The sequence below is a fragment of the Podarcis bocagei genome (genome assembly GCF_964188305.1).
Source record: "Podarcis bocagei genome assembly, chromosome: 5".
Taxonomy (NCBI): Eukaryota; Metazoa; Chordata; class Lepidosauria; order Squamata; family Lacertidae; genus Podarcis; species Podarcis bocagei.
Window position 1 is genome coordinate 84,149,745 of NC_138129.1, and position 136,102 is coordinate 84,285,846.

The 136,102-nt window shown below is 43.9% G+C and overlaps 2 protein-coding genes across 4 annotated transcripts; both read right to left on the reverse strand.

Annotated features, from left to right (window-relative positions):
* Window positions 1-5,174: 5,174 nt before the first annotated feature.
* Window positions 5,175-96,184, reverse strand: PTPRC (protein tyrosine phosphatase receptor type C). Its single transcript, XM_081194563.1, has 31 exons — window positions 96,045-96,184; window positions 95,840-95,958; window positions 53,960-53,992; window positions 49,559-49,687; window positions 47,227-47,328; window positions 43,959-43,976; window positions 40,807-41,037; window positions 39,781-39,906; window positions 38,392-38,538; window positions 37,447-37,584; window positions 36,112-36,261; window positions 33,984-34,183; window positions 33,574-33,637; window positions 33,291-33,399; window positions 32,000-32,040; window positions 31,059-31,168; window positions 30,209-30,299; window positions 30,000-30,076; window positions 29,842-29,878; window positions 27,841-27,938; window positions 25,769-25,894; window positions 18,616-18,773; window positions 16,600-16,735; window positions 14,386-14,535; window positions 13,563-13,653; window positions 13,299-13,435; window positions 12,317-12,451; window positions 11,958-12,080; window positions 8,806-8,987; window positions 6,506-6,641; window positions 5,175-5,552 (listed from the first exon to the last, which is right to left on the reverse strand). Exons 2-31 carry the CDS (start codon window positions 95,901-95,903, stop codon window positions 5,280-5,282), a joined length of 3,612 nt encoding a protein of 1,203 aa, XP_081050689.1. The 5' UTR covers window positions 95,904-95,958; window positions 96,045-96,184; the 3' UTR covers window positions 5,175-5,279.
* Window positions 96,185-107,162: 10,978 nt separating this feature from the next.
* On the reverse strand, window positions 107,163-124,789 carry LOC308587075 (receptor-type tyrosine-protein phosphatase C-like). 3 transcript variants are annotated; one of them, XM_081194473.1, is made up of 14 exons: window positions 124,536-124,789; window positions 123,790-123,885; window positions 123,400-123,441; window positions 120,998-121,030; window positions 119,566-119,649; window positions 117,158-117,388; window positions 115,870-115,995; window positions 114,988-115,134; window positions 111,251-111,459; window positions 109,470-109,533; window positions 109,169-109,286; window positions 108,894-108,928; window positions 107,820-107,958; window positions 107,163-107,693 (listed from the first exon to the last, which is right to left on the reverse strand). In XM_081194473.1, the coding sequence occupies exons 1-14, from the start codon at window positions 124,597-124,599 to the stop codon at window positions 107,681-107,683; spliced, it is 1,401 nt and encodes a 466-aa protein (XP_081050599.1). In that variant the 5' UTR covers window positions 124,600-124,789; the 3' UTR covers window positions 107,163-107,680. The 3 variants fall into 3 exon arrangements, with proteins under 3 accessions (XP_081050599.1, XP_081050598.1, XP_081050600.1); XM_081194472.1 differs by having other exon boundaries at window positions 108,867-108,928; window positions 124,536-124,788; XM_081194474.1 differs by lacking the exon at window positions 120,998-121,030 and having other exon boundaries at window positions 108,867-108,928; window positions 124,536-124,788.
* Between the last annotated feature and the right edge of the window lie 11,313 nt (window positions 124,790-136,102).

A 136,102-nucleotide genomic window follows, 5' to 3' on the forward strand; every position in this document is an offset into this window, starting at 1 on the left:
CCTTAGAATCTGATCACCAAGGCAGACGCTCCCCCCTGCCGAAAGTTAGAGCCAGCCCTGTGTGCATTCAAAGAATTCCAGAGGCTGAAATTGCCTTACTGTGCAGTTCAATAGAAGATTAAAGGACTGAAGGATCACCACTCTCTGTCCTGCTGCCTAAAGTCACCCTTTACAGGAGTGATGGACTGCTCACTAAACTCATTTAAATACTATGTGATTAAATTGTAGGGAGGGACAGTCTACTGTAGGTGACCTGCTGCAGCCCCAAATGTGTCCATGTTAAGAAACATGCAATGGGGTCCTAGAAGACATTGTAGGAAAGAGGTGTTGGGGGCAACAACAATGGAATGGCTAGGGATTAAGTCAGGGGCTGAGGGGCTCCATAAATTGAGACCCAAAAGAGCAAGGCAGGGGTGAGGAACCCGTGGCCCTCCAGATGTTGCAAGCCTTTTTGGCTAGGGCTACCAGGAGTTGGGGGACGTGGGTGGCACTGTGGGTTAAACCACAGAGCCTAGGACTTGCCGATCGGAAATGTCGGCGGAGCTCACCCTGTGATGGGGTGAGCTCCCGTTGCTCGGTCCCTGCTCCTGCCAACCTAGCAGTTCGAAAGCACGTCAAAGTGCAAGTAGATAAATAGGTACCACTCTGGCAGGAAGGTAAATGGCGATTCCGTGCACTGCTCTGATTCACCAGAAGTGGCTTAGTCATGCTGGCCACATGACCCGGAAGCTGTACGCCGGCTCCCTCGGCCAATAAAGCAAGATGAGCGCCGCAACCCCAGAGTTGGTCACGACTGGACCTAATGGTCAGGGGTCCCTTTACCTTTACCAGGAGTTGGAGCCCAGAAACATCTCAAGGGTCACAGGTTCCCCATTCCTGTTATTGTGAGGTCTTCAAAGCACACCACAGGGTAGCACAGAGGGTAAACAAAACCCACTGCATTGGCCAAGCCTTATTGCTGCCGCTTGCCAGATGAGCGCAGGGCACAGAGGATTCACGGGCCTGTGCTGCACTGCTAGTCCATTCAGTGGGGAGCCCGACTGGCCAATGGAGCACTTGGCAGGTGCAAACCCCATTCTGGTTGGGTGACCATTCAGCGAGGAGGCTGGGGAAGCGGCAGCAAGGCCAGGCCAGGCCAGGCTTGGCACAGGGCTCTTTCTAAGGGGCTTTCTCACCTGTTTTAGAGCCTCATACTGGAGCTCAGTTGGTTAGAGCATGGTGCTGGTAATGCCAAGGTTGCAGGTTTGATCCACGTATGGGACAGCTGCGTATTCATGCATTGCAGGGGGTTGGGTTAGATGGCCCTTAGGAACCCTTCCAACTCTATGATTCTAGGTATAGATGTTCTGCACATTCCCTTACAAAGGCAAGCATTGTGCAAGTCTTTGTGAAGCCCATGCAAATATCTGAACGGGGAGTGAGTTAACTTCCTCGTCTCCTCTCGTGGCCATCAGAACAGTGCCATCTTCAGCAGAGATGTAGCTAAAAGCTTTCCTCGTCTTATCCTCCATCTTACATTTATGAAGTCAGAGGAAGCAGTGACCACAAACTGAATTTCAAGGCCCTGGCAGCACGCTCCGTTTAATGTACAGTAGTACCTCGGGTTAAGTACTTAATTCGTTCCGGAGGTCCGTTCTTAACCTGAAGCACCACTTTAGCTAATGGGGCCTCCTGCTGCCGCCGCACCACCAGAGTACGATTTCTGTTCTCATCCTGAAGCAAAGTTCTTAACCCGAGGTACTATTTCTGGGTTAGCGGAGTCTGTAACCTGAAGCGTATGTAATCTGAAGCGTATGTAACCCGAGGTACCACTATACATATAGATGCACCTGTATTGTTTTGTCATGAAGGAAGTATGATACATATTGAGGAGGCACTGGAGTTGGGGGGGTTAACCCCCACTATTAAACAAAAAACAAGTTGCAGACCTCTGAAAAAAAGATTGGGAGTCTCATTATGGAAATACTTTGATTCTTGGGAAACTGGGCACACACAACAGCCGTGATCCTGCACAGTGGGCTAGCAGAATGTCTACTCAGAAATATGTCTTATTGAATTCAATGGGATTTACTCCCAGGTAAGTGGGGCTAGGGTGCAACTTCAATCTCATTGTCATTTGCACCAATGGCCGTGAATTAAGAACCACAGGTTTCATCCTTCTTTCCGTATTATTTTACTTACTTAGAAAAAAAGTTATACAGACTGTTTAATCTCTAAGTGGCATGCACAATAAAATTTTCTATAAAACACAGCTGTAATCTACAGCACTGTTAAGACATGAGAATAATAGAAACAGATAAAATCAATAAAACTTTTAAGACAAACATAGGCTAAATTCTATGCTAGGGTAGGTTTGCAGAAATAAAAGTTTTCAGTGGACATTTACTGCTGCTGCCTAAGTATTTGTCTCAAAGCACTTTTTGTTTTAAAGATGAAATTCTATTTGAAATGTTTTAGCACAGCCTAGTGGACAAACAATGTAGTTATATGGAAACCTAGTAAGACCCCTTTGGGCACCTGAAACAGATGGACAGCTGTCCCTCTTAGTACAGTATATTTTTTTATTATCTCCCCGCCTGCTGTGAAACAATTCCCCACCTTTCCTTCATCTACTGCTTGATCCTAATTCTGCTCCTGCCAAATTACCATTAAAATATTTGATACCTTGCTATTCTCACAGGTTTTAGACTATCTACATACCCAGGGACAATTCTCTGTCACATATATCTACCTGAGATGGACCCAGAGAAAATTACCATAAAGTAATTATTAGACAAGCTGTGATGTTTGGTGTCCTACCTCTTCTTAGCCCATAGGCCTCTTCTTAGCACTGGATGGAGGTCAGGGGAACCCGAGTTGACACGAATTTTCCCCTAAGCTTTATTTTATTTATTCTTTTTTTATTCAACTTATACAACACCCTATACCCGGAGGCCTACATTCATGAGCTCCCGTTGCTCGGTCCCTGCTCCTGCCAACCTAGCAGTTCGAAAGCACGCCAAAAAGTTCAAGTAGATTAATAGGTACCACTCCGGCGGGAAGGTAAACGGTGTTTCCGTGTGCTGCTCTGGTGTTGGTGTTACGTTGTGCCAGAAGTGGCTTAGTCATGCTGGCCACATGTTCCAGAAAAACTGTCTGCAGAGTGGACAAATGCTGGTTCTCTCAGCCTGTAAAGTGAGATGAGTGCCGCAACCCCAGATTCGTTCGTGACTGGACTTAACTGTCAGGGGTCCCTTTACCTTTACCTTTATACCTGGAGGCCTACATTCATATTTTACTTTCTGCTCATGGCAAATATCAAGAATGTTAAGGGAAGCATAATAATAATAATAATCATCATCATATAATCATAATCATAATAGCAATCTGACTTGCAAAAGTGTTCTGGAGTAATGCACACCATCTGTAGAAGGAAAAATGTAGCCTTGTGTCTGCAGTGATTTAGGTTTAGATACAAGGGATGCAGGTGGCGCTTTGGTCTAAACCACTGAGCCTCTTGGGCTTGCTGATCAGTGGTTCGAATCCCTGCAACCAAGTGAGCTTCCGTTGCTCTGTCCCAGATCCTGCCAACCAAGAAGTTTGAAAGCATGCAAGTGCAAGTAGACAAATAGGTACCACTGTGGCAGGAAGGTAAACAGCATTTCCATGAGTTCTGGCTTTCATCACGGTGTTCTGTTGCACCAGAAGCAGTTGAGTCATGCTGGCCACATGACCCGGAAAGCTGTCCATGGACAAATACCAACTCCCTTGGCCTGAAAGCAAGATGAGCGCCGCTCATCCTATTCGCTTTCCTCAGTGCCACAGCACCAATACGAATTGTACAGCCCAAACTAAAATTTTTTGTAAGTTGCTTTGAGTGACTAATAAATGCTAATAACCTTGTAACACCTATGTAGTCTGGCCCTGAAAACCATATATTTTGTGTTGCAGAAGACAGCAATTTAGGATGACCTGTAATGTGTGTGTGTGTGTGTGTGTGTGTGTGTATTTTTCAACCTACCTTGTTTATTAAAATGATGCCAAACCTTTTCTATGCCTCAGAATAATTTCTGAGGGGTTATTTTTATCTGACATATTATTTTTATTTCAAAGTAGAAATAGAAATAAAACATATAAAACTTATTTTCATATAAAATTTGCATAATTTCAGGAAGAGTAGCATATACAAGAATAAAAAGAAATCCTATTTTAAGAAAAGCTTCATTCAAGCCAAAGAAAACTCTGTGTGTGTGTTTGTGTGTGTGTTTGTATATTTCAGGTGTGGTAACATGTGGAAACCAAGTAAACTGACTGATGTCCGTCTAGCAAATTGCAAAACATTCAGTGTTCATAACTTACAAGCAACCTTTTTGCACATCCTAAGGGGAACAGTCAGTTGGATAGCTATGAACACAGTGGCATCTTGAGGCAGGTTGGAGAAATGCAAGTCTTGTAAAAATAGGATCTTGCAGCAGTACGGTTACTTCAGTATTAGAAAATGCTCAATGTCTACAATGGGCATTGTGCTGTGTATGCACCAATGCTACCATCTGCTCACCGGAGGGCTTATTCCCCAAACAGCATATAATTTACACCTTCATCTGCCTCAGCTGTTACATGTCTCTCCCTTCCAATAGTTTAACTTCACCCCCAAAGGTGAATTCATCTCCATTGTCTCCCAAGACAGACAGACACCAACAAAGAACAAGTACCTAGGGATGCCCAGTGTAATTTTCTAAACCTAACCCCACCCCCACACTTTGATCTTCATTTTCTTCTGCCATATCCCAACCTTGTCTCTTTAAGAGTCTCTTTAATCCAGAAGTGTTGCACTTTGCTTTGGCTATCTGCCTGTACATTTAAATCTGTAGTTGCATATGATTGGTGATACGTATCTAAACTGTGCCAGCGATTTTTCTCTTTTGTCAAAACAGACACAAACAAGTTAAGATTTCCTTTCCTCTTTCAGTGCTATGTAAAATACCAACTTGTAAAAAAGAAAATAAAGAGCTTGATACTATACAATTAAAAAACAACAACCACCACACACCCCAAAGAGTGCAAATATCATCAAAGGATTAAAGATGGCGACTCTACACACAAACACACTTGCACAATTCACAATATGCTGAAGCTATCTACAAGTTTCAAGTGACCTATTGCGTACCTTTGCGGGGAAACAATCTTTTCAACAAGAGTTTGGGATTGTGTGGTGAGAGAGAACATTCCCCCAACATTCGCTGCTGAATGAACCATCTGTACAGAAGATGTACAGAAGCCTTGAAGGGAAGAATAAGCTTTTAGGCTATTTCAGTTAAAATTGGGTTTGTGGGTCCATTGGAAGAACTTTCTGCTTCTCTTGATCCATCCTTTGCTTTAGATTCTTCGTGCTTTTCCGCATTATTCCCACTTGTCTGGACTGGAAGGCAGAGATCAACGGTAACAGAGTTAGCCGCTTTGTCTTCCTTTACATCATTTGGAATATTCACTTTGTGTTCTTGGTTTTTTTGCAGTTGTCCATTCTGGGCAGGATACACGCTGGCAATAGCATCATACAAAAACTGATAATCCTCCTAAAAAGGAAGGAATTCAAAGAAGGGAAAGAGAAAGCAGAATGACCATCGGCACAATGGTGTCCTATACTGTTCTTCCTATCTCAAGTGGTTTCCCTGAGCAGGGGCACGAAGGCTGGGAGACAGGCAAAGTGTGGTTGCCTGGGCTTCTTAGCATCAAATTCTGCTGGTGTAAGACAGTGGGTTTTATCAAATGAAACTACAGGGCACCCAAGTTCCTAGGAAGCTTATCATGGGTTCCTTAAACAATGGCAGATACGCCTCTTTGAAGGACAGCTAGGCTTTCACTACCAACCTTCCCTGCATTAATCATGGGTTCCTTAAACAATGGCAGATACGCCTCTTTGAAAGACAGCTAGGCTTTCACTACCAACCTTCCCTGCATTAATCTAGCATTGTTTGATCTATAGCAGGCAAGCTCAAAAAGCTCAACAACTTTGGTCAATCCAATGGGTATATCACTGCCAGTTTTTTATAGTGGCAGTAGATCGCAGTCTCTTAGGAGTTGGACATGCCTGATCTATAGCATTTAAAAAATGGGGTTTCAACATTAAAACACAGTACTTAATTACTTAAACCGACAGAGCCAGTCTGCATTTTCACTGCACTCGCATTTAATTATTCTATTTTTATTGTTTTAAGCCAATGTTTGCTAGCCACCTTAAATCGTTTACTTTAAAAAGTAGGATATGAATATTTTAATTAATTGATTAAAGAAAGACACTCTGAGCCTGGCTACGGCTGGGGAGGGCAGGATATAAATAAAATATTATTATTATTATAAGAAAGAAAGAAAGAAAGAAAGAAAGAAAGAAAGAAAGGAAGGAAGGAAGGAAGGAAGGAAGGAAGGAAGGAAGGAAGGAAGGAAGAAAAGCTCGATCCATCTGCTGAACTGCAGTGATATCTGTAGTATTATTCCCAAATAACAACTCAACTTAGTTTGATCCACTTACAAAGGAGGAAATCATTGCTGGCCGGGCTCGACGGAGAGATTTCACGGTTTGGAAAACATCTATTACGCCTTCAGTCTCTGCACTTTCCAAGAGATTCAGCAAAGCACAGAATACTCCTGTTTGCTGGGCACCATCACTACAAAATGATATTCCGGGAAATCAACAGTGTTAGTCTACAGAAGCAATATGACAGAAAGTTCAGCAATGCTTTGAAATAGTATGATATAAGTGGGACCTGCAGCCAAATATTGCGGACACCATGACCGCCACAACCACCAATTTTCTGCATTTCCATCTCAACAATCAGCATTTAGGTGGCCACAGAGCTTGCTCAGGCGTCTTTAGGTTGTTTTGGGATATCTCCCCAACAAATAGTTATATTTCTGCAAACATTGATCCTCTTGTACTTAGGCCATGCTCTTTGGCTACATATGCAATGGTACTCAATGGCAGAATATTGGAGATACAAGGAATTGTGATATTTCATACAGAGCAGGAATAGACTATGCACAGTCTCAAGACTCGCTCTAGCATCTTGCCACGTGTAGTTAATACAAGCCAAAGTACAATGTCAGTAATGTAACTAGGCTAAGTTAGGAAAGACTATTACCTGGATGAGATTACATTTTATTTTATTAATTCTTTTCAGGCCAAAGCCTGAAATATGAACATCAAAGGATATAGCCAGTTATTGAAAGAATGTTAAATTATATATTTTATTTTGCAGCATGGAATACCTAAACACATTTTCAAGATGAGAAATGAAAACCAGTTGTCTAGTATGGCCAACACAGAGTGTTACTGTCGCATCTTCTTACTGGCTGCATCTGTAGCCTAACACAGCACAACAGATTCTGGCATTTTCCAATGACATTTGGGATGTCAAAAAGCCCCTCACTGAGGTTTCTGTTGCAGATAGGTAGCCGTGTTGGTCTGCCATAGTCAAAATAAAAAAATTCCTTCCAGTAGCACCTTAAAGACCAACTAAGTTAGTTCTTGGTATGAGCTTTCGTGTGCATGCACACTTCTTCAGATACACTGAAACAGAGTTTGCCAGATCCTTCTATATAGTGAGAAGGTGGGGAGGGGTATTACTCAGAAGGGTGGTGGGAATGGGAGATTGGCAGTTAGCTGAGATGAGCCTGTTGACGACTCTTAACGACTGTAATAGGTCTTACAGGAAAAGGCAAGGGATGAGAAGGTGAGAAATGGCTTAGTCATGTATAATGAGATAAGAATCCAATGTCTTTGTTCAGACCAGGTCTCTCCATGGTTTTAAGTTTGGTAATGATTTGCAATTCAGCAGCTTCTCTTTCCAGTCTATTTCTGAAATTCCTTTGTAGTAAAACAGCTACTTTGAGATCTTGTATAGAATGTCCTGGGAGATTGAAGTGTTCTCCTACTGGTTTCTCTGTTTTGTGATTCTTGATGTCAGATTTATGTCCGTTTATTCTTTGGCGTAAGGTTTGGCCTGTTTGTCCAATATAGAGAGCTGAAGGACACTGTTGGCATTTGATGGCATACACAATGTTAGACGATGAGCAGTTACATAGTCCCGAGATGGTATGTGTGATGTTGCTGGGGCCAGTAATGGCGTTGTCTGGGTGTATGTGGCAGCAAAGTTGGCATCTGTTTCAGTGTATCTGAAGAAGTGTGCATGCACACGAAAGCTCATACCAAGAACTAACTTAGTTGGTCTTTAAGGTGCTACTGGAAGGATTTTTTTTATTTTGAGGTTTCTGTGTGAGCTAAGCTCAAAGTGGCCTTCTTTTTCTAGTAAGGAGGGTGAGGGGGGAAAGAAAAATCTCGCGAATTTTCTCAGCAAAATACATTCTGAGAAATTTCTGCTTATCTTAGCTTATGTAACCAGTGAGATCAGCCTTAAAAGATCTGCACTCAGTCCTTTTAAAGAAAAAAAAATGAGGTTCTGGTACTCATATCATGATAACAGTGCCGTGGGCGCCAGTACAAAATGGCTGCCTTGAGAAAAAACAAAAAGAGGTGATGGTACCCCATTTAGTGAATACCATCACAATAAACCCACTGCCCATGCTTATTCTTACCTTACGAGGGATGCAGGGGGCAGGGCACATAGAATTAAAATCTTCCAGGTGTGACCACAAGGTATGAAAATGTACAGTGTGACCCAGCCCAAACCAAAGAGACGAGAGTTCTGGACTTATTACAGACCAATCAAACCGAATTCCATACCATATATAGAATGTTGAGAGAAATTGGAGAGGAAAAAATGGAAATCAAGCCTCAAAGCATGTTGCGATATCTCCAAAGTTTACACCTACCAGCAGTGAACAACAAGGGGGACATTGCTGCTCCGCATATTTGCTTCAGCTATTACATCTGGTGGTGGGAGCTTCTGTTTAAGGTCCTGGATCATGGTGACTAAGCTTTTCGGGTTCTCTGGTAGAACAAAGGTTTTCCATTTATGGTACTGGTACTGAAACACTTTCCGGGTTTCTTTCCTCTGCAAGAAACAGATAAAAGGGGAGGTTTTTCAAAAGATGACAAAACAAACCCGGAGGGAGTGGAAGTCATTTGGCTGAGAACCATTTAGAGAATGAAATTAATTGCACTCCTGTGCAGAAAGATACCTGGGGATTTGTTCCAGAGATATTGAGCTAATCCACCATTCTCCCAATAATAATAATAATAATAATAATAATAATAATAATAATAATAATAATAATTTTTATTTATACCCCACCCTCCCCAGCCAAGGCCGGGCTTAGGGCGGCTAACAAGCAATAATAAAAACAAGTTGAATGAATACAACTTAAAAACAAGATTAAAATACAACATTAAAATATTGAAACAATAAAATATTAAAATGCAGCCTCATCACAGGAGGAGAAAGGAAAAAGAAAAAAGAAAGAGGGGGAGGGAATCAAATTGGCTCCAAGCCAAAGTCCAGGCAGAACAACTCTGTCTTACAGGCCCTGCATAAAGAAATCAGATCCTGCAGGGCCCTGGTCTCATGAGACAGAGCATTCCACCAGGCCGGAGCCAGTGTTGAAAAGGCCCTGGCTCTGGTTGAAGCTAATCTAAGTACGAGGGTCCTAGGCTGTGAAGGGCTTTAAAGGTCAAAACCAGCACCTTAAATCTGACCCTGTACTCCACCGGGAGCCAGTGCGGCTTGAAAAGCACTGGGTGAATATGCTCCCATGGCAGAGACCCCGTGAGGAGCCTCACTGCTGCATTCTGCACCCGCTGGAGTTTCTGGGACAGCTTCAACGGCAGCCCCGCGTAGAGCGAATTACAGTAGTCAAGCCTGGAGGTGACCGTCGCATGGATCACTGTGGCCAGGTCGGGGCGGGAAAAGTAAGGGACCTTAAGAAGACTGATAAGCAAGAGGCCTCAAAAGATTTCATAGATCACCCAAAACCTATGGTTATAGTTAGATTCCGGGGAACTGCCATCTAAAGGGGTGATTTTTAATTCCATAGTTGCATGGCCAGGTTTATTACATTTTTTAAAAATTCCCTGCTGTTCCTTATCTTAAGGTAGAGCTATGCACAGATGCCTCCGAATCCTATTCGTGGGTAGAGAAATTGTGGGGAACATTTCAAAGAATTTCTCTATAGAGATGAAGCATTCTCCAAGCACTTGTTGGGTATGGGGTTCACCATTAGCAGTGGTCGTTGCAAAGCTTTTTTCTCACACATTCCCTTTTTATTTTATTTTTTGCTGCTAATGCCAGCAGCAGCAGAAAGCCTAATTCCCATTTTGCTTCCTACACAATGTCCCAGACATAGTGTTATTCTGGGGCATAAAGAAAAACAGTGGGAAATATCTGGAGAAAGCTCTACCAAATGTCTCTCTTTTCTAAAAGAAAACAAGAAAACATCTTTGGGAATTCTACCTGGGGGGGCAAATGGCTTCTGAAAAGTAATCAGCTATGCTTTAAAGTTGTTATTGCTGTCTGTATATGGGTAACATGGAAGTAGAGAGACTCTTTCTCCAGAAATCTAAAGTCAGTGAGAAGGCGGAGTCACTTCTGATAGTCTAGACTAGAGTACTGTCATTCTGTTTCTTCTATTGCTTTATACTGTTTCACATAATTAAGTTGAAGAATAGGTCCCACGTTGTAGACAGCTGTTAAAAGATTGTCTGAAAATTTTGACTACCGCTTTCAAAACTCTCTTTCTAACTTGATCTGCCTCCATTCCATGTGGAACCAATGGAGCATCAGGACATAAAATAATCCCAGCTGAATAGGTTCAGGCCAAAGACCATCAAGTCTAGCTTCCTGTTCCCAGAGTGGCCAACCAGTTACATAGAGGAAGCTGCACAGGCAGGACCTCAACAACCACATCATTTGCGTGTCGAGGTCCCCAAGCCACCCCCCAAATAACCCACAACTCACACAGAATTTTGTTTAAGGTTTTTGGCATAATTTTGGCCACAACTTTATTAAAATACATAAATGTGAGTGGTTGCTTAGGTATTGGTTAAGACTATCTGTCCCCCTGCCTTGGGACAGAACTGACTTCTGGATTCCAGCGAAAGCCAGTAAGGGAAAACAATGTTGGGGAGAAATGGAGATGAGCCACAGGCCCTCACCTCTCCCCCATGCTCCCCGGGGCTTGCCAGCCCTAGCCCCATTCCAGGGATTCGGACGAAAACATGGCAAGCCCCTGGATTCCTTTAATGGAATTATCTTTCCGCAGCAACCTTGGAGGGGCAGGCCCAGCCAATCCTTACCCCTCCTCCAACCAATTGGATAACCAATGCCTAACCGCAACCTTAAAAGTTGTGACGATTTGCTACGCAGTAGGCAAAAACCAAATGGCCCAGCCAATCAGCCAGATGGACAAAATTCCTACTAAGCCCCTGCCCCAAAAGCAGACGACCCCATGACAGGCATAGCAAGGTCAGCGCAAAACTCCCGAAATTAGGGCGGGTGATCCGGTGCATGCAGCAAAAGAGAAAGCTCAAAGCCGTGTGCACAGAATATAACAGCTTTGATCCCTCCGACCAAATTGGCAACATAGAAATTACCCCAGCAACCCAACCATCCAATCATTTCCCCAGGCCATCTTTCTAACCCTGCCTAGCAACAGAGGGGTAGCCTGGGAGACCCCACCGCAACACTTGCTCTCCATGAGGAAGAACACGCTTTGTGTGTCCCAGATGGCTTTTGCATTTGGGCATTGGCACTGTGGTGTGGCATCTCACCATAGAGAGCAGCTTCCACATCACAAGACAAATGCCTGGCAGGTGTAAGGAATGAGAATATGGCTCAGGTATGCCCCTATTTTGTTATTGCAAAGTCAGAAATATGGTTCAGAATGGCATAATTATATTACAAATGCAACAGCCTGGCGCACAGGAGAAAGTGGAGGTGAATGGCAGCCCTTTTCATTTTCTCTCTTAATTTTTTGAAAGTGAAACCAAAAGGGGGAATTGGAAAGAAATCCAGTCCTTGTGTATTTACCTTCACGTGTGTTACATCAAAGGTACGGACAGTATAACTGGAACAATGGTTGGCATCCTTCAGTTCAACCGCAATACCATCATAGGTCCTCTTTTCGTCGCCCCAGTACTGTGCAGAGAATTCCTAGAAAACGAAGAAAAGCAAAAAAAATCACTGGTTCCCAGCACTGTAGCGTTGAGCTGGAAGATGTAGGGGATGCACTTGGAAAGAAGAGATGAGAGTGTCAAATCAGTATTCCACTGCTGTTTGTCCCAAAAAGACAAGCAAAGGCCTTTGGTGAGAGTAGTAGAAAAAAAAATGAGTTTTGGTATTTCTTAGGAGGAGACACCATGCCATATTGCAGACTCATAAAGACTAACCTGTGTGTCATCTTTCAGCTCCGTCAGCATAGCGATAACTTTCACTTTTCTTTGATACACCATGTTCCAGAAGTCACCAATGGTTTCTGGGAGAGGCCCTTGGGTTGCTATCATTGCATTTTGAAGCCAGTAGCCCTTTAAAAAAAGAGAGGAAGAGAGAAAGACCTGAATTTTTTGCAGATAAATGGGTGGTGGGATGCATGACGCCACACAGAGATTGATTTCATACCAAGTTAAGGGGGAAATCCAATCTTTTAATTTTCCTCTGTGTAATATAAACCAAATTCAGGGCAACAGCTGAATAGTCATCTGTAGTTCAGTTGGGAGAGATCAGTAGAAAACATTTAAAAACTTGCATATTGTTCTGCACCTTCATTTGCATGTCAGGCATTTAGTCGCCATTAGTTTTGTTTATTTTTTAATGGCACGTTGTGGTTTAGTTTTGAAAAAGTAAGTGATAATAACTTATCATTTTGTGCAGCTGGAATGGAACCTTGGCTATAAAGCTGGCATTTAAAATGCAAACCAAAACCCAGACCTCATCTCTTGGTTGCTACTTAAAAACTGGTTCTGTGTTTAAAATGACTTTAAAGGTAAAGGGTAAAGGGACCCCTGACCATTAGGTCCAGTCGCGGATGACTCTGGGGTTGAGGCGCTCATCTCGCTTTATTGGCCGAGGGATCCGGTGTACAGCTTCTGGGTCATGTGGCCAGCATGACTAAGCCGCTTCTGGCGAACCAGAGCAGCGCACGGAAACGCCATTTACCTTCCCACCTATTTATCTACTTCCACTTTGACGTGCTTTTGAACTGCTAGGTTGGCAGGAGCAGGGACCGAGCAACGGGAGCTCACCCCGTTGCGGGGATTCGAACCACTGACCTTTAACCCACAGCGCCACCAAAATGCGCTATTCCAATGGACAATAGTTACATCAATGTGACTTAAAATCTATGAGATGGATATGTTATCCAAACATACATACAGTTATATAGGAAGCGTTGATATATTTGTTGGGCTCCTCGCATTCGCTCTCCTCGTCTGAATCCTCATCGTTGGAATCGTGCTCACTCTCTCGGCTGCCCTCCTCTTCACACTTGAACAGAACTCTGTTATAGTCATCTGCAGGGCAAGAAAGACAGAACAAAGGATGCCATTTAGATAGTTTCCAAGGAGTTAATGTCAACCCTCTGTCACAGAAACCAAGTGTGTGAAATCTACAGTTATTTCTGCCTCCTCAAATACTCACATGGAAGGACTGTGGAACTCCGATTTTTACTTTTATTTTCATCTCTGTTAGCTGCTCTCTGTGTCTGCCAGTTCCTGTATGAAGGCAGTCGCTAAAGAAATTAAATATAGAAGAGATTATTAAGTAGAAATGCTAAATAATCACTCAGCGTTCTTCTCTCTTTACGCTACATAGTTTTGCTCCGCAATCATCTTCCCAACTTCAGTCTAGGAGGAACAAAATGAAATGGGCCCACAATAAGCTGTTGAGAGGCAGAGGGTTGTATTCAACTACCGTATTTTTTGCTCTATAGGACGCACCGGACCATAGGACGCATCGGATCAAAGGAGGGGGAGAACGGGGGAAAAAATTATTCTCCCCCTCTCTGCTCAGCGCCCCTTCAGCGAAGCGGCAGGAGAAACGGAGCCCCTTCCATTTCTCCTCCCACTTCACTGAAGGGGCGCTGCGCAGAGAGAGAAAACTGTGCAGCGCCTCTCCAGCGAAGCGAAGCCTGGAGAGCAAGAGTGATCAGTGTGCACCGACCCCGGTGGAAACTCCTGCTGTGCTCCGAAGGCTTGTGGATAGCTGCCTGAAGCCCCTGGAGCATTCGCAGTGGGTGTTTGCACTGCGCTTCGGGGGTTTCAGGCTTCAGACGGTCATCCGCAAGCCTTCGGAGCATGGTGGGAACGCCTGCTGCGCTCTGAAGGCTTGCGGATAGCTGCCTGAAGCCCCCGGAGCACAGCGGAAGTTCTCTGCGCACACACATTTTCTCTTCACTTTTGGAGGGGGAAAAGTACGTCCTATAGAGCAAAAAATACGGTAACTTTTACTGAGAGCAATTTACCTGGAATTCAGCTTCCAGTGGAGCTGGGTCACTGGCAGGATCTCGCTTCTTCAGGTAATTGAGGCAGTTGTGTAGTTCTGGGATGTTGACCTCTGTTTCACCAAACTGGATGTATTCAACCAAAGCTTGATGGATCAAGATGTACTGTGACTAATGTTCCCCAGGATTCCAGATTATGCCAGTTGCAGGATGGAAAAATTGCAGTTAAAAGAAATGTAGATACAATTCCATGACTACAGCAGTATACAGAGCAAATAGAGACTGAATCCTGACAAGACAGAGGCTCTTTGAGTTGATGCCTCTGTAGGCTAGGAAGACTTGCTCTAGAAAAGGGTGCACTTTCCGCAAGGGCCAAGTGTATACTTTGGGGTAGTCTTCCTCTATTCTTAAATTCAGTTCACATTTCTGTACCAGCTTACTGTGAATTTCTCATTATTATTATTATTGCTATTATTATTATTATTTAGATTTCTATACCACCCTTCATCCAAAGATCACAGGGCGGTTTACAATTTAAACAACACACAAAAATATGTACCAAAATGGCAAACCAAAACAATATGCACACACCCTTTTAATCTAGGAAAGGGCAGGGCTGCTGTTATCTTTACTAATATAGGCACACTATATACATAATTTGGTGTTGGGGGAATTGGGAGAAGTGCAAATTTCAAAGAAGAGCATATTGTCTCAGGAAGAGAAAATGTCCTCCCCATCCCTCCTTTGGAGACATCCTTCCACATTTGTTTCTGTAGCACTTGGGGAATTGCCATCTTTTGTGGTCATGCCATACAGATGAACGGACCACTCAAGTGAGCTCTTTAAAGTTCCTACCAGTGAGCAAATACCGTATTTCTCTCTCCATAAGATGCACCTGACCATAAGCTGCACCTAGTTTTTAGAGGAAGAAAGGGGGAAAGCCCCGTTTTTTGGGGAGATCAGCTCACAGTTGTGCAGCTTATTTTGCAAAGCGGGAAAGCCCCCTTTTTTTTGAGGATCAGCTCAAAGTTGTTGAGCTTACTTTGCAAAGGGAAAAAATCCTGTTTTTATGGGGTTCGATGCACAGTTCTGTAACTTCTTTAGGAAAGGAAAGGGAAACCGTTTCCAGACAGATAATCTAATCAGCCAGTCACATGTCGCTGGGGAAACAAACAGCCTCTGTCTGCAGAACATTCAACAATGGAGGCCAGGGCAAGGGGGCGGGGCCAGAAAGGGAGCCAGTGATCACCACACATTCGCTCCATAAGACGCACAGACATTTCCCCTTACTTTTCAGGAGGAAAAAAGTGCGTCTTATGGAGCAAAAATTACGGTATATTGCTTGAGTCGTCCACCAACCAATGGAAAGCAGGGTGCTGCTTACTAGACTCTAATCACAAGAAATCCAGAAAGCAGAGAGACGCACTACCGCTGGAATAACTGAGAAGGGGTGGGACTGCAATGGACCACCTGCTCCAATCAAGAGGCAAGATTGTCATATGCACAAATATGAAAGGATTTATTATTACCTCCTATGGAAGAATGGTTATTGAAGTTAATGGATTTGGCTGAGATGGCAAAGTTGCCGCGCTTAATAATATAAAAATCATAGTTGAAATTTATTAATGATTGGAAGCCCCTTATGGAATTTTTTGCACCAAAAGGACAATGAACTTGTGATATCTAGGTTTGAAGACCGAAAAGAGCTTGGCTTATGGGAAATAGAAGATTGATGTTATTCTGGAGCAAGAGTTTTGCATACATTTTTAAGGCTGATAGAAGGAGAAACGGAAGTCTTTTTCTTTTCTTTATTTACTTTCGTTTAGTTTTTATGTTAAAAATGCTTGACATTTGATGTTCATTTCTGTATATTGTTTTTCCATTGTTTTTTAAGCTTTAAGATAAATAACTTTTTAAAAAAGAGTCCCACAATATATGGGGAAGGAGATGCCAGCACCTGTCCCAGCGTGAATCCATACCTCTACAAGTAAACCCCACCCCCTTTTTATTTTTTTTACCCTACCAAAATATTTTCTGAGTGAATCAATCTTCCTACCAGATGGATCAACAACAGGCTCTAATAATCACATACAAGAAACAGTGGATCCTTTGTCTTGGTATCACCTGTAGGCTATTCCAAGGTTATCATAATGAATCATATTTTATATATATATATATATATATATATATATATATATATATATATGGTCAACCATCAAAGCTCTGACAGCCTACCTCCACCTGCACCATAAGACACCTCTGCCGCCGCAACTTGACAATGTAGCCATAGACATCCATTCTTCCTTCAGCCTCTAGGCCCTCCAGCATTGCATCAATTGCAATATAGGTTCCAGTGCGCCCAACACCAGCACTGACAAGGAGGAGAGAAAGCAATACATTGCGGATAACTGCGGCTGCAATCCTGTACACACTTACGTGGGAGTTAGGGCCACTGAACATAAATGGGGCTTTCTTCCCAGCATACTTGTCTTGGATTTTGCTGTAAGATATGCGACTTAAGGGAAATGACCGCTCCCCGCTTAAAACGGGGGGCGCACTTTGCGTGGACACGCGCAGCCCCTAGATCTGGAGCAGCTCCAACAGCATAGGCTTGGCTTTGCCTTCCCTCAGGTGGGATACCTGGAGGTCTCCGCCTACCTCAGTCAGTTGTCCAATCCCGCCTGGGGGAAGTGTTGCCAAGGAGACCAGGCCAGGTAGGGGAGGGATTACCTGCCCACACAATAGAGGGAGGATCTTACCTGGGAATCATCACTTGGCTCCAGAGCTTCTCCCACCCTACCCACCCTCAGTTAATGTCTTATTTGCAGGTTAACTTTTCTTCACAGGTTTTGCAGGTTAACTTTTCTTCACAGGTATGCGGGCGCTGCTACGTTAAGGTCGCTGTTAAAGGGCCGGAAAGGAATTTCCCTGCATTGGCAGGTTTCGCCTTTCCCGTAGCAAAACGTCACAACTTTGGCAGTATCAGGCCTTGGGCAGAATCCTTTAGTCCATCTTCCCCTTTGCAACGGCGATACCAGGGTTCCCCATTAAAGGGGTTTCTGAAGGGAGGCTTTGACCATATGCCGAAAGGTCGTCATTGCTCTCCCCGGCGGTGGCGGCGTAACGGGGGCGGCTATCTCTGCTTGAACATATGTTCTCCAGAGCCGACCCATCCCCCCACACACACACTGGATAACCCTGATGCTCCCTAGGTCCCCGGCTGGGGACTGGGGAGGGAGAACGCCCAATGCCTGAGCCAAGGTCTACCCACATTTGAAAGTTAATAAAGTTGTGGCCAATTTAATCCCATAGCACGTTGTCATGAGTCGTTATTTCACATGACGGGGGGACCGCGCGGGATCTGGGGACTCCGCCTGTCCACGCAATACGTTCGCTTTTTAAAGCTATTTGAGGAAAATAAGCAAACACTGACCAAGATCAGATGTGCATTTCTGTAGGTACGGTTAACAGCAGTAAGAATTGTGAGGGGCAGGGCAAAATCTGTGTCTCTGTGTGTATGTGTTTGTTTAGATAGCAATACTTGCAGAAGTGTACACACGTGATAATGTTCTCTGATTCAGTTTTCTTTGTAACTTCAGATAGGGAAGAGAACTACATGGAAATGAGGCTGTAAAATTGCAGAAGTGACTTGCATAGTTTCAGAGTAAGAATCACATTTTCGAATACTCTCCTATGTATATGAAAAAAGTTCCCTACATACAGTTAACTAGCATACCAGGGAGAATGTGTTAAAGCGCCCTTCTCTCTGTTGTGTATGTATCTGCTTTACTCACAGGGAGTTTGAGGAGCATTCAGAAATAGTATCCCAAAGTGTCCCAGGCCAGACACTGAGGTCCAGCTCCGAGGGCCTTCTGGTGGTTCCCTCACTGCGAGAAGTGAGGTGACAGGGAAGAGGGCCTTCTCAGTAGTGGCACTCTCCCCGTGGAACGCCCTCCCATCAGATGTCAAGGAAATAAACAACTATCTGACTTTTAGAAGACATCTGAAGGCAGCCCTGTTTAGGGAAGTTTTTAATGTTTGATGTTTTATGGTGTTTTTAATATTCTGTTGGGAGCCTCCCAGAGTGACTGGAGAAACCCAGCCAGATGGGTGGGGTATAAATAAGGTTGTTGTTGTTGTTTCGTTGTTGTCATCTGAATACAGGTAGCACAGTCTAGAATTCTATCACTTCATTCTACTGCACCTATAGACCCAGCCTCAGTTAAGCAGAGAGGATGAGCTAATTCTTACCTGCAATGGACCACAACTGGGCCACTAAAAAAGTTGCTGAAAGCGTTAACTCTGCGTCGGAGCTTGAGAAGGAGATGGGGATTATCAGGGACTCCATGGTCTGGCCAGCTGGTGAACTGGATGTGGGTCACATCTCTTCCTGTGGTCTTTTCCCTTCTCTGGGTGAAAAGGAGTGCATGTAAACATTCGCCACTGTCGTTTCAATTGCAAATATAAAGAGCAAGGAAAGAGTGGGACCGCCCACCTTCCAAGTAGTGAACAAAGCTCTCCGGCTTCCTTGGGCTTAGCCAGAAATTGAGGGAGAACATGGATGGACTTCTACACTGGTCTGTCTGAGCAACTCATGTTATGATTAAGCCTCACGAGAGGATTCCTCCAGTGGCATATTTATACAGCACCACGAGCCATGTTCCTCCAAACCAAATATCTGCTTAGTAGAAGAGCAGGCGAAGTGTAGTGCTTAAGAGAGCGGGAAGTGAGACACATTCCACCCGTCATGGTTTGCTGTACTTGCCTTACCTCTTGTCACTGGCATCACTGTGGGTTATCGGAATAATAATAATAATAATTTTTATTTATACCCCGCCCTCCCCAGCCAAGGGCGGCTAGCAAGCAATAATAAAAACAAGTTGAATGAATACAACTTAAAAACAAGATTAAAATACAACAATTAAAATATCGAAACATTAAAATATTAAAATGCAGCTGTCAGGGAACTGCCATCGGAGCAACAGGTGGTGGAGGGGCTCAGGGAGGAAGAAAGAGACTCAACAGCTGAAGCAGGAACCAGCAGGGGGAGGAGTGGATCTCTGAGGGAATGCGAGCAGGAGGGAGGGCTCAGAGATGCTTCCAGCGAGAACAGTGGGGAGGTATCTGAGTCTCCCATAGGGAGACCCACGCCTCGCCGGAAACTGTCACGCCGTGAGTCCAGGAGACGCGTTTCCGTTAAGGAGCTTCTTTGCTGGAAGCGCTTCCGCAGACAGCCACTGTCAGACTCTACGAGTGACTAGAGCAGACATGTTTGAGGAGCTCTGTCACACACAGAGGTTTGTGGAGCCGCACAAACTCTGAGGGAGCACGATTTTACGCACAAGCAGCTAATCATCCCATTACAGCAGTCTGACAGTCTCTGTACGCTGCCTGTGCAGGAGAAAGCATCATGAGCGACCCAGCCGGAACCGGAGGAGCGGGGGTTGGGGCTGGTCCAAGCTTGGAAGAAAGATACCGAGCGTTGGAAGTCCAACTTGCGCTGCAGACGGCGAGGCTTGAGGAGAGAAGGGCTCAGGATGCAGACAAGAAGGGGAGAGCCACTCAGTTCCCCAGAAAGGTACCAGGATTGGTGCAGAAGTTTGGGGGGGACCCCAAGGATTACCATGCCTTTAGGACAGAGATGCAATATGCCATTAATGTGCAGTTTGATGAGTTCCCTGATGAGGAATCGCGAGTTGCTTTCGTAATTGGGCATCTTGAGAAGGGGGCGCGGGACTGGGTTCGACCCCTAATGGCAACGCACAATGACGTCCTAAAGGACACGATGAAGTTCTTTCGTGCAATGGATATCATGTTTTCCAGCGATATTGAGGAAGGGGTGGTGCGCAGACAGCTAATGGCTTGCAAGCAGGGAAGCCGATCTGTCCGTGAGTACTGGACTGAGGTTACCATGCTGGTTCACAGATTGGGTTGGGATTTATCAGCGGCACCCATTCAGATGCTATTTGAAGAAGGTCTTTCTTCGGCTGTGAAAGACGAGCTGTCCCGGAGCCCCAGGGCGGTGTCTATGGATCAGCTGACCAAATCTGCGCTGACCATAGGAGCGCGTCAGGAGGCAAGAGCCTTGGAGAGGCGGGAAGGGAGAGGGGAACGTTGGAAGGAGTTCCGCATTCCAGACATTCCTGAGCCAGCTTTCCCGCCGGCAGAGCCGATGGAAATCGGAACAGCGCGCGCGCGCGCATTTTCAAAACCCAGTGAGGGGGCTAAGAAGGAGGGAAAGGGCGCCCGGAAATGCTATCTCTGCCAACAGCCAGGCCACTTTGCCAGAGTCTGCCCCCAGAGGAAGGAATGGCAAGGGATGGTGGGAGCTGTTGAGGGAGGAGAGCAGGGAGAAACAGAGCAGGTAAAAGCCAACGCCTGGTTGCCACAGTCGGGGCACTGCAGCCAGGCCAAAGAGCAGTGAAAGTGCCCGTGCCAGAAGCTCCTCAACCTGCTCTAGTGATTGAAGTGTCGCTAGAGCTGCAAAATGGAAACCCCCTAAAAATAAAGGCGCTGTTGGACTCAGGCAGCTCCTGCAATTTTATGAGCAAGGAGTTTGCTGCTGAACACCAGATACAGACAATCCCTTTAAGCAACCCCCTGCAGGTGACCACGATCGATGGCAGGGAGTTGTTGGGAGGAGGAGTCAGCTTGCAGACCGTCCCAATGATAATGAGGGTGGCAAGGCACACAGAACTGATAGCGTTTAATGTGGCCACCTTGGGAGGCGCTCCCATTATTTTGGGAATGAGCTGGCTAGCGCTACATGATCCGCTGGTGGGCTGGCATCAAAGAGTGGTTTCCTTTGGTTCAGCACATTGCTTAGAACACTGCAAAGGGGAAAAGGGTTCAGCAGGGGCCCAAGCCACCCTAGCAGGGACTGAAGTAAGGGAGAAGGTGAAGGTACCACCACAGTATGCAGATCTCAGTGACGTGTTCAGCGAGAAGGAAGCTGACCAACTACCCCCGCATAGGCCCTTTGATTGCCAGATCAATTTACTTCCTGGAGCACAGCTTCCTGTAGGCAAGTTGTATGCCATGTCAGACAGAGAAATGCAGGAGTTGCGAGAGTTCATTGACAAGAACCTGAAGAGAGGCTTCATCAGAGAGTCCAAAGCAGCGGGGGGTAGCCCAGTGTTTTTTGGGGATAAAAAGCACACGGACAAGCCGAGACTTGTATGTGATTTCAGGCGGTTAAATGCAGTGACAGAACCAGTGGCTTTCCCTATGCCCAGGATTGATGATATTTTGACCAGGGTGCGGAAGGGAAAGATTTTTACAAAGCTGGATCTAAGGGGGGCGTACAACCTGATACGTATAAGGAAAGGGGATGAATGGAAAACCACCATGTTTACCCCTTTGGGGGCATTTGAATATCTCGTTATGCCTTTTGGATTACAAGCAGGCTCAGCGTGCTTTCAATCTTTTATGAACCACGTACTGGGTCCTTTGCTCTACAAGAATTGCGTGGCCTTCCTAGATGATGTGTTGGTGTATTCGGAGAATGAGGAGCAACATGTGAGAGACGTCAGAGAAGTGTTGAGCAGGCTGCAAGCCAACAGGCTGTGGGTGAAACTGGAGAAGTGTCAGTTTCATACCAAGGAGGTGGAATTCCTGGGGTACCGCCTGTCAGACAAGGGATTGGCCATGGATCCCGGCAAGGTTCAGGCAGTGCTGGAATGGAAAACACCCAAAACCAAGAAGGATGTGCAGAGGTTCCTAGGGTTTGGAAACTTTTATCGTAAGTTCATCCGAAACTTCGCCCACCTGACGGCGCCCATTACGGACTGTCTCAGCAGTAAAAAGAAGTTTGTATGGACGGCGGAGGCGGAGCGAGCGTTTGAGGAACTGAAAAGGGCCTTCGCCTCTGAAGAACAACTTCTGCATGTGGATTTACAAAAGAAGCTGAGGGTCGAAACAGACGCATCTGACAGAGCCATAGGGGCGGTGCTTCTTCTGCAGCCGGGGAAGGAGGAGTCAGAGTGGCGACCGTGTGCCTTCTTTTCGCGAAAGCTGAACAAATCCGAGAGGAACTACACGGTGTACGACCGGGAACTTCTTGCTATTCATGAGGCTTTCCGGAAATGGAGGCACCTGCTAATTGGTGCACAACATAAGGTGCAAGTGTGCACGGACCATAAGAATCTAGAGTATTGGAGAACTGCGCGAGTGCTCAACCAACGGCAGTTGAGATGGGCCCAGGAGTTCTCCAAATTTAACTTTGAGATTTGTTACGTGCCAGGCCCAGAGAACGTTAGGGCGGACGCTCTCTCACGCAAACCTGAATATTTGGAGGGGGAGGGAGCACCCGAAGAGACCCATGTCATTCCAGAGGACCGCTGGGTGTGTGGGGCGGCATTGGTGGGGCAAAGGGAATTGGTAGAGGGAACGGTGCATGATGAATACGCCCAGGACAAACTCAGGGGTCTCAGGAGGGAGGGAGACAAACCCGGGGGTTTTGAGGAGAGAAACGGGGCATTGTACTACAAGGGAGCGTTATATATACCTGAAGGGGAATTGAGGGAGAAGGTACTCAAGCAACTGCACGATAGCCCCACAGCAGGGCATTTTGGGCAACACAAAACCATGTGGCTGGTTACCAGGGAATTTTGGTGGCCCAAGGTCAGGGAAGATGTGCGGGAGTATGTGAGAGGGTGTGACCAATGCCAACGAGCCAAGGGGGAGAGGCGGGCACCGGCAGGTTTATTAGAACCACTACCCACACCTGAAAGACCATGGGAAGCAGTGGCAATAGATTTCATGACTGATCTGCCAAGGTCTAGAGGGAAAACAGCCATCATGGTTGTGGTAGACCTGTTAACTAAAATGGCCCACTTTATAGCCTGCTCACATGCGGTCACAGCAGAAGAAACAGCTAAATTGTTTGTAGAAAATGTGTTTAGGTTGCATGGCGCCCCCTTGAGGGTGGTTTCAGACCGAGGGAAACAATTTACTTCCAGGTTCTGGAGGAAGCTCATGAGCTTACTGCATGTAGAGGTTAATTTCTCAACGGCCCGTCATCCAGAAACCAACGGGCAGGCGGAAAGAGCTAATGGTGTTCTCCAGCAATATTTGAGGTGTTATGTGAATGACAGAGAGAATGATTGGGTGGAGAAGCTGGCGTTGGCAGAATTTGCCTACAACAATGCAGAGAACGTGTCCACGGGGATGAGCCCCTTTTTGGCTAATCACGGGTGCCATCCCAGAGCCTTCCCAGGGGGGGAAGGGGAGAACTGGAGCGTTCCAGCTGCAGAACAGTTCGTTGAAGAAATGGAAGCGATCCATCGCCAGCTCCAACTCAACTTAAACAGGGCTAAGGAGGAATATAAGAGGCAGGCAGACAAAAACAGAAGGGAAGGTGAAAGCATTAGGGTGGGGGACCAGGTGTGGCTGTCAACCCAAGGGTTGCCATTCAAAGGGGGTTGTAAGAAGTTAAGACCCAAAAGGCTGGGCCCATTTGAAGTCACGCAGCAGGTCAACCCAGTGGCTTTCAGACTCCGGTTACCGAACCACATGAAGCTGCACCCAGTTTTCCACAGGTCGTTGCTGTCACCGTATAAAGGGGACAGAGAAGGGAGGGTCACTAGGGGGCCAGCAATGGAGGAGAAGGAACACAGCTACCATGTAGCGGAGATCCTCGATTCCAGGTGGAAGGGAGATCAAGTAGAGTATTTGGTAATGTGGGAAGGGGAACCGGAGTCGGAAAACACCTGGGTTAGGGCAGAGGATGTCAATGACGAAGTTTTAATAGAAACTTTTCATCAGAGGTTCCCACGTAAACCTCAGCCTGTAGCGAGGTTCCGGAGGAAATACTTTGCCACCACCGACAAAGAAGAGGAGTTGGAGGGGTTCACAGATTCCGAAGAGGAGGAGGATTCAGCGAGCCAGGACGGCGATCGATGGAGGGAATTGTTCGAGACGTCTGAAGATGAAGAAGATTCTTTTCGGGGTTTTAACCCTTCACCTCCCAGAGGAGAGGAAATGGGAGGGGTGAGGGGGGCCCTGGAGGGGAGGTGGATGTCAGGGAACTGCCATCGGAGCAACAGGTGGTGGAGGGGCTCAGGGAGGAAGAAAGAGACTCAACAGCTGAAGCAGGAACCAGCAGGGGGAGGAGTGGATCTCTGAGGGAATGCGAGCAGGAGGGAGGGCTCAGAGACGCTTCCAGCGAGAACAGTGGGGAGGTATCTGAGTCTCCCATAGGGAGACCCACGCCTCGCCGGAAACTGTCACGCCGTGAGTCCAGGAGACGCGTTTCCGTTAAGGAGCTTCTTTGCTGGAAGCGCTTCCGCAGACAGCCACTGTCAGACTCTACGAGTGACTAGAGCAGACATGTTTGAGGAGCTCTGTCACACACAGAGGTTTGTGGAGCCGCACAAACTCTGAGGGAGCACGATTTTATGCACAAGCAGCTAATCATCCCATTACAGCAGCCTCATCACAGGAGGAGACAGGAAAAAGGAAAAAGAAAGAGGGGGAGGGGGAGGGAATCAAATTGGCTCCAAGCCAAAGACTAGGTGGAACAACTCTGTCTTACGGGGTCTGCGGAAAGAAATCAGATCCTGCAGGGCCCTGGTCTCATGAGACAGAGTGTTCCACCAGGCCGGAGCCAGTGTTGAAAAGGCCCTGGCTCTGGTTGAAGCTAATCTAACTTCCTTAGGGCCCGGGACCACTAGGGTGTTGCTATCTATGGACCTTGAGGCTCTCCGGGGGGGCATACCGGGAGAGGCGGTCCCGTAGGTACAAGGGTCCTAGGCCATGAAGGGCTTTAAAGGTCAAAAGCAGCACCTTAAATCTGACCCTGTACTCCACCGGGAGCCAGTGCAGCTTGAAAAGCACTGGGTGAATATGCTCCCATGGCAGAGACCCCGTGAGAAGCCTCACTGCTGCATTCTGCACCCGCTGGAGTTTCTGGGACAGCTTCAAGGGCAGCCCCGCGTAGAGCGAATTACAGTAGTCAAGCCTGGAGGTGACTGTCGCATGGATCACTGTGGCCAGGTTGGGGAGGGACAACTCTGTCTTACAGGCCCTGCAGAAAGAAATCAGATCCTGCAGGGCCCTGGTCTCATGAGGCAGAGCGTTCCGCCAGAGTTGAAAAGGCCCTGGCTCTGGTTGAAGCTAATCTAACTTCCTTAGGGCCCGGGACCACTAGGGTCCCACTAGGAAGGGGAGGGCAAGGTGGTGGTGAGGTTGGCATGGTACAAATGCCAGTCTGTTCCTCCAGGTGGCATGTTCGCACCATGCCAACCTTCCTGCTGCCTCACCGCTTCCCCTCTCCTGTCGCTGCGCACTACCTGCTTGGTGGTCCTTGGAAAACCACTATTTGCTTTACTTATTTACCTCTTTTACACAAGTATTATTGCAACGGCAAGATTATGCAAAGCTCTGCAAGTGTTGCTGTGCTTACGTTTGTGATGTGCAGCTTCTGAATGTTGTAGTCGGGGCACACTTTGCATTCGTTTATCTTCACAACGATGTCTCCGTAAGATGCGGTCTCCTCTTCCATGGATGGCCAATATTTGGCACATTTGACCTGTAGAAACGCAAGGACCATCAACTGCAACCAGTCCTAACATAGGTTTCCCATTTATTTGTTTACTTTAAAAAATTGTATACACTGATTTTCTCCTCCACATTGGAGTTGCTCGAAATGGCTTACAAATAAAAAAGCAGGCATAAAAGTAACCAAGATCCAGCCGTTAAAACTCAAATTATCAAACTAAAAATGGCATAAAATAAACCAGTTGGTACTGCAGTTCAACCCTTTCTTCTGTAAGACTGAGTAGGAATGGCTCCAATATGTGGTATAGTAGGTAAGAGTGCCAAATTAGGGCCTAGGAGACCAGGATTCAAATCCCCACCATGAAGCTCACTGGGTTACCTCAGGAATCAACTCTCGGCCCAGGCCAACCTCACAGGGTTGTTAGGAGAAAAAAATGAGGAAGGGGAGAACCATGAATGTTACTGAGCTCCTTGGATATAAGGTGAGATACAAATGTAAACAATTTTACAGTCAGATGTAATCTTGGCTGCGAGTCCTGGAAGACCTGCTCCTTTCGCTGAAGGAATTTTTCCGCCTCACCTTGGAGGGCAGGGCCCTGACTGACTCCAGCTACAAAAGCTGAGGTTTGCTGGGCAGACTTTAGGGCTGGCGTATTGTTGCTGTTGGTTTTTTGTATTTTTATTTTAGATCTTTTGGGAATTGTTCAGTTTGGTGTTGTTGTTTTAAGGTTTTATTTATTGTTTACGACAACTTTTGGTACGCCGTAGTTAGGTATGGCTTTCATGTTGTCAGCCACCTTAAGCATCATTTGAAAAGACAGCATACAAACAAAATTATGTAGAAGAGTAGAAGAGTTTGGATTTCATATCCCGCTTTATCACTACCCGAAGGAGTCTCAAAGCAGCTAACATTCTCCTTTCCCTTCCTCCCCCACAACAAACACTCTGTGAGGTGAGTGGGGCTGAGAGACTTCAGAGAAGTGTGACTAGCCCAAGGTGACCCAGCAGCTGCATGTGGAGGAGCGGAGACGCGAACCCGGTTCCCCAGATTACGAGACTACCGCTCTTAACCACTACACCACACTGGCTCTTTTTTCCTCCCCCACAACAAACACTCTGTGAGGTGAGTGGGGCTGAGAGACTTCAAAGAAGTGTGACTGGCCCAAGGTGACCCAGCAGCTGCATGTGGAGGAGTGGAGACGCGAACCCGGTTCCCCAGATTACGAGTCTACGCTCTTATCCACTACACCACACCACATCACACGTACAGGCGGTGTCCATTTTAGGCATTTCCAATTGAAGCCATGGGTCATTTTTGACCCAGAAGAGGAAGGGATGGGGTGGAACAGGGGTGCTGCTGAGGTATAATGGGGTGGGGTGGACTTATGCATGCTCCGTCAACATGAGCTTTGACCTGGAATGCAACCCCCGCAGAAACGGTTTTGTTTTTTGTTTTGTTTTGTTTTAAAAGAGAGAGACAGAGGAGAGCTCTGTTGGGTCAGCCCAAATGTTCTTCTGCTCCATCTTCTCATTTCCCACAATGGCCTGCCTGATGCTTCTCAGAAGTCCCTGTGCATAGCATGAGGAGAAACAGTTTTCCCCCACCCCCCATTCCAGCAAATGGTAAGCACGCGCTTCTTGGAAAACTTGGCCAAGACAAACCATAAGAAATGGTAGTAGCCATACACTGGCAACAGAGCCTGGACAAGTCAATGCATGCTGCTGATCAAGTCAGTAGCCATTTCCTGCATCCAGATTACCAGTGTCTCCCCAGAAGAATTTGGGTTGGCTCATAAATTCATTAGCAGAAGTTATGACCCACCACAGAGCCACAACAGAGCCTTTGTACATCCTCTTGGGTATTTTGTGGCCAAAGAGGTTTCCCATAATTAACTGGATTGGTGTAAGAATAAAGTAAGCAGAGTCGTGCATATTTTTACAGTAGCCACAACAGGAGAGTGCACCTCTTTCCCTCACCCTGTTTCCTTCCTCGCAGCGAGTCACCATGACAACGATGGTTGCCTTCTGCTCCCAGATCATTCTCCAGAAATCATCCGTTGTCTCCTCCTTGGGACCTGGGCAGAAATATTTACTTTAAGCAGTTGGCGTGATTGCCATGGGCATGACCCAGCCAAAGACAGAAGCACTTTTAAAGAGAGTTAAACGCACGCCCCACAGAAATCAAGGAAACTTAAAAGCAATTAACTTAGGCTAGGTCAGGCCAAATCCATGCACAATAGGGTGACGGAGGTCTGGGAACAGGGCAAGTGAGTGGCCCAGCTGATCAGGTGAATGAATGGGTGGGTAGTCTGGGAGAGAGGGGAGGACACAGCTGGGGACACAGGCCTTCAAGTACTCTCCACTGTCGCCACCACCATGGAGGGGGAAGTCTTTCTTCCCTACTCTGATGCTATCGGCAGAAGGAAGTGTGCGTTTCACAATCCACACTTCTTTCCAGTGGCGTAGCGTGGGTTGTCAGCACCCGGGGCAAGGCAAGTAATTTGCGCCCCCTAACCCGTGGATTTGCGCCCCCTAACCAGTGGATTTGCACCCCCTAACCCTAACCCCCAGATGTTGCGCCCGGTGCGGCCGGCCCCCCCTGCACCCCCCACGCTACGCCACTGCTTCTTTCTGTCAGGGCAGGACAGAGAAGAGACTGTCTCCTCTTCATTCCTCCCTCCTCTGTGACTGGCAGCAGCTGCGTCCTCTTGGGATTGGGGTGAGCTGTGAGGAGATGGGGAAGCATTGGGCAAGCAAGCTGTGAGGTGATGGAGATTTGCAGCGGACGATGGCGGGTAGGTGAGGTTGAGGTGGCAGATAGATGAGAGACTGGAGCTTAAAGGAGCTGTGAAAATATAGGGGCTTGAAGGGGCTGTGTGGATATGGGAGGAATAAAGGAGATGTTAGAATATAGGGAGGTTGATGGAGTTATGAGGCTATGGGAAGCATGGGTGAGGGGTAAAGGGAGGGGATAGGGTTGGAAAGGGTGGGAGGTGGGGCTGGTTAGCAATGCAAGCTGGGGCAGCAGCCCCTCATATGTATGAGCACGGAGAAAGAGAGAGAGACTACTTTCCTGAATGATTTAAGGTGGAAAGGGAAGGAAAAAGAAAATGTGTGCTTTGGGGAGGGGGTTATTGGGTTGTTGTTCTTATGTTGAATATGTATTTTGTGGTATTTTGATTTTATTCTGTGAACCGCCCTGGGACCTCCGGGTATAGGGCGGTAAAGGTAAAAGGTAAAGGGAGCCCTGACCATTAGGTCCAGTTGTGGCCGACTCTGGGGTTGCGGCACTCATCTCACTTTACTAGCCAAGGGAGCCGGCGTACAGCTTCCAGGTCATGTGGCCAGCATGACTGTTAAGTTGTGGGTTGACATAGCAGACGACAGAGCAATTTCTCCAAAGCAGCTCTTTATTTTGTAAGCTGGAACAGAACTGAACTGAGGAGCTCAGTCAGCCTGCTTATATAGAGTTCCAGAACAATGTAACTGTTGCCATTTTCTAAAACTATCCAATCACTGAACGTCACTTTTCGATCCTTCATTTGCATACAAAACTATCCAATCACTGAACGTCACTTTTCAATCCTTCATTTGCATAGCTATCTACAGTATCCCCCTGCTGGCCCAGGGTGAGAACTTCAGTACATAACAATGACTAAGCCGCCTCTGGCAAACCAGAGCAGCACACGGAAATGCCGTTTACCTTCCCGCCGGAGTGGCACCTATTTATCTACTTGGACTTTCGAACTGCTAGGTTGGCAGGAGCAGGGACCAAACAACAGGAGCTCACTCCATCGTGGGGATTTGAAACACAGACCTTCTGATCAGTAAGCCCTAGGACCTTCTGATCAGCAAGCCCTAGGCTCTGTGGTATATTCAATAAAGAAGAAGAAGAAGAAGAAGAAGAAGAAGAAGAAGAAGAAGAAGAAGAAGAAGAAGAAGAAGAAGAAGAAGAAGAAGTAATACCAAAATACCAACCTTGGGCAGCAATGTATTTTCTTGGTTCTGTGAAGCCCTACAAGATAAAGTAATTTGTTATTATGCCCAGACAAACTAATATCTGCACATTCTTAGGAATAATTATGAATAACGTTTTCAATCTGACATTAGGAATTTTGCTAACAGTGGTCACTCACGTCAATATGGCTTGCATTTATGTAGTCAGATCCAGGGTCCCCGAGTATTGAAGAAAGCTCCACACGGTTGTAGTCATCTTTTCATATAAATAGTCATAAACAAAGGTTAAGACGTTATCAAAGGTTATCTTCAGTTTGATATAAATTCGGGGGAAGGGGGGAAGGATAAAGGATTCTCATGAAGAACCCAATTTGCAATATGTACTTACAAGGGAGGATGTCAATGTAACGGTTTTTGTTCTGGTTGTAAGACTTGCGTGCATCTTTTATTGTGAATTTACTGAAAACTCTGGGAATGCTCTGCAAAAGGACAACAACCTCAGCAAAAAGAATTATGTGAAACCATTGCCACCACAGTTAGGGATAAATGACATATTTAGCTCTTCAAAACTATTCACATTGAAATATTCTCAGAGTCGCAAAGTGATTTCATGCTCTTTATTCGGCTCATAGTGGTGAGGAGGAATGAATGAAAGTCCCCTCAAAGTATCTGCTTTATATACATTATTTACACGATGGGCTGCACATGATCGGCTAATTCTGGAATTCTACTGTAAGCCAATCAGGCTGTGGATTCACTTGTATCTGGAGCATGATTGGGTGGTTCCTGCCAACCAATCATACTGCTGCATTGTTCTAGGACCAATCAGACTGCTGCATTCTGAATCCTATTGTTCTAGGACCAATCAGACTGCTGCAATTTGGATCCTATTGTTCTAGGACCAATCAGACTGCTGCAGTTTGGATACTATTCAACTCAGTACATAACACACATCATAATTCATTTCAACTGCACTCCTTAATCCAGTTTATCCACATTCAGGGATGCAAGCCAATTCCCATTTACTAAGGACTAACTGCCAAAGGACTCATCTCTTATAATGCAATTCTAGCCTTCTGGGCTACACAGCTGTGCTCTGCACCTCCCCCCTCCCCCCCAACCTTGAGCCCTTCAGGGAATTTGGGAACTTCTTACCCCATAACAAAAGCAAGCCAGCCACCAGCATTACTCACATTTCTGATTTACACTTGGCTAATGTCTTTTAATGGGGCACCAACCTGAAATTCATCCAGGAAAAGTCTTCCTTCATCTGCTATCTTCCTCTTATATGTTTCCCACAGCAACTCTGCAGGAATTGGGTCTATGTTCAACAGATGTTTCTCATCATCTTTAAAACACGGAGAAAAACATATATGTCATGGCATTTGTTTCTTTTAATACATATCACACAAAGGCAATCCATATTTGAACACATGCTTAGGTTCCTATAGTTTTCTTATAGGTTTGCAATCAAGTTATACAGCTTGAGTGCAATGAAATGACATTCGGCAAAGCACTACCAAATAATTCACATTATTTAAGAGTATTACATTCTCTTAAAGCAGGCATAGAAATATGTTGGATTACAACTCCCATAATTCCTGACTATTGGCCATGCTGGCTGAGGCAGATGGGGACTGGAATCCAATATCTGAAGACCATGGATTCCCCATCCTTAAAACATGTACATTTAACAGCATTACAGAGTTAGGTCTGGAAGATTTGTCAGGTCACAAGAATTCCCTGATGTAACTGTTGGAAGTTTGGATGCAACTCAGTTTAGAGAACAGGGTTTTGCATTTTCACATATTGAGCTTCTCAGGCAAACAATAGGCTTGTTTACCTTCCTCCCAAGGTGAAGGGAAGTGACATAGGCTAAGCCAGGCAAGACAGCTTACTCTATGGCATTAACCCCTTCATCCATTAAGTAGGCTGAATCATGTTGGTTATATGAGACTGGTTATCCCACATACTCTGTGTACTGAAGGGTTAACCGAAAGGTAATAAATCCTGTTACCCCAATAGTTATAATGCCTACAAAGGTCCATGAGGAAAGTTTCTACATTACGGCTCCAAGAAGCATGCTTCGGGGTTCAGTACTGCTACAAAGGCTTTATGGTGAGCTAGACAAAAATATCAATTAAATGCTTGCACTTGCCCAAAGCTGGAGAATACCAACCTCTGCCTATCATAAGAGGCTGCATACCTGTATCTGGATCCCTGTAAGAAACATAAACAGTTATGAAGCCTAAGAGCAATGCTCCATGTTAACAAAGCTTTCTGCAACCAAATTCTAAGGTACATCCAGCAAAGTTTACGAGTGAGATCCGCAGGCTCGTGTCTGGTTTCGTCCTATGTCACTCCAGTATTAGTAAAAGTCATAAAAGTGATGCTGGTCAAGGAATAACAATATAACTCTTTCCTATGTGACTATAACCCAACTCCCATGGAGGGTACTTTAGCATGAGAAGGAATCAGGAGTGGCCAGCAGGAAGGGGCAAAGGGTTCGCCTGGCCTCTGAGCAGCAGTGCCACTGCAGTTTATAGAGACGGAGAGGAGTGAGGTGGCAGGGAAGTCGTCCCTGCAGACGCACTGGTGGTGCCCAACTGGTTTCAGCAGTGCATTTGCACAGCCTTGACCCTCCCACCCCTCTTCTTTCTGGTAAGCTGCAGTGATGGCGCGGATTAGGGGGGCCATGTGTGTCTTTTTAAATATACATTTATTTATCTGGTTTTTCAGATTAAAGTTTTACAATCCCATATCCAACATACAACATAAAGACAAGATTCCAAAGAATCTCCTGGGCTCCCTCCTCTCCCCTACTGTTAGTCATTTCCTCCTGCATCTTTTATAATAATCCAAAACTTTTACATCTCCATTATGTCCCAAAGTCACCATTAAACTACAAGTGTTATTCCAATCCTACTAACAATTTTAGCTGTTTACAGCGGTTTTTAAGATAAATTATAAATTTCCCCCATTCCTTATTAAAATGTTGGTCTTCCTGATTTCTGATTCTTCCGGTCATTTTTGCCATTTCAGCATAATCCATCAATTTAATCTGCCATTCTTCTCTGGTAGGGACTTTATTTTCTTTCCATGGGAGGCTCTGTGTAGCTTGATGTAGCTTCCTGTCCAACCACCCCGTGAGAAATCTTCACTTTTCTCTACCTTACTTTACACTTCCTGACATGTGATTCCTTATAGATATCACCGGAGAAATATGCAACCAACAGACCATGGCCAAAGGAAGCCACTGCAAAGCAGGCGTTAGATGGTTGGAGTAGGATTCTCGTAGGGTTGTTGCAAGATGGGAAAGAGATAAACTATGTACACTTCCTTGAACTCCTTGGAGCAATGTAGTAGGTAAATAAAGGAGAAAGAAATCTCACGCCATTCTACATTATATCAATAAGTCTTCTCATTTTATTTCATATACTTAAGAGAAGAAAGGAAGAGGGGTTACTTACGATGATCGTTTTTTGTTAAGAGTGTAGATTTTATACAAAACAAGGAGCAAAGCCACAGAGGTCACAATAATGAGGAATGCCAAAAATATAATCAGGGCTTGAGAATTATCTGCAAAATTCGAAAGAACAAAAGGAGAGAGAAGCTATGTTGAAAAGGTTTAAGAAATTCTAGCAAAAGTTTGTTCCGTTACTCGCTTTCTAAACCTTATGTCAAGTCCTGCTCTTGTGGTTTACATGTAAATTAATCAGTAAATTGATAGGAGTGGTTGAAACTTTAGCTTACATCTGGTTGTTACTGGATTAGAGGCCAAGGCTTCCGAGGTATAATTCCCGTTGCTAAAACCAACCTAATAAACAGAAAGAACAGCGGATACTATTTCGATTTGTCAAAAATGTATCACCAAAGACAAACAATATCCCAAATGGTTTCCCATCTAAAGTGAAGATGCAATAATCAAAAGAGCTACTTTTACACAAATGGCTATTGCCCATTGGGACTGGTAGGGCAGAAGACAGGGAGCCTAGCACTAGGTGGCGCCAAAGCCAGTGGCAGGAAGAGCCGACTAATTCTAGTTTTGTCTGCAGCTTCCACCCTGCTGTGTTCCACAAGGGGAAACACCATTACGCAGTGAGGTAATGAATTGAATGCATCTACCTATATCTCAATGTACACATCAGAATTAAGCAGTTTACCTTAAACGTGTATGTTGTCAGATAAGCTAGGTCTTTAACTTCAAAAGAACAATCTTTATTCGTTTTATTCTCATCCTCCAGGTACAAGATATATTCTTCTTTGGGGCCGTTTATTTGTTCTGGCTTTGAGCATTTGATCTTAACAGCATTGTTTGCTTCGTTTGATAAGTCCGCTTTGAGATTTTTCACACCTGTTGGTTCTGTTTGAAAGACAAATAGTTAAGGCATAATAATAATAATAATAATAATAATAATAATAATAATAATACCATTCATTTACAGTGGTACCTCGGGTTAAGTACTTAATTCGTTCTGGAGGTCTGTTCTTAACCTGAAACTGTTCTTAACCTGAAGCACCACTTTAACTAATGGGGCCTCCTGCTGCTGCCGTGCCGCCGGAGCACAATTTCTGTTCTCATCCTGAAGCAAAGTTCTTAACCTGAAGCACTATTTCTGGGTTAGTGGAGTCTGTAACCTGAAGCGTATGTAACCCGAAGTACCACTGTATATACTGCTTTTGATGTCCAAAGCAATGAACTATACACTAAAAGAACAAATTATACAGTGGGATTCAACAAAATGCCATCAGCAGGCAAAGCACCAAAGGCCTCCCAGAACTCTCTCCCTGGAGAAGCCAGACTGGCTCCCTCCTTGTCCTTCCACTGGCAGGTGAACTATTTATTGGTCCAATAGGCTTTTGGAGACAAACTGCTTTTAATGAATCAAAGATTTCAACCCAGAAGTGTGACACACTAAAAACAGTCAACTTAACACTCTTTCTGTATCTGTAGTTGATCAATCTTTTCGTGTGGCTGCACCGACATTTTGGAGCACCCTGCCTAGTGACAGGCGTACTTTTCTCAATGCTTGATAAAAACATTTTTGTTCAGACAAGCCTACCCAAATATGTAGAATGCTTACATGTGTTTCGATCTGTTTTTCACTTATTCCTGATTTTAATTATTTGAATGTTTTAAATAGCAGTTTCTAACTGTTTCTATTGTTTAGTTTTTTTTATAAACTGCTTTTAAGGGTTTTCTTCTTCTTTCAATCAAATGATATATGAATTGTATGAAATAAATGTCTTAGAGTTAGGTAAAGGGACCCCTGACCATTAGGTCCAGTCGCGGACGACTCTGGGGTTGCAACGCTCATCTCGCTTTATTGGTCGAGGGAGCCGGCGTACAGCTTCCGGGTCATGTGGCCAGCATGACTAAGTCACTTCTGGCGAACCAGAGCAGCGCACGGAAACGCCGTTTACCTTCCCACCGGAGCGGTACCTATTTATCTACTTGCACTTTGACGTGCTTTCAGACTGCTAGGTTGGCAGGAGCAGGGACCGAGCAACTGGAGCTCACCCCGTCGCAGGGATTCAAACCGCCGACCTTCTGATCGGCAAGTCCTAGGCTCTGTGGTTTAACCCACAGCGCCACCCGCATCCCGTCTTAGAGTTAGAGGAAGCTTTTATTAGTAAGCAAAGGACTAGCCTGACCATTTTTCCAACCAGAATATTCGCACTCTTAGAGGCATTTCATTATCGCCTCATGACAACAAACTGCTCTAGTCCACCCAGGAAAAATAAAGAAAATGTCTTCTTCCTGTCAAGTCATACATATTTTCAACATTCCTCCAAAAGTCACCCCAAACACCCCACTTTACATGGCACAAGTTTTCCTTCCAACATAGCTGATGACAGAACATTTAGACAAATTAGTATAAATGCTTTCCTATAGTCTGGGACAAAATATGACCTCAAGTGCTTAGCGCAGCCTCCTTTGGTTCCATCACAACCACCAAACATAACGGAGAACAAACATGTAGGTAGATGTTATAGACCTCTGATCATCAATAACTTTGAGCCATTCTGATAAGTCAGATGATGCTTGGTTATAACCCAAGAGGGTGGGGAAATAACAATTTATTTCACAGGAAATTATTCCAATCATTCCTATAAATTTCATGCATTAAATGTTGAAAATGAATGATTTCCACATAGATAAATTTAGATGCAGCTGCTCATATGAAGTCTGCAATGCATACAGTAGCAGATTGTATGTAGCAAGTTTTTAAATAGGGGGGACAGACTTTTAGTCATAGCGTTAGCACAATATTTGAGAACACAACTTACTTGCTGCTTTAGTGGGAATTGTCTTGCCACTTCGTTGCCCTTCCAGTACTGCATCATTCTGTGTTTTGGTGTATGCCCAGACATAGACACTATAATTTTTGTAGGGCTTTAAGTCCTTCCATATATGACTGGTATTCTTTGAAACATTAGCTGTATTTTTAATTAAAAAAACATTTTAAAAGATTAGAAATTACATGGAATGGAACAAGATAAAACCATCAATACAGATAATAGTCAGCTTTCAACAATACATAACATTACAGTTCAGGCATTTGCTTGAACACGTGGAAAGTTAAACTGGAAGTGGGGTGAGGGGTGTGCACAAAAGTCCACCCCAACATTCCCAGACTGCTTTTCTTTGTGCAAATGAAAAGAATATTGAATAGGCCTTCTTTGGAATAGACCTCAAGGCGCATGGAGGAACATATGAGAAGAGACACTGCTTCAGCGCCAAGAAGGCAGAGATGGGCGCAAGCACCCCTTGATTTCCATTTCTCTCAAAAATGAGCTGATCTACCGTATTTTTCGCTCTATAAGACGCACCAGACCACAAGACGCACCTAGTTTTTGGAGGAGGAAAACAAGAAAAAAAATATTCTGAATCTCAGAAGCCAGAGCAGCAAGAGGGAGCTCTGTGCAGTGAAAGCAGCAATCCCTTTTGCTGTTCTGGCTTCTGGGATAGCTGAGCAAGCCTGCATTCGCTCCATAAGACGCACAACACATTTCCCCTTTTTAGAAGGGAAAAAGTGAGTCTTATAGAGCAAAAAATACGGTATTTAACTCCCAATCAGAAAATGGCTCTGATCACTGGGGAACCCCTCTAAATCAATGGAGAAATTTTCCCGCAGCCTGTGTGTTAGGGGAATACTTAGAAAAAAGAGGGCCAGGGCTGTTGGCTTGTAATCAACTCTTCAAAGCACACCCCCAGTAAAATCATAGTTTAAAAATGATCTAAAAATACTCACCCCAAAATAAATGTCATCCTCAGAACATTAAAAATGATTCCCAGGGTGCTGCTACCTTCGCTAAGGGCTTCAATGCAGGGAAGGAACTCGCAAGCAAGCAGCACCCTGCAATATCTAACCCCACTACTCTCCCCTCCATCCCATCTGTTTAACTAGGATTTAAGATTAACCCCCCGCCTCCTTGAAACAGGACTGGGTGTGGGACAGAGTGGTGGGGGTCACCCCCCAGAGAATCACAGAATGGGTCTGCCTGATCCAGGGGCCACAAAGCAGATCAGAAGATCTCTGCGCGCGCGCACACGCACACACACCTAATATCTACAAATGGACTTAATATGCTTTCTGGCAAAATGATGCAAAATGTACATACCTTTTTTACTGCAGTGGTCCCCGAGGCAGACCATGTACCCATCAATAGGGCCGTTTTCTTCGGATTGTGGCTTCTTCCACGTGATTTCTATTGTAGAATTACTTGAATTCCATGAAATATCTTCAGGCTTGCCAGGTGCTGATGCAGGAATTTAGCGGGGGGGACTCTTTTAAAAATTATTCAGGAACCCAGTGATAGTTCATAGAATCACAGAATCATGGAGTTGGAAGAGACCCAAGGGTCATCTAGTCCAACCCCCTGCCAAGCAGGATTCTCAACCAAAGCATCTATGACCCCTGGCATCCAACCTGTGCTTAAAAACCTCCAGTGAAGGACAGTCCACTACCTTCCGAGAAAGTCAAAGTTTTACTGTTGAACAGTTCTTAATGGTGGAAGGTTCTTCCTGATTTTTAACAGTTCAACAGTTCAAAAACTACTAAGCAATTAAAGATATAAAAATGTTTAAAAAGCAGTAGGTAGGGCCGGGGATGGATAGATGAATGAATGAATGGATGGATGGATGGATGGATGGATGGATGGAATGGGATGGACTTATGATTGATCTGTCCATCCCTACTGTCATTTCCCCTGTCCTCTGAGTGAAAGTGTAGTGACAGGAGTAAGGAGAAAGAGCAGGAGACTCTGCTTGTGGCTCCCTTTGGACTACCATGCAGTTTTGTCTCAGGAAGGCCAGAAAATAAACAGTGGGGAGAAGAAGGTGGACCTAGCTGGAGAAGGGGCCCACCATGGACATCTTACCCAAGGGCCTCCAAACTTGGATCAGGCACTCCTGCCCAGATTATAATCTGTCACGGTAATACATTAAATCCCATTTGTATGCTTTTATTTATATGTGAACATAGATACCCTTCTTCGTTATGAAAGTTTAGTTTCTGGGATGAAGGCAAGTTCATAAGTGACTAAGCATCATGTTGTCATACTCACTTCCATAATCTGTTGTTAGCTGTTTGTTGTCAGTTTTCACATTTTTGCCATTATACCGTATTTCTGATGAACAATTGTAGTTCTTGTTGGGTGCTAAACCTGTCACTGTACAACCATTGTGCTCCTCAGTGGGCTGAAAATTCTTACCTATAAGAAATTGCAAAACATCATTGCTCCGTACTTCAGGCATCCAGAAGCCTCTATGCCAGTGTTTCCCAACCGGTGTTCCGCGGCACACTACTGTGCCGTGAGACATCGGCTGGTGTGCCGTGGGAGGGAGGCGGGCAAGTCGGGCGGCGAGAGGCGGCGGCGGCGAGGATCCGCGTCGAGCCGGGGGCGGCTCCGCGGTGGTGGTGCCGAGCGGCGGGGCAGCGCGCGCAAAAGGGAGGAGCGCGAGACAGCGGAGGAGGAGGAGGCCGGCATGTCCGGGCAGCAGCAGCAACAGCAGCAGCAGCAACTCCCGCTGCCGCCCCCTCCTCCGCCCGCTATCGCCGCCACCACCACAACAGCCGCCGCCGCCTCAGCTGCCGCCGTCCCTCAGTCCCTCGCTCTGCTGCCTCCTCCCACCCCGGCAAGGGGGAGGGAAAAAACTTTCACTTTTGTGCGTCCCTCCCGGCGTGACGCTGCGCGCTGACGTCACGGGGCGGGGCTTTAATGGTGGTGTGCCGCGAGATTTTTTTCCGGTAAACAGGTGTGCCGTTGCCCAAAAACGTTTGGGAAACACTGCTCTATGCCATGGATGGGGAATTTCCTTACCATTGGTCATGCTGCTTGAGGGAGCTGAGTCCAAGAATATATGGAGGGTCATGTAGTTTGATTGACAAAGAATCAAGAACATGCTACCCCACTGTCTTGCTGATAAGAACTGGAGCTATGGTGAGCCACTTTGACAAGATCCCTCTTCCTTCCCCTGACCTCACCTCCAAGTGAGCTGCTATTTGACTGTAGCTATATGTTTTAGGTCTCCCCTAGCCTACACTTCTTTAGCACCATCCATATCTAATGCTTCACACAAAATATTGCACCCTTGTTATCTACAGTAATTAAATCTGGAGTAACTATCAACAACTTGTGATTTTTTAGAGACTTGCAGCCACTCGTGTAGAGTAAGATCCTTCTGGATTTCATATTCCCTATTGCAGGAGGTATTTCTTCTTGCTATTTCATTAAGGAGAGAGAGAGAGAGAGAGAGAGAGAGAGAGAGAGAGAGAGAGAGAGAGAGAGAGAGAGAGACTCAAACCTTTACCAGACTTGCTTGCCTTTCCACCTCTCTACACTTATTTCTAAATACGTCCATACATAGGACACAAAAATAAAGGTCCCCAATAAAGTGCATTTAATTCTCCAGCCAATAAAGACAGAAATGCAAAAACTTCCAAAATATCCTACCATGAGGATGACAGCGACAGGAATATGTTAAAAGGCAATGATGCTTATCATATCTGCGATTGTTCCAAGATAAAGTCACACTGGTGTTACTTTTTTTAGGTTCTTCTAGTTTCCACTTATCGGTTTCTTCCAAATAAAGAAAAAGGAGAAAAATATCACAATGACATTCTGTTCAGTATTTCTTTTTCAGTTTTAAAAGCATGCTGGATAATATATTGCTTAATGGGTTGTATCATTTTACCCCCAAATGAGTACCTAACACAGTTTTCAGTGTTCATCTATTCATTTTGAATTAGTGTACCTTTATGTGTTACATGACTATGAGATATGATGGAAGGAGAAATAAAAACATTGCTTAGCTTTAAAAGCCTGTTATTGTGAGAAATCTAGTGAATTATCAATCTTCTAGACTTGAACCAAGAGCACTGGGCACAATTCAGCCACAGCTGAGCATTTTAAAATCCCAATAGATTTCAAAGGTTTAAAATTTCCCTCTTTGATATATGGGATTTAGTGGTGCTTATGGATTATGTCCAGCACTTAATTCTAATCATTACAGCATCATTCTAGAATCACTACAAGTCCTTCACATCTCACCAGCTTCATGCATTCACTTAGTTGGCATTGCTCATGACTCAAGGGGCACAACTGCTTGCTGTTTTCAATATAAAACCAATACAAATCTGAACGCAATAACTTGAAAGAATATCTCTTCAATTTTGGTGGAGCATGCCAACGGCACTTCCGATTATTAGTTGCACATTCTTTTATTCCGAATAACATAGAGAAGCCATCAGTTACTATGCGATTAACAGTGGTTGGAAACCATCAAAAACTGAAAACCAGTATATTAGTTGGCACCAAAAAAATTAAAACTGACTTCCTGCACCCTCTCTAGCCCTCTGACATACCCCCAGGTTACGTTCTCCCAATAGCTTAGCACTGGGGGGAAGGACAGCTCATCAGAGTGGCTGAAAAACAAGAAGGCAGATTTTGCTTAAATAAATGAGAAGTATCAGATCTTACCAGGGGGGACATGAACTGATAATCTTAAATCATCACATCCATTAAAAGATGCTACTATCTTGTAATTGTCACATTCTTGAAGTCCAGCAAGTGTGCTTCGGTCCTTGTCCCAAGTACAGTGGGCATTTTCACAGCTAACATTTTGCAGCTCTGCCCTTTTCATAACTGCAAGTTCTGCAGTGACGCCTTCTGAATTGTATTTATAATGAGCCACTGAAATGTTTATACGACCTAAGAGATGAGAGATATGTTAAAACGCTTGTTGCACTGAAACATGTTAAAAACAATCAAACCACAAATAATGTTTAATGTGCATTAACCATTTAAAGAGAGGCACAGTGTGTGCACTACAGGTGAGAGAAACTGTTCTTCTGCTGATTACTTAGATTTGCAGCTGCTTGTTTTCCTTCAATTCATACTGGTAATATTTCAGTTCATTAACCAGATCTGCCCAACCTGTGTGACTCACCAAGCCAAGCGCAGCTCATCAGCAATATATATAATGGCCATCGGAGGCTCATCGACAAAGCAATTCCCCCATAAAAAACACCTTTGTGTCAGGCTGGGGTGGTGGTGGAATGTGATTGGGCAGAGCTGTCCCCCTGCACAGCCTAGGTGGCCTGCTGCCAGCCATGCCAGCATCACTCTATTGGTTTGGCACTCCACACACACATCTACAGACAGGCAAAAGTGCCCCTGGCAGGATCCCCAACACCAGCAGCCAGCAGAAGGCCCTGGAATCCATTGACCCAATTGGTGCAGCAGCTCCAGTGATCCTGTCCCCTTCCTAGGCATGGAAGGACTTGTCAATATTGGTTGTCTCCATTTCCAGTTTTTGTAAGTTCAGTTCTCTGCATTTCTTCAGCAGTTTGTGGTTTTAAAAGAAAAACCCTTGATCAATTTAGTGCAATTTTATCCTAATAAACACATATTTTGACTAATCTACACATATTACACCCACACCCACACCAAGTATCGGTGTTGTTGTAAGCAGCAGTCAGTTGGAGTGCTACACAGCAAAATTTGGATTTTTGAAGGACACCTGTGTTTCAGTTCTCACGTTGCTTTGGAAAGAGCGGATGTGAGTGAGTCAGCCTTAAATGCAAACTCAATTGGCAATATGTAATGAGTATAATAATCATATTCATTAGAAATTTATGGTATTAATGGAGGAATGAGTGTAGGCCTGTTTTTAGGCTGAAGAACACCACTCTAAAATGGAGTCTCACTAAGACTTTTGGAACTAATAAGGTTGGCAAGCGAAGTGAGGAAGAGGTGCTGAGCTCATGAGACCTGACGTACAAACAGGTTGATAATGAAGGACGGGTGTTGAGCAACATTGACTAACAAGGGTGTGATGAACTCTGGAACGTGATGAACAACTTTGATGATGAACAGATGGCAGTGAATCACCAGAGCTGTATTGTCTGATATCTTCTCCTTCCTTGGCAATCACTCGTAGCTGAGTAAGATTGTCTTCCATAAACACAGTTTTAACAATGAGTCCGTAAGTGACTATGGAGGCCAGTTCTGGACCCACACGCCCTTTCACAGTGGGGACATTGGTTCCCAGGCGGGAGTTGATCATGGTGTGGATTTGCCAAGCGTGCCTTCTTCTTAGCACGTTTCTCCCTTGCGTTCTGAGTTCGAGTGTCTTCAAAGTCCATGACACCTTTGGTAAAGGCTGCTCTCAAACTGGAGCACTTGCAGGCCACTGTTTCCCAGTTGTCGGTGTTTATACTACATTTTTTTTAGATTTGCCTTGAGACTGTCTTTAAACCTCTTTTGTTGGTCACCAGCATCACACTTTCCACTTTTAAGTTCAGAATAGAGTAGTTGCTTTGGAAGACGATAATCAGGCATCTGCACAACATAACCTTCCAGTGAAGTTGGTGTTGAAGAATCATTGCTTCAACACTGGTGATCTTTGCTTCATCCAGTACACTGACATTAGTTTGCCTGTCTTCCCAAGTGATGTGTAAGATTTTTCAGAGACACCATTGATGGAATCTTTCGAGAAGTTGGAGATCAGCTACTGTTCAGCTACTGCTGTAAAGTTGGTGAGTATGATTGAGAATGTGTGTGTGTATGACTTATAACTGAAATGTAACTGATATGAAGATTATAGAACACAGTGATATAAGATCAGAAATGAACTCAATCCACCATGCGGGGAGTCACTTTAACTAAAATGTATAATTGGAAGTTGATTGGCATTTTGATAATTGTATAATTTGGGAATTAATTATTATAATAATTTGGCTACTATTGGGGGTATATTGGAATACTAATAACTACTTTACAAGAGATTGTGTGTGTGTGTGTGTGTGTGTGTGTGTGTGTGTGTGTGTGTATTAGGGACTGCAATTGTAATGTATAGAATAAATATGTTTTGTTGAGTTGCAACTCTCTGGGTCTACTTGTGTTCCCTTCTCCTAAAGAACCAGCTAAAAACGAACCTCTGATTTGTAAGATTTCTCCCCCAGTCTCTGCCCTTTCCTGTCCTGCCATCCCAGCCACTAAACAAAGCAAGGCTGTTGATTCAGCAGCTACCTGTATGGTGGGGAATGCCCTGCAGCTCTGCCAAGTTTGGCTTGCGCCAGGGAAAGGAGAGCCTGACTGATTCAGTCGCACTGGGCGCAGAGCCTCAGGGGCACCGTACGTAACTATGCTGCAGAATGGAAGGTGAGAGGCGGGGGGACGGGACCAAATTTTGGAATTGCACAGGGCGTCGTTGAAATTTGAAGTTCTCAGATCTGCCACTGCTTGTGCTTCATAGCCCTTTGATCTTTTGACTGCTGTTTGTGTAAGAGGGGGCTGCAAAATACAGGAGAACCTCGAGTTCCTGGGAGGCCACAGTTGTTGACCTTCGTGAAGTTCAGGGAATGAAAAGGAATGGTCGATTTTTAGCTACATATTTAGCTTACATATTATATGGATATTCAAAGATATTTCTTGTATGCATGAGTCATGTATGTGAATGGTCCCATTATTTGCTAGTGACTCCCAAATCTTGCAATTTACAGGCACATTTTTAATGCCTTGTTTTCTGTATTTCATTATCGTTCTTGAGAATTATCTGTGTCCTCGAGAATAACAAAAGGGACGTCTAACAAGTTGGGTTCCATCTTCAAGAAAACATTAAAACTTACTGCAGTCCACGGGAGTAGCTGTAAGAAAGAAGATAAAATCTTAGAAGGCTCTTCATTATAAACGTATCAAAGAGAAAATAATTATTCACATACAGCATGTATATGTGAGTGTGTTTATATACTGCTTAGTGCCAATATAAGCTTCTAAGTGTCTTACAAAACATAAAAACCAATTACTTTAAGACATTAAAATATAAGCTTCCATCATTAAAATATCTATATAACATCATACCTTTTATACTATGGTTTTGATCTTTTTCCTGGTATTTAAGCATAAACACAGTTAACTATACATTGCATTGAATAATTGAAATACTGCATAATTACTGGGGACCAATGAAATAGCATTCAAATGGAGGTAAATGCAGTATACAGTACTTGAGGTGTGGCCTACAGACCTTGCTGCTCTGATATGATATGCACCCCAGGCCCAGCGAACACATGCAGGCACCAGCAAACCTCAACCACAGCTAATACAGCGTCCAGAAGACAGTATTCCTCCACTTGTGGCTCTGCTGCAATTGGTCTCTTGGCAGCTGAACGGCCTCCAAGGCCTTGTTACACTGGGCTGCTACTGGTTGCAGCGGTCCTAGTCAGTTGCAGGATTCTCGAAGCTACAAACATGAGTCTGACTAAATTGCGGGAGGCAGTGGAGGACAGGAGTGCCTGGCGTGCTCTGGTCCATGGGGTCACGAAGAGTCGGACACGACTAAACGACTAAACAACAGTAAAGGTGGCCCCATAACTGAGACATGGTAACTTGAGCCCTACAAATGCTTCGGGTTTGCTGTGAATTTCTGTCACCTGTCTGTTCTTATCTTGGGGTAGATATCATGTCAGTGCAGTGGCATCTTCAGAGCAAACTCTTACAGCCACAAAACTACATTTTTTTATTGGTTTCCCCAAAAAAACATTTCCTGTGTAAACGTTATTGAAATGAAATTAGACCTTATGCAAGAGCACCTGTTGCTGATGCTTAAGTCTCAAAATGTGGTTATTTGGACTTTATATTGCACCTGCACCTTACAGAGATTCTGTATGGCTAAGTCCCATCTCTGAGTTCCCCTACCATCTGAGCCTTTTTGGGGGTGGTACCCTCTCCAGAAGACCTAATCTTGGGCCCACACTGTTGACTTCTTTGTGCTACATTAAAGCCAAGGAAATTAAAACATCATATCATTGGGCAAATAGTTTATATTAGTAATAGTGCAATCTAATGCACGCTTTCCCTAGTGGGACCTCTCAGCAAACATGTCTGCATCCTTACTGTATATTGCCATACTTGCTCAAAACGACGTGACAACTTAGGTCACTGCAAAATGACTAAAAATGTTTTGCAAAACTAGCAATTTCCCACTGAAACCGCCTACTTATAATCTTAGCCTTAAAAGTTTATTTTATTTTCCGAATTTCCTATTTTCTATTTTCTACTAATCTGTCCTCAGAAGACAGGTTCTGACAAAGTGTAAATTATTTTCCCTAATAAGCTATTTAAATGCTTGCAACCGTTGATACAGTCTGAGGTTAATTCAACGGCTTGTCAGATAGCCCAACATTTATTTGATTGCCTCACTATTCTCTGATCTTGGGGCAGGCCTGCTGCATGTGGGGTTTGTCTACATTTATTGTTGGAGAAAAACAGTAATTCCATTTTTGCTTTGTGATGTTTGTTTGACTTATCGCTTGAACTTTCTTGTGAAGTTATGAGGTTCGTTGCTTTCATTCCATTGGCAGTTATTCTTCCTTACATTTTCCTACATTTTCATTGACTTGGGGATGGATGAATTGGTCTATTTGCCACTTTCAAAAGTGTGTACACATAGGACTGTTCTGTCCTGCTTCCATAAGAAAATGTGCCTTTAAATACCTATATCAGGTGTGAGGAACCCTTTGTCCCTGCATATTCTGGTGACCTACCATTCTTATCATCCCAGGGTGTTTGCCATGCTTGCTGGGGTGAACTGGGAGCTGTAGTTCAGCAGTGTAGCCCAGCAGCACTTTCTAGGGGATCCAACACTTTAAAACGTTTAATGATAGTCTTACTCCACCTTTCTTGCATGATGGAATTCAAGGTGGAAAATCTAGGAGTCTTAAATGGTCTCCCATCAGAGCAGTGACCAAATCCAGGGTTTCGTGAGCAGAATTCTGTTCATTCAATGGGACCTCTGCTTCCTCTCCTCTCTCCCAACCTCCAAAAACTGCTCCAGGGGGTCCTCCCAAGTCCTTTGAGGGTGTGTGGGGAACTGCAGGGAAGAGGAAAGGAAGAGGACGTTCCATTGTTCACAGAAAAGTTTGTGTGGTGTAGTGGTTAAGAGCGGTGGACTCGTAATCTGGTGAACCGGGTTTGCATCTCTGCTCCTCCACATGCAGCTGCTGGGTGATCTTGGGCTAGTCACACTTCTCTGAAGTCTCTCAGCCTCACCTCACAGAGTGTTTGTTGTGGGGGAGGAAGGGAAAGGAGAATGTTAGCCGTTTTGAGACTCCTTCGGGTAGTGATAAAGCGGGATATCAAATCCAAACTCTTCTTCTTCTGTGAGTGGAGCTGCTGCATTGTAACCCCAGGGCTACAATTTAGTTATATTTTAGCAGCGCTTCCAAGTTGGTTTACCATTTATAATTTTTTGCCATCTATTTTCTGCTTTTATTTTTATTTAGTTTTTGCTCCTGCTTTGCTTTCATTTATTTTCTGTTCACTCAGCTCTACGCTTTTTATGATCACCAAAACTTTCCTTAATAAGTAGCAGGAACCTTTTAGATCAATTCCGTTTTAAATTATAATTTATTATAATTTTGATGTTATTGTGAAATCTTGAATATTCATATTATCCTCAATTCCAATCACTGTTACAATACATTTCAGTACGACTGGTGACCAAGTGCTATGGTCTTCTGCTGTTAATGAAATTTTATGACAAATACACAGTAACAGAGATTGCAAAGTGCTGTCTGTTGTGAAAGCCACCTAAATTAAATGGATAATTTGCTTAAAGTAGCAAGTTCTTATGTTTGTTGCAGTGCATTCCAGAATTGGGGTAAGATATGGCAATTTAGATAAAGCAGTATCCCACTTCTCATATGCCAGATGTCAGTCTTGGCTCTTAAACCAGATTCTTGGATTGGAATTCATAAATAATTTCTGCACGAATCCAATTCATTTCAATTGTGTTTGCACAGAAAAAATTTCATTCTCAAAGGAATTTGGATGCCATTCAAAGCCATGCATGCATGTGGTGCTAGCAATGCTCTTAAATGTGTGCAGGTTTGTCACCTATTGGACCAGGGGTGGTCTCTGAGAGAGCTGAAGGGATGTTTGCTGGAGTGCCAGAGGACGCTGAAATGTTGGTATGCGTGGTGGAATTATCCCCATCATCTGCCAGGAAATAAACAGAACGTTAGTGTTACATTCAGCAATTATTGATGCCATGTCCCCATGAATGGAAACAACCTTGAAGAACTGCAAGCTGAGAAAATGTGTTCCTTCTCCTGTAAAAAGGAAAACTAGTCTTCTTAATGGGAATATAAAGTACAGTCCTACACACAGAGACCTGCAGATAAGCACCATTGAAGAGAGTGGGTCTTACTTCTGAGGGTGTTTGCATAAGATGCTGCTGCAACTGTTCTTCCCTGTTCATACCAACTCAGAAGTAAGATCCATTTAGTTCAGTAGGACTTAATCCCAGATAAGGATGTACAAGATTGCAGTCTTAATTTCTTACTCGAAATGAAGAACAGAAGTGATAATTCAAATGTCTACAAAACATTTCACTTTGATATATGAATAAAGGTTCCTTCCTTCCTCCTTTTTACAAGTCTACTACGGCGGGTGGGCATGCATTGGATTATGGCTCCGTTTTTGGAGAGATCATTGGTTAGTTTAAAAACTATAGGTATTCTTTTGGGTGCAGATTGTGTCTGGATAAATATAACAATATGGAATCCATTTATCAAGAGTAATTCTACATTTATTGGAAGAATTGTATTACTGATATACTCAATTGTATCACGATTTCAATTTTTCTTTTGTTTGTTTTCTTCTTCTTTATTTTCTTTCACATCATTCCCTCACTATACATATAAAAATAAAACTATATGTGTTCTTATCAACTCAATTAAAATCGAGAATGAAAAATGTTTTCTATTCTAAATGATTTTAAGATACTGGAAGACAAATTAACTCTGTCCTGGTTTTATACAAATTTGTAACATCAGTGCAAATGTGGTATTAATTAGAAATGGCTCAAATGGCCAGCATCTCTTGGGTTAACACGTGTGTGTGTGTGTGTGTGTGTGTGTGTGCGCGCGCGCGTGTGTGCACGCGCAATGTGACTCTTACCTTTTGGCCTCAGTACAGCAAATATTTATTACCCAACTACACAGTATTAAATGCTGACTTCAACAACACTGGGCCTTAAAAACAACAGCAACTTCATAATATATTTGTTCATAGCTGTGAAACCTTTCTTTGGTTCAAAGCAGCCTAGACTCTCGAGTCATAAAGCTCCAGGGAAATTCTACACAATTCTACATAAGAACCACTGGGATTTATTTAGTTAACTGTTTCATTTAAAGGAGTTCCTACCATTATAGACATATAAAACAGGATGTGTAAAACAGGAGGTTTGCAAAGGAGATGCTCCCTGTTTGTTATGTCCTTGCTTACTAAAAACTGGAATTAAGGTTAACCTTTCAAAAGTGTAATATTTAAAATAAACTATCTGCACATGGAATCACTTCCAGGAAGAATTTTACACTGGCAAAAGTAATTCCTGAATTTGCTATTCATGTAGGGTTCCCAATGTTCTTTCTCATCCTGCTTCTGAGCCTTTGAAACCACTGTAATATGGTAAAATAGGTGGGGCTTTTCTTAGTGTGTAGATAAAGTGATGTGGAAACCCTCCGCCACCGCCAGAAAAAGATACATACAAGTAACTTGTCCCCCAATGATCCTTTTCACGGGATCCTAGCTTTTAGTACATTGATTTGTTTGGTAAGTACATGCCTGGTTTAATGTATCAAGGAGCAGGAATAACTGGTGAAAATTCTTCTATAAGACAAATTGGGTGTGTTCACGTGTCACGGCAAGCCATAAACCACGTGAACAAACATAGCTGTCATTTCACTCCTTTCTTCAAGCTTGGATCACTCTAACCAACTGAGCTAAGCGTTGACTTAGCATGATGTTGGAACCAGCACTCATAGCGTGTTTCCAAGCAAATCATGACATTGTTTAGGAGATCATGTGAAGTCAATGTTCATGGTTAGATGTCCAAAATGCATTAAGTTGGCCATTGACTTGATATTTTTAAACTAGACACACAGGAATGCATCCTCCAATGACTACCCAGCTTTATAATGCAATTAAAAGCTTAAAGATATCCAGATTTCAAAAGAACCTCAACAATCACCTGGTTGACATCCCTGCCAATACAGGGAATTCAATGTTAAAGCATCCCTCAGAGGTGGTTGTCCAGCCTCAGCTTAGCAACCTCAAGCAAAACATATATGCATTCTGATAATGCTTAACTATCCCACAAACTGAATATTCATGCCCAGTACTTAAGACATTGCTCAGGAGCACTGCAAAGAACAACATGGCAAACCTGGTGGTGCATGCGTGACGGTGGAGGGAGAGAGTGAAGGAGGGGCAGCAGTGCTGCTGAGTGCCTGAGTGCTGGAAGAGTTTGCGTCCGTGCGAGGGAGGGAGGATGAGCTGCTTGTTGGAACAATCTCTGTAGTAACAAAAGTGCAATAATTTTTATTACCATTGTTACGATACAACAGCAAAACATTAACTGGCTAACGGGTACCCTTCAGAGAAGGAAGCAGTATTCCTGATCTCTTGCAAAGCTAATTCAGCAGCAGTACTGTGAAACATGCTGCGGTTGCTACCTGGAGCATCAACTGTGTGGGCTCACCAGGTGGTTCTATGGGACGCGGGTGGCGCTGTGGTCTAAACCACTGAGCCTCTTGGGCTTGCTGATCAGAAGGTCAGCAGTTCGAATCCACATGATGGGGTGAGCTCCCATTGCTCTGTCCTAGCTGCTGCCAACCTAGCAGTTTGAAAGCATACCAGTGCAAGTAGATAAATAGGTACTGTGGCGGCAGGAAGGTAAACGGTGTTTCCATGCATTCTGGCTTCCGTCACAGTGTTCCATTGCACCAGAAGTGGTTTAGTCATACTGGCCACATGGCCCAGAAAGCTGTCTGTGGGCAAACGCTGGCTCCCTTGGCCTGAAAGCAAGATGAGCGCAGCAACCCCATAGTCACCTTTGACTGGACTTAACCGTCCAGAGGTCCTTTAGCTTTCACCTTTAACTTAAAGCCTGATTCTAACCATGCTTTGGAGGGGAGGGGGACAGCCTATCATTAGTACAATTGGCCCAGTTCACATGCATGCCCCTTCATTCATGTAGCTAGCCAAGCAGAAAAAGGTCATAATGGGATCAGCTCCCCAGTGTGAGCAACTCTGCAAAGATGAGTGAAGTGAGCCACAAAGCCAGCTTCAGTCTTGCTAACACAGAGATGCTTCCTGTCCTCAGCAGCTGTCCATGCGTACCTCTCAGCCCCCTGCCCCAATGCCTGTTCTCCTAATTTCTGCTCTAATTTTATGGTTGTAGAGTCGGCCATTCACCATCCATTGCATTGCAACTCAACATACTTATTCAAGTAAAGTTTCCAGCCACGTAGCAGTTATGTGATGAGGCTCCCCACCACCACCACCACCACCAACACTCTCCCGAGAGAGGACAGTATTCCTGGGGCAGTACAATCTCTTATCAGAAAACTCCAAAGCAAACCTGTGACGTTGGCAGAGACAGCAGTCGCAGGGGTGGCAGTTGCTTTGCTAACAGGTATTCCGGAAGCATTGGAGGCCTGGTAAGTGGGGGTCACTGCCTCCTTGGTCGCAGAGCCAGGCTTTGCTTCAGAGGTGCTTGCAGGTGAGGGTGGAGTGGTGCGTGGAAGTGTGGGAGAAGAGCCAAGAAGAGTTCCTATGGTGAGCACGTGACGGGGGAGGGCAATTAACAAATCAGCCATGTTACACAGCAGAGTCTTAAACAGAATGGCACCAGCAGTCTGTTCAAACAGGATGAATTACAAGGACTATTATGCTTCCAGGGGTCTGTCATTCCATCCTTACGAATACGGATTAGGCTATGGTGTTGGAAGTGCCATAACTGGAACATCTGATGCCTCAGCTACATGGATGGCTAGGGTGATTTGGAGCTCAGCCATACTTTGCAAGAAGGGGGTGCCTAACCCTATGCCCTTGTCCAACAACCCAAATCCAGATCGCTTTCCAAAGTCACTATTAGCCCCAGGGAGAAAATCTCACAGACGTTTCACTTTCTATGGATAACAACAGCTTGGGGTGTAGGGGAAAGGGTAGACTTCAACCCTCCAAATCTGGGCCTTTGTCTTCCAAGCAAGGAACTCCCATGTCTCATGTAGTTCAACTCCAAGTTTACAAAATCCCTCGCTTCAGATATCATGGGACACGGACGAGGTACGCCATGTTGGAGGCTAGAGAATACCCACCCTTGCAAGCCCTCAGTAGGGATGTGTAACTGCGACTGGCACTCAGTACGGAGACCTGTTTTAAGGATGGGGAAGCTGTGGCCCTCCAGATGTTATTGGACTACAACTCCCATCTTCCTTGAGCCCTGGCCATGCTGGCTGTGGCTGATGGAAGCTGCGGTCCAGCAACATCTGGAGAGCCACGGGTTCCGCATCCCTGCTCTATTCAGATACTCAGTGATGAATGAAGGAGGGGGAGAGAAGGGCCACACCCTCTGGCCCCTCCTCCTCTGACATGTCCCCATCACCTGGTCTTCTTCCCTCAAGGTATTGTGACGGTGGAGATCTGCAACTGGACGCCTAAAGAAGTACAACAGGCTCCTCCCTGCAGACCTTTTTTCTAAGTGGAGGCAGCCCATGGCAAGAGGTATATGGCAGAGGGGGCGGTTAGCTAGTGCATCCCAGCAAAACTCCTTGTGATGGCCTGGGATTCGGACTCGGATGCTGAACCTGAGGGATCCCAGCCTGCACAGGATTCCCCACCTCCAGAACCAGCTGAGCTGGGGCTGGGGCCTGAGCCTGAAGGGTCCTCACCTGGGCTGGATCCTCAGGTGCAGGCACCAGCTGAGTCTGCTCTGGCTCCTGAGGTGATGGAGGACCCATTGCCTGCAGGTGCTCCACTCTCAGCCCGTCAGGGGAAGCTGAGGTTGCCTCTGGGTCCAGTAACCCTCCAGCCTCTCCTGAGCTGCAGAGGCTCAGGGCAGAGAGGCGGAGGGAACTAAGTTCCCGCAGGAGGAGTGTTTGCCTCCAGGCCAGGAGAGGGGAGTCACCAGAGGATCGGGGCTGCCCTATGCCTCGGGGCAGATAAAAGCCGGCCAGCCCCAGTCCCAAGTTGGGGGAGCAACATTGTTGGTTGCTAGTTCCCGCCTGAACCCTGTCCTGCTTTCCTGCCTGAGCTCCTGACCCACCCTGGCTCCCTGCTTGCAAGCCTGTTCCTGACTTCACCCGACTCCCTGCCCTGCACCCAGCTTCAGCTACTACGGACTGCCTCCATGTTGCACTTTTGACCATGGACCGGACTTGGACCTTGCCTCTCAGGTAACCCACGGGACCAGCACACCCCTCATGGAAGGCCAGGGCTTGTTTTTCAACCAGAACTCAGTGGCCGCCATTGCCATTCTAAGCGAACAAGGGAGATATTCATGGTGAGTGCTGGCACCTCTTTTTCTAGAAAAAATAGCACTGAGCATGACTTCTTACCTTTGCCAGGTGCAGCTCACAATTTCAAGGATATTTATCTGCTGAACACACCCTCTGGATAAAAATCGAACATGGCTGGCCATGATGGCAATAGCCTTCGAAAAATGTCACTAGCCTTCTTGATCATATGTACATACCTATACCTTTTGGTTTCTTTTGGACCACATGGGTGGTCCAAAAGAAACCAAAAAAGACCCACATCTCCCATCTTACCAAACTTAAGCTGAGTTGCCGCCAGCCGGCAACTCCGATTTTCTAAAGGCTGTCAGGTAAGTAAGTGGCAGTTTAAAAGCCTGACAAATACCTTGCGGCTGAAAATATGCTAGACACTGTTTGGAAGATGGAAGAAGTGGCAGGAGCCCATCCAAAAGTCCTCGTGTTCTTTGCTAATTAATCCAGAACAATTTCCATTGCTAGGTTCTGGATTTGCTACTAAAATTAACCCAGATTAAGAACACTTCCCTGATAAAATGCATTGTAGGGCAACCTGTGTATTTGTGCAATTAATTCCATTAGTATTTTTAATGCTGCATTCTTTCAAAAAGTTTTCTGGAAGTTGAACTAGATGTTTGAACTGAAATAAGTCTGAAACATGAATGAGGGAAAATCTGTTCTTTAATTACTATGCGTTACATCCAGATCATGCTTATAACAGAACAGAAATCTATGGGACCTAGGTTAGAGATCAGTGTAAATCTCATTAATTTCAAGAGGTCTCCCCTAACCATGACTATGCCTACAGCCAACTCTATATTGGCTCTATATTCACGACAACTAAAAAGTGACAAAAAACAATTAAGTCACAATTATTCCAAGTAAAGTCTTAAATATAGTTCCCAGGACTGAGGAGCAGGTCAAAGGTTAAATGGGAGAGAGAATACGCAACAAAATTGTAAAAAGAGTGGGGCAAGGAATAGTTATAGGCTTGCACAGCAAAATTGGCAGTGAGTAGTTGTATTCCTGACGAAACTCAATTTATTTTTAATCAGTTGGCAATCTGATTTTCCACAGCAAATTCTTGATATATTCATTCTCTGTAAGATGTAACTGAACCCAGTCCACCTGTGATGTATATTCTGGATGGTTTGTCTTGCAAATAAGGGAGCTGACCCAATCCCTCACGGCTTACTTATTGCCCTCCCCACTGCCCACCCCACTCATAGAACTGGATCATGACCCATCTATAGCAAATATTTAACATAAATGTGATAAACAACTTTTCTTACCTTGGGGAGTAGGAGCAGTAGGATTCTTTGCCACTGTTTCAAGAAAGAAAGGAAGAAAAAAAGAAGAGTTTGAGATGCAATTTCTTGATTTTTCTCCCACAAGGGACTTTTGTATCCTTTGGTGTATTTAAATTTTACAGATATAGATGAAATAGAGATAGATGATAGAGATATAAATTATCAGCAAAAGTAAATCATAATATACTGGTTGTAATTATATATTTCTTATATATAATAAAATTGGACAGAATAAGCATGGGAAACAGGTTTTTTTAACCAACCAGGAGCTTTTAGTGGTGAAAACTCAAGAGTTACAAAAGACAGGGCATTTATTTTGAGCTGCCTTTTCTTGGACTTGTAGGTCTTCAAGTGAGTGTCTGTGATCCTTTTGTGACCACTTCCCTTATGCTGTGCAGTATAATAGGTTTAATAATAATAATAATAATAATAATAATAATAATAATAATAAATGATTAGATTCTTGCAACATAATACCACATCCTATGCACATAAAGCAAAATATCCCACTCTTGTCCGAAAGAGGAAGTTTAGGCAATACATGGGGGGGGGGGACCATCCAAATAACATGATTTCCTGTCCCAGACAAACATTTGTACAGAAGGCAACATAGGGGTTAAGCTAACCAAAGAGTTTCATGATAGAAAGGCTTCCTCTGTTGTTTTGTTGTTGTTTTTAGCAATATACATAATAAAGCTGTACCAAGAAGTAGCAATTATACTCTGTATAGCAGTACTGGAATGCACAGAAAGTTTAGAAAAAAATCTGTAGATGGCACCATAACACTACCAAACTGTATGCAGTAAATATCCGTTCCATAGTCAAATGAAGAGAAGTCCTTTTTTGAACAGAGGATGTTAAAAACCATAGGGCACCTGATTGTATATCTATGATCTATTCCTTTCTATTCATATTATTATTAATTCAGCTTGGGAGTCACTTTTTTATTTAGTTATTTTACAAAAAGTAAGTCAGAGCAACTTACAAAAAGCAGCATGTAAATTAAAAGCAGCATAAGACCTAAAAGAGAGTAAAAGCTAAAACTCATCCATATTTATATATAAAAAAGAAGGATTAACCCACTCTACCCACAAAGGAAGCCATGGATAATTGAAGGCCAAAGGCCTACCAGAAAAGGAACATTTTTGCATGGCACCTGGAGACAGGTAATGATGGAGCCAGGGGTGTCTTCTTGGGAAGAGTGTTCTACAAGCAGGGAGCCATTACCGAGAAGGCCTGTTCTCTGAGAACATGGAGAAGGGCCTTGGGTGATGAGTGCAGGGTTGGGGTTGGTTCATGTGGGGAGAGGTAGTCCTTGAGGTCTTGGGGTCTTGAGTCACAGAAGCCTTTATAGGTGAAAACCAGCACCTTGAACTGGGCCAGGAAACCACTTAGAAGCCACTGCAGCTTTGTCAGAATTGGTGATGTGCGTTCAGATCCTTTTGCATTGGTCAACAATCTGGTTGTGGACTTGTGCACCTGCTACCATTTCTGAACCACCTTCAGAAACAGCATTGCAGTAACCTAACCTAGAGGGTACCAGAGCATTGACAAGCAAACCTAGGCTGTTCCTGTCCACAGAAGGTTACATTATCATTTCTTCAAAAGTACTAATGGTAAAGGAATGGCAGCACTTCCACAACCCAGAGTCACCAATGTTATATTATTATCATGCAGTTTTTTTTATCTGCGTTCATCAGTGGTGCTCATCTGTATTTTTAAAGCCACATTCCTAGTCTTACTTGGTTTCTCCCATGCAGGGCAATGCGGACTGTCGTGACTGGAAAAACAAGGAGGATGAGTGAAGATGATATGTACACTAATCAGATGTCATAGGAACCTAGGTTCCCCCCAGCTCAGTATTGTCAGAGAGGCACAATGAAGCATATACTCAGGCAAGTGTGTGTATATATGAACACAGCCTAAAACCTTCTAGTAAACGTTGCAATTTTTTTAAAAAGAGAATATTCTTGCTTTCTGTTATGTGTTCAAACACTTTGAGGTCAGTTTGCTGGTTGCTGCTTCAGCACAGACCGCTGCAGATTAAATTATTGCAGCAGAAACACCACCAGCAATGTGCTATTGGGGAGAGGATGAGAAATTAACTCCTCATATGGCAAGCAGACAAGTGTGTCTCGTCTGCAGGAGGAAAACTGGACTGATTCATTGAATCTGCAGGCAGCTTGTTGTAGGGGCACCAGTTGCGGAGAACTTTGTTGATCATCTTGGTGTGGGGCACCTTCTTTGCAGCAGCTCACATCTTGGCTACCTTCTTAAATCAGCACCAGTTCTTCATGAGCACTAGGAGTGATTAGTGCCCGTCGGGTATATGCCTGGGAGATGGGGAGATGGCGCAGGCAAAGCCAGTGACAAGTAGAGCCACCCTCTGACTGGTTGTAAATAAGATGGCAAGGGGTTGACTTTGGCCATCCTGAAGTTGGTGGGGTATTGTCCCCATTTAGCGGAGGACCTTAAGGTCCACAAATGACGACATTTTGGAGGTCCCAGGTCGCAAAGTGGTTAGATTGGTCTCAACTAGGGCCAGGGCCTTCTCAGTACTGGCCCCGACTTGGTGGAACATTCTGTCACAAGAGACTAGGGCCCTGCGGGACTTGACATCTTTCCGCAGGGCCTGGTTTGGCTCAGTCTGACCCTTATGTTTCCCTCCCCTTATGGTCTTGATTTATCGGCTACTTTTAAAATGAGGCTGCATTTTAAATTGCATTTTAACCTGTATTTTAAATTGGTTTTTTCTCTTTTTTACTGTGATTTTATTGGTGTTAGCCACCCTGAGCCCGGCTCTGACCGGGGAGGGCAGGGTATAAATAAAATTTATCATTATTATTTATTATTATAAGACAGCTTCCACACACAACTGCTTCTGACATTTTAAAAAGAAAAGGTGGATGGAGACGATGCAGTATTGATTGGACTTGGGTTGGGGAGATCTGGGTTCAAATATTCAGTCATCCTTCTGAAGCTCACTGGGTTACCCTGGACCCTATCTCTCCAGCCTACCCTACCTCACAGGGTCATGGAGTGAGGGGGGGAGAGAATCAAACAGAGAGGGGCGTATGCTAGTGTCAAGGACTGGGCAGAGGAGGAATGGTGGAGACCGCCTCCCCACCCTGAACCTTCCAGGGAGGAGGAAGACAATATAGACTTACAACAGTGGTTTGCGGGAGGTCACAGCTCAGAGGCAGAGGAGGGGGAAAGTTGGGAAATAATGGGAGAGGAGGGGGGAGGAAGTGGGGTGACAGCTGATGGACATGATGTCATTGGAAAGCCTCCCAGACCCCCATCCTTCCCAGAACCTGGCGAGCCTTGAAAGTAGGAGAGCAAAGAGCTCAAAGACAAGGCACATAGCAGCACCCATAGAAGTGATGAATGAGGAAGTGGGAGAGACAGGGGTGGAGATTCACTCAGGACAATGCCCTTATCCAAGAGGCTGGGTTCTATAGCCTCTCTCTGTAAATACTGAATAAAAAAGGACGGTAAGAAACCTTCCCTTGTTTTTATACTTTCCTGGGCAACCAGCCGGGAGCCGCTGTCAGCATCTGGACAGCAAGCTTGTGCTCTTTGGAGGAAAAGCAGGATATAAGTAATAAATAATATAAAATAATGAATAATGGGATCCTATATATATATATATATATATATATATATATATATATATATATACACCCTTCTTGTTCTAAATCTCAGTCTGCAGAAGTTGTAAGGAAACAGAACCAGCTGTAGTGTTTTGGATATGTTTGTGGAGTGGGAAGAAACCCAGCGGAAGACACCACACAAGGTGTTTCAATGCTAAACGTCCAGGATATGAGCAGGGAATGCTGAGAAGAAGCCAAGCCAAACCAGAGGACTGAATGGAGCTCAACGCCTGGCAACTACGGACAGAGGAGGAATCCTTTTAGAAACGTGTTTATACTCAGAATTTGGCTGCTGGATATGTGCTAGGCATTGCATGGCGTTCCAACCCAATCAAGCTATGCTTACATCAGACCTTCTCCTACATCAAGAGCCCTCTTGCCTCTGAGACGCATGATCTTTAAAACAAAAGCCTGTTTTATTACATGTGTATACAAAAAGGTTTATCATATGCATGATGCACATAAAAGAGTCAAACCCGGTGCAGTATGTTTCCTCAGCAAAAATGCCTTACATGCATACTTTGGGTTACTTTTGAAAACCTGGACATATATCCCATAATATTATATTTATAATAATGCATGCAATATATAAAAGAACGTTTGTGCTTATAGCAGAACTGGGGGAGAGGGAAGGAAGCTCACCTCACTGAGATTAAGGAAAGAGATGGAAATCAGGAATGTTGATCAACATCAATATTTTCAGATTAGAATAAGAAAATGACCACATTAAATTCTTTCGATGAGTAAGCAGTGATTTGGCACAAAGCATTGTACGTTTGTAAATCATGAGATTTTTTTACGCTTTGCTCTCATTCATGCACAAAAGATTATTGCTAGAGTAGATAACATTCAATATACCTACTGTAGCTGCTGCCCAGTGCTCGTTCACAAAACATTCATGCTTCAAACACACATCCCCACTCCTGAAATCTGGAAGCGAAGCACATCCACAACCATGGACACAACCCCTCAGTCAGATCACCTCTTTATTTTATTAGAACATTCTGAAGCCCTCCACTCTGAAGTTCAAAAGGGGCTTTGGACAGAAAAGCAACATTTTTCTAAAAAAAAAAACACACAACACAATAAAAGCAAATAATTGTTTTAAGAAACAAAGCTAACAAGATACACTGCAATCAACAGCAGTGTCTGCTCAGCAGTTGTGGGCCTTTTTTGGATAGACTGCAAGTCAAGAGCAGTTGTAAACTTCATCAGGAAAGTCGTTCCACGCTGTGGAATCCACAGCCTTGGAGCCATTGCAGGGAAGGTCTTAATCCTTGCTGCACACAGATGTCCTTATGGAGGAGGGACTACCGGGCAGAACATAAACAGAGACAGGATTTTATGGAGTCTCCACCCCAGAAAAGCTCTCCTGGCCCTAGGGATGGACAAGGTCCATTTTAGTTTCTCTCAGCTTCTCACTTTTTTCAACCTTAGTTTCAGTTTCCACATTTCCACATCAGATTTCGATTTTTTAAAAAGAGAGAGAGAAGTCCTCATGAAAATTCATCGGCTTTTCAGAGTTAAATTATCTCAATATAACTTTTGGGGGGGCGCGGGTGGCGCTGTGGGTTAAACCACAAAGCCTAGGACTTGCTGATCAGAAGGCCAGTGGTTCGAATCCCCACGACGGGGTGAGCTCCCGTTGCTCGGTCCCTGCTCCTGCCAACCTAGCAGTTTGAAAGCACATCAAAGTGCAAGTAGATAAATGGGTACCACTCCGGTGGGAAGGTAAACAGCGTTTCCGTGCGCTGCTCTGGTTTCACTAGAAGCGGCTTAGTCATGCTGGCCACATGACCCGGAAGCTGTCTGCGGATAAACGGCGGCTCCCTTGGCCAATAAAGCGAGATGAGCGCCGCAACCCCAGAGTCGGTCACGACTGGACCTAATGGTCAGGGGTCCCTTTACCTAACTTATTTTTGCATGCAATTTTGCCTAATGTACACATTTTCGCAAAGCAGTTTTCTCAAATGTAATACAGGCAGCAACCATAGCACATGTACATCGCTATGGAAGTGGCAGGGAAAGGAGGTGGAACAGGGGTGGGGCGAAATGGGGGCGCGGCCGCCTTCTGTACATGACTGACAGTCCGTATTTGGCTTCGAGGTTCACAAGTTGCTCCGATCTTCCTTAAGCATTTAAACTTCCACACTAGGGCATCTGGCTGCCATCCCTTTTCTTAGGAACTGAAATTATATGTCCACTCTGTTGCAACCCCGTGTCCATTGTGAGAGTTTCCCATTATCTGACCCCCATTATATCAGGCCATTAGCATAGCATTGCTGCAAAGGCCTCCTTCATTTGTGGTTTCGCTTTGCCGACTTCTGTTTTTCTTCTTCGGGAGGCTGCATAAAAAAAGGAAGAGGGTGTGCAGCGCTCTGTGGTTTAGTACGCGAGTTCTTCTCTGTGGCGAAACTCGGTTTCCATAGCACCAGCATGCTAAAGGCATCGACCCACTCTGTGCTAAAACCACAACTTCTCCAGGGTAGATGCGAGCTTCCTGATTCAAACCCTGTGCTGCAAACTCAGAGCATTTATGTTACCTACATTTGCTTGTACCTCAGATGACAGTAAGTTGCCCTGTCAGGCCCAGATGAATAAGAGTGGATCCATATACTGGTTTTTATTTAAACCAGGCCTATGTTGTTGTTGTTGTTGTTGTTGTTGTTGTTGTTGTGTGTGTGCGTGTGTGTGTGTTGTGTCATGCCTAGCCTGTAAAAGAAACTTCTCTTCCCCTCTCTGGTTGTTTCCTCCAGAGCTCAATGGGAACTGGCCTTTAGTCTTGCCTGGGGTAGGAAGCCATAGAACAGACCTTCAGAATAAATTAAGTTCCTAACCCGAGGTACCACTGTACATACAATTATTGGCGTTTTCCTGACTCCTGATGCTTCCTGTCTCACCAGAGTGGTGCATGCTCTAGTTATCTCCCACTTGGACTACTGCAATGCGCTCTACGTGGGGCTACCTTTGAAGGTGATCCAGAAACTACAACCAATCCAGAATGCAGCAGCTAGACTGGTCACTGGGAGTGGCCGCCGAGACCATATAAACACCGGTCCTGAAAGACCTGCATTGGCTCCCAGTACATTTCTGAGCACAATTCAAAGTGTTGGTGCTGACCTTTAAAGCCCTAAATGGCCTTGGCCCAGTATTCCTGAAGGAGCGTCTCCACCCCCATCGTCCAGCCCAGACACTGAGGTCCAGCTCTGAGGGCCTTCTGGTGGTTCCTTCACTGCAGGAAGTGAGGTTACAGGGAAGCAGGCAAAGGGCCTTCTCGGTAGTGGCACCCACCCTGTGGAATGCCTTTCCATCAAATGTCAAGGAAATAAGCAACTATCTGACTTTTAGAAGACATCTGAAGGCAGCCCTGTTTAGGGATGTTTTTAACGTGTGATGTTTCATCCTGTTTTAATATTCTGTTGGAATATAACTTCAGAAGATGGAATATTTGTTGAACTAACATTCTGTTTAACAATATTCAGCTATAGTTGAAATTCTAACAATATTAGCTGTAGCTTAGTGGGGGAGCATCTCCTTGCATGCAGATGGTCCCAGAGCTAATCCCCAGCATCTTCAGGTAGGGCTGGGAATGAAACCTTGGTAATCCCTGTCATCCTAGGCAGAAAAGTTTCCCCAACCCCTGGGCTAGACTGTTGGCCTAGGACTGGGAAGAACAGCATTTAAATCCCCTATCAGCCACACTGGGTGCTCTAAGGCCAGTCACCAATCTTCACTTGACATGGGCTGCACACACACACACTATTCATTTAGGGCACATGGCTTCCCCCAAAGACTTTTTGACACTGTGGTTTGTTAAGGTGCTGGGCATTATGTACATTGCCTCCAAACACTTTGAAGGAAGAATGTAATTAAGCGCTGTTGGTTAAACCACAGAGCCTAGGAATTGCTGGTCAGCGGTTCGAATCCCCGTGACGGGGCGAGTTCCTGTTGCTCTGTCCCAGCTCCTGCCAACCTAGCAGTTCGAAAGCCAGTCCAAGTGCAAGTAGATAAATAGGTACCACTCCAGCGGGAAGGTAAACGGCGTTTCCGTGCGCTGCTCTGGCTCACCAGAAGCGACTTAGTCATGCTGGCCACATGACCCGGAAGCTGTATGCCGGCTCCCTCGGCCAATAAAGCGAGATGAGCACCGCAACCCCAGAGTCGGCCACAACTGGACCTAATGGTCAGGGGTCCCTTTACCTTTTTATATTTTAGTACTTAAAAGAAGGGTAGTAATATTACAGGATGGTCTCTCTCTCTCTCTCTCTCTCTCTCTCTCTCTCTCTCTCACACACACACACACACACACACACACACATTATAAAACATTTTCTTTGCTGTGTGAATGAACTTTAACCACACCTTAATTAAATTTTAGTAGAGCCACTTGGAATCAGATAAAATGCTTTGTGGGCCATATCTGGTCTCTGTGTTGCTAATGGAGTGCCCCTGATTCAACAGGCAGTACAGCTTCTTTAATTTATCATTGTCTGTGCAGTAAAAAAGTAAAAAAAAGTGGAGAGGAGGAGTCAGATGGGGGACACATGGCAGTCTTCATTCTGAACAGACAATTCAGACTTATCTTTGCTGTTCTGCAACAATGCAAATCCTCTCCCTGTTGTAATCCTTTGAAGGCTCTGAAATGTCCAAAGCAGCCAAGGAATGATCTCACCCGTAATAAAGATACCATTACAGCAAGGCTCGTACAAGAACTTTGTTTTCCAACAAGCTGTCACTCGGGATCCCACCATTTCTTGTTACGAGCTTAATGGAACCTTCAGCAGCCTTTGCTGTCTCTGCATCTGATTCCCAGCCATCGTGTCACCAGGAAACAAGGCTCTCTAAACCACATTGCCAGTCTTCTCTGTTTATCATGACCCAGATTTCTGAAGAAAGTACCTAACCTTTGCTGGCTGATAGATATCTAGCACCTGCTCATTCATACAAGGGCACAGTGATGGGGCTGAGGGAAAGATATCATTTTACCCTCTTGCAAACATCCTAGGTTTCTCAGCCAGAGCAAACCAAGTGCAGCAAATTTCTGGATTTTGTCTTAAAATACATAAATGGCAGACCCTCCAAGTGCCCCTATTTTCCAGGGACATCCTTGATTTAGAGAAGCCATCCCAGTTTCTGTATTCATCCTGGAATGTCCTGCTTTTCCTTAGGATGTCCCTATTTTCATCAGAGAAATGTTGGAAGGTATGGAATTATCCCATCCCCTGAATGCAATCCTATATTGGGAAGGTTTTTTTAATGTTTAAACTTTTATTATGTTTTTATGTATGTTTGGAAGCTGCCCAGAGTGGCTGGGGCAACCCAATGAGATGTGTGGGGAATAAATAGTAAAATTATCATTATGGAATGGGATGTCCCTATTTTCATTGGAGAATTGTTCATGAAATGGGCATGAACCAGTCAAAGCAAATCATTTCTACTTCTCATGGATTTCAGTGAGACAAGTAAGCATGTGTATAATAGCATACCTTCCAATATTTCTCTGATGAAAATAGGGACATCCTATTCAACAACAACAACAACTTTATTTTTTATACCCTGCCCATGTAGCTTCGTTGCCCTGGCCACTCTGGGCAGCTTCCAACATATAGAAAAACATTATAAAACAGAAGTCTTCTAACAGTTGTATAAAGCATGTTCTCCCTCATAGAGAGCACGTGTTGCGGTGGGGGCTGACATGACACCTCACTGTTGCTGGGCAAAAGAGTTTGGCCATCTTTAAGCAGGGGCGGGCTGTTACTGGGGGGATTTATATGTTGGCATTTATTGATTGACAGCCCTGTTTGTTAAATACATTGCACACAGTGACGAGCTTCCTCTTTGGCTGCATGCTTCGGATCACCCGCCCTCCCTTCCTAATGTTAGGCTGATTGCTTGTCCTTGCTATGCCTGTCATGGGGTCGTCTGCTTTGTCCATTTGGCTGATTGGCTGATGTCATTTGGCTTTTGCCTACTGCGTAGCAAATCGTCACAACTTGTAAGGTTGCAGTTAGGCATTGGTTTGGGAATTGGTTGGTGGAGGGGTATGGATTTGGCTGTGCCCGACCCTCCAAAATGCTGCTGCTGCTGCTTCAAGGGTTTTCCGTTGAAGGAACCCAGGGGCTCACCATGCAATCTGGGGAGAGGTGAGGCATGGTTCCCAGTCCCGTCTCCCCAGGTGACTTACCCTTTCTAACTTCGCGGGGGGTGCGAATGTCAGAGCTGTCCCCATGCGGGGTCAGTTAGTCGCTATCAATGCCTAAGCAATCACTCACATTGCTGTATTTTTAATAAAGTTGTGGCCAAAATTATGCCAAAAACCTTAAACAAAAATCAAGTGTCATTGTGTTCTTATTTGGGGTGTCTTGGGGACCTTGACGCGCAATTACTTATCTTCTTGGCTCAGGGTTCGCATTAACACCATACCCTCTAACATTTCCTACCTACCAATACTTTTCCTAAGGAAAAGTCAGATACTCCGGGATCAAATCAGAAACCAGGGCAGCTTCCAGGGACTGTCCCTGGAAAATAGGGATTCTTGGAGGGTCCGTAATAGTGTGTGTAAATATTTCTCATTGCAATTAATGGGATATTGTTCCATAAAGAGATATAGATATCTACAGTCACAAAAATTATTTTGAAAAAAAAAACTTTTTCTAAAACTCACTGTAGCTACTAGTTCAATCATATATATATATATAAGCTTAACTGATAAAAAGCAATTAACAAGAAGAAAAAGCACACTTGGGCTGCACTCCCTTAAGAATCTTAGCCAATGAGTTGCATTTTATTTATTTCCAGTGCTTTTTTTCTGGGGGGTGCAGGGGTACTAAACATTTTGTGAATCTAAGTTTGGCCTCATTGAAGAGCAGTATTTCAATACGAGTAGGAAAATGAGAGTACCCCCTAAACATTTTTTTAGGGGGGGGGGAAACACTGTTTATTTCCATACTTTGGCCTGAAAGACTGCAGCAGGCGAGGGAAAATAAGAGGTTGATTTTTTTAAAGCCCACTTAGGTACAGAATCTGTAAGAGTGGCCGAGTCTTTGAAAGTCAGCTGTGGACTTTAAAAAGCCTATACTTTAGGCCCCAGATAAAGCCTTCGGGCAATAGCTGGGAGAACATGTGATTACATGCTCCAGTTACCCTCCTGTCTCAGAGACAGCATTGAGGTACATGAGCTAGGGAATTCTACAGACCTGTAAACATCTTTCCTGACCTTGACAACAAGCTATTTCAGAGGTGTACAGTGGCATTTCAGTTATTACCGGTGAGACAGGGAGAGAGAGAGAAAGAGAGCAAACTATTACAAGGAAGAGGACATCAGTGCTATTTGTTTTATCAACAAAACAAACCTCGGTTTGTAGCTACAAAGCTAAATGTTTGGCAGTAGCGCTGCCGGTAAGGATGCCAAGAAAATAAACCCTGATAAAATGCTGCCATAAAACAGCAGAGGAACATCTGTGGAGGACTAAAGTTCTTTCCTGACTATCCTAAGCAGGTAAATCTATCTATCTATCTATCTATCTATCTATCTATCTATCTATCTATAAAAATTAATTAAATGGTATTCACTTCTTTACAAATTAATGGACTTGCGATGCTTATCTTCATTAAAGCCGAGGAGGTTTGACTGCAGGCCACTCTGATTCAAGGGAACAGCTTCAAGCAAATTTTCTCGTGTTAGTTCCCAGTAAGAATGTGTGGGAACATTTGGTGAAGAAGCGAGCGCTTTGCTCTTAAAGGGCAGGCCTGCAGAGCCGGGGAGCTGCTATATGCAATGCCTCCTCCAGGAAATGATAAAACTCTTGCTTTTCCTGTTTGCTCAGTGCTGGAAAAAACCAGGGGGTGGGGAGGTTGTTAAACACCCAGCAGGCCATACAGGTGCACTGTGGCTGCATTCTGATGTGGAGTTTATTGGGTTACTTTTGCTGATGGTAATGCTAGCACTTCTGTCCTGATTCCTAATATCCCTTCTACAGTGGTACCTTGGGGTAAGTACAGTGGTACCTCAGGTTACATATGCTTCAGGTTACATACGCTTCAGGTTACAGACTCCGCTAACCCAGAAATAGTGCTTCAGGTTAAGAACTTCAGGGTGAGAACAAAAATCGTGCTCCAGTGGCGCGGCAGCAGCAGGAGGCCCCATTAGCTAAAGTGGTGCTTCAGGTTAAGAACAGTTTCAGGTTAAGTACGGACCTCCGGGACGAATTAAGTACTTAGCCTGAGGTACCACTGTACTTAATTCGTTCTGGAGGTCTGTTCTTAACCTGAAACTGTTCTTAACCTGAAGCACCACTTTAGCTAATGAGGCCTCCTGCTGCTGCCGCGCTGCTGGAGCATGATTTCTATTCTCATCCTGAAGCAAAGTTCTTAACCCGAGGTACTATTTCTGGGTTAGCAGAGTCTCTAACCTGAAGCATATGTAACCTGTGGTACCACTGTACACTGCAACATCCAGTTGAGTGCAGTGAAATTTCCCATAGGGGAACAGTTAGGGCCAGAGGTCCCAGTTTGCAAGGGCAATTGGGGGAGGGGGACGTTGCGTGTGTGACATCCTTATGTCGCACACCTGAGCATGTCAGAGCATTGCACCTCCCTCCCTAAGCTGGGCAGAAGCTTCCAGGGTTTTGGGAAGGAGGCACCAAGGGAATATTATGGGGACTATCCTAATTCCCCTAGTTCACTGACTGCACACCACTGCCAGTAATCTGTTGTGTTACGGAACAATGGCTTTTTGATCAATAAAGAAACGTGTGCCAGTATATCACCCCAAATTTGATCATATGAAAACACTGCAATTTTCTGAATTAATGGGGTTGCAAACACGTTCCTCTCCCCCCCCCCCCCGGAAACATCACAGAAATGAGTGCTAAACTTCCACTAAATTTTCAGAAGCGGCTGTCATGTTGCGTGAAAGATTGCACAAAATGCAGAAATTATCAGGTAAGGAAAAGGTATTTTCCAGATGCCTTTGGCTTAGTTGACTTTATGTATTGATTTAGTTCATTTACATATTTGCAATCTACACTTTCATAAGAAAATATATCATGGTGGTCTGTAACATAGAAGGATGAAATCGGCAAAAATGTATCCAGGAAACATTACTTTAAGAAATCAATAAAACGTCAATAGATATGGATTCATTAAAAAGAGAAAAGTTATATTGCAAGGCCTTTTCTGAATGATAGTTTTCCAAAAAATTAGTTTTCCAAAGTTGTCTGGAGAAAGGGACAATAGAGGTTCCTGCTGAACCTCTGTTGGTAGGGAGTTCCACCGGCCTTCTCACCAATGTAGAACACTCCACTCCCTCGTCTGTCTATTTTGGTCCTGGTATTCGGCTGGGTGTTCTGGGTGCTGATGGGGAATGCCATCAAAAGTCCGTGCAAAACAATTAAAAAGCAGACAAGCAAATGGCTTCAAGTTAAATAACTGTAATCAAACAAATATTTCAATTCAGTGCCAGGCACAGAGCAATTTGAAGTATCTTTCCTGAAGGATACTTGCCTATATATTTCCTTTTCCAATGTTCTTGTCTAAATCCCATTCATTTCAATGGGTTGGCTATGCCGTCTTTCTTTGAAATCAGTGGACCTTACAAGTGCTTAACTTTGGTTGGCTTGCCCCCCTTCTTCTTCTTCTTCTTCTTCTTCTTCTTCTTCTTCTTCTTCTTCTTCTTCTTCTTCTTCTTCTTCTTCATCGCTCAAAATTGAGAGAAGGAACAACCGAAAAATTGCCAAAGGGGCCTAGTCCCTGCTCCTACTGAGATGAGTCACCTTGAGAGTTAGCCTCTTCCTCTGCCGATTAAGCTTACTAAAGAGGACAATCGAGCATTATTCAAACTTTTTAAGTTTTCAGGAAGATATTTTAAAATTTCACTTGTATGCTCTGCAAAGCTCTGGCCTTGCTTTGCACAAGTAGGAGGCGGAGGAGAAGAAAGAGAAGAAAGAATTCCATTGGCACGTCACCAGTTCACAAACCACTTTGCAGCTTTTGCAAATAGTTCACACCGGAGCACAGTACAAGGAAGTCCTGCTCCGCTGCCCAGATGTAAATAAACAGGGTAAGGGTTATGCATTTCGGTAAAAAGCAATGGGGGGGGGGAGATATCACCTGCAGGTGGGTTCTATAATCATTTAGACAACAGAAGTTACACACACATTCTTACAGCTTACTTAGATTACTGTAGATATGAAATGAAAATAATATTTGGGTGAAAATATAAAGTGGGAATCTTTAAAAAAAATATGAAATGAGGAGCTCAAATGAAAGAATATTTCATTTTCACTGAACACCGCACCGAAGAAACAAATGTAGCTTCATATGTGTGTATGTGGTTCTTCGCATGTGAACTGGTTTTGTTTCCTGACACATGACTTCTAGCTCAAATGGCGAAGGGCTGCCGGATGTGGCTATGTTAATTTTATCTGCTGCTTGCAGACCCTACGCAGTTGTAAAGAGCATGTGTCAGCTTGCAGTCCTTAGCAAGCCGCCGTCTCATTCCCACGTTGTGCTGCTTGTAAGCTCACAAATGAATAAATGTCTTTTGCACCGAGACGGGTGAATTGTTGCAGTGCGCCAGCACTTTAAGGTTTCGTGAGAAGGGTGTCCAGGAATGAAACAGCATGAAGCTTACGGGCTATTCATGCCGTGTGATGGTTGGTATAAACACAGAGGAAGTCTGGATCAGTTTCACCTTCTCAACCCCTGTCCATGCAACAAAATACATAGTTCTTGCTAGAAGTGCAACACCAGAGATATGTAACTTAACAGTTAATTTTGAATGTGTTAAAGTCAACTAGCTAAGAGCAGAATGGCTGCTGCTTAGCAACCACGCTGAGTGGCGTGATGCTTACTGAAGTGGCACATGCCCTAATTGGCTGTGTAGTTCTGGGGGTTTCTTCCCCTCTGTATGTTCGGCTGAATGACTTCCTGCTACGTACAAGGCCTGAAGTGAGAAAGACAAAACCTCTGTGTTCCTTTCACCTCAAATTATATACCGTTTTTGTTCAATTTACCCAATAATGTATAATCAGGTTCTTTTCTCTCTGGACTCCATCAAGTGACCCTGCTAATAATTCTGACTATGTATGGTTCCTCCCTAACACGATTACCATTTTTATGGCAACCTGATACAGAAAGTAAAAAAGCAAAGAGGGGGGGGGGAGCAAAAGAAAATGTGGCAATAATGGGTGATTTTTGGGGTTCCTGGGAGCTCAAGGCATGACAAAGCAACAACTCAGGCATGCCATCAAGCTGCAAGAAAGCCCAATACAGTGGTACCTCTGGTGACAAACGCTTCAGGTTACGAGCTCCACTAACCCGGAAGTAGCTGCTCCTGGTTGCGAACTTTGCCCCAGGATGCGAATGGAAATCGTGCGCTGGAGGCGCATGCGCAGTGGGAGGCCCCATTAGCGAAAGTATGCCTCAGGATAAGAATGGTTTCAGCTTAAGAACGGACCTCCAGAACGAATTAAGTTCACAACCAGAGCTACCACTGTATTAAAATATAAAGGGGAAGCTTTTGAAAATTGGGGAAAGAAGACAGTTTAGTTAAAGCTAAATGTTACAATTTAGGAGGGTTTATACTATGGTTGGGACATGGGTGGCGCTGTGGGTTAAACCACAGAGCCTAGGACTTGCCAATCAGAAGGTCGGCGGTTCGAATCCCCGCGACGGGGCGAGCTCCTGTTGCTCGGTCCCTCTTCCTGCCAAGCTAGCAGTTCAAAAGCACATCAAAGTGCAAGTAGATAAATAGGTACCACTCCGACGGGAAGGTAAACGACATTTCCGTGCGCTGCTTTGGTTTGCCAGAAGTGGCTTAGTCATGCTGGCCACATGACCCGGAAGCTGTACGTTGGCTCCCTCGGCCAAGCGAGATGAGTGCCGCAACCCCATCTTCCAGCATTTCAAAACAAACAAACCATTCCCTGTACACAGAAAGCTCTGTCACAGGTTTCATAAATTGTATGAAATAAATAAAATAAATTCAACTAGGTGGTCTTAGGGAGACAGCTTTCTCTCAGTCTGAGCCCAGATCTTCAATATGACCCCCTTAGAGGAGTTGATGTAGCATTACAAATAAAACACTTCATGTTGTGAAGTCATTATATAAAATACTGTATTCATTTAAGTTCTCACATGGCTTAGTTAACAAACAAATTGGCTCCCGAACACTGAAAACCTGGAAGTAAATGTTCTGGTTTTTGAACGTTTTTCGGAAGCCAAACGTCCAACACAGCTTCCACTTGAGTGCAGGAATGGATTACGTTTGAGAACCAAGGTACCACTATATTTTATCATTATCGTGGGATGGTCACACAGTTCTGACCTTTGACAGTTCTCTAATCTGTCGCAGGAAGGATGTACTAAGAAAGGAGGAACTTCCAGGTCAGAGATCATTCTATAGTCCCTCCCTAATATAGTTGTACCTCTCGTTATGTACTTAATTTGTTCCAGAGGCCTGTTCTTAACCTGAAACCGTTCTTAACCTAAGGCACCACTTTAGCTAATGGGGCCTCCTGCTGCCGCCGCGCCACCGGTGCACAATTTCTGTTCTCCTGAGGTAAAGTTATTTACCCGAGGTACTACTTCCGAGTTAGCGGAGTCTATAACCCAAAGTGTTTGTAACCCGAGGTACCACTGTATCATGGCGGGTGGGTGTCCCTCTTTCTAAACATTGCAGTTATTGCTTATCTGCTGAAATACTCCATCTGTGGAGACTTGCATTATGGAATTCTTTCAAATGTGCCTTTTCACCAAAATAGCTATTGTTTGACAAAGGTTGAAACTTCCAAATGTTTGCTGCATTAAAGTACATTATTGATGATTTGGGCATTGTATAGCATGTAGAAGTAGCAGCACTATGGCACATTTTGCTGAAAAGTTAAGCACAGTTGCCAAGCAGAGGTCTCAGAAGGTTTCTAGATGTGCCACCTACATCCTTCCTGTATGGAAATCATAGATGCAGGATTGTTCTACCCACACTTTCTTGAAAGCAATCATACCTTTATTTGTCTGACATTATCACAGTATCTATCAAGCGACAAAAACAACAACCCATTATCATTCAGGTAGAAAAAAATGCCTGATTTGATAAACCAGAGGAAGACTTTCTGATCGCAAAGTACTTGAATAGTCATGCGAGCAAACTTTTGTTGTTTGTTGTTTTGTTAGTTTGTTGTTATTATTCACAGTTCTATACTACCTAAATTGTTCTGGAATTGAGGATGGGATCCCTCTTGTCTTTTGCTTCAGGAAGCAAAATGCCATGGACCAGTTCTGAGTAAAATATCAAATTGGTAACGATACAAAAGGAAAGAGGAATGGGGAGGGGAAAGGAATGCAAACCCTGTAGCAACAGCTCCTTCACTTCTCCCACTTATATCCCAATATTTGAATTTTAAAACAGGTAAATGTGTTGTTGAAACAAGCTGAGAGTTGTTGTTGTTGTTGGTTTAGACACACATTCAAGGCAAATCTAGGAAAATGTGGCCTCACAAAAGTATCTACATGAAGATGCAGCTGTCACTGCTATTTGGCAGTCCTGAGGCCATTTCAGACTCAAACACCAGGTCTGGGAAATATTGGAGGGAGAAGAAAACATGAGGCCCTTCACAGAAGTGAATCATGGGACCCATTCATACATCAGCCACCTGATTTTTATGTATTTATTTCCTTCTTTTATGCACTGTCATTGTCTTCTCTTGGATCCTGTGCATGTTACCATTTCTGCCTTTCCAATATTCAGTGCCACATTCCCTTCCCAGAATTCATATGGCTTCTTGGGTTTCAACTACTGAAGCCAGATAATTTTGGTTGATGTATGGTCTAGAAATAGAATGTATGAATAAATGGTCCCCATACAATAAACTAGCATGTAGTGGAAACGAACCTTCCAGCCTTCATACTAGGTTTTGTTTTGTGGGGAATAATGGCTACATGGAACAGCAGTTCCCTTCTCCTACCCACTCATTGTCATCTGAAAAGATTACATCCAAGAAAAACTGTAGATCAAGATTCTGCACCACGTGTAGTTCAGCTCTGAATTGCCAGAACTAAGAATTTTTCTAGGCCTAAATCTGCATGTTTCACCAAATAATGTATTTTTAGTTTTGCTATTTTATATTTAATACGAAACAGCCTGATTTTGAATCACTTGACAATGGTTCAGTCTCAGATATATGCTAACAAACCATACAGATTCTTTAAGGTTTTTCCCCTCGCCTGATCTGTGTGACAGAAATACAGCCCAATAAATCACAGTTGCTTGCTGCTTGCTTTTACTGTTACTTATGATTATCTTATGTTTTTCTTAACAGATACAGCTATGAGGAACCACACAGAAAACATTTTAAAGCCTTTTTTAGAGTTACACCACATTCCTAGGCATGTCTACTTGTAAGTAATTTCCACTGTGTTAAATGGGGGTTCTTTCCAGGCAAGTCTGCCTAGGACAGAGCCCATACATTTAAAGCATCTCTAATGCACATTTAAGGCACACAACTTCCCCAAAGAATCGTGGGACTTGTAGTTTCCCCTCACACATAATTCCTAGCACCTTTCAGAAACTACAGTTCCCATGATTCTTTGGGGGAAGCAACATTGTTTTAAAAGCAAGGTGCAATACTTTTCTCCTTTGTAAGAAAGCCAATTACATTGTATAGCTGTTGTCATATGTCAAAGACGGTGGATGGGGCAGAAATTTGATTTCACTTCAAACGTAAAGGCAAATCTACTTAATTCATACTTTCTGAAACACTCTGTGAAGCAACCTTAGAAATTTGCACTTTTATAAATTTCACAGTGCAGATCTCTAGTCAAGTAATGTGCACATGGAAGCATATGCTAAGTTGAACTGTGCATTAAAAATCATGTATGAGTGAAAGTTAATATACACAATTGCATTATATTAGGGAAAATAGAAATATTCGGGGAAATATGCAATGTTGCGTACAAAATGTATATATTCGGAAATTTCAGTGGATGAATTTTCATGAGGATTTATTTTTTTTTAAATCACAAAGGGATGTGGAAATGTGATCTGAACTAAAGATGGGGGGGCAGAAACTTAAAAGAAGCAAAAATTGGCAGATTTGTCCTTCCTTGCTGAAGATGTACCTTTTACACCTGAGAGAGAAAGAGAGATTTTAGGAGCAACCCTATTCTTCTGGTTGCAAATTGTTTTCACTGTTTAAAATAATGTGTTTTTATGTACTGTTGTTACCTGGGACCCTATACTTAAGGGTGGGTAAGAAATCTAAACAACATTTTTTGAGAGTAAAAATAATTAAATTAAATTTGGTGCAAGTACTTGGGATGTGGGTGGCGCTGTGGGTTAAACCACAGAGCCTAGGATATGCTGATCAGAAGGTCAGCGGTTCAAATCCCCGCGACGGAGTGAGCTCCCGTTGCTCGGTCCCTGCTCCTGCCAACCTAGCAGTTTGAAAGCACGTCAAAGTGCAAGTAGATAAATAGGTACCACTCCAGCGGGAAGGTAAACGGCATTTCCGTGCGCTGCTCTGGTTCGCCAGAAGCAGCTTAGTCATGCTGGCCACATGACCTGGAAGCTGTACGCCGGCTCCCTCGGCCAATAAAGCGAGATGAGCACCACAACCCCAGAGTCGGCCACAATTGGACCTAATGGTCAGGGGTCCCTTTCCCTTTACTTGATCAAAGCTTCATGGGCGGCAGCAGAAAATGACTGCCACAGACAAAAAAAAAGGAGCTGGCAGTACTCTATACTGTCACAAAAAAGCACTAACATCACAGAGGCTGAGGCACTGCAGTAAAAGCAAGTGGGCCAAAGTTGGCAGTGCCCTGCAAATCAGGAACCTGAGGTGGAGCCATGTTGCAGAAAGCTGAGGAGGAAGTAGGGCCCAAACGAAACTGAGCATAGGACTCAGAGACAGCAGAAGCTTGGTGCTATTTTCAGAAAGAGAAGTTTACAAAACTGAAGACTGGAGCCCAGGTAGGGAACAGGGCATAGGTATGTTATACATACATTCTATACAGAAATATTTTCCCAGTTGTTGCTTCTACTGTCAATACAACGCTACTGACAATACCGTGAGCCTATTCTAAGGGGTCGGTGAGGGGGAAAACAATATGAGTTGGCCCACTAATCCTTTGGTTGAAACCTTCCAGAAGCTCCTTTAGGACAAGGATTCTCAAACTCTTTTGGTATGAACCCACAAGCCCAAATTTACTTTGTGCGATGACCCATCAGATTTTAGTCACGTGAATTTTGGGCTTTAGGTCTTCTCTCCTGCCAATCACTGGAGAACGTTCTCTGGTTTTTAAAAGCTAAGGCTCAAGCCTTTCTGAGATTTGGTTACAAGTGGCAATGCAGCTTTATACAGTGGTACCTCAGGTTAAGTACTTAATTCGTTCTGGAGGTCTGTTCTTAACCTGAAACGGTTCTTAACCTGAAGCACCACTTTAGCTAATGGGGCCTCCTGCTGCTGCCGCGCTGTTGGAGCACGATTTCTATTCTTATCCTGAAGCAAAGTTCTTAACCTGAAGCACTATTTCTGGGTTAGCAGAGTCTGTAACGTGAAGCGTATGTAACCCGAGGTACCACTGTAATATGCCAACAAAACAAATAGTTGTAAGAGGCATTAATCCTACCGGTTTAAGATTATAGGCAATAATTATTTGGGGTTTACTTGTGACCTACAGGTTGGGAAACACTTTTTTTGGAGGAGGGTGTTTTTTTCCTAGTGGTGGGGATTGGGTCTGTCAGGTTACCTGGAATATTTTTCCACTTACCCCAGGTGACCAGGCAAGTGACTAATTGCATACCTGCCATATAGTTAACTCACTGAAATATGAAATATGGGCTTTTTTCATTGGGTTGTTATTAGTGCAGTATTATGTACCCTGTGGGGACGCGGGTGGCGTTGTGGGTTAAACCACAGAGCCTAGGACTTGCCTATCAGAAGGTCGGTGGTTCGAATCCCTGCGACGGGGTGAGCTCCGCTCCCGTTGCTCGGTCCCTGCTCTTGCCAACCTAGCAGTTCAAAAGCACGTCAAAGTGCAAGTAGATAAATAGGTTCCACTCCAGCAGGAAGGTAAACGGCATTTCCGTGCGCTGCTCTGGTTCATGACTAAGTCAGTCATGCTGGCCACATGACCCGGAAGCTGTACGCCGGCTCCCTCGGCCAATAAAGCGAGATGAGCGCTGCAACCCCAGAGTCGTTCACAACTGGACCTAATGGTCAGGGTTCCTTTTACCTTTACCTATGTACCCTGTATCCCTGAGGTTATTGTTGGTAGGATGGGGGCAGGAGATCCATTTGGGGTATGGTATATCGTGGTCTCCTTGAATAGATAAATAGTGCAGGGCAGAGATTTTGGAGCACAATGTGATGATAGTGGCTACTTTCTGGGGCTGCAAAAATTTCCAAAACTAGATTTAGTACCGAAATGTCATGCCCTTAGTACTGGATAAATATATGACTACAAGGGAAGTGTGATATTCATAGGGCTGTCACCATGTTATATTAAAATAGGGGACATAGTTGAGCTGTGACAGTTCATCATTTTCTATGGAATGGTGGGTTCTTTTAAATTATGGACATCTCTTAATACAGGGGGTCAGGCTGACAAAAAGGGAGACATTAGCACACGAAGCAGAAATGTGAGCGCTAAAATGGTTTCATAATACCCAGTGCAATTCATTTCTTCTTTAAAAATTCAAAGTAGCACCCTCAGCCACGAATGAGTCATTCTTTTGCATTTTAAAAATCTTAAAATGAGGACCCTTGGATGCAAAATTCGCACTAGTCAAAGTGCCCTAATATGTGGGCCACTCTACTGTCAAATTAGTTACTAGGCAAAAATATCTATGGAAGGTCTACCATTGTTTGGCTCTTGGTGGTATCGTTCTAGTGCAGACTTTGGCAAAGTGGCAGTAGTTTTATTTCAGGAGAAGATGGGAGAGACTGGGCTTTCCCCATCTTCTCTTTGGAACGTTCAGAAACAGGAAGAAACGGAAAAGAACAGGAAGTAGCATGACATTAAAGCAGGAACAGGAAGCTCGCTAGTTTGTAAGTGGGACTCATTCGGGTTGCGTTCAGTCAGACTCACTCTTAAAGGTAAAGGTAAAGGTACCCCTGACCATTAGGTCCAGTCGTGACCGACTCTGGGGTTGTGGCATTCATCTCGCTCTATGGGCCGAGGGAGCCGGCGTTTGTCCGCAGACAGATTCCGGCTTATGTGGCCAGCATGACTAAGCCTCTTCTGGCGAACCAGAGCAGCACACAGAAACACCGTTTACCTTCCCGCCGGAGCGGTACCTATTTATCTACTTGCACTGGCATGCTTTCGAACTGCTAGGTTGGCAGGAGCAGGGACCCAGCAACAGGAGCTCACCCCGGCGCGGGGATTCGAACCGCCAACCTTCTGATCAGCAAGTCCTAGGCTCTGTGGTTTAACCCACAGCGCCACCCAATGCTCTTATCCAGTGTTTCCCAACCACTGTTCCGCGGCACACTAGTGTTCCGCGAGATGTTGCCTGGTGTGCCGCGAGATGTTGCCTGGAGGGAGGCGGGCGAGTCGGGCAGCGAGAGGCGGGGCGGCGGCGGCGAGGAGAGGCCGCCCAGCGCGGGGCTCTTGCCGTCTGCCTGCCTGGCTGCCTGCGAGCTCGGCGGGCAGCGCCTCCGTCCGCAGCGCCCGCCTCGCGGCTCTCATTCCCTGCCCCTGCCAAAGCTCACCCAGCCAAGCCGCGCTCTCCTTCCTGCCTCGCTTTGCTGCCTCCTCCCCCCCCACCCCCAAAGCTTGGAGGTTCCCCGGCAAGGGGGAGGGAAAAAAATTGAAACTTACACTTTCGTGCGTCCCTCCCGGCGTGACGCTGCGCGCTGACGTCACGGGGCTGTAATGGTGGTGTGCCTCGAGATTTTTTTCATCAAACAAGTGTGCCTTTGCCCAAAAAAGGTTGGGAAACACTGCTCTTATCCCATGCAAAAACCAAAAGAAACCCCTGCTTTACTCTGGGCCAACTGATTTATGCAAGACATAACTCTATGAGGGAATTCCACAACTTAGGGGCTGCTACAGAGGATGCCATCTCCTGGGCCGCCACCACCCCAAATTCCTGAGGAAGGTGGAACTACCAAGAGGGTCCCCTCTACCATTCATGAAACCTAGGGAAGAAGGTGGTCTTTCTGATATTTTGGGCTTAATTGATTTAGGCTTTAAACCCTAGTGTGAACTAGGGAGAAGGGTTCTAGGAAGCTTTCGGGGGGGCTATGCTAATTAGGGTCAGGGAAAGGAAGTGAGGGATCATGGGCAACGGAGCAGTGTCACATAGGCCAGATTACAGAAATACAGATGTTCTTCTCCTGCCATACGTATGGAAAGTTGAAAAGCTAAAACCGATAGTGATGATAAGAAAGATGGAGTCAATCCAAGCCATGTAGCTAAGTAGTGTAGATAAAGTAGTTTTCTAAGGTCAGCACTGCTTTGGGGTGTTATGTAAAGCCCTACACACCCTTGCACATTGTGCTTTCTTGATGTGGCTGAGGTGAACGGTCTGGGAAGATCAGGCAGGCAAGGGATGCAAAATGTTAAGCATGCCTCCAGTAAAAATAGATAGATAACACCCTTGTATCCCATCAATGACTAGACACAACTGATAGAGGCAGGCTGCTGTATGCATACTATGTCACTGAAAGCACATTTCCCCTCAAGGAATCCTGGGAACTCCAGGTTACGCTTCTCTGGGAAGCTAAAATCCTCAGCACCATTACCAAATGACATTTCCCATGATTCTTTGGGAGTGGGTGGGGATGTGCTTTGAAAGCATGGGGTGAATGTGGCCAATATGACAATTGTCAAAGAAACATATGTTATCTTGAAGAATCATTTCTGAAAGTGCTCTGCTCATGGAAACAGAAGTGAGAGTACATCTGTGGGAGTTCTAGGCAGCATACACGCCATCCATTTAAATCACATTCTCCCCTCCAAAACAAGAATAATGGGAGTGGTAGTTTGTTACGGGTGCTGGGAATTGTAGTACTGTGAGGGGCAAACTACTTGAACCACGATTCTGTGATTTAAATGTGCTTTGAATGTATGGTGAATGTATTGTTCACACAAGTCCCTTCTCCATCTGATCGTTGTACATGGTAGTGATCAGGCGGGATCAAATATTATAACACTGATTTTTTAAAATCTTTGCTTATAAAAGGCAACACTGCAATATCTTATCATAGAATTATAAAGCTTTATTTTCTGTATTGCTTAATTTTTGCTGGTACTATATACATAAATTTATTCACTTATCTATTTATTTTTGGATTGATTAGATCTATACCTGGGCAGATAATGAAGATTCTCCCTTGCATGGACCTAGATGACCCCAGGGTCCCTTTTAACTGTACAATTCTGTGATTCTATTATATACTATACAATAATAGAGCATATACTGAATCACTACCAGAGCAATCTTGAAGTCAACAATTAATCATGAAAAGAAGACAAATGGAGCTTCAGCATTTTTATTCCTTTTCTTTATTGTTTAAGAATAAAGACCTCCTGACTCTTGTAGCATTGTCTGTATCGATGTAAATGAATTTCCTGATTCTAATGCAAAGTTCCAGTGGATTTGATATGTCCTCTGCTGCACTCAAAAGGGGTGTCTGGACCATTTTTCATTACTCAGTAAAACTGCCAACTTCCGTACCTTGAAAACAACACAATGTACATACCTCGTATAAATTCACGAAACAAGAACCTTCCCTCATTAGACTGTGTGACTGGTTGACCTGAATGTCCAAAACACTATTTTTCCTACAAAGCCATTTCGTCTTTCCTGTTGTCCATTTCAATATAAAATCATTAGATCCCCACTGCCTTGCACATATATGCTAAATCCCATTTCCTTATTTAAAATGTTGACACATTGTGGAGTCTATTGTGCCATGACTCTCTGTCGGGAAAGCAACACTTCTCCTTCTGCGGTGCTCATCTCAAATAGCCTGAGAAGTTTACAGGAAGTGCATTAAAGGACTCTGAAGTTGGGAAGCCCACAAAGAATGACCTCATCCGAGCTCAGCAGATACTCAGCAAGTCTGAAACCACAAAGGCCTAACCTTATGGATTCTGAGCTGGACTCAAATATGTCTTGGTGCACTTACAGTCAGTTAAGACTTAACCAGCTGGAAACAACCAAGTGTGATCTACGCAATCAGTAGGCAGAGAAAAGCAAAGGAAGAAACTAAAAGACCTAAAGCTTAGAGGAAGCTATGAAGCTGTGAGTCTCCTGTGATACTATAATTAACTGCCTGGTAGCAACTTGCCCTTGGAGGAACTGAGATTACCAAACCAATCATGTGATAAGTATAGAGGGAATGCAGTTTCTCAGCAGTTGCAATAATGGGTGGCTCCACCACACTTGATGGCTTGACGGCCGTACAAAATTGCCTCCAATGATCACACAAAGTGCAGGGTTTTCTGGCTGAGACATTATTTGATTATGCCCTCCTTGAGTCCAGGCATGCAAGTTGTTAGAGACGCAGCAGCCACACACCATAACACCAGGTGTATTCAGGCCTGCTGAACTAGCGATGGAGGAGAAATTTCATTCAGGTGAATCTGCCATACCCACGCTTTTTGAAACAGTTTGTGAGCCAAAGCACAGCCATGCCTTGAAATTTGTGCTTCTCCGAATTTGGCAGTGTGCTTCTCCAGCCAAGCGGTTGTGCATAAAAATGCATATATTTGTGAAAATAGCTGCATACAAAAGTGTTTTTATGAGGAGAAATTAGCTGGTGAATTTTCACGGGGATTTTTTTTTTAACCCACTAATTGTTACAGAATGTGAAGAACTGAAATTATGACTGGGAAAATGCGAAATTTGGGGAACCAAAATTGCTGGATTAGTACACCCCATGGGAACATCAGGGACTGAGCATCCTGGACAAAACACATGAGGATTGTTGGGGAAGGTTTGCAGGCATATCCCTAGCTTCCATCCACTAGATGCAGGTACCTAAAGACAACTTTACACACAGTTTGGCCTAGTTCTCCATATCCCCACATATGGCTGGGCGGAAAGGAAAATCTAAAGAGACAGTCACTGGTCTCTTCTGGCATACTCCATCCAAAATGACCACCTATTCCTTGCTTTCTACGGCCCCTTTGGACATTATCCATGCCATGCTAATCCTATGTTGAAACCAAAGGGAACAATTTTCAAATTTTGGTTTTTCGAGTGGGCTCTTGCTTCTTACAAAAGATCAGACCAAACTTGGAAGAGCCCTGAACAGAGAACATGACACCATATCCTTCTGCGCTTCAATTTATTGATGACCCAACCAATCTCCTTCCCCCTAATTACTTCAAAACACACTTCACTACTGATGTCCATCAAAATACAACCACCCAGAAACAGCAGCATTAATATCTGTGTTCTTCTTACAAACCCATCTTGGTAGGAGCAAACTGTTCCCAGCATAAATTTCCCTAATAACATTTTGCTTTGTGATCCATCTAGTTCATTTAATGAACTTTAGTTGCTATAGGTAATACAGAACGTGGCTTTGATCTGCTGCCCTTTTCTCCTCACCTACCAGTTCTTCGGATGTCAGTCTGGGTTTTTTTCTTTCCCCTCCACCATTTGTCAAATAAAGCATATTTCAAAGGCGATTTTAAAAATTGCTCTGCAGAATCTATCTTTTTGTGAGAGGTTTTTTTGGTGTGGGTTTTTGTGTTTTTTTTTGAAAAAGAGAAGAATTCATGCCCCCTACATACAATAAAAGATATGGCTGACGCTAATAACTTTCTCTGTAGAGTTGTGAATGAGGAGCAAAAGGATTATAAGTCTTTGAATCTACAAAATAGAAGCCAAGCAAGCATTCCAACCGAGGACATGTTGACACAGAGGGAATAATGGCAACCACAGAACACTGAAAGAGGGAATTATCAAAAGGAAAGCTAGAAAATAGCTCCTTTTTCAGTATAACATTATGTACATTGTGGACTGGTCTGAAACACTCACAGCTAGTTTTTTTTTATTTAAAAAAAAATCCTGATACCCGGGGCTGCAATTGGCTTTTATTTCAAAGACTGGAGAAAATGTCTGAAAATAGATAAATGGTCTAGCAGTTCTTGAAAGACCAGCAAGCATGACCTGTTTGCAAGGGTTCTGTTTTATTGATATATGCAGTTGGAACTCAGCAGACGGCACCTCTCGCTAGAAATTTATTATCCAGCTGTGCTTTCCCGTTTGTATCTTATGACAGCCTTTTCTCTTGGACTCAGAAAACCCCTTTAAAGTTAATAAACAGGATGATTTTTTAAAATGATATGGAAATCTGCAAGATACACAGGAAATCTGTCTGCATCTCCCCAACACCACCCTGCCCTCCTCCACATTTGCAAACAGTGGGTTTTTTTCTGGGGGGACGCAGGGGTACGCATACTCCTAAACATTTTGTTGATCTTTGTACTTTTGCTCATTTACTGTATTTATTTTTCCCGATTTGAACTATATAATGGTGATTTTCTTGAGTCAAAATGAGAGTACCCTAAACATTTTTTTAAAGAAAAAAAAGCACTAGTTGCAAATATAAAATTCGTAGTCAGAACAGATGGCTTTTCCCATTTAATATCTGTATCTATATAGATATATACACATATGCACACACTTTCTAGCTATTCCATATTTTGCTGTTCCTGAGTTTTACACCACTGCACAAAAACGTGTGACTTTGGCATTGAAATTTGTATATTAAAAAAGAAGAAAAAGTTCCAGCTGTAGGCTATTCCCCTTATTTAAGAGAAGCAAAATGGCTGAAAGTCAAATAATTATGCTGCACACCAGAGGCAAATGCAGTAAATGCAGCTGTTACCATCATAAACCCTAGCAATGGTGGAGAAAAGAAGGGCATTTGGTTTACTCCTTGTGATGTCATCAGGTGGTTAAGTCTGTAATCCTGTGCCCATGTACATGGGAGTAAACCCCACTGAACTGAATGGGACTCACTGTTTGAGTAGGCATGTGGAGGATTCTGCGGTAATAAAAAATGGGTATTGGAAGTGCAAAACTTAAGCAGTGTCTACTACTTGTATATATTCTGTTCAAGTGTGTGTGTGTGTGTGTGTGTGTGTGTGTGTGTGTATGCGCGCGCATGTTAACCATAAGATGGAAGGGCATTGGTTCCAATTTCATCTCAGCCATTGGGTTCAAAGCAAGCTGTTAGGTTTCAAAGTCCTATGTTACATCCTCAGCCACTGCTATACAATGTAGGACTAGAGAATAGTGGTATAAGGATTGGTGTAAGCATCGCCGTAAGATAATAATTTCAGACAAATTGTATTTGGTGTCAAGCAGGACTTCCTAAGTCCCCACTCCAGGACCTGCTTTCAGTGCCAGGGAACTAGAACAATACAGCAAATCTCATAGGAAAGAGCTTTTTGATCCTAAATCACTGTTTCCAGAAAGATTTGACCTTCCGACCCAACACTTATTTTTCTAAACGTGGATGTTGGAACTTAAACTCACAGCATGGCAACAGACATTCCAGCTTGTGCACCACAACCAAGTTAAAGGAAGGAGCCAGACCACCAAGGAAACCTTTTAACATCACTAGACTAGAGCAGGTATCAAGCAGGGCCCCACAAATTCTAGAGGAACTGAAAGCCAGCCATTGACTCTAGGGGTTAGTCAGGCTCAGCCAACAGCAGCCAATGAAGTGGCAGCCCAATTGCTTTCCAAGACACTGGGTTGCTGGAGCTTACCAAGAGGGCATGGGGAGGGGCAAGGAAGGTGATGGACTCTCCTTCATTGGAGGTTTTTAGGCAGAGGCGGGATGGCCACCTGTCATGGATGCTTTTGTTGAGATTCCTGCATTGGACTAAATGAGCCTCAGGGTCTCTTCCAGCTCTACAATTCTGTTATTCTATGAGGAGCTTTGCCCAGTGCAGTGCATGTCAGCTGAGCCAATCCAATGCTCCCGCTTTTCAGCTTTCTCTCTTCATGCTCCACAGAGGCAAAGTGTTGGGTATCTCAGTAATGCACCTATGGATCAGGAGGTGAGATACCAAGAGCAGAGGTGGCAGCAGTGTGTTAGTTACAACTGCTCCCCTCTAGTACCTGATGCTGAATTGCATTACAATATACAACCTGACAGGGACGCAGGTGGCGCTGTGGATTAAACGACAGAGCCTAGGAATTGTCGATCAGAAGGTTGGCTGTTCAAATCCCCGCGACGGTGTGAGCTCCCGTTGCTCGGTCCCAGCTCCTGCCAACCTAGCAGTTCAAAAGCACATCAAAGTGCAAGTAGATAAATAGGTACCGCTCCGGTGGGAAGGTAAACGGCGTTTCTGTGCACTGCTTTGGTTTGCCTCAAGTGGCTTAGTCATGCTGGCCACATTACCCAGAAGCTGTACACTGGCTCCCTCGGCCAATAAAGCGAGATGAGCGCCGCAACCCCAGAGTCGGCCACGACTGGACCTAATGGTCAGGGGTCCCTTTACCTTTACCTTTACCTTTACCTTTACCTTTACTCCCCTCTAGTGCCTGATGCTGAATTGCATTACAATACATACCCCGGCACCATTTTGAAAGATCACTTTCTTCCTTCTGCTTTTGAAAAATACATTATTTTGATGGAATCTGCTAGAAATATTTGTCAGAACTACATTCCCGGTCACTATTAGTGGCTATATTTGTGGCCCTCTGATCATGAGGTCCTGTTTTGCTGTATTTGTGGCCCTCAGATTATGCCTGATGTCTGTTTTACTCAGCATCCTGAACAATGACGTTTCTCTCCCACTATTTCCTATGGGACAAATGGCCTCATCTTCTCCCTGACATAACTCTGGTTCTCTGGTTCTCTTTTCCCCTTATTCTCTCTTGTTCTCTCTCTCTCTCACACACACACACACTTTACAGAAACTAGGTATGATATATAAATATTATTGCACCAGGCTCTATAGCTGCTTCAATAGTTCTCAAGTATGCAAGCCATGAAACACAGCAAAGGGGAAGGAAATTATGCTCGACTTCCGTTTCTTCACACCCACTTCTCTTGCATCCCCCATACCAAGGTGGCTCGAAGGACTCTTCATTCTTTTACTGTAAACGTTCAAAAGTTCAGATCCTGCTTTCCGGCTTTCCGTTGGCATCTGAGTGGCCTTTGTGAGAACTGGCTTTCAGACGAGATGGGTTCTTGGACCGACCCAGCAGGCTCATACCATATTCTTATTTGAGGCCATGCTCTACTCACCCCCCTTGCCAGCCCTCTCCACCTTCCCCCTATTTACCCTCAAGTGTTTCCCCTTCCCACCCTGTGTGACAACTAAGCTCGCTTTTCACCTACCCAACCCCATTTCCGAAGCCTCTTCTCTCGTCTATTCTACAGCCATGTTTTCGCTTTCTTTCCCCCCTTTTTTTAATAATAATTTTTATTAAGTTTTCCATTTTAACAATCCAATCAAATCACATTAAATATTCCAAATTATACAAATATATATCATAAAGTCCAAATATTTTGCCAAATTATAAAATTTTTGTTGGGGATTCCCCATGCTTCAGGTTCAGTGGGGTCCAATCATCTCATATTTCTACTGCTTTGAGTGTCCACTAGTCCCTTCTTTAAATCTTCTTTGTTATTATCCTGCCATGTTTTCGCTTTCAAGCCCATGCCTTCGACTCACCTTCCACGCAAACCACCCTCGTGGAAACCTACATGTTCCTCCTCTCACAGATTGCAACTGCTAAGCAACTGTTTCACCTTCTGTCCAGTTGTCAAGCCACCATCCCCTCCTGTTCTTCAGATCCTTTCGTGCCCCTGGTTTCCCTCTTCAACCCCCATCCCAGTGCCTCCTGCTCCCTCTTCCACAACCCCCTTTGCACTCACATTTTCACCTTCGCTCCTTCCCTCCCCCTCTGCCTGCTTTCAGCTGTCCCTTGTGCACAGACCACCTGGTTTCCATGCCTTTTCAGTTCTCCTATTCTTCAGCCCCCTTTGCACACACACACACACACACACACACACACACACACCCCATGCTGATGTATGCAACATCATTTAAGATGAATTGACTCTTGAGAGAAAGCATGGCAGTTGGCTTGTTCAGTTAGAGAAGGTGGAGTTCAGTTAATGGACATGGTGCACGTATGCGTGCTTGGTTGTTAAGAAAACATCTCTTCTAAATTACTACACTGAATCTAGAACTTCAGGTTGAAGACAAAACATGGTAACAGGAATTAAATACATTCTGAGAAGGCACTATGGACTATCTGAGGGCTCTTATCTCTCACGCATGTGGCTGCTGAAGAATGAAAGGGAAAAGTATAAAACAGTCATTTCAGTGTGCCCCTTTTCTTACTGTACTCAAACAAGAACAGAAGTGTGAATAAAGTGGGAAGAGAGTAATACTGAGAAATGTGGCTTTAAACACCTTAAAGGTTTGAGATAAGCAGGGGTGGAGAGACAGTGAGGAATTGTTTTTTAAAAAAACAAAAACACAAACCAGTTTTAACAAGGAGAAAAGCAGATATGGGTACAATGGGACTGGCAAATGATCAGTGTGTATCTGGTGTATGTGTGTGGGTGTGAGTGTGTGTACGTGAGGTATACGGAGGTATTTCACCTCCTCAATTAACTCCCTTTCCTCCATCTACACAGTGCACAGAGCTCTATGGCTGCTTCAGTAGTTCTCAAGTATGCAGGCTTTTCCCAATTGCCCTCTCACTGTATTTGGCAATTCTTCTTATGTCCAGCGGCGTAGCGTGGGTTGTCAGCACCCGGGGCAAGGCAAGTAATTTGCGCCCCCTAACCCGGTGCAAGGCAAGTAATTTGCACCCCCTAACCCCTAACCTGCCGCCGCTGCCAGCTTCTTCTTGCTGCTGCCTGGTCTGGTCTGGTGTGGTTCTCTCCCGCGCTCAATGCTGCGCTGGGCGGCCGCTGCACTGTCCCTCCCCCAGATAGTCCCTCCCTTGCTCTTTCTCCGCTCCGCACCGCAACGCACGCCTGGTACCCTCCCCCTCCACAGTGGGCGGCGACCCGGCAGCTCAGATCGGATTCGCACAGCCAGCACTGCAGTGAGAGAGAGTGAGTGAGCCAGGTAGGGGCACAGAGCTGCGAGTGCGAGCGCCCCCCCCCCAGATGTTGCACCCGGTGCGGCCGGCCCCCCCTGCACCCCCACGCTACGCCACTGCTTATGTCAGCCCCTGCTCATTCTCTGCTCCAGCCTCTGACATTGTTTCAAATCACCATTTTTAAAACAGTAATTCATTTATAGTAGTAATTATTATAAATGTTTTCACCCGCCCTGTTTAACCCACCCAAGAAAGCAAAATAGAAGGAAAGAACACAGGGCAGAATAAGTTCAGAGAGTGAGCAACTAATCTTGATTGCATTTGATTCACTTTAATTCCTAAAAAGAATTGCGGATTGACAATAAATCTCTGGCACAACCTGAAATATATTTGATAAGGCCCAGGGAGATGTAGAATTTCTTTTACTTTCATTCAAGGATTCTGGAGATATTATCCACATTTACGCATGGATTTGGGGTGTTCTGGTACCCTGAAGTCCAGCCCAGAATGACCTCCAGCAGCTTATACTGTATTTTTCTTCAATCTTCTTGGTGAATTAGTGAGTGGTGCTTGGCTCCACGAAAAAAGGAAACTTTTTTCTCTCCCCATAAGGGAATGTGGCACATTATTTACATAGCGAAAGAAACTGGTCTGACCATGGATGGTGTAAATTCCTCCCCTTCTGGGGACTTTAATCTTAACAGCTATAAAATCCCAGAGGTGGATGGGATTGGTTGATGCATTAAAAAAGAAAGGGAGAGGGGTTCACGAGTCTTAGCAGAACATACAAAAAGCCCTGCTGGATTAAGCCAAGGACAGATCTGGTCTAGCATCCGGTTCCCACAATGCCAAGAAGACACTTCCGAGAAGCCAGTAAGCAGGACCTCTTTCCCTACTTCTGATTCTTGGCAGCAGAGTCTTAGACAGAGGCCTGCTGCTTTGGACAGCGGAAGAAGAATGTAGTTATCATGACCAGTGGCCATTGAAAGCCTTATTGTCCATGAATTTGTCCAATCCTTGTTTACAGCTAAAGTTGGTGGTCAGTGCTACATCTTGGACTCCACAGTGTGAAGGACAGGCACAGCCTCGCTGGTGCACCTCAGCCATAACAACACTCTATCTGTGCAGCACCCACAAGATTCTGCAACTGTGTAGCATTTTCCTTCTTCTTTTAAGGGGTTAACGGGTCTCAGCAGAATAAGCCTCTTTGTGTAATATGCTGACAATACTGCTCCCAAATGACATTATCTCTGATCATTATGTCTGCAAATCACTTGTACAGTGGTACCTCGGGTTAAGTACTTAATTCGTTCCGGAGGTCCGTTCTTAACCTGAAACTGTTCTTAACCTGAAGCACCACTTTAGCTAATGGGGCCTCCTGCTGCTGCTGCACCGCCGGAGCACGATTTCTGTTCTCATCCTGAAGCAAAGTTCTTAACTTGAAGCACTATTTCTGGGTTAGTGGAGTCTGTAACCTGAAGCGTATGTAACGTGAGGTACCACTGTACATGACCAACCCTTCAGTTATGCAAAAGCCACATTCCCACAACCAAAGCCAATGCGACAAGACATCTACTGAACAAAACAAATTGGTGATCTGCTCAACGAAAGGTTATCTACTTAACTAAGTAAACAGGATGCGGAACATCCTTTATTATATAATGAACGTGTCTAAATGTTAAAGAAATGAACAGCGCAGAAACAATGTATAAGTTCCGGGGGCAGGGTGGGGCAGGGATGGGACATGAACAATTTTACTTTCATATATGGGACTGGACAAATTGGGAGGTTCGGGAAGGAATCCAGACTACACACAGGATGACGAAGTATGGATTTGCTCATCACTAATTGTGCATAGTTAAGCGGCTACTAAAACTGGAGGATGGGCATGGAGGATGGTGAATGATCTAGCATTGTAGCTCGATGCCTGCCTCTCTTCCCCAAACTTTCTGTTCATTTCCCCCTCACAGCTCTTCCTGCCACACACACACATACACACACACACCTCCATAGTCCTAACTCTTTCATCTATTCAAGTTACAGATGGGTAGCCGTGTTGGTCTGCCATAGTCAAAATAAAAAAATTCCTTCCTGTAGCACCTTAAAGACCAACTAAGTTAGTTCTTGGTATAAGCTTTCGTGTGCATGCACACTTCTTCAGATGTATCTGAAGAAGTGTGCATGCACACGAAAGCTTATACCAAGAACTAACTTAGTTGGTCTTTAAGGTGCTACAGGAAGGAATTTTTTTATTTTGACTATGGCAGACCAACACGGCTACCCATCTGTAACTGGAACCATGGAAGGCACCACATTGAGCCGCATGAAATGGAAGTCCATCTATTCAAGGCACATCTTCTCAAAACTCACCTTCTGGATGCAGCTTCTAGAGCTGCGAACATGCTGGGTCCACCTTGCCACTTTTGGGAGAGGGTTACAATGCTAGACCACACAGTGGCCAGGAAGCCTTCATTCTCCCCTCCTAACTGCCTGGAGCACATCAAAATCAAGAGAGAGAGAGAGAGAGAGAGAGAGAGAGAGAGAGAGAGAGAGAGAGAGAGAGCGCAAAGGAAGGAGAAGAGTACAGAAACAAGAGAATGCCACGAATTCACACTTGGTTCCTACTTAGGATTGCAGCCTACATCAGGGAGATTCCTTAAGGGATCACCAAAGTGTTTGCGAAGGTAGGCATGCTTGTGGTGTTACTTTCCATCTCTGGAAACAGTTGTGTCAGGCCCTTTTCTAAAAATAAAACCAATTTTCCACAGCACCTTTGTATATTTTCCTTGTGGTTTTGTCAGGAAGAGAAAGTGAGGTAGCGGTGTTTGCCTTCTCCACTTCCGCCATATTAGTTGGGTTTGGAACACAGCGTGGAGAGAGAGAAATGCAATTGGACAAGGTGAAATGACTCAGTGAAGGGCACAATACTTCTTTATCTCCCTTCCCTTCCCCTGCATCACCTCTGCCACCCTAAGCACACAGAGCTTTGTGTGCTGTGTAGATGGAGGAAAGGAGTTAATTGAGGAAGTGAGATACCTCTGTAGGCCTCACTCGCGCACATACACAGATACACATTGATCATTTGCCAGTCCCATTGTGCTAAACCTGAAGCATATCAAAGTGTTTGAAGTGAGGTGCTGGCTGATATAGCTATATGTATACCAGCCCCTCCACATGTCCCTATTTTCCAGGAACAGTCCTAGATTTTTAGGAGCCATCCCAGTTTCTCATTTGATCCCAGAATGTCCTTTGATCCCTTAGGGTGTCTCTATTTCCATTGGAGAAATGTTAGAGGGGATGGAGTCATGCGATCCCCCGAGGCAAGGAGATAAGTAACTATACAACCTTTAGAAGACATCTGAAGGCAGCCCTGTATTGGGCCTTTTTTAAGGTTTAAGGTTTTATTATGTTTTTATATATGTTGGAAGCTGCCCACAGTGCCTGGGGCAACCCAGTCAGATGAGTGAGGTATAAGCAACAAAATTATTATTATTATGAAATAGGAGGTCCCTGTGTTCATCGGTGAAATGCTGGAGAGTATGATATACATGGTGGTAAAGGTAAAGGGAACCCTGACCCCTGGTCCAGTCGTGACCGACTCTGGGGTTGCAGCACTCATCTCGCTTTATTGGCCGAGGGAGCCAGCGTACAGCTTCCAGGTCATGTGGCCAGCATGACTAAGCCGCTTCTGGCGAACCAGAGCAGTGCACGGAAACGCCGTTTACCTTCCCGCTGGAGTGGTACCTATTTATCTACTTGCACTTTGACGTGCTTTCGAACTGCTAGGTTGGCAGGAGCAGGGACCGAGCAACGGGAGCACACCCCAGCACGGGGATTCGAACCACCAACCTTCTGATCAGCAAGTCCTAGGCTCTGTGGTTTAACCCACAGCGTCACCCACGTGTTTGCAAATGTCCTCTTGATATACTCCACCCTAATTTGTTGGCAGAGTTGTTGGCAGCACCCTTTCACCAAAGCTCTCCAAGGAGAGGAGAAATTCTCCAACAGCTTATTCCCCCCACTTTCTTCTTCCTTTGCTGCTGCTTCAATTGGCAACAGCAGCGACATTTTGGGCGGCGTAGTCTACCATTGTGCATTTTTTCCAAGGCCCCTGATCTCACGTCGCTCTGAGGCTTGGTGAGGGGTGGTGAGCTGGGAAATGGCAGCTGCCACAAAACAAATGGTGGAGAATACCTAGATAAAACTGGCAGATAGAAGAGTAGAAGTATCTCTCTTTTTTCTATTTCTGTTTTTTCTTCTTATTTAGCTTTTGATATTTTTAAATTAATGTTCAATAATATTACTTATTCAATAGTATGATACGATACTTATTACTATTCAATAGTATGATATGAATGGCATGATATGAAGGTACAGAGAGAAGACTGATAGAAGAGATCTGTGTGAGATCTGTGTGAGAGACAAAATAGAGTGGTATTTTTCAGGGTATGAGGCTGAGAAAGATGGGAGCTGTCCCAGGTGGGAGCTGGGAAGGTGGGGATCTCTGTGAATTGAAGATTGAGATAGGAGGTTGATAGAATATAAAAATGTGTGTTTGTTTTTTCTTTCCCCACGCCCCCCCTTTTTATTATTTTGCTGTCTTTAGATATTACCTTTTTGGGGGTTTTTATTGTATTATATGTTGGAAACCTTTAAGTTTAAAAAGAGAATACCTAAAGAAAATACTGCAAAACCGACTTCTTTTTTCTAGTTGGGGAAGTGGAGGGAGGGAGATAAATCTCAGAATTTTTCTCAGGGCAGAGTAGGGGCTGGGTTGAGCTCAACACTAATATATGATTTAGCTGAGTAATTTAGCCTGCAGTCCTAACCCCACTTCTCTGGATGAGCTTCTACAGAATTCAGTAGGGCAATCCTCTGAGTAGACCTAGTTAGGATTGAGCTGGGAATAAGCCCTTGTGAGCGCTGTGGTGTTTACTTCTGAGTAAACACGCATAGGGTTCTGCTGTGCCTATAATTCCACACACAAGCCTCTTTTACATGAAGCTGTCTGACTGCCTGGGAAGAGGTACGAAGGGCATTATTTTTAGAGAATAAAACACACACACAGTCCCTGAAAAAAAGGCAGGTTGACCTGCTTAAGAACAAGCACACTAGGTAAAAATATTCCCTTCGAAAAAGGACTGGTAACAAAGGGGGAAAGTTACCTTCTTATCTGCTTCACAGTTGTGAAATAATGTAATGCTCTTTCAGCGCCGCAACGTTTCCTAAATCTTGGTAACTCTTAGGATTTCTATAGCAACAATTAGTTAGGATAGCACATGCCCCAGGCATCTACCTCATGCAGGCAAAGGAGATGAAAATCTGTCTTTTGAAGAAAACTATTGTCGCACACTCTCCCTTCCAGCCCCCTTCTATGCCTTCTCTGTTAGACATTGCATAAAGTAACAAAAGAGGTGAGTTGCCGAGACAGAACCTAGCCTACTCTTTCTAAAGAAAGGAGAACAGCAGTCAACTGTAGGAAGTCAGTTATAAAAATGAAGAACAGCCACAAAAAAATTCACAAGAAAAGAATCCTGTTCTTTAGCAGCTTGGTGTGTTTTTTTATCATATGCAAGAGTTACCTACCATTTGCCTCTATTTATTGCTTTTTTAATTTAAAAATAAGGGGAGGAAATGTATGCGCATAAATCGAAGTGAGCACCCTAACTGAGAATGGACATCCTAAGTCTGAACTTCCACTTTGCATAAATGCTCAAAAGAAGAAATCCCGAGTATGAAAATGGTGACAAACCATTTCCCACCCTCCTCTCACATTTGGTCTTTATGTTATTGGGGATTTCAAACAAACAAAAAAATGAGGACCTTTGTTTTAAATGGATGCTGGTTCAGGGACCGCTGTAAGATTTGACGGAGACGCAACATTTTAAAACCCGGAAAATCTAAAACATACTGCGAGTGACAGCTTCGGAAAGATAAAGCATTCTTTCTTTGTTGATAAAGGGAAAGCTGTTGCTCTGTATAGTCATGAGCACGAATGGCAGAACCTCTTTAGTGTCTGTATGTTTTTAATATGCATATGAAGCAAGAAAACACTAAATTCTACTGCGTTTCGCAGTAGCTGATGGACAGAACTGGGCAAAGTCTTTCCCCCATAATGTTAACTTTGGGGGCAGAGGGTAGACACGGACTTACTTACCGGGGAGAATCAATAAGCAGAAATGCCGTGCTTAACCCTTCCTCTCCCTTGCAAACTGCCTTTCCCCCCACAGCTAAGCTTCAAAACTGGAAGTGAACCACACTGGGGTGGGTGGGTAGGGGAAACCAGATTCAGGAAAACCAGCAGATTGTTTGCATTCTGTGCCCACTCACTGTCACTTCCCTACAAGTTGCCTTCTTGAGTTTCATTATATTAGCAAAATGCAGAATCAGGCCCATGTGTACTAATTTCCACCATTGTAATCTCAGACTTGGATCTTATAGAATTAGTTTCTGGGCCCAATTCAAACTGCTGGTTTTGACCTATAAAGCCTTAGGTGGCTCAGGACCGTGATACCTCAAGGACTGCCTCTTCCCATATGAAGCAAACCAGACCCTGTGATCATCATCTGAGGCCCTTCTTCATGTGCCTCCTCAAAGAGAGGTCCAGAGGGTGGCAACATGAGAAAGGGCCTTTTCTGCAGTGGCTCCCCATTTGCAGAATGCTCTCCCCAGGGAAGTGCAGCTGGCACCTTCATTATACAACTTTAGGCACCAGGCAAAAATGCTCCTCTTCAACCAGGCCTTGGGCTGATTAAAATTCTACGTCTTTTTAATTGTGTTTGGGGGGGGTGCTATTGGTTTGCTTTGTTTTTGCTTGTTTTTATTATGTAGTTCGTTTTGTATTTTTATGCTGCACACTGTCCTGAGGTCTTCGGATGAAGGGCAGTATACAAATTTAATAAATAATAATAATATTAATACATCTCTACTACTTCCCTGTAATATATTTTGTGGTAAGCTGTGCAGGTATTTCCTAAATATTGATATCTTTTGCCCCAGCAGAAATATCACAATCCCTTCAGGTTAGTGGTGGGGGGCAGGTGGCCTTCTAGATGTTGAGAGATTCTGAGGTCCCGTGCCAAGGGCCTTCTGGTGGTTCCCTCACTGCAAGAAGTGAGGATACAGGGAACTAGGCAGAGGGCCTTCTTGGTGGTGGCACCAGCCCTGTGGAATGCCCTCCCAGCAGATGTCAAGGAAATAAGCAACTATCTGACTTTTAGAAGGCATCTGAAGGCAGCCCTGTTTAGGGAAGCTTTAATGTTTTATTCTGTTTTTAATCTGTTGTGAGCCGCCCAGAGTGGCTGGGGAAACCCAGCCGGATGAGTGGGGTATAAATAACAAATGATGATGATGATGTCCCAGCCAACAAGGTCAGTGATGCAGGGATGATGGAAATTGTAGTCCAGCAACATCTGGACAACCCTGAGCGGAAGAGAAAGCAATTTTGTCTCCCTTCCTGGCCATTGGCTCACCAACTATGGAGGCTGAAGCATCCCCAAAGAATCACAACTCCATTGGGATTTCTGAAAGCGAAGAGTCGTTTCGACATCCCCAACTATTGCAAGGCCCCTGTTGTCAAGCCTAAACTATGCACTCAGCAACAACCCAGGTCTGGAAACCTGGGCTAGCATTTTTCTGCTGCAAAGCAGGTCACCGTTTCCAGGGGAGACACTTAATACGTACTCCCCCCACCCCGTTGCTTTCTCTTGCAAGCCCATCCATCAGGTAAGCATCTCCGCAGCGAATGTTCCCCAGTGCATGTTTATTTACTTCTTCTGAATCACCCTGGGGTATTTTTGCATGGAAGACCTTAAACATCCATTAATAACGTGGGCGAAAGAGACTGTTACTTGAACCTTGCAAATCATGTGCCCCCCCCCAACAGCTTTGCAGCAAAGTAGCAGTGCCCTGGGTTCCAGGTCTGCGTTTACAAATAATTTGGTGCAGTGGAAAAGGGATAGGTAGCAAGTAATGTCGAGAGAGGTAGGGTGCGTGGAGGACCCCCAACAGGGGGGAAATAAGCAGCACAGGGAGTATAAAGGGAGTGGGGGTTCTGTTTTGGAAAGGCACAAGGCGGAAGGTCATAATAATAATAATAATAATAATAATAATAATAATAATAATAATAATATATTTATTATTTATACCCCGCCCATCTGGCTGAGTTTCCCCAGCCACTCTGGGCGGCTCCCAATCAAGTATTAAAAACAATACAGCGTTAACTATTAAAAACTTCCCTGAATAGGGCTGCCTTCAGATGTCTTTTAAAAATAGGATAGCTACTTATTTCCTTCACATCTGAAGGGAGGGTGTTCCACAGGGTGGGCGCCACTACCGAGAAGGCATAAATGGAGAAAGAGGGTGCAAGACATGTCAATGACTACGAAGCTGATGATTGAATGAGGTTCCTTGAGCTCTGGGCAGCAGTACTGTTAGGACCCCACTTCAGGACAGAGGTAGTCATAGCTTAGTGGAAAAGCACATCATTCGATCCCCAGCATCTCTAGGTAGGGCTGTGGAAGATGCTTTTCTGGAACACTGGGGAGCTGCTGTCAGTGTTGACCGTACAGTGGTACCTCAGGTTAAGAACTTAATTCATTCTGGAGGTCCATTCTTAACCTGAAACTTCTTAACCTGGGGTATCACTTTAGCTAATGGGGCCTCCTGCTGCCGCTGCGTGGCCGCCACACGATTTCTGTTCTCACCCTGAAGCAAAGTTCTTAACCCGAGGTACTATTTCTGGGTTAGCGGAATCTGTAACCTGAAGTGTCTGTAACCTGAAGCGTCTGTAACCCAAGGTACCACCGTTCTGAGCTAGATGGATGAGTGGTTTGGCTTGGGATAAGGCAGCTTCTTATGGTCATAAGTCCAGGGCCCCACTCAGCAGAATAAGCAGGAGTCATCCTCCTGCCCCGACCGGCACACACATAAATGCAGAATGATTTCATTACCACCATTTGAAGCACACTGTCATCTAAAAAGGGGGGACATTAAAACAATTAAATCCAGAGACTGAAATTACCTAACTGGACCACTGGCTCTGGGAATCTGTAATTATATCCAATATCGCACACCTACAATCTGATAGTATCAGTTAAACACATTAAAAAAGAAACTTCGATGCAGTAGAGCTTGAAATTTGAGGAACTGAATACAGGATCTGAGATCAGGGAGTGGCTCAGAAGTTAATGGAGAAGTCCATTTTAAAGGGGAGGAGAGACAAACCCAGCTGTAATATCATTGCTTTAGAAAGTCTGAGAAAATGAAAAGAAGGTGTTTCCTTATGTAACGTTAAAACGCAATCCTGTTGAGTGCTATGTATTATTTGAAAGAAGTGACTTAGTGCTGCAATCCTAAGCATTCTTTATAAAGTTGTCCCAGTTCTAAACATTTTCAGACTTGAGTGCTAAATGCATCTTTTTATCTTTTTTTTTTTTTTTAGATAAAACACTTTATATTGAGGCTGCAATTGTATACCATCGCACCTGGGTGCAAATCTCATTGAACTCAGTGGGACTTCTGCAATGTGAAGCATTTCACAATTTGCATCATGGCGAATCCTTGCTCGCCACGTTCAAAAGGAGTGTTGCCTTGATTCATTGTGAATATTTTCACAACGCAGACAACCCAAACTCCAAATGAAGAGGGACACTTGATATTCCTACTTGGTTGACAACCCAAGATTCAGGATGGAGGGGAATCTGGCAATGAAAAACCAAACAGCGTGTTTGATATTACCGTTGAGCAGGTTATCTTAAAGCAGTCATTTTCAAATAGCTAACTCCTAAAAAACTATTTCTGTGTTGAATTGTTAACCCAAGTAACTGCAGAGGATTCTGTGGCCGTACTACAGGAGCTGTCAATAAGTGCTGGACAGACCTGAAGGTCTTGTCTCAATTACTCCATCTCAACTGAGTGTGGGCCAGAAACTTCTTCCTACCCAGTGGTAATGATGACTACGTCACCATTCAGATAAATGCTGTAACTGATATTCTTAAGATTCTGACACACCTCAATCATCATAGGCACTCAGGCATATGAGATACACAGACCTAAGACGTTAGACCCAACCCTTAGATCTTGTCAAGATGCGTTTAGGATAGTTCTTTTAAATAAGTTTCTACGATAAGCAAAGTGAACAAACAAGTATCTGCCACCTACCTGAGTCCTGTCCATCCACAACGAGGGCCAAGCCAAACGCCAAGAGTTTAAGCCACAAAAACATGGTTACATCCAGGGCTCATGTGTATCCTCACAAAACAGCATGTGTGTGTCAGTCTCTGGAAAGCAAAATAATGGTTATCGCCCTGTGCAAAATGACTTGCCAAGGTCCAAATCAAATGTAGAATAGGCTATGCGCACGTACATTGCAATGCGTCCTTATCATTCAGGGAGCAGCTTCCTCTGACACCCAGAGACTAAGCACACACACACACACTTCACAGCAAAGTGATGTCACAGACAATTTTTACTGACTTCTCTAAAACCACTCTTCTCTCTCTTTCTCTCTTGACTTCAGTTTCCAGGAAGTCAGAGGTTTTTCTGAAGCTGTTGCACTTGTTGTGACTTCCTGGTCGAAAAGCAGATGCCGCCAGAATTTCTGAGGAACTGAGACGGCTTTCTCTGTCAAATGCTGAAAGAGTTAAAATGCTCGTGGCTGTGGAGAAAGTCCCACCCCTACAACGATGCCGGGTAATGTTAAGAAAATTGCATGCCAGCATGCTTAACTGACGAGGCCACCACCGTTGATCACAGCTAATATCTCAAGTGTTCACTGCTTTAAAACACACCTGGAGAAGTCCCAGATGATGCAAAATGTTCTCCTTCTCCAAAAATGGCTTCACTTAAGGTTTGATCCATTGAAGTGTGAGTGCCACACCTGCACACAGAGGGATGGCCATCACAGTGTACTTCCTCCACCATGGAGGCCACTATGGGGATCGGAAGGTCCATGTGTATCTGCCATATCATGATGCAACCTTCCCTCTGCCTAGGTCCAAGTGTCTTATAGTGCAATCTTATATATGCATTTTGGCTGGTAGGCATGGAACTGTAGCCTTAAGCTTGGAGCATGTGTACCCAGCCTGAATGGGGAAGGCTGAATGGGGGTACAAAGAAGGCAAATATAGACCTCTCATCACCATAATGACCCATTGACCCAGCCTGCATGTAAGACTAAGCCAAACTATGGCTCAAGGTAAAAAGGTAAAGGACCGCTGGACGGTTAAGTCCAGTCAAAGGTGACTATGAGGTTACAGTGCTCACCTCGCTTTCAGGATGAGGGAGCTGGTGTTTGTCCTCAGACAGTTTTCCGGGTCATCTGGCCAACATGACTAAACCACTTCTGGCGCAACAGGACACCATGACGGAAATTAGAGTGCATGGAAACACCATTTACCTTCCCGTCGCAGTGGTAGCTATTTATCTACTTGCACTGGTGTGCTTTTGTACTGCTAGGTTGGCAGGAGCTGGGACAGAGCAACGGGAGCTCACGCTGTCATGGGGATTCAAACAGCCGAACTTCTGATTGGCAAGCCCAAGACGCTCAGTGGTTTAGACCACAGCGCCACCCGCATCTAAACGTGAATGAGCAAGTGTAACCAGAGCTACCCAGAGTGAAGCCAGCCCTAACCCTAAGAAAAAAATATTGACTAGTTTCTGGTTTTTTTTGGAGTGAGACAAACAGTGGGTCTGCGTGCATGTATGTAATGCTAACCCAAAACGCGGCTGAGCTCTGAGAAGTTTGGCAGCAACAGACTGGTGAGGAATGAAGCAACTGATTTTCACACTTGCTTGCCCAAACCCCTGCTCATCCATGCTTAGCCACAGTTTGGTTTAGTGTTGTGAGGAAACCTAGCCACTAGGCCATCGAAATGTGGTGAAGGAATTTGAGGTTTATTGCTTGTAAGCCACCTTGGGATTCATTTGAATGAAAAGCATTAAACCAATCAAGTGTTTTCCCAAGAAGAAAATGCAGACATATGGTATTGTAAATGAGGTATAATCCAAACAGGAGGGTTTTTTGTGTGTGAAGCATCCTAGGAACATATGTAAATAAATTGATAGATTTCTTTCAGATAGGCAAAGGAAGGTACCATTTGATTCAGAAAATTCTATAGAATCAGAATTTCAGTGGTGGTACCCTCTGTGGTAAAGGTAAAGGGACCCCTAACCATTAGGTCCAGTCTTGGCCGACTCTGGTGTTGCGGCGCTCATCTCACTTTACTGGCCGAGGGAGCCGGCGTACAGCTTCATGTGGCCAGCATGACTAAGCCACTTCTGGTGAACCAGAGCAGCACACGGAAATGCCGTTTACCTTCCCGTCGGAGTGGTACCTATTGATCTACTTGCACTTTGATGTGCTTTCAAACTGCTAGGTTGGCAGGAGCAGGGACTGAGCAATGGGAGCTCACCCCGTCGTGGGGATTCGAACCGCTGACCTTCTGATCGGCAAGTCCTAGGCTCTGTGGTTTAACCCACAGCGCCACCTGCGTCCCTACCCTCTGTGGTAGATATCACCAAATCAAACGGCACTTTTCTCGCCTTTCTTCCAGACACCTACCCACATCATGAGATTCTTACAGTGTTTAGCACACCCACAGCATTGAGTTGAGTCACAACCAGGGTTGCAAATCGAGGACAGTATATGCTTTGCAATTCTCATTCGGACAGCAAGTGCTAACTGTAGTTTGCAGGTTCAGAAGCAATTGCAAACTGTGGTTTGTGGATGGGATCCAACTAAGTTGTTGTTTGCATGACACAAGGTTCACTTCCACGATGGGACTGCCCTCTCTCCTTCCCCTGTCCCCCATCCCCTAAATCTCATTCCCAGTGCACTTAGCCCACTTGGAGCTACACTGAATTCCACCCCATGTTTTGGCCTTTGGAGCAATCCTTAACACCCATTTGGGGGTTGTGGGACCTGTAGAGGGAGTGGAACATCTTCCTGCTGACTTGAAATGGTGGTGCTTAGCTAGGGAAGAGCTACAGTGGTACCTCAGGTTACATACACTTCAGGTTATAGGCGTTTCAAGTTACAGACTCCGCTAACCCAGAAATAGTGCTTCAGGTTAAGAACTTTGCTTCAGGATGAGAACAGAAATCGTGCTCCGGCAGCGCAGCAGCAGCAGGAGGCCCCATTAGCTAAAGTGGTCTTCAGGTTAAGAACAGTTTCAGGTTAAGAATGGACCTCCGGAACGAATTAAGTACTTAACCCGAGGTACCACTGTATATGAAAAGTTATCACTCACACTTGACAGAGTTGGCTCACCCACAGTTAGTTATGCATCCCTCGTTAGTGTTAAATTAAATAAAGATGGCCCAGTTCATCCAGCCTTGTGTCTTGCTTTCACATTTCCATGTGTGGTTGCGACAGACACTTCCAGACTCCGCTTTTTGTTTGCTTCTCAACCATTCCTATGAATTTTTACGAGTTTATTCAGCCAACAAATTGTCCACACTGGCATGTTATTGTGTACGCATAGCAGCTTTATGAGCTTAGAGCATGTTGTTGATTTTCTAATCTGAAATTTTCCTTTCCTTTTTTTTGCACTCAAAGCATCTTCTTGTAAAAGTCACAAAAAGTAACTCAGGAAGGATGGAAACGAAACTTCAAACTCTCTGGAGTTCATCCTAAACCGATCACATTCTCCTGAACAAACCCTAAAGTTCTGTAAACCAAATTTATGGAAGTACCTTCCAAGCATCATTCGAGAGGGCAAGGCTGCATTTCTATCCACACTTAAAGGTAAAGGGACCCCTGACCGTTAGGTTCAGTCGTGACCGACTCTGGGGTTGCGGCGCTCATCTCGCTTTATTGGCTGAGGGAGCTGGTGTACAGCTTCTGGGTCATGTGGCCAGCATGACTAAGCCGCTTCTGGCAAACCAGAGCAGCGCACAGAAACGCCATTTACCCTCCCGCTGGAGTGGTACCTATTTATCTACTTGCACTTTGACGTGCTTTCGATCTATCCACACTTACTGGGCAGTAAATCCCAATGAACTGTATTCGTCAGTAGAAATGTATAGGATCACACAATTAAATTATGGAATAGTGGAAAACTTCCCCAGTCTCCCTCCTTCCTTCCTTGCCTCCAGTTGTCAGGTGCATCAGGAAAAAGTAGATTGCTCCTTGATGCTGTCAACTATTCTGTTATTGACACATCTCCTGTATTTCTTGGGTGGATGTGTATGAACAAGCTCACTACAAAAGATTACAAGCTTCCACATGCACACATTTCTTTAGCCAGCAAGTGAAACTTGAAGAACAGTATATGTCCATGCTGATTTGTTCCACCCAGAATGCACTTTGTGGCTGCCTGGAAAGAAACCATACATTTATTTATGTTTATGTTTGTGTTTATGTTTATGTTTATGTTTTTTATTTTAAATTTATTTATTTGGTTTTTCAGATTAAAAATTTACAGTCACATATCCAACATACAACATAAAAACAAGATTCCAATGAATCTCCTGAACTTCCCCCCTCCCTTTTGTGGGTCCTATTGTTAATCATTTCCTCCTGCATCTTTTATGATCATCCAAATCTTTTACCTCTCCACTGTGTCCAAAATTCACCCTTAAACTACAAGTGATATTCCAATCCTACTAACGATTTTAACTGATTACAATGGTCTGTAAGATAAGTTATAAATTTCCCCCGTTCCTTGTTAAAATTTCGGTCTTCCTGATTTCTGATTCTTCCAGTCATTTTAGTCATTTTGGCATAATCCAGGCATAGGCAAACTCGGCCCTCCAGATGTTTTGGGACTACAACTCCCATCATCCCTAGCTAACAGGACCAGTGGTCAGGGATGATGGGAGTTGCAGTCCCAAAACATCTGGAGAGCTGAGTTTGCCTATGCTTGGCATAATCCATCAACTTGATCTGCCATTCTTCTCTGGTAGGGACTTTTCCTTCTTTCCATCTCTGGGCCAATAACATCCATGCAGCCGTGGTCACATACATAAATAGTCTTTTCTGCTCCCTTAGGATTTCGACACCTGGAATTCCTTAAAGGAAGCCTTCAGGTTTTTTAAGAAAGGCTATTTTAAACATTTTTCCAACTCATTATATATCATTTCCCAAAATTCTTTTACTACCTTACATTTCCAACACATATGATAAAAGGTGTCTTCTTTTTCCTTACATTTCCAGCACATTTATTTATATTTAGTTCTGAGCAATGATTCACCCCAAACCCGGTGATCCTTGGCTCCTACCAGATCAGTTTGAAAGCTGCTCCACTGCCACCTTTCAACCACCAGTCTGCTTCCATGTTGGCTCAAATAATCCATCAAATGTAAGTTAGGTTGCTATCATTCCAAAGGGGGAAGGGGCATAGCTCAGCAGTAATGCACTTACATTGGGTTCAGTCCCATGTATCTCGAGCTAGGCTAGGAATGCCAGTCAGTGTGAAAAATACTGAACTAGGTGTACCATTGGTCTGACCTGGGGCTAATCTGCACTGGTTAGTTACCGTATTTTTCCGTGTATAAGACGAGCTTTTTTGACCCAAAAATGAGGTTCAAAATTTAGGCTCATCTTATACACGGCTAGTGCTGAGGGGGGGCGCACGAATGGTTTTTTTGGCACGAGCCTGAGACTATAAGTGGTGATTGGCTGCTTGATTGGGGGGGGCGATGCCAAAAATTGCTCACCCGCTGGAACGCAGCACACAACCGCTCTCGTCGCAGCTGCCTGATCGTCGCCATTAGCCCTCCTCCTTGCCGCTGCGGCAGCCAATAAACAGCTGCCCTTGTTGCACCAAGTGGGAGTGTAATTGGTGGCTGCTAGTGGCGATTGGGGAGCTGGTAGGTGGTTTCCGTTTGCCAGCAGCCACCAATCACACTTCCGCTTGCTGCGACAAGTGCAGCTGTCTATTGGCTGCTGCAGCAGCAAACAGGAGGGCCAATGGTGGCGATCAGTGGTTGTGTGCTGCGTTCTGGCAGGTGAGCGATTTTCAGCATTCCCCCCAAATAATCCTCCCCAAAAGCTCCACCCCTCCTTATTTTCTAAATTTTGAGGCCCCCCAAATAGGGGGCATCTTATAGACTGGGGCGTCTTATAGATGGAAAAATATGGTATAACATCAAAAACGTGTTATGAAAATGTGACACCAGAGGCCGCTGTAGAGCAGTGATCCACCATCAATGGGAAATTACACTGAGAGCTATATGACGTTTGGGGTTTTCTTAAAGCATTTTTTCAGTTCAGTGTAGATCCAGCCTTCGTGTGAGGCAGATTCCTATGTTCCACCCTGAATCCTCTTTCTAAGACACACCGAGAGATGACAGCTGCAGATTTTATGGAAGATGGGGAAATATCTTAGAAGAGAAGGCAAGGAGAGGAGAAGGGCAGGCCAATACGGGTCTGGAAACCAAGCCTTATGAGGAATGGTTGAAGGAGCTGGGTATGTTGAGCATGGAAAAGAGGAGACTGAGAAGAGATACGATAGCCATCTTCAAATATCTCAAGGGCTGTCACATGGAAGATGGAGCAAGCTTGTTTTCTCCTGCTCCAGAGGCTAGGATCCAAAACAATGGTTTCAATTTCCAAGAAAGGAGATTCCGACTAAACATCAGGAAAAAACTTTCTGACAGTAAGAGCTGTTTGACAGTGGAGTGGACTTCCTCAGGGGGTTGTGGACTCTCCTTTCTTGGAGGTTTTTAAGTAGAGGTTAGATGGCCATGGGACTCCTGAGAGTCCCAGGACTGCAAGAAGATCAAACCTATCCATTCTTAAGGAAATCAGCCCTGAGTGCTCACTGGAAGGACAGATACTTTGGCCACCTCATGAGAAGAGAAGACTCTCTGGAAAAGACCCTGATGTTGGGAAAGATGGAGGGCACAAGGAGAAGGGGACGACAGAGGACGAGATGGTTGGACAGTGTTCTTGAAGCTGCCAGCATGAGTTTGACCAAACTGCGGGAGGCAGTGGAAGACAGGAGTGCCTGGCGTGCTCTGGTCCATGGGGGTCACGAAGAGTCAGACACAACTAAACGACTAAACAACAACAAGAACAACAAACAGATGGCCATCTGTCAGGGATGGTTTAGCTGAGATTCCTACATTGCAGGGGACTAGATGGCCCTTGTGGTCCCTTCCAACGATTCTGTAAGGAACTCTTGCCTGGAAAGATATTCTTTGACATGCAGCGCTCATGCCTCCTTGTCAACAACCCTCAAAGATCCTTTCTTTCCTTACTGCCCACACTTGTTCAAGGGCATAGCTGACAAGCAAGGGTAGGCAGGGTATGTCGTGCCCCAGATGCCATTTCCTTTCTGCAGAAATCCTTCCCGTAATAAAATTACAGCCACCGAGCTTGCATTTCCCTTTGAATTTCACTTGGGAAGGAACAGATCTCTGATGCGTTCGGCAAAAGGAACGGCTGCCTTGAACAGTGAGGAAGCGGAAGATGCCAAGTTCGTGCACTCTTTGCTGTCAAGTTAGATAGATTTTGGCTCCTAATGGTTGCCAAGGGAACCCTTTTATACATATGAAAATGCACTGGAAATTTGTGTGTTGCCTCGCTAATAATGCCTCCCACACAAAACTTAAGAGGGCTAAGACAACAGAGGTCATCGCAGGTGAGATTTTAAGAGACAAAGAAATTCTACACCACGAAGGAGTGGGGGAGATAAGGCTTTCGATTGACTCAATCCATCCCAAAGAAAGAGGCAGGAGTGCAATGGAAAGTAAACATCAAAAACAGAGGGGGGGGAGGCACACAGAAATGAGAAACAATTCCAGGAACTAATGAGAGGGGAGCTGAAAAGAAGTGGTATTGCCCACCAGTTCCAGATTTTGGGGGGCTCCTAGCAAGATACCCTTAGCAAGCTTTCCTCCTCTCCTGCTGTCTACTTCCCTGTCCTCCAACTCTGCGCAAGGGATGGCAGCGAAATTCAGTTCAGTTTGTTTGCCCGATAACAAATGTTGGAAATGTAAAGAGATTGAAGGTACATTCTTTCACCTTTGGTGGACGTGCCCAAGGATCAAGGCCTTCTGGGAAATGATATATAATGAACTGAAAAAGGTATTTAAATATACTTTCCCGAAGAAACCAGAGGCCTTCCTCCTGGGCATAGTGGACCAATCGGTGTTAAAGAAGGATAGAACCTTTTTTATGTATGCTACAGCAGCAGCAAGAATCCTCATCGCAAAGCATTGGAAGACACAAGATCTACCCACCCTGGAAGACTGGCAGATGCAACTAATAGACTATATGGAGATGGCGGAAATGACTGGCAGAATCCGAGACCAGGGAGAGGAGTCGGTGGAGGAAGATTGGAGGAAATTTAAAACTTATTTGCAGAAATATTGTAAAATTTTTGAATGCTGATGACATTGAAATGAATCGCAGGGGTTCTAGCAACAAGGTAAAATGTAAGATGGGATTAATAACAGATAAATTAACAGGATATGAATTTGCTGAATTAACTTGTAAAAGGGATACAAGAACGGGAGATGTGAGGAAGTCAGGAAAATAAGTTAACTGAAGATGAGAAATTAAGAAAGAGGGAATTTTTGTTTCTTTTTATTATATGTGTTTTTTGTTTTTTCTTATGTCATGTTTAATGTTTGTATTTTTGTATTTTGTAATCTGTATTTTGTGATTTTGTATTTTCTTTGTTTTTGTATTTTTTTCAGAATTTTCTTTTATTGTTAAAACTTAATAAAATTTTTATATATGTAAAAAAAAGAAATTCAGTTCAGTTTGCACTTAAAGGCAAACCTGCCTTCTATGCACTTTTCAAAACAGTACACAAATTTGCAACCAAGTATGTGTACCAAAAAAATGCATGCATTAGGGAAAGGTGTACACAAAAGGATCCATTACTTAAAAAAAATATTTAAAAATGCATTATATTAGAGAAAGCTGCTTTGGAAAAACATATATATTAGGCCAAAGTGTGCATAAACAGTGTGTGTTTTGGAATAAATTTGCACTACGACGGAAAAGAAGAGTGTGGCGGTGGGCCCTCTGTAGGAGTGTGGGGCTCAGCAGGTGCCTTAAAGTGCTTACTTCTTTCTTTTTTCCATTTTATATGCTTTATTGAAATTAAAGAAAAGTATGATGCGGGTGGCGCTGTGGGTTAAACCACAGAGCCTAGGGCTTGCTGATCAGAAGGTCGGCGCTTGGAATCCCCGCGACGGGGTGAGCTCCCGTTGCTCAGTCCCAGCTCCTGCCAACCTAGTGATTCAAAAGCACGTCAAAGTGCAAGTAGATAAATAGGTACCGCTCCGGCGGGAAGGTAAACGGCGTTTCTGTGCGCTGCTCTGGTTTGCCAGAAATGGCTTAGTCATGCTGGCCACATGACCCGGAAGCTGTACGCCGGCTCCCTCGGCCAATAAAGCGAGATGGGCGCTTCAACCCCAGAGTCGGTCACGACTGGACCTAACAGTTAGGGGTCCCTTTACCTTTTTATAACAAATAATTGTATGGAAAAATCCAAGTGAAAATACAAAAGAATATCGATATTTGCTCATTCATATCACCATACATTCTTTTTAAAATTCCTATGACTTCCTGCCACCCCACCATATATTTACCGTTTTACTTATTTGATACACTATTAATCTCTATCTCTTTTTATTAATATTCGTCACTGTTATATTCTCTTATTTCTGTTCATTGTAACACAGAAGTCATTTGAATGCTGCCACTGACGTCACATTACTGCAATAATCCTCTAGGTATTTTCTGTACATGTCCCATTTTCGAATAAAGGTCTGCTCAGTATTACAGCTTTTCTGTCATTTTTGCCATTTCAGCATATGCTAACAACTTACTTTGCCACTCCAACTTTGTTGGGATATTCTCTCCCTTCCAATTCATTGCAATCAATATTCTTGCTGCTACTGTCGCATACAATAATATTTCTTTTGCATTTTTTTGGTATGTCTGGGCCCAGAATCCCAAGGAGGAAAGCCTCCGGTTTTTTTAGAAATGATACTTTGGTCGTTTTTTAAAGTTCATCATAAATGACATTCCAAAACTCCTTAATTTTATTGCAGGTCCACCACATGTGTAACATGGATCCTTCCACTTCCCCAGACCTCCAATATTTACTTGAAACATTTTTGTACATTTTAGATAATTTTAGTGGTGTCAGGTACCATCAAAATTGTATCCTCATAAAGATTTCTTTTAGGGTGTAACGTGATAAATATCATATGAAATTACTTACTTCTGACACTGGCTCTGTTTGTATCCTTGGGCAAAGATTGGAAGGGATGCTGTAAAGGGTTGTGATAGGAATTTTTAGGTCTTAGATATATGTAAATGTTCATAAATGTACTAACCAGGCACGTACATAGATCAGCAGAGGAAGACCAACCTGGAACCATTTTGATTCCTAAACTGAGCAAATGTTTTCTCCGCAAGGTCAAAGTGGGAAACCTCCCCATTGTCTCTTTCCTCACAAATCCTGTCTTAAGGGCACATTTAAGATATGAATAGGGTGTGAGCCTGTGACCTGGCCCAGGAACTAAGTATTTATCAATACAAAAGACTGGCCAGGCTACCCAGGAAATCCAATCAAGTAACCTGCCAGATAGGAGATAAACAATGACAGGAGAAAAACAACATTCAAATTTCTGTTTTAAGACCGCCTTTTCTGTGATGTAGGTATGATGTATCTGAGGGGTGGTCTTAGGTTACACCCCTTCTGTGATGTATGTATGATGTTTCTGGGGGTGGTCTTGATCTACAGGGTGGCAATTTCAAAAGTCTTTATAAGGCCTTGCACAGCATTTTTTCTGGGTTCTTCCTCTCTCCTGCGGGTGAGGGGAGCACCCTGTTGGAACAGATCAATAAAGATCAAGCTTACTAGCTGCTTTGCTTCTCAATATTCTCTGGTTGGCCTCTGTTATTCTCTCCTACCAATATGTACAGGACTCTATATGGGCTCTTGGATACCCCATAAGGGAAAAGGGCAATTTTTGTTTATAACAGGGTACAGACAGAAAACAGAATACCTACAAAGAAAAATAACCCCAAACCCGGAATAAATTCTCATTCAGAACAAAGCTTCTGTACATGGATCTGGCGCATATCCTCATGCTAAATGTCATAACCATCAATATATTTTGTTATAAAAGTGTTTGTAGCACTTTGGCAAGGTCTTAGACAGACAGACAGATCTCCCTGCCCACCAAAGGGATAACAATTTCAACATCAGGGATAACAAGAGATGTTGGAATGAAAGGAAGAGGGAAGAGTAACAAATGGAGAGGTGAAGGGCGCAAGGGAGCCAAGGGGATAGAATAACAGAAGCAAAGAAGGGATCACAGTGGTCCTGTAATCCGACCTTCTGCAACGTAGGAATCTTTTGCCCAATGTGGGGCTCAAACGCCTGACTCTCAAATTAAGTCTCAAACAGAGTTACAGAAGCAGGGTTTGTTAGAGGGGGGAACGTGCAGTATTTCCTGTAATAGCAAAGTTTATAAGGCGTTGTAACAGGAATCTAAGGCGTGAAGCCAATGAACTTTACACGTCTCTTTGCTACTGTTTCTACAACTGATCTCAAAACAGTTTGCAACTGACATTGAAGCATCCAATAAAACAATCCAGAATAAAACATTACTCAAAAGTAAAGCATGCATTCAAAGCAACATAATCAAAATTAAACATTGCAAAATTGGTCAACGGCGGAATGCACATTTACAAACCCTCCAACGTTCCACAGATGTAAAATGAGAATAATAATGGCTAACGTGCCATTCCAAACAACAACATTTACCATTTAAAAAACCAACATTGCACACATGTGAAAGAGGTGATGAAAAGTATCAACAATTTGTATAATATTAAAGCTGTGCTGTAGTACATCATATGGGGGGGCGCGTGTTAACATAAAAATGGCAGCAGGTTTTGAAACCGACTATTGCTCTTCAACTCCAGCTTGCATCCTCAAATGGTTTATCTCTTTGTGCAGCTCCAATATGTCCTCATGCAAAGAATGATAGACTTGTAGAGGTGTAAGGGATCCCAAGGGTCATCTATTCCAACCCCCTGCAACACATGAAAAAACTCGGTAACATTGGTAACCTTCATCACTGCTGTACAATTAACTGCTGGTTATTTATTTATTTATTTATTTTAATGGTAAGGGTACATCTGTGATCATTTCTCACTTACATGTTTAATTCATTTTCCTCTGTATGCTCAATATGATTGCCTGGACTTCTTACTGATGTACACATCTGGCTTCCTGTTAGAGGTTCTGTCTGCTCAGTCACATCCATTGTCGTGTTCTGTGGCCCACAGTTTTCATAATCTAGAAATAAGACAAAATACTTAGTATGGAGCAGTCTTATTTATTTATGTTTATTTCATAAAATGTATATGCCGCTTGGTTGTAGAAATAAAAAATAAATTCTCAAGGCAGTTTCCAAAGAGAATAAAAGAAATTAAACACAAATAATTAAAACATTCAAAAGATAATTAAAATCAATGATAAACTATAGACAGATTAAAGCACTCTGCACATGTGGGTTGGGTTGTCTAAAGAAAAATGTTTTCAGCAGGCACTAAAGAGTCCAGTGAAGGTACCTGCTAATGTCAGTAGGCAGGGTTTGAAAAATCAATTTCATACAAATACAAAACAAGTATTAAATGGCATCTGTAACAATGGGTGGACCTACACTCGTTGTTTATAACGTTAAAGAGGCGTTATTAAAATGTGACACCAGGGGGTGCTGCAGAGCAGTGAGCCATTGGCAATGGGAAACAGCGGTTAGCTTTATATAACGTTATATTTAATAACGTTTTACAGGTCAATGTGAAACGCTGACAAAGAAGTCCATAAAAGAGCATACCGCCCAATCAAAATCTTTCAAATTACATTAAAACAATTCAGATTACTAAAATCAATACCACAATAAAAGTGATCAAACATAGAACCAGGAAGACAGAACCTTAAGTTGCACTAAAAGCTTAGTGAAGAGGGCGGAGTCTGAGCAGCTCTTCCTGAAGCTTAAGAGTGAAGTCAGTGGCATATTAGCCACTTGGCAGCACAGAAGTAGCTATGGGAGGTTCATCAGGCCAATTCCCTGATTCTGCAATGCCTGCATGGGTCTATGAGGAAAGTTTCTACCTTACGACTCCAAGAAGCATGCTTCAGGGTTCGGTACTGCTACCAAGGCATTGTCATGAGCTAGGCAGAAACATCAATTAAATACTTGCCCTTGCCAGAAGTAGGAGAATACCAACCTCTGTTAAGAGGCTGCATAGATACATCTTGATCCCTGTAAGAAACATAAACAGTTATGAAGGATGAGAGCAATGCTCCATGCTGGCCACATGACCCGGAAGCTGTACGCCGGCTCCCTCGGCCAGTAAAGCGAGATGAGCGCCGCAACCCCAGAGTCGGCCACGGCTGGACCTAATGGCCAGGGGTCCCTTTACTTTTTAAGGGGAAAAAATGTTGCAGTCTTCTCATCTAATTGCATATACTTAAGAGACGAAAGGAAGGGAAATAACCTAACCTTGAATTTTTTATGATAAGGTTGTGGATTTTATGCAGAAGAAGGAGCAAAGCCAAGGACTTCCCAGTAATGAGGAATGCCAAACACGTCACTAGGTTTCCATTATTATTTACAACATCTAAAAAGAAGAGAGGGAGAGACAAGCTATGTTGAAAAGATTTTAGAAAATGTTAGCAGAAGTTAGTTCTGGCACATCTCTTCACTTTGCTTTCTGCATGTCATGTCATTTCTTACTCTGTGTTTTAACATGTAAATTAGGTTAATCAGCAAATTAAAAGAAGCAGTTGAAACTTTAGCTTACCTCTTCTTCTTACTGGGTGAGAGATCACAGGGTCTGAGGAATATTTCCCATTGTAGAAAATAACCTGATAAACAGAAATAACAGGGAATGCTGTTATTTTATTAGTCCAAAATGTATCACCACAAACAATGTGGCAGACCTTCCAAACAGTTTTCCACCTAAACCAAAGAAGTGATATCATAAAGAAAGCTACAGTGGTACCTTGGGTTACGAACTTAATTCGTTCCGGAGGTCCGTTCTTAACCTGAAACTGTTCTTAACCTGAGGCGCGCTTTCGCTAATGGGCCCTCCCGCTGCCACCGCGCCACCGGCGCACGATCTCCATTCTCATCCTGAGACAAAGTTCTCAGCTCAAGGTACTACTTCCGGGTTAGTGGAGTTTGTAACCCGAAGCGTTTGTAACCCGAAGTGTTTGTAACCCGAGGTACCACTGTACTTTTACACAAATGTAGGACGGTAAGGAGGTCCAACAGTAGGTGGAGCCACTTTGAATAGCAGGCAGAGCAAACTAATTCTCATTTCATTTCCATGTTCCTTCTTGCTGAGTTCTACAAGAGACAAAACTGAGACTCAAGAGCTGACTGGGGGCAAACTGAGGTTGATGGAGCAGTGCTCCACATGTGCTAATAGACAGCTTCTACTGCGTCTACCTGTGGGTTGGGTAATAATGGAAAATGTTGAAGGGGAAATAAAGTCATTTTGTTTAGTTGTCTATTTCTTACAACGGGATGCGTAGTTGGAGAAGGCTATGGGATCTAAGAAAACAGGCATTCAGGTGGGTGAGTTTGGTGAAACTAGAGCCACCCTAATGCATAGCTGTCAACATTTTCCTTTTTTTAAGGGAAATTCCCTTATTCCAAATAGGATTCCTCGCAAGAAAAGGGAAAAGTTGACAGCTATGCCCTAATGGGTTCTACTGCAGTACCATGTCTTTTTCTAAGGCCAGGAAGAATATGGCAGCTCCAGAACAACTGGTATGCATTGTGCCTCAAATTTTTGCCCCACTGCCTTTAGAGGCAAAGGAGGTAATCTCAGGGAGATGCAATTGGCCATTCAGTAAATCCCTAGATCAATCTTATCCTCCACGATTCATCCCGCAGGGGAGATCAGAAAGAAGATGGAAATCTGTGCGCATTCAGCCAATCTCTTTATGAGAGAGGCTGCTCTAGAGAAAAGTTGCCCGAAAAATCTGCCTGGAAATTAATAGAAGAGCACATCATTCTGTTTAAGAAATACTCATTCAGATACAGCTAATGGTCCAGGGGTGGACCAGAACAAAGCCTGCTCCACTCCAGTCCACTCTCTGACTTCTTCCAGGTCCAAAAGGACCTGCATATCGGCGATCACACGTCACTTGGACACACCTAAAATGGTCGTTGCCTGTAAGGTAAAGGTAAAGGGACCCCTGACCATCAGGTCCAGTTGTGACTGACTCTGGGGTTGCGGCGCTCATCTCGCTTTATTGGCCGAGGGAGCCGGCATACAGCTTCCGGGTCATGTGGCCAGCATGACTAAGCCGCTTCTGGCGAACCAGAGCAGCGCACGGAAACACCGTTTACCTTCCCGCCGGAGCGGTACCTATTTATCTACTTGCACTTTGACGTGCTTTCGAACTGCTAGGTTGGCAGGAGCAGGGACCAAGCAACGGGAGCTCACCCCGTCATGGGGATTCGAACCGCCGACCTTCCGATCAGCAAGTCCTAGGCTCTGTGGTTTAACCCACAGTGCCACCCACGTCCCAGGTTGTTGCTGACCGTAAAAGTTAGAATTAAGCGATTTACCTTAAACTGGTATGTTGTCGAATGACAGAGGTCTATAACTTCAAAGTAACAGCTTTCGTTAGCTTCAATCATGGTCTCCATGTCTAAGAAGTACAAATAATATTTTTCTTCAGGACCATTTATTTGTTCTGGCTCCCTGCACTTGATCTTAACAGCACTGATTTCTTGGTTTAATGGGTCGACTTGCAGTTCTCTCACTGGTGTTGGCTCTGTTTAAAAGAGAAATGGTTGATATTCATAGTCTGCATGCTAAAGCTTTTAGATCTCATGAACAGATTAAAAAAAAATCAGTGTGGGCTCTGAAACACTGTAGGTTTTTAGTTTTATTTTCTTCTGAAAAAGATTGCTTTGCACAATCTTTCATCCCTGTTTGCTGTGTTATAGGTTTGAGGGGGTGGGCAGCCCTCCTTTGGAATCTCTGGACCCACACCTCTTAGACTTGGAGGGATATGATAATTGATGAGGATGGCACACGTACTTAGTGTATGGGAAAGCAAAAGTTCACAGGAACTTTTCAAACAATATTATTAGGAAATCCCTAATGACGTTTTGGGAGAAGTTTAAAAACCTGCTCGAACCCAAGGTTCCCTGGTGGATCTTGCCAATAGAGGTGAAGGTGGTTAAGAGAAAAATACCCAGGGACTGTGGCCAACATATAAAGTACTTCTAAAGGAGGAGAATAACCAACTGAAATTAAAAAGCTTCGGGGAAATAAGAGAGTGCATTGGTGATTGGTTTCAATATCACCAATTATTTGAGACATTCAAAATTGATAGACAAAAGGGTTTCTCCACTGAGACTTCCAGATTTGAATCGGATTTGGTGAACTCCAGAATTAAAACACATTCTAAAGGAGGTGACAGCAGCTATGATTAAGTGGTCACAAGATTTTGGGTACTCAATAACAATGGAGCAGTGGGAAAACCTGTGGAAAATAAATTGGCATTTTACAGCCTGTTACTAGCTGAGAGAGAATTTTCTTTAAATGCAGCATTAACCCCCTGGAAATTGTCCAAGATGTTCAAAAATGTCCCCAATAATTGCTGGAGGTGTAAAGAAAAGCCAGGTACTTTATTCCATATGTGGTGGCAGTGTATAGAAATAAAGGTGTTTGGGGAGGATATCCACATAGAATTGGAAAAAATGTTAAAAATATCTTTTAATAGGAAACCAGAAGCTTTCCTTTTGGGAATCAAAGACTCGGATATTCCTAAAAAGGCTAAAGAGATTGTCTTATGTGCTATGGTCACAGCAAGAGTTCTCATTGTGGCAAATTAGAAAAGTGATAAAGACCCATCAAGATTAGAATGGATTCAAAAAATGACTGAATACACGGAATTAGATAGCATGTCAGAAAAGATGAAAAATAAACCAAAACAGGTATTTCTCTCAGAATGGGAAGTTTTTAAAATATACTTGAAAAATAAAAGTAGTAGTTTAAGGTCATACACAGAGTTCAAATAATTTCAGTAGCAGTGTTAAAAATGTGGCAAAACCAATGAATGGATTAAGGGATATTGAAATTGTACAAACTCTTTATGCAATGGCAGCGAACAATTAATACAGAATCTGTAATAAGGAATAGATGGGAAGTCTGGCGCATAGAAAAAAGACCACTTTTATTTTATGTATTTAATGTTTTGAAGGTTATTAGTTGATGTATTAATTCTCTTTTTTTCTTTGGTGGTTATGGAATTTTTTTTCTTTTTCTGTATGGTGTGTTAATGTGAATGGTAACAATAAAAAAAAATTAAAAAATTAAAAAGAAAATAAAATAAATCTCTGGAATCAGTAAAGGATTAGAGTTTAACAGTGGCGGACCAAAGCTGTTGAGCTTTTCTTAGGGGAGCCGCCACTCCCCCCGCAGCGCCTAGGACACCCTCCAGCTCCTCTGCCACTCAGAATCCCACCCCTGATCCCTAGCAGTGATCGTGCCAACCTACAAACCCCTTTGCCACCCTACAGGACAGCCCACCACCACCCCTGCCTAGCTACGCTACTAGGATTTAAGAACCTCTTTTCCCAGGTGCAGCAAGTGTTGAAAATAACACAGCCCAGCTTCCCCAAGAGATCACTCAAAATATAAGCCATCCAGGCAACAGAAGGGCAGGGAGATAAGTGATTAAAGAAACAAAAGACTATGCCAAGCAGCAGAGGGACAAAGCCTCTCCCCGGACCCTGGTCTTAGTTAGTAACAGACCTACAGTTTACCTGAAGAGGGTGAGAGAAAAATCTTTGGAGTCTAGGAGTGGCAAGATGGAGGAAGCAGAGTCAGAGACTATCTGAGCTTGACTCCAACATGGCAGCTATGGCAGAGACAGGACCCTCTTGGGAGCTACATGCGCTGAACTCCCCCCTATCTAGGTTCTATTTCTAGAAAAATATCAGCTTCATATATTTTGATTCATCAGCCTGTTATATCCTGTATTCACATCAAGCTACAATTCTTTTTTAAAATCTGCACAATAATTGTCTTAGGAATAAAAATGCAGTATGGTGTCATTCTGGTTGCTTCCTCAAATAATATCCAGTGCCCATCAGGGTCAGCTTCAAAGATCACTATCATTGGGTACCTACTGAGGCCCGTGCTCCGCAGAGCAACAACTACCAGCTTCCTCAGTCCTGTATACCTGAAGGAGCGTCTCCACCCCCATCGTTCAGCCCAGACACTGAGATCCAGCGCCGAGGGCCTTCTGGTGGTTCCCTCATTGTGAGAAGTGAGGTTACAGGGAACCAGACAGAGGGCCTTCTCGGTAGTGGCACCCACCCTGTGGAACACCCTCCCTTCAAATGTGAAGGAAATAAGCAGCTATCCTATCTTTAAAAGACATCCGAAGGCAGCCCTGTTTAGGGAAGTTTTCAATATTTAATGCTGTACTGTTTTAACACTTGATTGGGATCAGCCCAGAGTGGCTGGGGAAACTCAGCCAGATGGGCGGGGTATAAATAATATATTTATTATTATTATTATTATTATTATTATTATTATTATTATTATTATTAATTCCAGAAGTCTGGGATTTGCTACTCCTCTTTCTTGTTGTATCTGCCTGCTAGGGATAGAGGGGGAATTGGTTCAGCCTGCTCTTGGCAGCTGTGTGACCCAATTCAATGGTCCTAAACTTGCTTTCGGATCAGAATGCAACTTCCAATCTGACAGTGCACATCACCCAAGAAGGGCACATGAAATGAAGTATTGTTGAGGTTATGTATAAAAGGCATGCTTCATAGGAAACCATGTTGTAAAGCCTTGAAAAAATATGCACTCCGGGGAAATATGTACCATAATGTAGATTATTTAAATAGTAACCTTTTAGGCATTCTTTCAAAAAAATCCACGCAAAATGGATGGACTTATGATTGAATGCCAGTGAAAATGTCCTCTGAGTGAAAGTGTAGTGACAGGAGTAAGGAGAAAGAGCAGGAGACTCTGTGTGTGGCCCCTTTCGTTGACCATGCAGTTTTGTCTCAGATCAGGAAGGCCAGAAAATAAACAGTGGGGAGAAGAAGGTGGACCTAGCTGGAGAAGGGGCCAACAATGGACATCTTACCCAAGGGCCTCCAAACTTGGATCAGGCACTCCTGCCCAGATTATAATCTGTCACGGTAATACATTGAATCCTATTTGTATGCTTTTATTTATATGTGCACATAGATACCCTTCTTCGTTATAAAAGTTTAGTTTCTGGGATGAAGGCAAGTTCATAAGCGACTAAGCATCATGTTGTCATACTCACTTCCATAATCTGTTGTTAGCTGTTTGTTGCCAGTTTTCGCAATATTGCCATTAAACCATATTTCTGATGAACAACTGTAGTTCTTGTTGGGTGATAAACCTGTCACTGTACAACCATTCTGCTCTTCAGTGGGCCAATAATTCTGATCTATAAGAAATTGCAAAACATCATTGCTCTGTACTCCAGGCATCCAGAAGCATCTATGCCATGGATGGGGAATTTCCTTACCATTGGCCATGCTGCTTGAGGGAGCTGAGTCCAAGAATATATGGAGGGTCATGTAGGTTAGTTTGATTGACAAAGAATCAAGAACATGCTACCCCACTGTCTTCCTGATAAGAACTGGAGCTATGGTGAGCCACTTTGACAAGATCCCTCTTCCTTCCCCTGACCTCACCTCCAAGTGAGCTGCTCTTTGACTGTAGCTATATGTTTTAGGTCTCCCCTAGCTTACACTTCTTTAGCACCATCCATATCTAATGCTTCACACAAAATATTGCACCCTTGTTATCTACAGTAATTAAATCTGGAGTAACTATCAACAACTTGTGATTTTTTTAGGGACTTGCAGCCACTCGTGTAGAGTAAGATCCTTCTGGATTTCATATTACCTATTGCAGGAGGTATTTCTTCTTACTATTTCATTAAGGTGTGTGTGTGTGTGTGTGTGTGAGAGAGAGAGAGAGAGAGAGAGAGAGAGAGAGAGAGAGAGAGAGAGAGAGAGAGACTCATACCTTTACCAGTCTTGCTTGCCTTTCCACCTCTCTATACTTAATTCTAAATACATTCATACACAGGACACAAAAGCAAAGGTCCCCAATAAAGTGCATTTAATTCTCCAGCCAATAAAGACAGAAATTCAAAACTTCTAAAATCTCCTACCATAAGGAACACAGTAACACAAATATCTTAAATGGCAACGATGCTTATCATATCCACGATTGTTCCAAGATAAAGTCACACTGGTGTTACTTTTTGGTGGTTCTTCCAGTTTCCACTTATCGGTTTCTTCCAAATAAAGAAAAAGGAGAAAAATATCACAATGACATTCTGTTCAGTATTTCTTTTTTAGTTTTAAAAGCACACTGGATTGCTTAATGGGTTGCATCATTTTACCCCAAATGAGTACCTAACACAGTTTTCAGTGTTCATCTATTCATTTTGAATTAGCGTACTTTTATGTGTTAGATGACTATGAGATACGATGGAAGGAGAAATAAAAACATTGCTTAGCTTTAAAAACCTGTTGTTGAGAGAAATCTAGTGAATTATCAATCATCTAGACTTGAATCAAGAGCACTGGGCACAAATCAGCCACAGTTGAGCATTTTAAAATCCTAATAGATTTCAAAGGTTTAAAATTTCCCTCTGCGACCTATGGGATTTAGTGGTGCTTGTGGATTATTTGTCCAGCACTTACTGTATTTTTCGTTCTATAAGATGCACCAGACCACAAGACGCACCTGGTTTTTGGAGTGGGAAAACAAGGAAAAAAATATTCTGAATCTCAGAGGCCAGAACAGCAAGAGGGATCGCCGTGCAGTGAAAGCAGCAATCCCTCTTGCTGTTCTGGCTTCTGGGATAGCTGCGCAGCCTGCATTCGCTCCATAAGACGCACAACACATTTCCCTTTACTTTTTAGGAGGGAAAAAGTGAATCTTATAGAGCAAAAAATACGGTAATTCTAATCATTACAGCATCATTCTAGAATCACTACAGTCCTTCACCTCTCGCCAGCTTCATGCATTCACTTCGTTGGCATTGCTCATGACTCAAGGGGCACAACTGCTTGCTGTTTTCAATATAAAACCAATACAAATCTGAACACAATAACTTGAAAGAAAATCTCTTCAATTTTGGTGGAGCATGACAACGACATTTCCGATTATTAGTTGCACATTCTTTTATTCTAAATAGCATAGAGAAGCCACCAGAGTTACTATGCGATTAACAGTGGTTGGAAACCATAAAAAAACAGAAAACCAGTATATTAGCTGACAGCAAAAAAATTAAAACTGACTTCCTGCACCCTCTCTAGCCCTCTGACATACCCCCAGGTTACGTTCTCCCAATAGCTTAGCACTGGGGGGGGGGGGGGACAGCTCATCAGAGTGGCTGAAAAACAAGAAGGCAGATTTTGCTTAAATAAATGAGAAGTGTCTGATCTTACCAGGGGGGACATGAACTGGGAATATTAAATCATCACATTCATTAAAAAATGCTACTATCTTGTATTCGTCACATTCTTGAAGTCCAGCAAGCGTGTTTCGGTCCTTGTCCCAAGTACAGTGGGCATTTTCACAGCTAACATGTTGCAGCTCTGCCCTTTTCGTAACTGCAAGTTCTGCAGTGACGCCTTCTGAATTGTATTTATAACGAGCCACTGAAATGGTATTACGACCTAAGAGAACAAATCAATGTTAAAACGCTTGTTGCACTGGAACATTTTAAAAACAAGCAAACCGCAAACAATGTTTAATGTGCATTAACAGTTTAAAGAGAGGCACAGTATGTGCACTACAGGTGATACAAATTGTCCTTCTGCTGATCACTTAGATCTGCAACTGCCTGTTTTCCTTCAGTTCATACTGGTAATATTTCAGTTCATTAACCAGATCTGCCCAACCTGTGTGACTCACCAAGCCAAGCACAGCTCATCAGCAATATATACAGTGGTGCCCCGCTAGACGAAAGAGTTTTCCGTTTTGGAGGTGCTTCGCAAAACGAATTTCCTATGGGCATGCTTCGCAAGACGACAATGCCTTGCGAGTTCCTGCGGGTTTTTTCCCCTTCCCCCCTTTTTCTAAGCCGCTAAGCCGCTTATCAGCTGATCCGATCAGCAGATAAGCCGCTAAAAGCCTCTAAAAGACGCTAATAGCGCTAATAGCGCTAATCCGCTAATCCTTCAATGGGCTTGCTTCGCAAGACGAAAAAACCGCTAGACGAAGAGAATCACAGGACAGATTCTTTTCGTCTTGCGAGGCACCACTGTATAGTGGCCATCAGAACACCTTGGCATCAGGCTGGGGTGGTGGTGGTGGAATGTGATTGGGCTGAGCTTACAGTGGAGGCTCAGGTTGCGAACGTGATCCATGTGGGAAGCACATTCGCAACCCGCAGCGTTCACAACCCACAGCGCTGCATGTGTGCACAAGCAGGTTGCAATTCGGCACTTCTGCATGTGATTTAGCGCTTCTGCTGTTGTTTATTGCCTTGACATCTGCTGGAAGGGCGTTCCACAGGGCAGGCGCCACTACCGAGAAGGCCCTCTCAGCAAGGGAACCGCCCGAAGGCCCTCGGTGCTGGACCTTGGTGTCCGGGCTGGAAGATGGGGGTGGAGACGCTCCTTCGGGTATACAGGACTGAGGCTGTTTTGGGCTTTAAAGGTCAGCACCAACACTTTGAATTGTGCTTGGAAATGTACTGGGAACCAATGAAGATTTTTCAGGACCGGTGTTATATGGTCTCGGTGGCCACTCCCAGTCACCAGTCTAGCTGCCGCATTCTGGATTAATTGCAGTTTCCGAGTCACCTTCAAAGGTAGCCCCATGTAGAGTGCATTGCAGTAGTCCAAGCGGGACAAAGTTGGTTTGCATTTCTAATCAGAAGCCAAAAGCTGCATTTCAGCTGGATGAAGATCTTATTAAAGTTCATTGTGTACAAGTTGGATGTATTCTATAAATAGCAGACCCATTGAAATGAATAGGTATGAGTAACAGTGCAATCCTAACATAGCTGTCAACTTTTCCCTTTTCTTGGGAGGAATCCTATTCAGAATAAGGGAATTTCCCTTTAAAAAAGGGAAACTTTGACAGCTATGTATCCTAACTGTGTCTATTGAGACACAAGTACTACTGAATTCAATGGCACATACTCCCAGGTAAGTGAGGTGAGAATTGCAGCCCGCTATTGTTTTTGTTTGTTACTATGGGATGTATTTTTGTGTTTATATATTGTAAGCTGCCCTGTAATTAAGGGCAGTACGAACTTTAATAACAAATAAAAGCAAATAATGCTAGGTTTGTTCATTTCAGTGTGGGTATACTTCTGAGTATGACTTAGTTGAATACAACTCCTATGCTATCACTGTCAGCTGCTCCTAAAATATTTATTATTATTATTATTATTATTATTATTATTATTATTATTATTATTATTATTATTATTATTTATACCCCGCCTATCTGGCTGGGTTTCCCCAGCCGCTCTGGGCAGCTTTCAGCAGAATATTAAAATACAATGATTCTTCAAATAGTAAAAGCTTCCCTAAACAGGGCTGCCTTCAAATGTCTTCCAAAAGTCCGATAGTTGTTTATGTCCTTGACATCTGATGGGAGGGTGTTCCACAGAGCGGGTGCTACTACTGAGAAGGCCATCTGCCTGGTTCCCTGTAACTTTGCTTCTTGCAATGAGGGAACCACCGGAAGGCCCTCGGCATATTGATTATGTCATGTTCCACTGCTTTTGGGGTGATATATGTAAATATGTGGATCAACACAGCTCCTGAGTAACCGGGGGGGACTTAATAAAATTAATAAAACTAGTCACATTCCATCTTCAAGGAAACAATAAACTTACTGCAGTCCACGGGAGGATAGAGGCCTCCACCTTTACTCCCAGAATCAACAAAAAAACTCTCAAACATCGAAGGCAAAGGTGGCCCTGAAATTACATTTGCAACATCTTTTAGTGCCCTTGAATGCAGCCATGAAGATTTGAATTCATTTAAAGTAGCTAGCAGCTGAAGGATCCAGAGGAGCTGGTGTGCCTTGCCTGACCACCCAGAGTAGCAGAAGAAGGGTCTATGGAACTCACACAATTTTTGCACACACACACACCCCCTGGGCCAACCTGACCAATTGCTAAGTCAACCCCTGGTTATCAGCATCATGCCCTAACCAACTGAGCTATACAGAGGTTTTCAAACAACGAATTCCCAACAAACTCTTTCCACGCGTAAGTATTTGTTCAGGAAGATAGAGGGTTCTGTGGTCCTGTCTATTGGTGCTCTCAATTTAAAAGAGTGCTGGCCAGACCTGAAGGCCTTATCTCAATTATTCCACCCCAACTGAATATGGTCCAGAAATTGTTTCCCACCCGCTGGTAACGATGAATATTTTACCCTTAAAAGAATTACTGGTGCTCTTCTTTTCAGAAAAACCCTCACTAAGATCTTGACACACCTCAGACCTAAGATTTCAGACCCAACCCTTAGATCTTTTCAAAGTGATTTGGGCACTGTAAGAAAAGGGACACTGTTTTATAAGCTGATTTTTTATAAAAGTATTGAATTATCATTCAATGTTGCATACACACAATTTATATACTGCTTAATGCCAATATAGGCTGCAAAGTGTTTTACAAAATATAAAAACCTATCAGAAACTCAAAAAGATATAAATATCCATAATTAAATACACAATACAGCAATCTCATTAATGTATTAAAACCTAGTTAAAATTCCCTATGGTTCCTATAGAAATTCATTTTGTTAGCTTGTGCCCAGTTCTCTAACCATTTTGAATTTTGATTCTGTTTTCTGTTGTATTAGTTACCCCTCCCAGTTTTGTTTCAACTACAAATTTCATGAGCATCCCCTCAATTCCTTCAAAAAAGTCATTTATAAAGATGTTGAACAACAACGGGCCCAAGTCAGAACCCTGTGGCACCCCACATCACTTTTTTCCAGGATGAAAAAGGAACCATTAATGAGCTACAAATCCATCTAACCGTTACCTCGTTCAACCCACACTTTACCAGCTTCCTTGAGATAATATAAAGGGGGACTTTGTCAAAAGCCTTACTGAAATCAGCATTTCTCTGATCCAGCAAGTTTGTAATTCCATCAAAAAAAGAAATCAGATTGGTCTGGCATGACTTATTTTTGAGAAACACATGCTGGGTCTTAGTAACCACAGCATCCTTTTCTAAATGCTCACAGACTGATGTTGAATTATCCGTTCTAGGACCTTCCCTGGTATTGATGCCAAGTTCGCTGGCTGGTAGTTACCTGGGTATTCAAACTCACTTGTCTGGACCATGTCTGTAGGGAATTACAGTACAGCAATACAACAATCTCATTAAAATATAACCATCCATAATTAAAATGCATATGTAACATCAGACCTTTTGTTCTATGGTTAATTGATTCTTTTTCGTGGTATTTGAACATAAATACAGATTACTATACATTACACTGAATACTGTTGACTCAGAACTTGTTGTGTATGGGGGGGTCAGGTTCAGAGATTGTGCATAAAGCTGAAATCGTGTATATCTGGAAGAATCTGGGAAACACTCGCACCCAGCACAACCGTCTGTATCCTTCTGGAGACGGCGTGTTGCGTGGTGCCCTACCCTCACCAAGCATGGCAGAAAGCCTTAAAACTGGTGACATTTTTCAAAGGCTACTACCATCATGGGCAGTCCTGTTCTGATTTTTCCAGAGTGTGAGTTCACCAGATAAAAATCCCTGAAATCAGTGTTCCAAGCTTCACCAGGCAGACATAAAAGGCCAAGCTACTAGCTAACTCATGGCAGCATTGGGTCTCCAAAGGATCCCAACTCCTGTTTGATTGCTGGAAGTGAAGAATGGTTTTGGTGTCCCTGGTTGTTGCAGGGTCTTTGGGGCCAACAGTATGCTCAGCAACGACATTTGTCTGGAAACCTAGGCTATCATTTTTCTGCTCCACAGTGGAGCAAGGTATGGTTTTGAGGGGAGAGGAATCAGATGGGGATTTAATCTTTTTCACACCTAATGACTTGAAAGCCCATCCTTCAGGTAGGCTTATTGCCCCTACTAGAATTCCCCAACAGCTGCTTGTTTCATCAAACTTTTTTTAACTTCTTGTGAATCATAGAATCACAGAATTGTAGAGTTGGAGGGTACCACAAGGACCATCTAGTATAACTTCCTGCAATGCTGAGATCTCACCAAAGCATACCTGACAGATGGCCATCCAAACTAAGCCTTAAAACCTCCAAGGAAGGAGAGTCTGCAACCTTCTGAGGGAGACCGTTCCACTGTCAAATAGCACTTACTGTCAGAAAGTTTCCCCTGATGAATAGTCACAATCTCCTTTCTTGGAGCTTGAAGCCATTAGTTTGAGTCCTACCTCAGTGGCGGAGCTTCATGCTCCGGAACCGAGGGGCGGAGAGCAGGCAGGGTGTGGCTGGCGTGAGTCCCAGGGGCATGGTGCTCATCCTGGGGGCGTGGTGTGCTGCCCATAGGGGCATAGCACCCAGCACAGACGGGGGGAGCCATGATGGCACCTCGCCATGATCACTCTGCCGGGGGCGGTGCGCTCCCCCCGCATGCCTCTTCCTCTGCCAGTGTCCTACCTTCCAGAGCAGGAGAAAACAAGCTTGCTCCATCTTCCATGTGACAGCCCTTGAGATATTTGAAGATAGCTATCATATCTCCTCTCAATCTCCTCTTTTCCAAGCTAAACATACCCAATTCCTTCAAGCGCTCCTCATAAGGCTTATTTTCCAGACCCTTGATCATCTTGGTAGCTCTCCCCTGCGCACCTTCAAGCTTGTCAACATCCTTCTTAAACTGAAGTGCCAAGAACTGGACACAGTATTCCAGGTGTGGTCTGACCAAGGCTGAACAGAGTGGTACTCCAACTTCCCCTCATCTGGACACTATAGGTCTGTTGCTAGAGCCTGGAATAGCAGTCACTATTTTTTTCTGCTGCATCACGCTGTTGACTCATGCTAAGCTTGTGGTCCACCAAGACCCCTAGACTTTTTTCACAGGTACTGATAGTAAGCCAAATGTCACCCATCCTATACTTGTGCATCTGGTTCTTCCAGCCTAAGTGCAGAAGCTAGTTGAAATCCCTTATTGTACTTATAGAAATTCATTTTCTTAGCTTGTGCCCAATTCCCTAGTCATTTTGAATTTTGATTCTGTCTTCTGTGGTATTAGCTACCCCTCCCAGTTTTGTTTCAACTACAAATTTCATGAGCATCCCCTCAATTCCTTCAACCAAGTCATTTATAAAGACCTTGAACAACAACGGGCCATGTTTGAACCCTGCGGCACCCCACTTGTCACTTTTTTCCAGGGTGGCAAAGGAACCATTAATGAGTACTCTTTGGGTTCAGTCAGTCTACCAGCTACAAATCCATCTAACCATTACCTCGTTCAACCCACACTTTACCAGCTTCCTTGAGAGAATATCATGGGGGACTTTGCTAAAAGCCTTACAGAAATCAGCATTTCTCTGATCCAGCAAGTTTGTAATTCCATCAAAAAAAGAAGTCTGCCATGACTTATTTTTGAGGAATCCATGCTGGGTCTTCGTAATCACAGCATCCTTTTCTAAATGCTCATGACTGACTGTTGAATTATCTGTTCTAGGACCTTCCCTGGTATTGATGTCAAGGTCACTGGCTGGTACTTACCTAGGTCTTCAAAGTCGGGGTCAAGATTTGTCTGGACCATGTGTGTAGGGAATTACAGTACAGCAATACAACAATCTCATTAAAATATAACCATCCATAATTAAAATACATATATAACATCAGGCCTTTTGTTCTATGGTTGATTGATTCTTTTCCATGGTATTTGAACATTAACACAGCTTACTATACATTGCATTGAATACTGTTGACTCATAACTTGGGGGGGTCAGGTTCAGAGATTGTGTATAAAGCTAAAATTGTGTATAGCTGGAACCCCCACCCCCCAACCTGGCACAACCATCCGTCTCCTTCTGGAGATGGCACACTGAATGGTGCCCTACCCTCACCAAGCAAGACAGAAAGCCTTAAAGGTCACTGGCTGGTACTTACCTGGGTCTTCAAAGTTGGGGGCAACATTTGTCTGGTTCCAGTCTATGGGAGCCCCACCTTTTCTTGAAGAATTGTCAAAGGTAATTAAAGAAGGATCTGAAATTACATCCACAAGATCCTTTAGTACCCTTGGGTGCAGCTTATCATGCCATGAAGATCTGATTTCATTTAAAGTAATGTAGCTAGCAGCTGCATTCCTCTGCTGAGAAGTCAAAAAGATCTAGCGTGCCTTGCCTGACCACCCAGAGCAGTCTAGGGAACTCACACAATTTTTGCACACACACCCCCCCCCCCCTGGGCCAACCTGACCAATTGCTAAGTCAGCCCCTGGTTATCAACATCATGCTCTAACCAACTGAGCTATACAGAGATTTTCAAACATCCAGTTCCCAATAAACTCTTTCCACATGTAAGTATTTGTTTGGGAAGGTGGAGGATTCTGTGGTCCCATCTATTGGTGCTCTCAATCTAAAAAAGTGCTGGCCAGACCTGAAGGCCTTATTACAGTTATTCCACCCCAACTGAATGTGGTCCAGGAATTGTTTCCAAGCTGCTGGTAATTATGAATATGTCATCCTTTAAAGAATTACTGGTGCTATTCTTTTTATGAAACCTAAGATTTTTGACACACCTCAGACCTAAGATTTCAGACCCAACCCTTAGATCTTTTCAAAATGAGTTTGGATAGTTCTTTTAAAGAAGATTTCAAGATATGCAAATTGAACAAATAAATAGTTGCCACCCACCTGTGTTTTGTGCATCCACAATAAGGGCGAAGCCAAACACCAAGAGTTCAATCCACAAAAACATGGTTACATCCAGGGCTCATGTGTATCCTCACAAAACAGTATGTGTGTGTCAGTCTCTGGAAAGCAAAATAATGGTTATTGCCCTGTGCAAATGACTCACCAAGGTCCAAATCAAATGTAGAATAGGCTGTGCACATATATAATGCAATGTGTCCTTATCATTCAGGAATCAGCTTCCTCTGATACCCAGAAACTAACCACACAGATACACTGCACAGCTAAGGGCTGTCACGTATATTTTTTACCAACTTCTCTAAAGGCACTCTTTCTCCCTCTCTTCCATCTTTAGTTTCCTGAAATCCACAAAAGGTTGTTTTTTGTTGTTGTTGTTTTGCAATTCTTGTGACTTTCTAGTTGAAAAGCGGGTATCACTAGGAACTGTGAAGGATTTCTGTTTCCATCGCTGAAATAGTTGAAGCGTTTATGGCTGTGAAGGAAACCACACTCCAACAAAAAAGCAGCCTAATGTTCAGAAAATGTTATAGGATGCACGTACAAACAGCTTTTCATGGGATCTCCCTCCAAATGGCTCTAGAAGGTGTGTTTTGCCCTGGGGCATCCTGGGTTCTCTACCATCTGGATAATCATTAATATGTTCGTCCTCATCCCTGAGTGATGATTTATCCCAAACCTGACATTCCTCAACAACTGTTGAATTTCCCCCATCGATCAGTTTTTCAGCTGCTCCGCTATCACCTTGCAGCCACCAGTCTGGTTCCATTTTCGTTCAAGCGATCCATCAGTTCTTAGATGCAAAGCAGCTTTCTGTCCTTCCAGTGGAAGAAGATCATAGTTCAGTGATAGAACACTTGCATCTTCTAGTGGGGCTAGGAATATCCTGTCTCCAAAAACTTGGAAATCCACTGCCAGGTAGTGTAAAGAAAACTTAGCTGGATGGACCAATGTCTGGCAGATTCCTATGTTCCATAATGAATCCTCTATCTAAGAGAGAGCGAAAAGGCACCTGTTGAAGATTTTATGGAAGATGGGGAAATGTGTTGAAAAAGAAGAGAACACAAGGAGAGCAGATGGATGGGTGAAGAAAGAAACATCATCTGCAGAAACATTCCTTGACATACAGTGCTCATGTCTTCAAAGAGTCTTTTTTTCTTTACCTCCACTAGTTGTCCCAGCACTTGTTCAAGTGCATATTTAGGCAGTATTCAAACAGTGCTACACGTGCCATATCCTTTCTGCAGAAATCTTTTCTGTAATAAAATTTCAGCCATTTCCCTTTGGATTTCAATTGGGGGAAGGAATATATCTCTGGTGCATTTTGCAAAAGGAGGTGAACAGTGCCTTGAACAGTGGAGAAACAGAAGATGCCAAGTTCATGCACTCCCAGTTGTTGCCAAAGGAACACTTTATACAAATGAAAATGCATTACAACTTGTATATTGCCTCCCTAATAATGCCCCCCACAAAACCTAAGAGGACTAAGAGAACAAAGATCATTGCAGGTGATATTTTAAGGGACAAAGAAACTCTGTGTCCTGAAAGAGTGGGGAAAGAAAGATTTCACTTGACAAAATCTGTCTTTATGAAATAGGAAGGAATACAACAGAAGCTAAAGATCAAAAACAGAGGAAAAAGTAGGCTGAGAGAGATGAGAAACCTGCCCTACCACTCTAGGCAACTTACCTCCTATGCACTTCCCAAAACCTAAACACAATACGCAAACAAGAACACAAAGTTGCACTTCTCTGAATTTTGAAACCAAGAAATGTTTGCAAAAAATTCATCTACTAGGGTAAAGTGTGCTTGAAAATGCATATATAACTGCAAATAATAACAAAAATGCATTGCGACAGAGTAAATTGCTTTGAAAAATGTGCCTATTAGGCAAAATAGCATACAATAATGTGTATATTGAGAGAAATTTGCATTAGCTGGAGAGCTGCATTGCAAAAATCAGAGAAGTGCAAATTTCAAAAGATGTCTGTTTCAGTTTGCTTATTGTTGTGCAGCATGAACTGAATCAAACTTCTTCCGCTCCCTCTCTCCACCCAAGTTTGCAATGTTCCCAATGCTGGATTTACTGTCAGATAGCATTTATTTCCGCCCTAGTTTTCCAGGTACTTTCCAATCTGCCATATGACTGATCTCACTATATCTGAAAACTATCCCCCCCCCCTCCCGGCAGCATGATTTCATTTGGCTTTATGGAAACTCCTTATTTATGTGGACTGTAACCTGTGGATAGGAATGTGTTCCCCATGGCAGTTTCCAGCCATTACAGAATGGAGGCAGAAAATGCCTTTTAGCAACCGTACTCGTAAGCATAAATCACAGCATTTACATGGACGATCAGCTTGCAGTGATACTTCCTGGCTGGCATGTGAGATCCCTTCTTCTGTTGACATGATCATTCTCTCTGGGGATATCCATTTGAGTTAGACAGATGTCAGTGAAGATGGGCATGGGGGAGGCATTACTTCTCGCTCAGTGCTTTGTCAAAGATGTATCATTAGTTAAGGGATGACAACGCAGAGGTTGCCCAGAAGCTTGTCCGGATCTGAATCCAGGAAAACGGAAATTATAAGGCTGCAGTGCTTTCATAAGAAAAGCATTCTAATGGCTTGTTCAGAAACTCATATTTGTTACTAAAAACATACTGTATCAGGTGAAAACCTGCACATGTGAACACCACACATTCAATGCCATATAACCGCAAATATATTGTTTTTAAATGGATTCAGCTGCCAATTATGAGGTGTAGAACAAGCAATTACGGTAATGCATGGATCAGCTAAGAAAGTGCATTGTTTCTTTCACTGGGGTCATCCCATCATTTAATTCAAGGCTCCTGAAGGTTATATTCCTTGGCTGAAAAGACTCCTAAATGCATGTTATTTAACCTTATGTGCTGAAACCGGCCAACAGCTGATGGAAACCAAAGCATGGCTCTCTACAATCAAGGCCTGGCTGAAAGTCCACTTTAGAACAACATCTAACTCCTTCTTAACCTCTATGCTTGAAGACCACATCTCATCCAAATGGTATAGAGCAATTCAAGACAAAATCCGTAGTTTGGGCATTTTTCTTGAGAGTCTTCAAGAATGTGACGAAAATCACATACAGTGGTACCTCGGGTTACAGATGCTTCAGGTTACAGATTCCGCTAACTCAGAAATAGTACCTTGGGTTAAGAACTTTGCTTCAGGATGAGAATAGAAATTGCGCGGCGGCGGTGTGGTAGCAGCGGGAGGCCCCATTAGCTAAAGTGTGGTACCTCAGGTTAAGAACAGTTTCAGGTTAAGAACAGACCTCCAGAATGAATTAAGTTCTTAACTCGAGGTACCACTGTATTCCAATTAACCAAGCAGCGGCTCTACGACCACAAAAGACAGCGCTTGTTACCTCACATTCCGAGATCTTGTTCTTCAGAGGCCTTAGGTATCACAACACTCTACGGAACTTGTGCCAAATACCAAAGGATATCCTCACGAGATTAAATGCTTTCCCTTCTGCAGTGAGTAAAGGCAGATTCTCACACACTCCATATCAAGTCCGTTTGCATGCCTGCAGCCAAGAAGTACCAGATTCAATGGACCACATTCTCCTAGACTGCCTTTTACATAGCAGACCTTGGCAACTGGTGCTGAGTAAAATGTTGGATCTGCGGCCTACAACTCTGAGAAGAAATCAAATGAGGTTTCTCCTGGCAGATTGGGACAAAGATACCACTGCTCTAGTAGTTCCCTTTTTAGCCAAAATTTTAACCGAAAGGGCTCCCAACGAACCATTCCTTCGGGAAATAGATTGGGCATAGCAGAACCTCTAACTGCACACGGCCACAGTGTGACCCTATAGCCCTTGGCAGCTTCACCCTTGTCCTTTTAATTATCCCAGTGATTTGAAACGTATTATCTTGTGATGCCAATAAAACTATTTGATTTGACTTGACTCCTAAACAATTTGATAGAACACTAATCATCTTGGATGCCTTCCTGCAGACAAGATCAGGCTCCATCCAGATTTCTGTCTGATTTGCAATGCATCATGGTTTCACAGTCATGCTCTTGGGCAATAGCTGATACCAACAACCTACTAAAACCAGGATGTGTTTGTCTTTGTGCCTTAGGATCTCCGTCTGACAATACTGGCAAGCAGTCTGAGGTTTAATCAGGATTGGGGAACCTTTTGCCTTCCCTACCACGGTCAATCTTCCGAGAACCACATGCCAATGGAGGGTGGGTCAGAGGCCAAACCTGTTTGAGAACAGTGGCAAAAGTGGGTGGAGCAACTGATGTGGTCTTTTCTTTGGACAGTAGGGTGTGTTCCAGCCACACACAAAAGCCAGGAGCATTATGACAGTTCAAGACGCAGGCCAGCTGCGCACAAACACCCATGGGGGCAATAAATCAGGGTAGATAAGTGTGGTGGTCTGGGGAGAGAGGTTGTGGCCTAGAGACTGTCCTGAGGGTCAGAGAGGTCCAGAAAAACCCCATTTAGGCCTGAGGCTCCTACCCTTCAGTTAATGTTTCCGTTGTATGTTGCTATCCTTTCATGGCAGGCCATACCTTTTCTAAATCCCTGCTCTTCCTTAAGGCATTCTGCTGATGAGGTCTCTATATCTTGACTTATTTTCAGATCAAATAAGTGAAGATTACTGCCATTACTGATACCAAGTAAGCGGCAAGCACTCCTCACCATTTGAACCACCTCACTACAGTGGTGCCCCGCAAGACGAAAGACGGAAAACTCGCTAGACGAAAGAGTTTTCCGTTTTGGAGGTGCTTCGCAAAACGAATTTCCTATGGGCTTGCTTCGCAAGACGACAATGTCTTGCGAGTTCCTGCTGGTTTTTTTTCCTCCCCCCCTTTTTCTAAGCCGCTAAGCCGCTTATCAGCTGATCCGATCAGCAGATAAGCCACTAAAAGCCGCTAAAAGCCGCTAAAAGCCGCTAAAAGCCGCTAAAAGCCGCTAATCCGCTAATCCGTCAATGGGCTTGCTTTGCAAGATGAAAAAACCGCTAGACGAAGAGAATCACAGAACGGATTCTTTTCGTCTTGCGAGGCACCACTGTATTGCCTTGAGTTCTACCATCTTTTAAAGGTACATCGAAAAATAATCATCTGCAGTTGGCTTAGGCCAGGCATAGGCAAACTTGGCCCTCCTGATGTTTTGGGACTACAATTCCCATTATCCCTAACCACTGGTCCTGTTAGCTAGGGATCATGGGAGTTGTAGTCCCAAAACATCTGGAGGACTGAGTTTGCCTATGCCTATGGCTTAGGCACTGAACCTTAGGGGAGCATGGCGTTGTCTGGAGGGCAAGTATTGTAGTACTTTAACCCCTAATGTAAGGTTACAGAATGAGGACATTTCATTTCACATAAAAGCAGGGAATGAAAAAGGTACAATCTAAGAATAAAGCCACAGCATAGAAAAGTGAAAAATCCTCTTTAACATCTGCCTTAAGAATCTGGTAGACAGGTCTTACTAGCCAAGATTTCTGAGTATAACATCATATTGTATAAAGCTCCACTTAAGCAATAGGGCTTTAACTACGAACATGTAAACCGTATATTGTGCAATCGTGACTTCATTATTTAGCTGTTGGTGGTTTCTGATCATATGCTGATTGCCTAAACACTGGGGGGAAACAATCTTTTTAAAAAAGATAATAGAATGGATAAGAAAGCTCTTGCATACGACAATCTTTCAAAACAAGGAAGAGTCAAATTAGCAATTGAAGGAAAATTAGTGGCCCACTAATAGGAAACTTGGATACGATGCCCTCTTGTTATTCAACCAGATGTTTACAACTATATTTATTATGCTGATGGATAACTTGTCATTTGTTTGTTTATTTATTTGTTAGCTGCATTTTTCTAGCTGTCCCATAATAGGAGGGCAGCCTACAAAGCAAAAAACCCCAAACAACATGATAATACAGCATAGAAGAATAAAAATTATAACAAATGATTTTTCCCTTTGGGTGTGAATCTGTGGTGGTTTCTTTTTTCTTTTGCACAATGAGATGAGCTCCCGTTGCTCTGTCCCAGCTTCTGCCAACCTAGCAGTTCAAAAGCATACCAGTGCAAGTAGATAAATAGGTACCACTGCGGCGGGAAGGTAAACAGCACTTCCATGTGCTCTGACTTCTGTCACAGTGTTCAGTTGTGCCAGAAGCGGTTTAGTCCTGCTGGCCACATGACCTGGAAAGCTGTCTGTGGACAAACGCCAGTTCCCTCCGCCTGAAGTGAGATGAGCACCGCAACCCCATGGTCGCCTTTGACTGGACTTAACCGTCCAGGGGACCTTTACCTTTTACCTTTTTGATTTTGACTGTGCTAGAAAGGTATTCACCTGGAACCAGAAAGGTCACGGAAATGGCACCAGGTGAATCTCTCTGGGAAGCCTATTCCATAACTAGGATCCCACTTCTGAAAGTGCCCCAATCCTGGTGATCACTGCCATCCATCATTTGCCAAAGGAATGATGAAAAGATGTAAATCTGGGTGTCTTCTGCATTTTGATAGCACCTGTGACCAAATCTCTGGATAACCTTTTACCACTGATAGATGCGAAAAAGTATGATGAAAAGAATGGAACACCACAGAAACAGGAGGGAACCATGACCAAATTGTGCCTCCCACATCCAACCCGATAAGCCGATCTGGAAGGATACCATAGTTGATTATACTGAAAGCTGCCAAGAGAATCAACAACTCAAACACCCCCTGTCTTTCTCCCAGCAAAGGCCATCCCACAGGACAACCAAGGCAGTTTCTGTTCCAAACTAGGTCTGCAAACCAACTGAAATGGGTCTAGATTATCTGTTTCATCCGAGAGTGACAGGAAATGGCTAATTACCACTTTGGCCAGGAAGGGAATGTGAGCCACTGACCTCTGCTTGTTGACATCTTCTGGGTCCAGGCAACTTAAGTTTCTGCAGAAGTGGTTGAATTCACAACCCTCAACCTAGTGCCCCCACTATATCTTTTTGGGCTCCATCTCCCATCAGTCCCAGCTATAGTCTGGCCAATAGTCAGGGGTGATGGGAGTTGTAGTCCTTTTTCTGGATGGCAAGAAGTTGGCAAAGGCTGGTCAGGTTATGACTTATTTCCACCTTTCTCAGCAAAACATTTACAACATCCTGATCGATATGTACTGAAGTAGGAAGGGATGATATTCTTGTTTTGCCATTTGAAATTTGCACACAAAAATGACAAAACTGTTCTTTTTTCAAAAGTGTGCTTAGAAAAATAAGAAAAATGTCTATTTAAAAGCTTCCTCAAATGGCAGAACCCTCACAGCATTGCTTTGGAGTATCGAAGTCTGATTTATCTAGTGTTCCACATGCAGGCTGATATGTGTGTTGTGCCCCTGTTTCCTTCCTCTCTTTCAGCAATCAGAGCTTTGCACGCAGTTCCCCTGCTTCGTAGTGCAAGCCATCTCAAATAAGCTTGGTTTGATTGCATGCATGAGTTTCAGAACACAGAGCAGAAATGGGAGGAAAAATACCCACTTGATGACGTGCAAGGCCCCGGTACATCAGCAGCTTATTTCCTCTTCACTTAAGATGTGGCTCTTCAGTCAAACTCTTTGCTGAAGCTAAGAGTCATTATAGCCAACCAGCTGTAAACTTGTGAAATGAAAGTCACAGGGTTTCGGTTTAGCCTCAGTTGGGACTCCTGTGGGCCAATTCAGAAGAGCACAGGGGCAGCAGACTCAACATGCTTCTATCAATCCCCTTATAGCTGGGGTGGAGAATCTGTGGCCCTCCAGAAGATGGTGGACTGCAGTTTCCATCTTCCCTGACCATTGATTGGCCACACATAAATACAACCTGAGCCTGCTTGTGGATTGGCTCATAGCACCAGAACCCCAGAACACACCGGCTTATTCCACAGTAGTAGTAGCATCACCATCCTTTCTCTGCAACCTCTCCTGCTCTGCAGGGCAAATCCTAGCTTAACTGTTCCCAGATTCATAGTGTGGGGAGTGCTGGGGGTGCCGTAGCCCTGGGTGTAGTTTTTTTGTGGGGTGTAGGGCATCTTGGGTCACTGCATCCTTCTCGGCTGAGGGGGACGCAGCAGGCCAGGCAGCCTGTGAGCCCCACACCGCTCACAGTGTGGGACTGGGCTTTCAGCGCACCCAAGCCACTGTGTCCCTCCAGGGGGGCCAGGAGGGAAGCAGTGGTTTGGGCCCTGCCCCTGTGCTTCTTTTGCATAAAATGCAAAATTAATGCAAAATTAATTAAATGCAAAATTCAGTGTAGGGCTCCAAAAATATTAACAGATATTGAATTAAAGTTAGGGTTTCACAAATATTAACAGATATTGAATTAAATGCAGGGTTTCACAAATATTACTCTAAACCGTAGAGAAAGAGTAGTACCCTATGGGCTGTGATTCTGAATTCTTTACCGCTGGTGGGACCAGTGTTGAGAAACGCTCTTCCTGCTGAAATACAAGTCAACTCATCAACATTCTAATTCTTAGAATCATAGAATCATAGAGTTGGAAGAGACCACAAGGGCCATTGAGTCCAACCCCCTGCCAAGCAGGAAACACCATCAGAGCACTCCTGACATATGGTTGTCAAGCCTCTGCTTAAAGACCTCCAAAGAAGGAGACTCCACCACACTCCTTGGCAGCAAATTCCACTGTCAAACAGCTCTTACTGTCAGGAAGTTCTTCCTAATGTTTAGGTGGAATCTTCTTTCTTGTAGTTTGGATCCATTGCTCCGTGTCCGCTTCTCTGGAGCAGCAGAAAACAACTTTTCTCCCTCCTCTATGTGACATCCTTTTATATATTTGAACATGGCTATCATATCACCCCTTAACCTCCTCTTCTCCAGGCTAAACATGCCCAGCTCCCTTAGCCATTCCTCATAAGGCATCGTTTCCAGACCTTTGACCATTTTGGTTGCCCTCCTCTGGACACGTTCCAGTTTGTCAGTGTCCTTCTTGAACTGTGGTGCCCAGAACTGGACACAGTACTCCAGGTGAGGTCTGACCAGAGCAGAATACAGTGGCACTATTACTTCCCTTGATCTAGATGCTATACTCCTATTGATGCAGCCCAGAATTGCATTGGCTTTTTTAGCTGCCGTGTCACACTGTTGGCTCATGTCAAGTTTGTGGTCAACCAAGACTCCTAGATCCTTTTCACATGTACTGCTCTCAAGCCAGGTGTCACCCATCTTGTATTTGTGCCTCTCATTTTTTTTGCCCAAGTGCAATACTTTACATTTCTCCCTGTTAAAGTTCATCTTGTTTGTTTTAGCCCAGTTCTCTAATCTGTCAAGGTCGTTTTGAAGTGTGATCCTGTCCTCTGGGGTGTTAGCCACCCCTCCCAGTTTGGTGTCATCTGCAAATTTGATCAGGATGCCCTTGAGTCCATCATCCAAGTCGTTGATAAAGATGTTGAATAAGACCGGGCCCAAGACAGAACCCTGTGGCACCCCACTAGTCACTCTTCTCCAGGATGAAGAGGAACCATTGATGAGCACCCTTTGGGTTCGGTCAGTCAGCCAGTTACAAATCCACTGAGTGGTAGCATAGTCAAGACCGCATTTTACCAGCTTCTTTACAAGAATATCATGGGGCACCTTGTCGAATGCCTTGCTGAAATCAAGGTAGGCTACATCCACTGCATTCCCTTCATCTACCAGGCTTGTAATTCTGTCAAAAAACAGCTCTTGAAAACACACCTGTTTGAGGAAGTGTTTCCCTGAACTGAACTTGTGATTCCATTGTTTTGACCGTTTTAAGCTTTTTTTTAATTGTTATGCTTTTCAATTGATTCTTTTATTGTGCATTTTAATTAAGGATGTTTTAATGTCCCAGTGGATCTGTTATTGTGTATTGATTTGATAGTTGTTGTGCATGTATTGATTTTGCAGTTGTAAACCGCTTGGAGGCCATTTCTGCATATGCAGTTGTACCTCGGTTTCCGAACTGCTTAGTTCTCAAACGTTTTGGCTCCTGGACACTGCAGACCTGGAAGTGACTGTTCCAGTTTGCAAACTATTTTTGGAAGCCGAACGTCCAACGGAGCTTCTGCAGCTTCCTGCAGCCAATTAGAAGCCGCACTTTGGTTTCCTAACGTTTTGGAAGTCGAATGGACTTCTGGAATGGATTCCGTTTGACTTCCAAAGTATGAATGTAAGTAGTATATTAATTAATTAACATCTGTGGTCATTAATTTGTCACGGCTCATGCACACATACAAGGCAACAGCTGATGCCATCGTCAAGAAATAATGAAGGCACACATAAACGTATCTTTCTTTTTTGTCTGTTGGGCTGAATGTAGATTGAATATGATAGGAACATAGCTACTAATGTGTAGGTTGTTGTTGTTTTTTTACAAAGTGGTGGCAGAGAGCCAGGATAGTAAAAGACTATTTAAAATGATGTGTAGCGGGGAAAGGCAAACCAGAAACTGGGAAATGAAACACTTGGAAACTGCAGGCTGTGCTTCTTGAATGCTGTGATTTTATGCTCTCCTATCATTTCATTTCATTTTATTTTTTGCAATAAATTCTCAAAGAGCTCTGGCACAAAGTAGTCCATTTCTTTGCAGCCGAGAGAGATGCATTTAGAGACCCGTAACAGTGGAATCCTGTATAATTGCAAGAGAGAGTTTGGGTGGATCACAATTAAACGGGCGAAAAGGAACACAATTAAGCATGTTTTTAAAAAGGGTTGGGTTTTTATTATTTTTTTGCTAAATGCAAAGTGATAAAAATGGTTAGAATATTATTGTGATTTGCATGCAGATTAAATCGTCAGTATCTTCAGGTAGGGCTGGGAAAGACTTTCATCTTAAATCCTGGAGAACTGTGGTCAGTTGGTTTAGACATTGCTTAGCTAAGAACATAAGAACTGTTTCCATCTCAGGTGGTTGTTTTAAGAACTGCAACTAATGCTTGAGCTGTTTTCCCCCAACCACCTCCTCCTCCTCCTTCACCATACCTTTTTCCTTGTGTGTCGTGACATTCAGATTGATCACCTGAAGAACAGGGGCTGTCATATTACTGAACCTAGTAAGCCACTGGGAGCTCTTTTTGGCTAGAGCAAGGTAAAAAGACTGATGCTAATGTAGGAACTGGGGGCTATGTGTAGTATAGAAACCATGTTCGAGAGAGGTTGCTTAAACAGTTTCCCCCTGAAAATGTTCCCAGGGTCTGGGGAAACTTCTGCCCTCCAAATGTTACTGAACTTCCATCATCCCTAGTCAGCAGTGGCGTAGCGTGGGGGGGTGCAGGGGGGGCCGGCCACACTGGGCGCAACATCTGGGGGTTAGGGTTAGGGGGTGCAAATCCACGGGTTAGGGGGCGCAAATCCACGGGTTAGGGGGCGCAAATTACTTGCCTTGCCCCGGGTGCTGACAACCCACGCTATGCCACTGCTAGTCAGTGGCCATACTTGTGGGGCTGCTGGGGGGGATAGCTTTGTGGGGCAATACATTTTCAGGGAGGGTTGTTTGACACAAAGAATCATAGAACTGTAGAGTTGGAAGGGACCCTGAGGGTCATTTAGTTCA

Excerpts from the sequence above, each read along its gene's own strand:
- PTPRC (XM_081194563.1), bottom strand. The coding sequence starts at position 95,903 with ATGTTTTTGTGGCTTAAACTCTTGGCGTTTGGCTTGGCCCTCGTTGTG. Across the intron at positions 29,879-29,999 it reads TAAATGCAAGCCATATTGAC|GGCTTCACAGAACCAAGAAA; the intron begins GTGAGTGACCAC and ends TTTATCTTGTAG. Across the intron at positions 12,081-12,316 it reads AGCTGAAAGATGACACACAG|GAATTCTCTGCACAGTACTG; the intron begins GTTAGTCTTTAT and ends TTCGTTTTCTAG.
- LOC308587075 (XM_081194472.1), bottom strand. The coding sequence starts at position 124,599 with ATGTTTTTGTGGATTGAACTCTTGGTGTTTGGCTTCGCCCTTATTGTG. Across the intron at positions 115,996-117,157 it reads CCCAGTTCATGTCCCCCCTG|AAACCGATAAGTGGAAACTG; the intron begins GTAAGATCAGAC and ends TTTATTTGGAAG. Across the intron at positions 109,287-109,469 it reads TCACCCAGTAAGAAGAAGAG|ATGTTGTAAATAATAATGGA; the intron begins GTAAGCTAAAGT and ends TCTTCTTTTTAG.